Source organism: Pecten maximus, chromosome 2 (assembly GCF_902652985.1).
Source record: "Pecten maximus chromosome 2, xPecMax1.1, whole genome shotgun sequence".
Taxonomy (NCBI): Eukaryota; Metazoa; Mollusca; class Bivalvia; order Pectinida; family Pectinidae; genus Pecten; species Pecten maximus.
Window position 1 is genome coordinate 35,406,130 of NC_047016.1, and position 103,059 is coordinate 35,509,188.

The 103,059-nt window shown below is 35.2% G+C and overlaps 4 protein-coding genes and 2 non-coding genes across 7 annotated transcripts; 3 read left to right on the forward strand and 3 right to left on the reverse strand.

The window, feature by feature from the left end:
* Positions 1-12,979: 12,979 nt before the first annotated feature.
* LOC117342695 (neutral and basic amino acid transport protein rBAT-like) lies at positions 12,980-26,214 on the reverse strand. The gene is made up of 12 exons (XM_033904907.1): positions 26,086-26,214; positions 24,876-25,003; positions 23,386-23,684; positions 22,428-22,604; positions 18,877-19,013; positions 18,196-18,321; positions 17,741-17,857; positions 17,416-17,462; positions 15,589-15,763; positions 15,030-15,308; positions 14,617-14,768; positions 12,980-14,167 (listed from the first exon to the last, which is right to left on the reverse strand). Exons 2-12 carry the CDS (start codon positions 24,971-24,973, stop codon positions 13,957-13,959), a joined length of 1,818 nt encoding a protein of 605 aa, XP_033760798.1. The 5' UTR covers positions 24,974-25,003; positions 26,086-26,214; the 3' UTR covers positions 12,980-13,956.
* Positions 26,215-30,213: 3,999 nt separating this feature from the next.
* Positions 30,214-34,481, reverse strand: LOC117321895 (torsin-1A-interacting protein 2-like). Of its 2 annotated transcripts, none has more exons than XM_033876519.1 (2): positions 34,425-34,481; positions 30,214-33,391 (listed from the first exon to the last, which is right to left on the reverse strand). In XM_033876519.1, the coding sequence occupies exon 2, from the start codon at positions 33,344-33,346 to the stop codon at positions 32,132-32,134; it is 1,215 nt and encodes a 404-aa protein (XP_033732410.1). In that variant the 5' UTR covers positions 33,347-33,391; positions 34,425-34,481; the 3' UTR covers positions 30,214-32,131. The 2 variants fall into 2 exon arrangements, with proteins under 2 accessions (XP_033732410.1, XP_033732411.1); XM_033876520.1 differs by having other exon boundaries at positions 34,387-34,439.
* Positions 34,482-37,624: 3,143 nt separating this feature from the next.
* Trnar-ucu lies at positions 37,625-37,698 on the forward strand. Its single transcript has one exon. It is a non-coding gene; the product is annotated as a tRNA-Arg (tRNA).
* A 2,193-nt stretch (positions 37,699-39,891) lies between these two features.
* On the forward strand, positions 39,892-39,965 carry Trnar-ucu. Its single transcript has one exon. It is a non-coding gene; the product is annotated as a tRNA-Arg (tRNA).
* A 2,749-nt stretch (positions 39,966-42,714) lies between these two features.
* On the forward strand, positions 42,715-52,785 carry LOC117321896. Its single transcript, XM_033876521.1, has 5 exons — positions 42,715-42,808; positions 46,443-46,896; positions 47,334-47,735; positions 48,095-48,594; positions 50,126-52,785. The coding sequence occupies exons 2-5, from the start codon at positions 46,884-46,886 to the stop codon at positions 50,264-50,266; spliced, it is 1,056 nt and encodes a 351-aa protein (XP_033732412.1). The 5' UTR covers positions 42,715-42,808; positions 46,443-46,883; the 3' UTR covers positions 50,267-52,785.
* A 7,286-nt stretch (positions 52,786-60,071) lies between these two features.
* On the reverse strand, positions 60,072-82,498 carry LOC117321897 (fatty acid-binding protein 5-like). Its single transcript, XM_033876522.1, has 4 exons — positions 81,941-82,498; positions 64,221-64,399; positions 61,768-61,884; positions 60,072-61,460 (listed from the first exon to the last, which is right to left on the reverse strand). Exons 1-4 carry the CDS (start codon positions 82,017-82,019, stop codon positions 61,410-61,412), a joined length of 426 nt encoding a protein of 141 aa, XP_033732413.1. The 5' UTR covers positions 82,020-82,498; the 3' UTR covers positions 60,072-61,409.
* Positions 82,499-103,059: the final 20,561 nt, after the last annotated feature.

A 103,059-nucleotide genomic window follows, 5' to 3' on the forward strand; every position in this document is an offset into this window, starting at 1 on the left:
CACCTTACCTGGGGTCAACAACACATCACCCGTACGTTCAAACCATTGCTCGTCCAATGTGTTTGGATACAGAGAGGAGGACCTCTGGATAATTTGTCATGTTATAAAATTCCGAGATATGTTTATTTATTGCTTGATCATGATAATCAACGAACCAATATCGTGTGACAGGTTAGCCAAAATCGAAACAGGTTTGGCAAGCCTGGCTTAAAGTGATACTAAGTATATGTACCCACCTGGTGTGAAAATTTGAAAGGCTGGTTTGTTTTTTATTCTAAATTTAGTCCCGCTTCCGAGAATTGTTCGTAATACTATTATCTAGATTTAAAATCCTGATAACGCACAATGGAAAATGGGGCCATGTCAATAAGACATTTTGTTTACTTGTGCCATATCCTCATACAATACATTGCCGAGTATGATTTGCCGTGATATTGTTAAACTTCGAAACAATCTCGTTTGGTTGATGCATCACCACTCGCGTGATAAAATATAGAAATGAAATAGGGATATTGGAAACACGTATAATCATACAAAAAAATAACGAATACTCACAGAATCCCTGTTTTTAACTTGTCTGGAAATGGACAGCAGGTTTGGTGAAAAGCATTTCAATCGCGATTTCCACAGACAGGAACGAATAGTGCATAAGTTTTCAAAATTCACCAGCGTGGAACAGAACATACGATAGATAAAACCACGGGTAAGCCTGTGTATAATATTTAATGGCTTGAATATGCTCATCACAACAATAACTTGTGTATATTATAAATCATCAATGATTTAATAAGATGCATACATTGGTAAAATTATTGATAACTATGCTTATTGCTTAACAACGTGTACCGAAAACAAAAACGATGTAAAAGGTGATGGAGGTTAATCACTTTCAAAAAGCACAGTTTATAAATGTTAATAATTTCCTCCTGGAACTAGTGAGCAGAAAAACCTATCAATTAAGGTCGTAATTTAAATTGCATGGATATAAACCCATCACTTTATCTGAAATGTGTCCTATGTTCAATCGTTCTGTCTTGACACGCCCACATAGCAGCATTACTGTTTCCCCAGTCACGCCCAAACATATAAGCATTACTGCCTTCCACGACATGCTCACATATAAGCATTACTATCTCCCCAGCCACGCCCACATAGCAGCATTACTGTCCCCCAGCCACGCCCAAATAGCAGAATAACTGTCTCCTCAGCCAAGCCCACATATCAGCATTACTGCTTTCCTAGACAAGCTCACATACCAGCAGTGCTGTCTTCCTAGACATGCCCACATATCAGCAGTGCTGCTTAATACAAATGTCGACATATCTTCCTAGACCCACCCACATAAAAGAATCGCTCCCTTTTCAACTATAATTCCAATAATGTATCGATTACTTGATACTAGTATATTCCAATCGTGTTATGAAACGATTCAATTTTAAATCATGAAAACAAATAGGTCCAAAAAGTCATTTCGGAAGAGAACTTTATAATATCTTAAACAAAACACTATGCACTACAAAATTATTCTTCATGGTAACCTCAACATTATGTTAACTGAGTTAACTATCGTTAACATGCTTTTCAAATTTAAATGATATACGTTGTCCCTTCAAATGTATTTCACCACGTGGGAAATTACAGCTGCTCTGAGTTTACTGGTGTCCTGTTTTAACATGCAAAATGTAGATATATACACATTCAAGTAGCTTGATTGGCTCGAATTACTTAGTAATAATCAAATACATCTTTATAAATACATATACACATGATACATATATATCAAACTTAAATCCGCGTCCTTCAATCACGATATATGTAAATACAATAAGGAAAAGCGTATACAAATAATATATTTCAGTTTGCTACTATGTACACGTTTCCCCACACATTAGACTCGAATTACATTTGTACACTTAAACCACGCCATTGAATCTGAATAATAATAATCTAATGATAAAGATGTAACAAAATTGTTTATTTTCTAAGGCACCATTAACTAGTAAAAAGTCATTGGGAAATGATATGATGCCATATTGTATCAAACACAAAGTCATGTGTTATGTCGTTATACAACGTTACAAGAGAAAAGTTCGTAACGAAGACAAATCCTTGAATATAATTAAAAAGGTCGATGGACGGTATAAGAATATCAAACGGAATATGACGAAAAGCTCGTTGAAACGTTCCAGTTTATATTTCAGAACAGCTTAAAGGATGATACAGCAGCTGGAAGTTGTGTGGCAGAACGGACGATCTTGGGTACTCGGCTGTTGTCTATGGGCTGGTGCTGCCTGGTATGTTATGGCACGTCTTCTGGCTTCGATTTCTGCGGCTCGCCTACCCAGGCGTTCACCCAACACTTGCAAGGGTGTGACGCAATATAGCTGCAGCCACGCCATCTTAAAGAACATGATCCTATTCACACGCCGTTGTTGACCGGCAATTAAAATGTCATTCACAATGACCATATTTTGTCTCACGTTTTCAAGCTCGAAGAATTTGTTGTTGGAATTACCACAGATTTCCTCATCGTGAAACAAACATTTACCCAAAAGTTCCTCTGGTTTCACTGACACAAGGAGTATTGTGAGAGCATCGATATCGGCCTCTGACAACAGATAATAGTTTCTGAAGTCGGTGAATTTCCCGAGATTACTGTTCCCATCGTTAAGGTCCAAGACATTACATATGCATTTCAGATAAAACATAGCCCGCGCTACGTTATTCTGAGGAACAGTAACTGATTCACCAATCTCTCGTATTCCTAATTGTTGTCTTTGCATCACAGCCATGGTGTATCGAATATTATTTCGGAAGATTGAAGTTCTGTCTTTTGAAATGAAATTAATTTACTTTCACTGTCTTTGGCTTTGAAAATGCTAAAAATGCAACTCCAGTATAACTGTAATCATAAGGCATGTGTAACACATTCGCGTCCTTTCCGTTAAAGGTAGGATACTACTGTATTACATTGTCAATGTTCGTTTTCGGGTATATGTACTTCCTTGTCTAGTATTTATCAAGTACGTGCATATCCTGGTAAACAAACCTAAATTGAGGTGTAAACCATGTATATACACGTAGATATGTCGGTCATAAGGTTGTATATACCGAAAACGAAACTCGCTGTTTATTATGCAATATAATGATGTCGATGGTATTCAAGCACTAAACACACTGCTATCGGTAACCTATTAGTGCCTGTCGTCTACACTTGACAAATTTTCAATACATATTTGTATAATTACCCTTTAAATAACTGATCATGTGTATGTATACCTTGATCTTGAACAGGCATACGGAAAATATGAATTACAATGGTCAGTAACATGCTGATGATATTGAATTATTAGTGCCTTAATAACGTACAGAAAATAGATTTAGATGTTTAGAAGATATCTTTGTTTCTTAATAAACCTTAATTTTAACACTGCTTAACAACACAAAACAGGCTGGTATCAACATTATGCTAAATCAAGAGCAAGAACATATTACTACAAACATATGGAGGACACAGGTGTTCGGATTTTGAGAAAAAATCGAATTTTACAAGGTTTTAGAGTGCACACACACACACACACACACACACACACACACACACCGTTTTTTAATGTTGTGATACTTCACTGTTGCCGTCATGTTAACCTTCTGCTCAACTTTTTTTTTCCAAATCACACATATGCTATAATGTCAACACTGCGCTTTAAATTCATATGTATATGGGTATGGCTAAGTTTGTATTATACAATATCATAAATATTTGTTTTAAATTAAGATTTTATCTGACTGATTGTTGTTCCACTACTGTGCACACAGGTACGATAAGTACAGCAATGTTACAAAGTGACGCACTTACAGTTTCGCAGTCCACTTGTTTTGCACGAATGTTTAATACTTTGTTGTAAGATGCCATAGCAGCAAAATATATGCTGTCACTAATAAACTGTTAGAATTAAGGACCTAATGAAATCCTAAATAATAGCCAGTTAATGGACGGAATAAAAATACCACATCGTATATAATGGAAAGTTTGTCGTAATATTCCAGTACATATTAAATCAGTTTAAAGAATAGCACAGTAGCTGGATGTTGTGTGATGGGATGGATTCGCTTGGCGTCCCCTGGCGTCTAGTAACGCTTTCCGCCTAGCTAATCGGTCACGTAACCATCGCAACGAACTGAGGCAATATAGATCCATCCAAGCCCTTTTGTAGAACATTATCCTAATCACTTGTCGCCGCTGACCAGCAATGAGGACATCATTCACAATTACCATATTTTGCCTCACGTCTTCAAGTTCAAAGAATTTGTTGTTGGAACTTCCACATATTTCTTCATCGGGAAACAAACATTTACCTAAAAGTGCGTCTGGTTTCACAGATATTATTATCATTGTTAGCGCATCAATATCGTCCTCTGTCAATAGATGGTAGTTTCGGAAGTCAGTTAATTTCTGAAGATTGTTGTTTCGATCGGTTAGGTCCACGACATTACAGATACATTTAAGGTAAAACATAGCCCGTGCTACCGGAGTCTGTGGAGCAGTAACTGTCTCGCTAATTTCTCGTATTCCTAACCGTTGTCTTTGCATAACGTCCATGGCGAATTGAATGGTGGAGCAGAATGAAATTCCTTCCGTTAAGAACTGAATTTGAAATTCGCAAGTCTCGTTATTCGCACCGTCATAGAAATGTGCAATACGACCAGCTAAAATGTGGTCACAAAATGTGCATAACGCATTCCAATCCTTACTGTTGCAACTAGGGACTAGACTGATTATATACATTGTTGTTCATTGTCCAAACTGCTGTGACAGGTATACTTCCTTGTTTCGTATAGGTCATGTTGCTCATAAATAATCAATAGTATACTACATGTAATCTTTGAGGTGGCATTAGGGAAATTTAGATCGGTAGTGGCGTTTGTGATATCGTTGTTGATGCAGAAAACGAAACTAGCTGTTCTGTATTATTATAGCCACTTCCCTGTAATTAATGTTAAAATAGATAAAAAAAAAACTGCATATACAAAATTGAAGGATTGGTGAAAATTAGATAGAAATTTGCTTACTCTTGGTATTAGACCAAATTTTTTTTAATATAGGTCTTAAACGTACACTTTCAGCTTTCAAAAGCTTGTTTCCTCGTTACTTATTGACCGATAATTGAAAAATGGAGGTTTAATTTATACAAACCAGATGGTATATTTAAACGTCAGCACAGCCTGTCCATGATCTACACTCATAAAATACATACTTAAATTAAATCAAAATAAAAAGAATACCTATAAGACAGGTGAGAGGAAACGTTTGATCTAATCTCTTTCCTACAAATTGATGCTAATGCTTTATTTCGGAGACACCTCTCTCCAATCATTATCAAGTGGACGGAGCTTAAATCTTATCTATAGCAGTATGAAAAGGAAAAGAATGACGAATCTGAAATCACCAATCTGCGTAGTCAGTAAAAGGTAATTATATAATTAACTCTTATAATATGGATTTTTTTCGAGAAAAGCACTAAGGGATATTAATTATATGAATCCGTCAGTCATTAAGTTATGGGTTACGTTTTTAACCAAATTTCCTTAATGATTATTGTTCAGTAGAAGATAGAATCGCATGTTTAATTGTTTGGCGTGCTACTCACACCTCTTTAACTCCCATACTCTTTCAGCGTTTATGCATCAATTAAAAAAATATTAATGAAATTGAATTAGCTCCAAATTTTAAAAAATGCGTTAGAAAAACTATTTCACATAAACGATATAAATCTGAAGCAAAACAAAAATAATTTCCTAACTTTCCTGTACGAGTTGTCTATTGAAATTGAATTTTTCTATAAACATAATAAATTATTCGGTTATACATCATATGTTTTTAATTACTTACAGAGTATTAACTGCAAAACTCTGGTGAAACATCAAAAAATGAATAAATGTTCACTTGTTGTACATACTAAGCTGATATATGGCCGATGATTAAAGTTATTTAATATTTTATAATTGTTTTTTTTTTCATTAAAATAATCTATCACTTATCTCTAACACATAATAGTTATATTATATAGTCATCACTGTTTACATTGCATATTACGCATTTACAGAAATGGTTTAGACTCCTTCATAAAGTTTCAAGATCCCTATACTATATTTTGTTACTTATAGCATGTTAGAATAATAACCAGTTAATGAACGGAATTATAATTTCACATCGTATATAACGGAAAGTTCTTAAAATTCCTGTAGGCATTGAATAATTTTAAAGAATAGTACAGCAGCTGGAAGTTGTGTGATAAGATGTATTCGTTTGGGCACTCGACTGTGGTCTATTGACTGAAGTTGGATACGTAATGGCCGGTTCTCTGGCGTCTAGTTCCGCTTTCCGCCTGGACATTCGTGTACATAACCAACTCAATGGATTGAGGAAATACCTATCTCTCCAAGCCTCTGTGTAGAACATTATCCTAAACACTCGTCGCCGCTGTCCAGCAACGAAGATATCATCCGCAATGACCATATCTTGTCTCGCGTCTTCAAGCTCAAGATATTTGTGGTCGGAATTTCCACACTTTTCTTTATCGAGAAAAAGAACTTTACTCAAAATTTCGATTGGTTTCACAGATATTATTATCATCGTTAGCGCATCAATATCGTCCTCTGTCAATAGATGATACTTTGTGAAGTCAGTTAATTTCTGTAGATTGTTGTTTCCATCGGTTAGGTCCACGACATTACTTATGCATTTTAGGTAAAACATAGCCCATGCTACAGGACTGTGTGGAACAATATATAAATCGCCCAGCTGCATGCTTAACATAAATCTGTGTAAAGCGTCCATGGTGAATGGGATGGTTGAGCACAATGAGTTTCCTTGAGTTAAGCAATGCCTTTAAATTCACACGTCCCTTTATTTACAAAGTCATCGAAATGTGCAACGCAAACACGATCCAGCTAAAATATGTTCACAATATGTGCATAACGCACTCTAATTCTAAGTGTTGCAGCTAGGGACTAGACCGATAATATACATTGTTGTTCATTTTCCAAACTGCTGTGACAGGTATACTTCCTTATCTGGTATAGGCCATGTTGATTATAAATCATCAACTTTTATACTTCATGTTTACTTTGAGGTGGCATTAGGCACTATAAGGTAGCTAGTAACGACATAAGCAATGTCGTTTTATAAACAGAAAACGAAACTCACTGTTCTTTATTCAATATAATATGCCTAGGACTTACATTCAAAGATGATGCAACGTGGAAACAACACATTCTAGATATTTACGAAAAAGTGGATCAAACTTTCCTTATTTTGAAATAAAAGATAAACAAACAAGAGTATTCAAACCACCAATATGCAGAACTATTTTGTTTTACAGTTTCCTCCCACTAATGTGTCACACTACTATCGCTTCTGATAATGATCTCTTCGCATCAACTTTTTCAACTTTTATACACCAACTAATTGAAACTGAGCCAATTGCAATTATCAAAACAGAGGATGATCGTAGTTATAATATTGTTCTGCATCAACTAATAAATTATTGTAGTACATACAATTTTCGGGTTGTTTAACGATCATTTAGCAAACTTTCAGCTGCCTACTCTTCTAAATTTAAAACTATTTAAAACATCATTTTCGTGGGTATACAATGTATGACCATCTTAGACTGCCCCTACTCACTTCTATTATTACATGCAGTTATGTATTTCCTTGATAATGTGCAGTTATTGTCAAAACAATTAGTTGAAATGAAATGAAGGAAAGTGTTGACTGCAATGCATAGTTCCCAGAGGTAGATCCAGAAAAATATTTGTAATCTTATTAAAATGAGAGTGTTTTGCCACAATCACTGATATATCACGGTGAAAAAAGAGGCCCCTCGTTCTCCTGCTGTTTAACTTAATGGTGAGCAAGCCAATGAAAGATGTCAATTAAAACGGCCATTTACATGTGTATGTTAATAAATCTATCGTAAAAATAGATTTAGATTTAGTCTATATCATAGTGAGATTAAGAAGCTTAGGGAGGTCGAGTTTATCTTCGAGTAGCAATACATTTCAGGTATTCGTGGGAGAAAAGGAGCCATGATGTCTCAGTCGGTTAGAGCGCCGGCCTCGTAATCTCGGGTGAAGATCCGAGGTACCCGTGTCGGTAAGTGCTTCTCTGTAAACTGAGAAACAGGCCGGTCTGTGCTGTCATGGTTGTATCCTTGGACAAAACACGTTACCCTAATTGTTCTTTATGGATTGCCGCGGGCCTTCCGTGTGTCGATCAGTTAGATAGTCACTAACTACTACAAGTAAGCATAAAACTCGCCCTGGTCGTCACGCGGTGATAACTCAGCAGACAAACAAACATCACGGAAAACATCTTCCATAAGTATTTCACAGAAACGTCTCTGTCAAACACTTAACATATGTAACGTGAATCTGGATCAGACAGTTCTTTCGAAATACGTGTGATGTTTATGGCACATTTGTAGTTATAGCCCTGTTAGTTCAAGTCAAACATGCCTAATTGTCATAAATATCACAATTAGAGTAAATAAAGAGTTAAATAAAGAATTTCGCCCTGTCAGTAACACTCATGTGGCGGTATTGCTCGTATCTAAAAGTGTAAATCAGATTTATAGATCACGTGGTTAAAGGATCTAAGGTACATTGTATGATAATTCTAGATCGTTTCATTAAGGATCAAAGTACACCAAATGTGTTTCTGGTGTTTTAAGTTAGTATCATGTAAACCTGTAACAAGCAATAGAACTAACCTGTACACATGTGGTATTTATAGAACTATTACAGTTACTGAGAAAATGTTATGTAAACAAATACATGCGGTTAAACGAAATACTGTATATAAGTTGTTACCTTTTTCTGTGTTCTTATTTATGAAGATTATATATACACTGTACGACTGTACAGTGGTTGGAATCCCTCGATGAAGCACAAATGTTATTGTGATATTTTTCATTTCGTACTACCATACTACACTTCGGCTTCCCTATTTTCGGTTACTGTAAGTAACTTACCAAATAGTTTTTTTCATATTTTGTTTCAAACTAGTTAATTTTCAAACAATGTAAAGGCTTCAATACATTCAGACCATATATATTTCTGTAGTCTGATAAGAACCATTTCATTTCAACAAGACGTTTTGCTCCGCTCTTCAGTACACTATAATTAACTAGCCGAAAATGTTCTCGTCACCCATTTATGTTAGGGTACTACATTACCACAACATTTTACCTTGAACCTTATTTACGTTAGAATCACTGTTCAATAATCTGGATAATTACGAGTATATTGGCTGATAAATGACATTTCATTACTTTCATCTATTATTATTTAGCATGATTTATAAATACAGTATATATAAATAATTATTCTTATTTAATTAGTTATAATTATTTATTTATATCATATGATATTTAGACAGTCATTTCTTGACAAGTACACATTGCATATAACACATGTCTAGGACGGGTTAACACAGTGCACATTCTCATAATGTTGTAGAATGCAATTACAACAGACGTTACTGTTCCAAATATTACATACACGTACATATTAGTGCTGGAAGCGTTTCTCTGAATGTAATCGCTGTAATTTTCTGTTTTCTGTATATTGATATGATAACCATTCTTGATGCTCTTATCATCATTTAAGATGTTTTACTCGGTGATACTCTAAATATCTATCTCCCCAAAATAGGTACATTTATAGGAACTATGAAATCCTTGATTAATAACCAGTTAATAAGCAGAATAAAATACCACGTTGTATGTGTCCGTCGTAAACTTCTAGTGTATGTTTGATTATTATAAGCATTCGTGATGTTCTTATTCATCATTTAAGATGTTTTACTCGGTGATACTCTAAATATTTATCTCTCCAAAATAGGTACATTTATAGGAACTATGAAATCCTTGATTAATAGCCTAGTTAATAGGCAGAATAAAGATACCACGATGTATGTGTCCGTCGTAACCTTTTAGTGTATGTTTGATCATTTAAGTGATGATACAGCAGCTGGATGACGTGTGGTTGGATGGATTAGCTTTGGCATGTCCCTGTTGTCTGTAGGCTGGTGTTGAATATGGCGGTTCGTATGTAATTGCACTTTGAGCAATTCTAGCTTCGTTTTCCGCGTTCCGTCTTTTAATTCTTTTACACAAAAATTCCAATGGAAGGAGACAACACAGCTCCAGCCAAGTTTTTTTGTAGAACATTATACTATTCACTCGTCGCCGCTGACCAGCAATGAGGACGTTTGGTACAATGGTCATATTCTGGCTCACGTCTTTAAGCTCAAAGAATTTGTTGTTGGAATTTCCACATATGTTTTCATCGTGAAACAAACATTTGCCCAAAAGGTCGGCTGGCTTCACGGACACGACGAGCAACGTTAACGCATCAATATCGGCCTCTGACAACAGGTGATAGTTCTTGAAGTCAGTGAGTTTCTGGATATTGCTATTTCCTTTATTTAAATCCAAGACATTACAGATGCATTTTAGGTAAAACATAGCCAGCGCCACGTTAGTCTGAGGAACAGTAACTGTTTCACCAATTTCTCGTATTCCTAATTGTTCTCTTCGCATAGCAGTCATTGTGAATTGATTGGCATGTTTCAATTGGAAAAGTTACTTCCTTCAAGAATAAGGTTTGAAATGCACCAGACAGTTTTTAGTCACTGTGAAATGTGCAACACATATATAACCAGGTAAAATGTAATCCCAGTGTGTGCATAACGCATTCCAATCTTGTCCCAAACGGCTAGAGTACTAGACTGATTATATATATTGTTCATTTTATAAACTGTTGTGACATGTATACGTCCTTGTCTAGTATTTATCATGTTGATTATAAAGAATCAATAATATATTTTATGTTATCTTTGAGGTGGCATTAGGCACTTAAAGGCAGTTAGTAACATCAGCGATAACGCCTCATACAAAAAATGAAACAAGCGTCTAAGTTTGCAACATAACCTTTGCCTTGTAAGGTAATATGTCAACGAAATGCAAACATTGCAATAAATTACATACTCCATATATAAACACGAAGATATCTGGTAAACTAACTAGATAGATATTTGTTTACCGTCTACATAAGACCGAATTACATGTAATCAAAGACAGATTTTATAATTACATTTTCAGGCTTCAAATGCTTTCATTCCCGTTATACATTGATCGATGATTGACAATGGTACTTAGCATCAACATATACCAGGTGGATTGAATTATGCTTCACTACACTTACCACCCATGGGTCAAATCAGTGGGAAAAGCTTCGTTAACCCATCAACGTAACCCTTTCAGAATAAGAACTCTTCAGTTTAGAGGGGAAATACATGTAACAATAAAGATGCGCCAATAAAGGCGAGTAAATATATAGTGAACAGGAAGTCCTACATGTCTAAATTGTTGTATACCCTTCCACGGCGTTTGCAGGATGTTAAGAACAGTCCAGGTGTGTTTAATATGTAATTTGTGCACCAATCTGCTTAACAAATAGTTAAAATTTGAATGAAATTCCTGATAAGCAGCTTTCCCATCATCTGGACATGTTTTGATTGATAGGAAGACATATCTGTTACAAAAATTAGCACCAATAATATTATGTTATGCAGCTTTTGTAAAGCGTACGTTACTTTAAATCTGAAAATCCGATATGAATATGTGACGGATCCAATCAAACAGTCTGTAATGAAACGAGGATATTTTACTGAGTTTTACAACGAGTGATTAGTGTAGCGTAGCGCAGTGCTATTAACCATTGATATCCGACGATGGATACTTAATGACACATCCCAAACAGTGAAAGTGTTTGAAATATATATTTCAATATATTTCAATAGTCACTGAAGTTTCTTGGTGGGCGAAGCATGACCACTGAGCCTCTGTTGGTAAAGTCAATAATGAACAATTAATAATTATTAACGAAATTATAATGGCCACTTATTTGTTTATTGTTTCTTAACAACAAGCAACAAAATATAATGTGAATGCGAGGCGTATATCGAATGTAATCAAATTCGAAATGTCACAATATTATGTTGGATTAGCAACATATTTTATGTTTTCGTTGAAAAAAACACTTTTATAAGTAGCACACGCAATCAGTGCTTTCCAATCAAGCACTTTATTTGTTTAGCCTACCTTGATAAGTCATTCTTCCGGCATATACCCTGATCCAAGTTTTTTTTTCTTTGTTCATGTTACGTTCTACGACTAGGTCCGCTCGCATTACAGCGGTAATGCTTGGAAGTGTAATTCAAATTTATAAGCACTTGTTAGACACCTACATTTATATAAAATGACCTCGGTACAATGTGGTTTGTTTCAAAATAGTAGATGAACTTACCTGTATAGTTATTTACGGAAATTCTAAGCATAAGTCCTGAGTACTAAGCCCAATAAAATTTTATATCTTTGTAAAGCGAAATAAACTTACCAGATCATTTTTATTCATCTATTTTTCAAAAATTATTGTGCAACGTAAAGTCCACAATTTCATCCCTATCAATTCGCCTTTGTCTTTCTATTTCTGCGGTCTGATATGATTTTTTTCGTGAATTTCATTTCATTGAAAATTTCGTTTCAAACGTAAGAGACTTTGCTTCGTTTCTTATAAGTCTGCTCGACTACATTTTTTGAACACCGAAGCAAATGTCCTTGTCACTCGTTTTTGTTATCTGCTTAATGCTTTACGACAGGCTATTGTGTTAGTAGTCTTCTTTGTTTTCAAATACATTTGTTTGCATAGATTTTCACCTGTTGGTAATATTTTAAGATTTCCTCGCTTCATCTACAAAAGTAGATTCAAGTCTGCCGTATTTCCAGAGCTATCTACAACTCTCTCACAGTCTGATCTGTTCATACCTACGTCCTAGGTATGGTCTCACAACAAGTGCCCAGAAAGTCATCAGCCTGTTTTATTTTATAGAAATAATAACATAATTCAGGAGAAGCATGCTATTCCGTTTAATGTAATGGTCAGCAATCATGAGAGCAAAGCTATTTATCGGTTACATATACCATCAATTGTAGTTTTCCTTACGTCATATACTTTGATTCCGATTTCCTTTGTCACAGAAGTAGCCAATATATTAGAGTTACTTCGTTACTACTTTTACAATAATATTCAACCTTACTACACATAGAGAGGCATTTCTTCGTTTGAATAATGTTTAGGTTGTCAAAATAAACCTTACTGGATTTTTTTTTTTCAAGTAGCAAAAGTTACAATCTTAACATTAATAAGGCAGTTTTATTCTCAAGATAAACAAATGTTCTTCGAGTGTTAAGTTCTGAAAATTCTTCATTCGACCCGAAGTAACACTAATTACTTCAAAGACATATGGCATTTGTATACGATATGCCTTTTTCTTGTACATTTCGGCGTTAATTTCATTATATGTAGGCACAGACACTCGTATAATCACCGTTCGGACAAAGATTTCATCAATAGAAATTGTACATGTTTCTGATGTCCGAACGAAGGAATGTCCCCTTTAATCAAAAATAGCTTTGTAGATTATACATAAATGTTTTTTTTTTTTTTCATTCGGGATATATTAGATACTGCAAAAACAGATATTCAAACCTCTTTCAACTTTCTAGTATATTCTAATTTCCTTCCACCAAAACCGGAACTTTACAATAACTACGAAACAAGATGAAAGTCCGGATGTGTTTCGGCTACTGTGAGTTATTTTACACAATTAAGTATTTCATGTCGGCATGAAAAAGATGAATTACTCAAATTGAATTCCCTGTGTATTTAATATTAATACACAGATAGCTACAGTTATATTTGATCAATCATATACCTTTAGATATGAAGTTTACTTGGTTGGCCTCACTATTCCCGCAACATTCCGTTTTTCAATTAGAATAACTCGACTTCTGAACAGATACCGTTTCTTCAACCTATCATTTCAAGTTACAACTCCTCCTTGGCCACGAAGTCCCATGACAGAACGACTCCTTGGTTGGCGCCAAGCGTGATTGAGTCCGTTGTTACTTCGGCCTCTACTTCCATGTCTACATCCGGCCCTGATGTCATAGCTACTTCAGCATCCTTCTCGACACTGGTGTAACCATAGTAACTTCTTGTCTGACTTGATGTCCCGAAGTTAATTGCGACTAAATACCTACAATTGGTTAAACAAGATATATATGTAAACAACATGGATATCAACAGGCAGACGGAATCGTATTCTAATGTAAAATAAACTAGAAGCCGACAGGTTCTGCATCGTTCATCTGGAATCGCAGTGAATATGGGGAAACACTCTACATCTCTACAGTAGAAGAATTTAAATAAAAACTTCATTTCGACTATTTGGCCCGTCCCTCGCGTCCATCGGGGGCGCCTGGTCAACCGTTTGTAAACAAATAGCCCCCCCCCCCCCCCCCCCCCCCCTTCTCCTTTTCAAATGATGCTTCAGACAAAATTGGCCTAAATTCTTTCATGCCTACATAAGAAGAACAATTTCAAAGAAACCAAATTTGCTTATCAAAGTAAAACTCCGCCTTGTTTCTGTGATAATGATACGAGTCCAGATTTTCTTTATCTACTAGTGTGGAGGATGATACCTACCCCTTCTCGCCGTTGAACTCTCTGACATACGAGAAGATGTGGTCATCTGCAAGGGCTTGATGGTAACTTCCAACTCTAAAGGACGTCTGCTTTCGGAATGTTGTCAGGTCTCGGATATACTCCAGCATGGAATCGGAATTTGCTTCCTGGCTCTGAAATGTATGGAAATACATTGAATCTTTATTTCTACTTGTGAATTTAGTTTACTAATAGGTTGAATCCCTTTATTCCTTTATTTACATAGTTGTTCAAATGCTCACCACCACAACTATCTTTTAATCAGTATGCGTATATATGCCACAACAGCACATTATCATGAAATCAAAAAGGGACTATTGCAGCGTTGCACGTCATAGTCGACGGTAACAACACGAAATTAAGGATCAATCTGAATCTGTCTGCTCGGAGGGTACCTGCACATCGATAGATGCATCTGCGTTTGGTGGTATCCATGGAGATGAGCAAGAGGACACTGAACAGAAGTCACTTGTCGCATTTCCCCACTGCATCAGTGTCCGCATGGTTCTGCTGTTGCCGGAAGTGGTGTTAATCGCTGGATTATTCTTGAGCATGATCTCGTCTCCATAGTAAAGGACTGGAGTGCCCGGAAGTAGCATGGTTAACATGTAGTAAGCACGGATAAAGCTGCTGCTGAACCTTGACGCAAATCTGTCCACATTTTCATCTCCTGCCTAGTAACGAAAGATTTACAGTCTGTACAAAACGGTCTATCCAGTATGACATAAAATATTTAATTCGGATAGCACCTCAAAGAACATTGACAGGAAACGCAACACGCAACAGGATACACAGAATAGCACACGTATAAAAGTATACAAGTAAGTCACAGTATACAAGATAAAATTCCTATGTATGTACCCGAATGGTTTACTGTTACCGTGGGCATATATACTATATGTGCTCGTTCAGTCGTCACGGAATAAGATGCTAGATAATTTTGTACGTTCATACCATCCAACTTGGCCATTGTCCTTCCATTGAGTTGGACATCCATGAATCAACGTAGGTCTTAATGCATGCGCCATCACAGTTTCCGTTCTTGTTGAGGAAATTTCGGTCTAGAGACAGCTGTACGCCTTGTCGTCCCGAGTAACCACCATTGGAAGGCATATCTGCTATCAATATGCTGTAAAAACGAAATAACAACTTTCAAAATAACCCGAAGTCAGGATCGCTAGCAAGTGATGGTATTCAATATATTATATATCATTTCTTTTATCGAAGTGTATGGAACGCCATAGCTGTGACATGGTATGGGAAATATTACACCGATATCATAATTCTATGATTTAATCATTGTATGATTTGATTTCTCATTATGTTATATCATATGAACATATACATTATATGTATGTGTCCTTATTTAACAATTATACGACATGCTTTCATAATTATTCGATATTATTTTATCATTACATGATTTGATTTTATAGTTATTTGATCATTGCATGAAATATCAAACGCCATTATCGTTGTATATGATTTGGTTTAATCGTTAAATGATTCAATTTCATCAAATGTGATGTTATCATATTGTAATGTTATTCAGTTTTCGATTTTATGACTGTGTCCTTATCCTTATAATTCACGAGTCGTCCGCAATGCGTCCATGGAATAATTTACATTTCTCGAATTCTTCTCCGAAACTCTTGAACCAATTTCAATGAAATTTTGCTAAAATCTTCCATTGGCTAAAGGATAACAACCATTGTGAATTATATGGTCCCCCTAGTCCCCCTAATGAGGTAAAATTGACGGAAATGTCAGTCTTCTCAATATCCACATGTGATAGAATCAAATCGTCTTCATAAATGAAACGGTGGACAGAAGCCTTACCAAAATTTTGAATTCCATGACCCTGCACGGGGTCTTACATCCCCTCCCCTTAGGAACGGGGTAAACCCTTCTATAGTTGATATAGAGATAATATTTTTGACTGTCATTTGTTCATTCATATTGACATTAGTTCAAACTTTGTCAGAGTAATCAGTATTGATATGCCTATATTGGACCCGAGTGACACATAGAAGCTGATGGGCGGGACCAAAATTGGTTAAACTGACTGGACTATTTCAGAACCTATGTGACCGTTAAGGTTCACGAGGCTCTTGTTATGTAATTCAATGACATAATAAAAAGTATAGATTTTATTGTTATTTTGTAAAACCATATCATGTAATAATGACAAAACATATGTATTTATATAATAAAAGAAAATCATATAATAATGAAATCAATTCATATAACATTTTCTATACCACATGTGACTATGAGCGCCGTTTTACTATCTTATCCTATCCTATTTGATGATATCTGTTATTCATGAAGTAATATAACGAATGTTGACTTAAACAGTTTAAATAGAGATATGACTTGAAATTATATAGCTTAGATGAAATAATCTATTTAAACTTTTCAGTGATATCACTTTGTGGTTTACTCACTTAGTCGACTAAGTGGAATGGATATTAGATCGGTGTCAATGTAATAGCTATACTGTATAGTTCCAAAACATGGCATTGTTGTATAGTAGACCTCACTTCAGGGAGAATGAGCAATTTCTAGCTAAAGCCTCATTATTACGTATGTGTTGTCCCCTTTCTTTATGTATTACAGATGCCGGAAAAACCACCAAACGTCCAGTTGATAAGGAACGTTAGGATAACTGGATATCATAGATAGTACATAGATAATCGGTCGTTAGTTCTGGACCCATATATACTGACCTATCGTTGGCGGTGACCATAGCCTGCCATCTGGATAACATGTCATACACACCAGGTTGTGCGAACGTGTAATCGTGTTACAAGGTTCTCGTAAGCATTCTGAAAATACAGAAACGGGTACATGTATTAAGGTTGTCTGCTCCCAGGTAATGTGGGTAATAGCTCTTTATAAATGATAATTTAATATTATATACTTAGTGGAAAATTGCAAACGGTTTTATTACAAACTGTACATTTATGCAACCGATTCATCGTTCTACATTTGGAAAATATGTAAATAAATGAATATAAATATCGTTAATTTATTCAAATAAATAAATGAATAAAGACCTTTTTGCTGATTTTTTTCAGTAGGCTAATTGGTAAAATATACATACCGAGCTAGATCCACCATTTGACGTTTCGTCTCTCAGGTCGTAATCCTCAAACAGATAGGCGCTGCCCCGCACGTAAAACCCGTCCACGCCCTTCGCCAACCAGGATTCTAGAATATCCTTTAAAAACATCCAAGATTGGTTTTTAATATGTTTGATAAGAATAAATCCTGTAAGTTATTGTAATATCAACGACCTGACGCTATTGTTTTACGGAGAAAAATTTTTCATAACTCTGCCATGTGATTTTGATTCATATTCACCAATGGTGATATTTGAACATTTATTACTATTTCGATTTTCGGAATTTATTTCGTCACATTACCTCAAGATGTTCACAAAGAGCAAAGATTAATTAACTTGTGTCATAAAACATACACCGACTTGGACATGCGTCATTTACTACGACAGACGATCACATGAGTACCCAGAGCTTACGAGGAATTCACAATTAGTACCTTCAGTTCGGCCTGAACACGTCCACTGCGGAGGTTGAGGTCAGGCTGCGAGGTCGAAAATTGGTGTAGGTAGGATTCGTTCCTTTGTGCGTCCAACGTCCATGCCATGTCACCGTTAACTGTTAGCTGAGGAAGTAAAATGGTATGTTTTTATGGTAATAACTCGTCCTCTCTTCTATATAGATTATGTACCGTTTCGGTCAGTAGTACATTTTATTATTGCACAAAAGTTTGCTTGAAAAAGCACAAATTTAAAATCAATACCAAAATAACGCTTAAGTATGATTTCTAAAATTAAAGAAGTACATATCAAATAAAAATATGAAGTTACGGCGTAAAAGTTTGAAAAATTATCATTTTTGTTTTATTTCGCATAAATCTGAGCCAAAACAGACAATTGTGGAACAGTATTGGTAATAACTCCTTTGAAATGGACTTTTATAAATACCTGTTTCATGGCTAAAACAACTATGCACATTAACGGAAAGGACCTGTATAGGCTTATTCTGTTGTCCAATCATTTTTTTTTAATCTATATTCTATCTCTATTATGAAATATTGTATTTAAATTAATTCAATTGTTTGATTGAATAAAATATTTTGAAATGAAATGAAATGCACATTATAGGTCCTACCATCACTGACTATAGCCTCTAACTGTTATCAGTGTATGGTACTTACCCAGTTGTTGGTGTATGGGGACCACACGTAGTAATTACGATGGGTATCCATGTAGGAACTAGATGAAGCACTTCTAGCAAACCACTGGTGATTTTTACTCGTCTGGTTTGGAATAAAATCCAACAGGATTCGCATTCCTTTAATGACAAAACAAGCAACTTTAACGACATCCGCCACTGTGTTTCAGCGTTGAACTAAAGCCACTAACGTCACTGTAATCCCAATATAGTTAATTTAAGTCACTGCAATCTAAATGTAGTAAACTAAAGTCGCTGTCGTTCAAGTATTAAACTAAAGGCATTGTGGTCCCAATAGTAAACTGAAGTCAGTGTGGTCCCAATAGTAAATAAAGTCAGGTTGGTCCAATAGTCAACTGAAGTCATGTCCCACTGTTATCTGAATATAGTAAACTAAAGTTACTGCAATCCCTATATAGTAAACTAAAGTTACTGTCATCCGTATATAGTAAACTAAAGTTACTGTCATCGTATATAGCAAACTAAAGTCACTGTCATCCGTATATAGTAAACTAAAGTCACTGTCATCCGTATATAGTAAACTAAAGTTACTGCAATCCCTATATAGTAAACTAAAGTTACTGCAATCCCTATATAGTAAACTAAAGTCACTGTAATCCCATTATAGTAAAATAAAATCACTGCATTCCCAATATAGTCAACTAAATTCACTGTTATCCCAATTTAGTAAACTAAAGTCACTGCAATCCCTATTAAACTAAATTCACTGTTATCCGAATATAGTAAACTAAAACCACTAACGTCACTGCAATCCCAATATAGTAAACTAAAGTCACTGTGGTCACAATATAGTAAACTAAAGTCACAATGGTCACAATATAGTAAACTAAAGTCACTGCAATCCCTATTAAACTAAATTCACTGTTATCCGAATATAGTAAACTAAAACCACTAACGTCACTGCAATCCCTTTATAGTAAACTAAAGTCACTGCAATCCCTTTATAGTAAACTAGAGCCACTGTCATCCGTATATAGTAAACTAAAGTCACTGTCATCCGTATATAGTAAACTAAAGTCACTGTCATCCGTATATAGTAAACTAAAGTTACTGTCATCCGTATATAGTAAACTAAAGTTACTGTCATCCGTATATAGTAAACTAAAGTCACTGTCATCCGTATATAGTAAACTAAAGTTACTATCATCCGTATATAGTAAACTAAAGTTACTGTCATCCGTATATAGTAAACTAAAGTTACTGTCATCCGTATATAGTAAACTAAAGTTACTGTCATCCGTATATAGTAAACTAAAACCACTAACGTCACTGCAATCCCAATATAGAAAACTAAAGTCACCGTGGTCTCAATATAGTCAGGTTAAGTCATTGTAAACCCAAAAGTAAACTGAACACTGTAGTCCACATATTACACGTGAGTAATTGTGGTCCCACTAGTAAACTTAAGCCACTGTGGTCCCATTATATTAAACTTAAGTAACTCAGTGTGGTCCCAATGTTAAACTGAAGTCAGTGTGGTCCCAATAGTAAACTGAAGTCAGTGTGATTTCAATAGTAAACTGAAGTCAGTGTGATCCCAATAGTAAACTGAAGTCAGTGTGATCCCAATAGTAAACTGAAGTCAGTGTGATCCCAATAGTAAACTGAAGTCAGTGTGGTCCCAATAGTAAACTGAAGTCAGTGTGATCCCAATAGTAAACTGAAGTCAGTGTGGTTTCAATAGTAAACTGAAGTCAGTGTGGTCCCAATAGTAAACTGAAGTCAGTGTGTTCCCAATAGTAAACTGAAGTCAGTGTGGTCCCAATAGTAAACTGAAGTCAGTGTGGTCCCAACAGTAAACTGAAGTCAGTGTGATCCCAATAGTAAACTGAAGTCAGTGTGGTCCCAATAGTAAACTGAAGTCAGTGTGGTCCCAATAGTAAACTGAAGTCAGTGTGATCCCAATAGTAAACTGAAGTCAGTGTGATCCCAATAGTAAACTGAAGTCAGTGTGATCCCAATAGTAAACTGAAGTCAGTGTGATCCCAATAGTAAACTGAAGTCAGTGTGATCCCAATAGTAAACTGAAGTCAGTGTGGTCCCAATAGTAAACTGAAGTCAGTGTGATCCCAATAGTAAACTGAAGTCAGTGTGGTCCCAATAGTAAACTGAAGTCAGTGTGATCCCAATAGTAAACTGAAGTCAGTGTGGTCCCAACAGTAAACTGAAGTCAGTGTGATCCCAATAGTAAACTGAAGTCAGTGTGGTCCCAATAGTAAACTGAAGTCAGTGTGGTTCCAATAGTAAACTGAAGTCAGTGTGATCCCAATAGTAAACTGAAGTCAGTGTGATCCCAATAGTAAACTGAAGTCAGTGTGATCCCAATAGTAAACTGAAGTCAGTGTGATCCCAATAGTAAACTGAAGTCAGTGTGTTCCAATAGTAAACTGAAGTCAGTGTGGTTCCAATAGTAAACTGAAGTCAGTGTGATCCCAATAGTAAACTGAAGTCAGTGTGGTCCCAATAGTAAACTGAAGTCAGTGTGGTCCCAATAGTAACTGAAGTCAGTGTGTTCCAATAGTAAACTGAAGTCAGTGTGATCCCAATAGTAAACTGAAGTCAGTGTGATCCCAATAGTAAACTGAAGTCAGTGTGATCCCAACAGTAAACTGAAGTCAGTGTGATCCCAATAGTAAACTGAAGTCAGTGTGATCCCAATAGTAAACTGAAGTCAGTGTGATCCCAATAGTAAACTGAAGTCAGTGTGATCCCAACAGTAAACTGAAGTCAGTGTGATCCCAATAGTAAACTGAAGTCAGTGTGATCCCAATAGTAAACTGAAGTCAGTGTGATCCCAATAGTAAACTGAAGTCAGTGTGATCCCAATAGTAAACTGAAGTCAGTGTGATCCCAATAGTAAACTGAAGTCAGTGTGATCCCAATAGTAAACTGAAGTCAGTGTGTTCCAATAGTAAACTGAAGTCAGTGTGATCCCAATAGTAAACTGAAGTCAGTGTGTCCCAATAGTAAACTGAAGTCAGTGTGGTCCCAATAGTAAACTGAAGTCAGTGTGGTCCCAATAGTAAACTGAAGTCAGTGTGGTCCCAACAGTAAACTGAAGTCAGTGTGGTCCCAACAGTAAACTGAAGTCAGTGTGATCCCAATAGTAAACTAAAGTCATTGTGGTCCCAATTGTAAACTAAAGGCATTGTGGCCCCAATGTAAAACCAATGTTGCTGTGGTTCCAAAAGTAAAATAAAGTCAGTGTGATCCCACCATTTCACCATACATTTCGAGGTTGAGATAAACAGCAATGAAATATAGGAAAGAATATCAGATATCCTCATGGAAAAATTGGATCAGCTTGAAAGATAAGGAAAACTAAGTGAGCAAATTTTGCAAGAATATATATTTATTCCCTTTTAAAGGATACCACGGTACTTGTTTTTTCACCACAAGAGTTTTTAGGACATTGTATCATTCTTTAAATGATCTCCCCAGTGTTTTTGTTCGTCATTGGATTTTCAAAAGACACACAAGATTTTAATGTTTTTATCAATGGGTGTGACTCACCTTTATCCTTGACGCTGTTGATGAGGGATGTTAGGTTTTCCATTGACCCCAATTCAGGATTAACACGGAGACTGTCGGTTACGCTGAAGTCGTCTGAAGCATCAGATTCAAATACCGGACTGAGGGAAATCGTGTTAGCTCCCAGAATCTGGATGTAGTCGAGGTTCTCCTCCACACCTGTGTTTGAAGGTCATACGTTAACAGCGAAACATACAGTATATTAATATAATCTTTCCCTGTCTTGGGGTGTGACAAGGGATTCTCAAACCAAGGGGGAATTCATGAACGTGCAAACCTCGGCAAGCCTCGTGTTGGACATTTATGAATTTCTTCGAGGGTTGAGATTTCTTTGACACATTCCCTAGGTGGTAAATGATTATTTTCTCCCACCACTTCAAATTATTTCATATCAAATAGGTGGTCAAGGTATTTTTGTAAATATTCTCGTTTGAAGAAGTATCCATCACAAACCTCCTGCCCCCCCCCCCCCCCCCCCCCCCCCCCCCCCTAAAATGCATCCTAAGCTAATATAATACAACAAGAAAACATAGGTCTAAAATGTATAAGAGAAATCTTTCAAGTCTAAACCTGGAGATAAACCGGTGAACTTTGGGAGATTTGAATATGTTCTCTGTATTACAATTTCTTTTATTGATACGTTTTCAGGTTGTTAAAAATTTTGGACATAACGATGAATTCCGAATAACACGAAATGCGTCTTGTCGTTCAAATTGATATATAAATTAGTGATCTCACAAAATCTGTTTTTCTTTACATTTGATATTTTACGAACAACACGTATTTTTTTTAATACTTTCCCAAACGGATTATGTTACTTTAATGTGTTACATATGTACATCACTAACTATTGACAGCCAGTGATCGTCTGGACGAACTACAAACAGCCCGAACTAATTAATAAACCTGTGTATGATTAATCAAATGGTACTGCATTTACCTGATAAGTCACCGATTCCGTCTCCATCAGAATCTTTAAAACTTCTGACGTATATCCGGTACACGACGTCATTTTGCCACCAGCTTCTCTCCTCCGCCGCTGTGCATTTAGGGTACATGAGCACAAGCGCCACAACGGTCACCAGGAGCGCTAGCCACAATAGGATGATGACAGCAATGAATGCTGCTCGTAAGCGTCTCCAGCACGGCTGAGAGGAGATCTCCAATAACTCCTCCTTGTTCATGCCATAAAAGGGACTTTCTTCCTCCTCTTCGTAAACCATGGGAGCCTCCTTACCCCTAAAACAGGAAGTCAGTGAGAATTTGTTTATAACCTCAGGACCCTCCTCATCCTTAGAACCGGAAGACAGTGGGAATTATTTAAAACTCTGAAGTCTCCTGACCTTTAAACGGGAAAGTCGGTGGGAATGTGTTTAGAACCTCGGAATCCTCACTCTTAGAACAGGAAGTTAGTGGGAATGTATTAGATACCAAAAGGGAACATACTTTTTCATTAAAAATCATTAAAAACTCATTAAAAATCAAAAGGGTATAACAAGGGACCAACGGGAACCTACATACGAAGCTCAAGAAACATTCCCCAAGTACTTCTCAAGAAATAGCGATAACAAAGATTGTTTGTGGGCGTACGGACGAGGAATCGTGGACGAAACGTGATCTGAATTCATTGTAGCCCACAACCTGATCAAGATGATGGTAGGCTAAAGCGAGATGTAGGACGGATTTGTAATAAAAAACGAATAATTTTGATTTTACATATATATGTGTTGATGGAACATTTTCAATAAAAAGAAAATTACGAATCAGATAGTATTCTAGTTACAATATGTTTGCAAGCTGTGTTTATTGCAAACCGACTTTGTATGAACCGCACTTGTTAATATATGGCTTACATTATGACTTGTCTTTTACTCAAAACAATGCACCACGCACAGGATTTCAACCTATTCTAAACAAATTTCGCTTCTCTCCATAGTTTAGGGTTCGGTGTGAAGCAAAAACAATAGCTTTTGACGTTGTTGTTTGTTTGTTTTTATTCACAAAATGCTTAGAAATAAACACCGGCGGTATACTTACTGTTTTAGTATTTTGGTATTTAGTTTACGGTTCAAACTTCCCTATATCTTTAAAATGAATATTTATTTTTATATGTTTTATGACAATCTGGCAGTTTTAGTTTAGTAATTTAATTACATAATTAGAAATTTGTATTAAATGTATAGCCAAGGAACCGACTTTGATGGCACGAAGCAATGTATCGGCGACAGTGGTCTCTAGGGTAAACGTTCTTTAGGCCAACACCTATGGGAAATTAACATTGCTGGAAACCCCACCTTTTACAGCTTTGCTAATTAAACTTCAGCACTTTGAAAATCAGTTATATCATGGTGAATGGCGATATGATGATGAATTTTCCTCTCAGATATCACGATTGCTGTTTCCTCAGAGGACCGCTTGGTAAATACTTACTCCATAGTAACAGTTGAGTCGGATCCGTTATTGTCGTAGACCATGTACGCCTCGGATCTCTTGGCGGATACCAAATACACTCCGGAATTTCGTGACATCACAGCCGGAATTAAGGTACTCGAAATTTACTGGAAATATAAGGCAAAATATAATGCGTTCTGTTCCGAAAAGAAATGAAAATACAAATAACACGTATTTTGATAGGCTATTCATAATTATAAAACGATGAAATACACTGCTTTATACTGATAATAACATTTTAATTCATTTTGACCATGAATTCAAATTTCGTTATGTTTCTTCAATTTTAATGTATGTTTTTTATAGATAAAGAGAGCCGTAGATATTGAGTGTCGATTTACGGTATCATCTCGATCGGGACATCACACCTGTAATGACGCTCAGCGACTTAAGGGTCATATACATGTAATATACTGTAGCTCACTACCGTGGCTTTCTTATCTCTATAGGACTTCAGTAAGCTCGCCTTTCTATGCTTTACCTGTAATAAACCACCAAATCTGGCTATATTTAGACCAATTCTTTGGCATGAATAGATCGTGATGAGACCTAGCTGCTTAAGCCACAGGCGCTTGACAATAAATGATTTTGGGGACGGACCCTGTGGTTAAGTTTTCATTCTGGGTCATACATTCTAGGAACGCGTCACGCACCTGTGGTATAAACCTACCACAATGAACTTTGAGGAGATCACTGCTCTGTCGGGATAATCATCTCGATAGTGACTTAAATTCTTACTTACAGCTGATTTATTCACTTATTTATTTATTCATTTTGTTTCTCAAATTTGAATGATAACTCTAACATAAAGTTATCAACTAATTGCCAAATTATCGAAAACGATACATATCCGTATAAAGCTCTATAATGTACCTACAAATGTAGATCTATATGTGAATCTATTTATCTGGTCAGCACTACAGACAGGTATCCACTGAAATATATTCTAGTTGTTTGCAGTGGAGCATTTAATATGATAAAAAGAATACTGTTTGATATTAAGACAATTATTTGTGGAAACTACGACCAGCTCAAAAACTCCTAACTGAGGATTCCTAACCTAATTTTTATGTTTGTTAACGAAGGATCAGATCTAATACCATTGCAAATTGAGGTACATTATGTAGATACAATCTTTATCATATTTGTATTCTTAATTAACAAATGTAATATATCTAACTCAACATACCTGAAACGATGTCTCTCTCGCTGCTTTTACAATCAAGATGGCTACCCAAGCCTCGCCCAGCTACACCTTTAAGATAGACCTTGAGCTATAAAAAGACGCAAATATTCATTTTCATGTATAAACCGTACCTGTGTATGGGTGTGTGTGTGTGTGTACAGGTGTGTGACAAGGCATACCTGTTTACCTGGCTGTGTCTGGTCTGTATTATCAATAGTCTGGTTAGCTTTACTGGCGAACTCGATAAGGATATTATACATATGTATAGTTTCAACGACAGTTGTGGTGTAGCAACAGTGACAGTGTTCCACTCTGTAATAACGACAGTTGTGGTGTAGCTACAGTGACAGTGTACCACTCTGTAATAACGACAGTTGTGGTGTAGCTACAGTGACAGTGTACCACTCTGTAATAACGACAGTTGTGGTGTAGCTACAGTGACAGTGTACCACTCTGTAATAACGACAGTTGTGGTGTAGCTACAGTGACAGTGTACCACTCTGTAATAACGACAGTTGTGGTGTAGCTACAGTGACAGTGTACCACTCTGTAATAACGACAGTTGTGGTGTAGCTACAGTGACAGTGTACCACTCTGTAATAACGACAGTTGTGGTGTAGCTACAGTGACAGTGTACCACTCTGTAATAACGACAGTTGTGGTGTAGCTACAGTGACAGTGTACCACTCTGTAATAACGACAGTTGTGGTGTAGCTACAGTGACAGTGTACCACTCTGTAATAACGACAGTTGTGGTGTAGCTACAGTGACAGTGTACCACTCTGTAATAACGACAGTTGTGGTGTAGCTACAGTGACAGTGTACCACTCTGTAATAACGACAGTTGTGGTGTAGCTACAGTGACAGTGTACCACTCTGTAATAACGACAGTTGTGGTGTAGCTACAGTGACAGTGTACCACTCTGTAATAACGACAGTTGTGGTGTAGCTACAGTGACAGTGTACCACTCTGTAATAACGACAGTTGTGGTGTAGCTACAGTGACAGTGTACCACTCTGTAATAACGACAGTTGTGGTGTAGCTACAGTGACAGTGTACCACTCTGTAATAACGACAGTTGTGGTGTAGCTACAGTGACAGTGTACCACTCTGTAATAACGACAGTTGTGGTGTAGCTACAGTGACAGTGTACCACTCTGTAATAACGACAGTTGTGGTGTAGCTACAGTGACAGTGTACCACTCTGTAATACGACAGTTGTGGTGTAGCTACAGTGACAGTGTACCACTCTGTAATAACGACAGTTGTGGTGTAGCTACAGTGACAGTGTACCACTCTGTAATAACGACAGTTGTGGTGTAGCTACAGTGACAGTGTACCACTCTGTAATAACGACAGTTGTGGTGTAGCTACAGTGACAGTGTACCACCTCTGTAATAACGACAGTTGTGGTGTAGCTACAGTGACAGTGTACCACTCTGTAATAACGACAGTTGTGGTGTAGCTACAGTGACAGTGTACCACTCTGTAATAACGACAGTTGTGGTGTAGCTACAGTGACAGTGTACCACTCTGTAATAACGACAGTTGTGATGTAGCTACAGTGACAGTGTACCACTCTGTAATAACGACAGTTGTGGTGTAGCTACAGTGACAGTGTACCACTCTGTAATAACGACAGTTGTGGTGTAGCTACAGTGACAGTGTACCACTCTGTAATAACGACAGTTGTGGTGTAGCTACAGTGACAGTGTACCACTCTGTAATAACGACAGTTGTGGTGTAGCTACAGTGACAGTGTACACTCTGTAATAACGACAGTTGTGGTGTAGCTACAGTGACAGTGTACCACTCTGTAATAACGACAGTTGTGGTGTAGCTACAGTGACAGTGTACCACTCTGTAATAACGACAGTTGTGGTGTAGCTACAGTGACAGTGTACCACTCTGTAATAACGACAGTTGTGGTGTAGCTACAGTGACAGTGTACCACTCTGTAATAACGACAGTTGTGGTGTAGCTACAGTGACAGTGTACCACTCTGTAATAACGACAGTTGTGGTGTAGCTACAGTGACAGTGTACCACTCTGTAATAACGACAGTTGTGGTGTAGCTACAGTGACAGTGTACCACTCTGTAATAACGACAGTTGTGGTGTAGCTACAGTGACAGTGTACCACTCTGTAATATCGACAGTTGTGGTGTAGCTACAGTGACAGTGTACCACTCTGTAATAACGACAGTTGTGGTGTAGCTACAGTGACAGTGTACCACTCTGTAATAACGACAGTTGTGGTGTAGCTACAGTGACAGTGTACCACTCTGTAATAACGACAGTTGTGGTGTAGCTACAGTGACAGTGTACCACTCTGTAATAACGACAGTTGTGGTGTAGCTACAGTGACAGTGTACCACTCTGTAATAACGACAGTTGTGGTGTAGCTACAGTGACAGTGTACCACTCTGTAATAACGACAGTTGTGGTGTAGCTACAGTGACAGTGTACCACTCTGTAATACGACAGTTGTGGTGTAAGCTACAGTGACAGTGTACCACTCTGTAATAACGACAGTTGTGGTGTAGCTACAGTGACAGTGTACCACTCTGTAATAACGACAGTTGTGGTGTAGCTACAGTGACAGTGTACCACTCTGTAATAACGACAGTTGTAGTGTAGCTACAGTGACAGTGTAACACTCTGTAATAACGACAGTTGTGATGTAGCTACAGTGACAGTGTACCACTCTGTAATAACGACAGTTGTGGTGTAGCTACAGTGACAGTGTAACACTCTGTAATAACGACAGTTGTGGTGTAGCTACAGTGACAGTGTACCACTCTGTAATAACGACAGTTGTGGTGTAGCTACAGTGACAGTGTACCACTCTGTAATAACGACAGTTGTGGTGTAGCTACAGTGACAGTGTAACACTCTGTAATAACGACAGTTGTGGTGTAGCTAAAGTGACAGTGTATCACTCTGTAATAACGACAGTTGTAGTGTAGCTACATTGACATTGTATTGTAGATTCTAAATATGAAGATATGACAGGACATCAATTATTTATCTGATGATGTGACAGGACTCAATTCTTTATCGGAGGATGTGACAGGTCAACAGTTATTTATCTGAAGATGTGACAGAACAATTATTCTTAATCTGCAGATGTGACAGATCATCCATACTTTATCTGATGATGTGACAGGACTTGTTTCTTTATCTGAGGAAGTGACAGAACATCTTTTCTTCAACAGCGGATGTGACATGTCAGCAATGCTGTATTGAGGAATGTGACAGGACAACCATTCTTTATGTGAGGATGTGACAGGAAACATTTTTGTTATCTAAGAATGTGACAGGACAACCATTCTTTATCACAAGAAGTGGCAAACAATTATTATTATCTGAGGATTTGACAGGAAAATCCTTCATCTGAGAATGTGACAGGATGACATCAATTATTTATCTGGGAATGTGACAGGATATTCTGTTTTTTATCTAAGGGATGACAGGACATGAATTCTTTATCTGAGGATGTGACAGGACATCCATTCTTTACCACAAGGAGTAACAAACAATTCTTTATCTGAGGATGTGACAGAACAACAAGTCTTTATCTAAGGATGTGACAGAACAACAATTCTTTATCTGAGGATGTGACAGAACAACAATTCTTTATCTGAGGATGTGACAGAACAACAAGTCTTTATCTGAGGATGTGACAGAACAACAAGTCTTTATCTGAGGATGTGACAGAACAACAAGTCTTTATCTGAGGATGTGACAGAACAACAAGTCTTTATTTAGGTATGTGGCAGGTCAACAATTCTTTATTTAGGGATGTGGCAGGTCAACAAATCTTTATCTGAGGATGTGACAGAACAACAAATCTTTATCTGAGGATGTGACAGGTCAATTTTTCTTTATCTGAAGATGTGACAGGACCCAATTCTTCATCTGAGGGCGAGACAGGATATTCATTCTCTTTTGTCAGATGTAACCTGGTTTGAACTAATTAGGGTGTTACATGTCAAGTCTTTGTCATCTTTGTGATGTGGCAGGACAGAAAACAGTAAGTTATTAATATATATAATTATAATGCTTAGCTACATAATTACATACATGTAAGTAGCAAAATTACAAGTACAGTGTATACTCCAACTCGTCTTTCCATGATCAACAAATTTTATTATGAATCAACATATGCAGTAGCTGCTCAATCATTGTCAAGGTTACATTCAACAATACAGAAAAAATAATTGACAAGACATTTTCCGAAGAATATTAAATATTCTTACTCCACATGTTAATGTGTTTCATTAACATTAAATCTAATTAGGTTATAACCTAATTATTAAACCACTCACTCCTACCATTCTCCTTTCTATCAATACTTTTAGTTTCAACCATATTTTATTTCATATTCAATATGAATCAATAATTATTACTCAAAGTGTGCAGAGATAGCTTTTTAATTTGCATTCAAACTTGCGATTGTACTGTGAGCTAATATCCCCCTTACAATTAATAAAAAAATGTGTGGAAAACACATTAATATGCATGTACCAATATACAAGTATATGGGCATGAACACTTCATAAAGATTACTTCAATTTAATGAAAGATTTTGTGACATGATACAAAAAATCTAAACAAACTGGATTACATTTTCCCACAGTCTCAATTAACTCACTTATATAAATACTATTGTACATTGATTGTAACAAATTGTCAATTGAAAAAATATCTAAATAAAAATGTGATATTTTCTCTTTGGTAATCAACTTAAACATTCCTGTACTTGATATAGTCAACTTTCTACTGTTCTATAAGTGACTTGTGATATTGATACACATTTATTATGCCAGATGTAAATCAACGTACAGTATCTATATCCTGAAGTTACATATCAAATCACTACATTTATTTTGATAAGGTCCTATTTTTCTGAATTGATATTTGAAATTTTGAACACATATTTTAGTTGTGATCTTGCAAACTTTATTTTTGTAAACGCATTGCAACACAAGTTATAGCAATTTATATGTATCACTCTTGTTGGCTCGGATGGAAACGTACGAGGAGTCAGAACTGTGGAAGGAAACCCGAGTACCCAGAGAAAACCCTCGTGCTATAAGGGTAGTGACCGATACCCTTTCATGTCCATGTCATGGAATTGAACCACAGCCCATGCGCGTGTGTTACCACTGTACCACCCAACCACCCACAGTTGTGATATTGATTGTACATTATCGAAGATTTTCATGAATCTGAAAAATCTAACAAACTTCCAATTCTATCCTTGAATAATACACACACACACAAAATTCAAAATAAGAAAAAGAAATAATAATAGGTATGGCTTAATGTTTTTAACATTTTAACCCTATAACCTTAAGACCTGATTTGGAAATGATTCAAATAAACTCTGATATTCCACTTGTTTGATTTTAGCCGAGCTATATACAAAGAAGGATAAAACCAAGCATCATACTACTAAAGCAGTTATATGTGTAACAGGAGAGGAAAAAATCCATAACCAGACCAGGACTCGAACCTGGGACTTCCGAACTCTCCCCGGGACCTCTGAACTTTTGACAGACGCACTAACAATTTAAGCTACCTGTATTCAGCCCAGTCCAGTTCTACTTCATATATTTGAGCTGAAACGTTACATGATTTTTATAATACTGTATGTGCCCAATGCTTTTAAAGAAACAATGTGCCCAATGCTTTTAAAGAAACAATCACTTTAAGTGGTCTATATGTCTTCCAAGAACAAAGTTTGTTTTGCTCAAGCTACTATGCTCTGGACACTAACATGTAATTCTCCGCATTATTTGTAATTATACGAAGTACAACGTACTAGGTTTTGTGTGGGCAATCGAATACACCCAAAACAACACGAGTGTGCAGATGTTCATGTATAGCACATCAGTGGATGCATGTGCAGCACAGGAGTTGATATGTGCAGTTGTATACAATTGTTCTCCGTGAGGTCAGATAACAAAAATTATGAAAAAATAACAAAATTATATCAACAAAAAAGCAATGCTCAAATCAGAGAAAAAAATTACACTGCAAGTCACTGACAGTGTTGACGAAGTGTTTGTTCATTCTCTGGTGTAACCATCGCAACATTATTAGCGATTCTTGTAAGCAATGGCTGAATCTTGTCTTCATCTAGGTCTCTGATCCACAACTCCTTAAGGTACTTGTCCATGTAATTTTTCTGGCTAGTTATCTCCCCTGCTTGTCTATCCATATGTACGACTTGAATAAACAACACATCCTTGTATGGAGCATTGTCACCGTCGCAGTAGCCATGAAGCAGGAGAGCAGCAAATGGAGACAAAGATTCAAAATTGTCCAGAATGACACCTTTCTCTTGTGATTGGTCAAAAATGTACCGAAGTTTGTTATCCAGCTCCTTCTTATCCTCTGCAGGGCTTTCATGTTTGAGATCTTCAGTTATGTGTATGCGTGATCCCTGGCTCCCTAGGGATCTGTTAAACAGGCCTGAGTACAGGCTAAGTAACTGTTTAGCTAAGCATTCAGCAGTGCGGGATTCTCCTTGTTGGTTTTTAGGAACAACCATCATAAATACAGCAGGAGCTGCAGGATTATTTTCTACTACCATTGGGCGAAGCATTCCAAAAACCGTCCTCCAAAAGTCCCTGGCTTGTCCTGGAAATTTCATTTTCAGTTCTTGAAATCTCTCCTGAAAGTGGTCGTAAGAAATCCTAGTATTTCCATCTGGATTTAATTCTGGTTGAACATGGTCAGAATTTGATAAAATGTGAGGATTCCTGAAAATGACAATGCCAAGCACAACTACCACGATGGTCAACGCAGCAAAAGGCCAGCTGTTTGACTGCTCCTCTTGGTTGTTTGACTGCTCCTCTTGGTTGTTTGACTGCTCCTCTTGGTTAAGTCTTTTGCTACTTTGATGTTTAGCTTTTTTATCAGTTCTTTTATGGAGTGAAGGACTTTTTTCAAAGCTTGAATTACTTGAAAATCCTTTGTCAGATTGTGGACTGCCAGCTGGTGAACGTGTTTTGATGGATTTTGGAGATGGTGATGCTCCATTCTTGGATGATATTGACACATTCACAACACCAGGTGATGATGATCCTTTTTTGGTCGGAGTAGAGTCTATCTCGTCTTCTGAAGAACCTACCTCATTGCCATTTACTATTGCCTCATTTCCTCTGATTGGTTTCCTTGGTGATGGCCCCTTTCGAGGGACATTTTTGCGTAAATTGTATGGTGAACTACCCTTTTCACTAACCTCAGCCATGGATACAGCTTAAAATCTGGACTTCTCGGGAACTGCTTTCAACACCTAATGGAAACAATAAAAAGTACTGTAGTCAACAATTATAATTACTGTATAATACACATACAGTTTTTGTGTGTGTATTGATATATAATGTGAATGTATGGATATACAGTTTGTATTTTAGCATTTATCTACTTATATGGAAATGAAATCACTTCTCACATTCACATAAATTATAATCCAATTTTTTAATCATTTATATAAGACATAACATATATGTAGTCGAGGAAACAATTAGTATGTGCAATTATACAGGTGTATACATGTACATAGCCTGAGTTTCCTTTGGCCCTCACACCAAACTCAGACATTATGACAACTACAGTGTAGATACAGATGTCTAGCTCACTCAGGTACACTGTATAGGGGCCCTCCACCAGACATCTAGCTGTCAGAATTTCCAAGTCTGGTGTCAGGGCCAGAGGAAACTTGTACTACAGAAACCTGTGATGCAATTACATACAAAGTGTACATGTATACTGATTTTATAAAATGATTCATACATATGTAAGAACTGTGTACTGTGTACTGTACATGCCTTACATAATACATGTAAGATAAGATTATTTACCATAACAATGTTTTTTTGACTATTATTTATCAATGCTAAAACTACTACTGATATTTAGATAGTGTAGTCTATTGTAGGTTCTTACTTGTAACAAAATCCGCTTTTGAAAGTCGAGCTTGTTTTACATGTAACATCGACATAACATTTATAAAACAAGAGAAAAACAGTCTTATTGAAAGACATTAGCATAACACGATAAGATTATGTGCACAACACCGAATGGACGTCGTGTTGGTAGCATATTTAGTTTATGTCAACTTAGAAATTCTTAGAAACGGGGACAAATAACGAAAGTAGAGGGCTAACCGTACTACTGTGAGCGACAGCAAATTCTGGACCTAACGTTAGCTACGTTGCATTCGTAGACCAGTATAAGACAACAGTATGAAAACTATGGATTGTTAAATTTAAACCAAGTAATTTTTACCCAGAAATAATCACTGTTGACATGATAGACTAGTTCACCTTTGTACTGTTTGAGCTCCTTACTACCACCGGAACCGCCACCAAACTGTATGGTAACTACTAATAAATTAACCGGAACTTACGTCCGGATATTTATTTTCTTTATATTTTATAATGCAACATTGACATTTATCTATTGTTAAAATATGCCAATGCTATTTATTTCTGGATAATTTTTAAATGATATGAATATCATGTAGATATATATTATGCTGTCCTTTCTTTTTTAAAAGCACCAATCGCCAGTAAAGTGAAAGCGAAAGTAGACATTTGGAAGAATGATACACTTTCCATATTATGCCTAGAGCATGTGATATTATAGTTTATATCACATTTGCCCTGATGTGAACGAGGAACAAATCCACCTGATTTTATTTAATTCAAATTGGATGGCTGAGTTGGCGTTTCATGTAGATTTTGTATCGACCTTTCCTCCATAGATACATCATCTTGCCAATGAATACCAATCGAACATGTAAAGGGTATATATAAAAGTCACGTTCACTATATCTGAAAAACAGGTTAACTGTAACAATTGGTACTTGTCGTTGTACAAATACAATGTAGCAGTCAAACTTTTCCACATTTACCTCATCATCCTATTGTAATATATACACTTACAAGTTTACCTGGAGTCCAAACGGAGTGCACTCCAAGTCCAAATGGAGTGCACTCGGAGTGCACTTGGGTGTAACCTTTAGTCTACACTCAACTGTACATGTACAATTGTAGTTAATTTTGTACTGTACATTAATCTGGTCGGAGAATTGTGGGTTAAAATTTCGCTGTGATCTTTTATATTAAATACATTTCACTTGTATTTTAGATTTTAATGTGAAACTGAATAATAGCATCACTACTCTCCGCCATCGGAAACCTGCAGCACTGTAAATTCTGATGCCATGAGATCTTATATACAACTGTATTCTTGATCGAGTGTCTGATCATCTGGTGTTGGAGCCAATGAAACTTGGACAACAATTAAAGGGTATATAATCAAAATGTCGGCTGTTTCTTCAAAAAACCAATGACAGTTTCTTTGTGATGTCGCTATCATAAAATTATGATGACGTATAAAAAAAATAAATGGATAAAAGTCATTTTTTCACTCTTCAAAAATGTGAAAATATTCACCCCTTCGGTGAAATATATACTGTAGCTTTGATATATCAAAATAATACACTTTTATCAAATCTGGTCACAGCGGCTGTTGATGTGTAGTTTTATAATTTATAATTCATATATAAGTAAGAGCTATATGCGTGTCCCATACGCGTACAATAGTGTCATGTTGTATTTTTCATGTACCGTGATATAAACACATCACTTTCTAGAGGACACATTGATTCCCCGCCACGGACAACCATAAGTCCCAAAAAACGACAGCTAAGCACTTTTTAATACTTTTTGCATTCAATATAAAATTAATAGAACTATATGTATACAAACTAATCTTATATTTCGAGTTTTTACAGACCGGGAATATCTGCACATATATACATAAATTACTTGAACATAATAATAATAATTAAAAAAAAAGGGAAAAAAAGATAGATAATTATTTAAGTTTGTGTATATTTTTAAAGCTATGATAACTTAATCAAAGGGATATATTCCGCACAAGTTACAAAAGCTCTTATTGATCTGTATCTTTTAAGGACATCTTCTAAAGGCATTTATCATATGACTACCGTTATATACGGTGTCATAAACCCCATCACATAAATTTTCTTTATGACACTAGTGTAATAACACCTTTCGCTACGCTGATTGGCTGGTTCCGTGAGAACTGTATTCATACGCGTGGGAACGACCTACTTCTTTTTACTACGACTCGTAAAAATGGCGACTAGTGCTTGTAAACTTTGAATAAAAATCAACTGAACGACAAATTGGTTTATTAACATAACATATTGTACAATCAAAGATAAAATCCAAGATGTAAACATCCTAAGTTTTTTAATTATATTTATACTATAAGATGTTAAATTAGGCCTGGCAGACATCTATTTTATGACCCCTAGTAACATATTTCAACTCCTATAGAAAATTGCGGTTGCGTTGTCCGATGAGACATATCTAGTCTAGATTCTTTTCAAATAAACAAATAATAACATTATTTAATAAAATCCTCATGAAAAACGGCAATGTAGAATCTAGTTTGTTACAACTTGCCTTCAACGGTTACTCAGAATAACATGCTGACACTGTCGTCGACAAACACGTGTAATGTCAAAACAAACAACACTGCCAACAAATCGGCATCCAAAGTCGCTTTTCACGGCAGTCTGAACACGATGTTCAGTGGGAATATTCACGGTGGAACATTTCACATCTCCATAAACTCCCGCGAGGACGAGGATAAACACAAAGCAGTGAAAAGGCGCCGTACAATGGTTCTGTACGACAGCGACAGCGAATAGACATTTGTACAACGAAGCCTCCATTATCGCGCCAAGTGACGTCACGGCTTCGTCACATCAAAAACAGTCGCTCATGAACTTTCAAACTAAAATATTTTCCTCATTGTTTCAAACACCAAGGACAATTTATCTATTATAGATTAAATGAAAAAATGCTGAAATTTTGTTTTGAGACGTGTATTTAATAAAATGAATCCTTTTCAAGAGTCAGTTGTGTTAGAACTATTTCTTCTCTCGTCGGTATAATTGACCTACTTCGAAGGTTCGGGTGATTTGGTTGAGATGTGACGATTCAAGGCAAAAGAGAAAATCAGTTTTTGATGGGGAACGATGAAAGAAAACGTCATATGATAAAAAGAATCTGTCATTCGTTTCCCTTCATGTTAGATTTATGATACTCGTTTAGAATTTTTTATTTTTGCTCGCCAGAGGCTCGCAAAAATAAAAAATTCAAAACTCGTATCATAAATCTAATATGAAGGGAAACTCATGACAGATCCTCTATTTATAAACTATATCAAAATATTTCTGATATGTTGCAAGGTCAGTGTCACTAGGAATGTCTTTACTTAGATAAGTTTGATAATTCTCCAAATTAGTTAACGAAAGGTTTCCTTGTAAAAAGTCACACCTGAGAGCATTGTTTATGTATTTGTGTATGTATAAATTTCTCATGGCTCTATGAACGCCTATTTCATACCATTGCATCATGTTATATTATTTCACCACTGTGCCACCTAGTAATTATTTATGTTTAGCGGGGTTTCCGTAAGGAAAGACCGCGTGGCCAAACTGGATAAGGCTCCCGACTTCTGATCGGAGGATTGCGAGTTCGAATCTCGTCGTGGTCTTATTTTTTTTTCTTCATTTATTTCATTTTTGATATAATTTCATACAATAACTGCATTATGCCAACTATTCAGTCAACGGGAGACAACTCTTACTAAGCTGTCGAATCCACATCTCAGCAGTGCAACAGACCCGGGGTCGAGATTAATACATATATATTTATATTCATTTATTGGTAACTTGGCATTTGTAATTCTTATATTCAAACTATCCATCGCTCTATGCCATACAGTATGACTCTGTTCAGTAAAGTATATAAGGATAATTGAATATTGTCTCAAACATTTTGTTGTTTCCTTGAAATCTTAGATAAGCTAGATCATCGTAACATGTACAGTCACGTGCACGATAAAATAGCGGAGTTGATATTATATTTATATTACATTCTTTAGCCTGTGACAGTGGATATTGTCAAGCCCCGGAAACCCATTGTCACCCATATATTTATTATCCCGAAAGTCATTATAATAACAATATCCTAATTAAAACTCTTCACACCAATCTTTTGTCTGAATATGAATTAAATAAACAATAAAGTAAAATCTTATCTCTTTACACATTTCAACAACAAATCAACAACAGACATATAATTTTGGAACTCTAAACCAATGATTAAGCATATCTGAATTACCATTAAAAATACTTACATGTGTATATACAACTGTTTACTGGCTCGAGTGTCTGATCATCTGGTGTTTGAGCCAATGAAACTTGGAAAGGGTATATAATCAACAATGACCGTTTCTTTGTGATGTCGCTGTAATAGTTTGTTTCTGATATCGACAGGTTTTGGTAGATGATGACGTATCCTGTGGTAACGATGCATTGATGAAATAGATGAATAGATAGATAAATAGGTAAACGGGAGCATTTTTATTTTCACGTTTTTACTCTTCAAAAAATTTGAGAATATTCACCCCTTCGGTGATTTATATACTGTAGCTTTTGTAAATCAAAATCATACACTTTATATCAAATCTGGTCACAGCGACTGTTCGCGTGTAGTTTTGTTATTTACTTTTCATGTAGAATAAGTAAAAGCTATCTACGTGTCCCATACGCGTACAATAGTGTCATGTTGTGTTTTTCATGTACCGTGATATAAACACATCACTTTCTAGAGGACACATTGATTCTCCGCCACAGGCAACCATACGTCCCAAAAAAAAGACAACTACAAGCACTTTTTAATATTTTTTGCATTCAATTAAGCATTGATGTCATTTTATTTTTAGTTTCATCGGGGTATGAAACAAAACCGGATTCATACACTTTGCAAACAAAATTTTGTTTCATACCCCGATAAAACTAAAAAAAAAAAAATTTACATCAAAGCTTATAATTAATTTTTGAAAATGATTTTCTAATTCAAAACATGTTTTATGTACAATTTTACTGGTTTTAAATGGGATTCTTTTTCTCAAATCAATACGCAACCTCAATTGTCGTATTGTGACGTCACATTTTTTCGCGCCATTCTCGGAATTTCTTTCATAGAAGAATGAAAAGAATTTTTCGACCAGTCACATTTGAGTATTTACCATGAAAACAAAAAAAAAATAATTACGCGGATTCATACAGTTCGCAAACAAAATTTGTTTCATACCCCGATGAAACTGAAAAAAAAAATGACATCAATGCTTAAATAAATAGAACTACATGTATACAAACTGATCTTATATTTCGAGTTTTTACAGACCGGGATATCTGCACATATATGTGTATATGTAAATATATTATATTTATTTCAATCTTAATTACTTGAAATAATAATAATAATTAAAAACAAAGATAAATAATTATTTAAGATGGTGTATATTTTTAAAGCTACGATAACTTATAGGGATATATTCCGCACAAGTTACAAAAGCTCTTATTGATCTGTATCTTTTAAGGACATTTTCTAAAGGCATTTATAAACTATAGTCAGCATCAAAATATTTCTGATTTGTTGTAAGGTCAGTGTCACTCTAGGAATGTCTTTACTTAGATAAGTTTGATCATTCTCCAAACTAGTTAACGAAAGGTTTCCTTGTAAAAAGTCACACCTGAGAGCATTGTTTATGTATTTGTGTATGTATAAATTTCTCATAGCTACTATGAACGCCTATTTCATACCATTGCATCATGTTATATTATTTCACCACTGTGCCACCTAGTCATTATTTATGTTTAGCGGGGTTTCCGTAAGGAAAGACCGCGTGGCCAAACTGGATAAGGCTCCCGACTTCTGATCGGAGGATTGCGAGTTCGAATCTCGTCGTGGTCTTATTTTGTTTTTCCATTTATTTCATTTTTGATATAATTTCATACAATAACTGCATTATGCCCACTATTCAGTCAACGGGAGACAACTCTTACTAAGCTGTCGAATCCACATCTCAGCAGTGCAACAGACGCGGGGTCGAGATTAATACATATATATTTATATTCATTTATTGGTAACTTGGCATTTGTAATTCTTATATTCAAACTATCCATCGCTCTATGCCATACAGTATGACTCTGTTCAGTAAAGTATATAAGGATAATTGAATATTGTCTCAAACATTTTGTTGCTTCTTTGAAATCTTAGATAAGCTAGATCATCGTAACATGTACAGTCAAGTGCACGATAAAATAGCGGAGTTGATATTATATAAATATTACATTCTTTAGCCTGTGACAGTGGATATTGTCAAGCCCCGGGAATCCATTGTCACCCATATGTTTTATTATCCCGAAAGTCATTATAATAACAATAATATCCTAATTAAAACTCTTCACATATCAATATTTTGTCTGAATATTAATTTAATAAACAATAAAGTAATATAAGACGCTTTCATATGTGTATATGTAGGATAGGGATATTCCACCCGAGGGGTCACACAATGTGGTGAAACCCGAGGCTTGCCGAGGGTTTTACAACATTTTGTGATCCCGAGGGTGGAATATCCCTATCCTACATACAGACATAATGAAAGAGTCTTTTTCTCTCATATCATTACCGAATTTCTGGCGAAAGTGTCCCTCAGCCATCCATTTTCTTCAATTTTTTAATTTCTTTATTTGACATTTTTACTAAATATACTTGTGATATTCTGAAAGACCATACCCTATTTTGACAAACTATGTTTGCACACAAATTTCATTCCATATGTTTTATTATCCCGTAAGTCATTATAATAACAATAATATCCTAATTAAAACTCTTCACATATCAATATTTTGTCTGAATATTAATTTAATCACCAATAAAGTAAAATCTTACCGAAGCAAAAACTTCTTAAATTATCATTCAAAACATCTTTGGGAAACTCTTCAAGTGTGTTTTTCTCCCCAAGGAACGGACGGAAAACCATCAAGCTGTTTTAACATGACATTGTTACTGTATAAAACCATTTTTCATCCTCGTTTATACGTCCACCATTCCGAAAAAAAATGCTGTTTTTGTTATAAGTGTAAGCTTCCATTTATCATCATATATAAGCAATGTGTTTAGTATTGATTGTAACGCACTTGTTGATTCTGCTAAAACCGAGTGATCAGCCTACACGAATAAAAATTAATATGGTTATCATGCAGAATGTATCTACCGATAGATATCTTTATTTATGTAATTGAATTTACAATTGTCGAGAGAATTTCCACTTGAAAGAGACCGATAAGGACATTACATTTAACATAAGATCTAACATTATTGTACAAAGATTTTTTGATTGTTAACGCCTTTCTTTTGTTTTCATTGTTTGATTAGCTTACTCTATAGACTTCTTCTATCGATGAAGCTAAAGGCTTTTATAGTCTACAAAACAGCATTACAGCCTGCATTTATTTTTTATATCCTTTTATTCATTGGTTGATGTACGAATATTGCTCATTCAGGTTAACAATCCTCTTGAAATCAAACTGAGCATCAGAAGTAATGTAATTTTACCACGCTTCAAAAGTCTTCTTTTAAGAACAGATTTATAGAATTTGCCTATATAACAGACCAGAGTTATGCCTCTATACTTAATGTGTTGTTAACATCGCAATATTTTAAAGATTGGAACTAAATAACCACGTGGCCACATTTGTGGAAAAAAAATATTCTGAATCAAATAATTTTGCGAATAGTTTTGTAATAGAAGGAAGTAACATATCCTCAAAATATTAAGGGGGAAATATTCAGTCTCCGTTACTACTTTTAACTTGTTTTAGATAATGTATAGTAAGCAATAAATACCTCGTCATCTGTGAAATATTTATGTAAATTTTTCTATTCTAAGTGGGAGTGTTTATATCACTCACAAAATCAAGACCATTATTATTATTAGTATTACCTTACAACCCCAGGCTAGCGAGAATAACCCTTTAGCCTACAGTGGTAGGGTATTTTACTTGAGAGCGAAAGGTCGCTAGTTTGAAGCCCGAAATGGGCAAGGTATTTTTCTCAACCCCTTCCTATTACAGATTTGGTGTCGCTGACCTAAATGAAAGCTACAGGAGACGGCGAGGCTTCCATGGAGCAAAAGAACCAGGGTTTGGTTGTCTTCGGGACAAAGACTTTGTAATGGAGGAAGTGGTGTACAATTTGAGAGTATAGATCACCTTAAGCTTACTAGCTCAGGCTAGCAGGGAATCCCTTTAGCCTACAGTTAGGCTGCTTGCATTTAAAGCGAAATGTCGCTAGTTCGAAGCTCGACACGGACAAGGGATTGTTTTACTACTCCTTCCTGTTACATATACACCTGATATACAATATATACAGTGTACTTATTCAAAAAGGAGTCTACATGAGTATATAAACATGTGCATATATCACAGAAAAATATTTACATGGTATATAATCACCATGAAAATGTGCCTAGGATGATACAACTAGGATTGACTAGAGCATGGACTTCCAGGTATTGTTATAATTGGTCGGTGAAAATTCCCATGTAACCATTAAGACTATTTATGTACACACCCTTAACGTCACAAAGGAAGGACAATGCTTCTATTTCAGTATACACGTAATATCCTATAACTTATGACGGTATGTTCATTGGTCGGAATATTTGTTCCATTTCAGTGATTATGTTGCAATACTTTGTTGATGAACTAGATCCACCAAGCCATACAGAATCAGACTCATGGAAGAGGGTATGTATATCCTTATTGTGAATTACAAATGTTGTGTGTTACTAATCGATTGTCAGCAGTGCATATGTACATGTATATCTTGTGTTTAGGATATGAAGCGGGTAGCAGTAGAGAGAATAGTGTATCCGTTTGATCTGACGATTTTATATACATGTATCATTTGTTGTTGTTTAACATCAGTTTCACTGGCACCTGACTAAATTTATCGTTAAAAACTCTATAGGGAATTACCGGAATCGACTAATCTTACGAGAAGCTCACAATATATACTTCATTGTTGTTGCCCGATATATATGCAGACCATTGCATTTCATTACCAACAGACTGTAGCGTTGCATATTTGACTACCTGTATGCAACTGTTAAACGTATTAGAATACTAAATGGCAAATTAAAGTTATTTTTAAACATTGTATGCCATGCAACCTAAGCCGTATCGACCTGCGTCTCGTTTCTCTGTCAACTATTGCCGATAAATATACGTGTACTGAAACAGCATTCATTATTCATAACACATGTTCCCCTGTGTTTATACGCGAGCAGTACCCGAAGCCTGTACAGTAGTCCATAGGTGCTTAAAACGTTTATAAGTCAAAGACCTATTACAGACTAACGTATAGATATATATCAGTCTATAATTGGTATTTGACTTATAAATGTGCTTAATACCCATGAGTAGTCCAGGAAGCGTGTGTGGTTATGTTTAAACAAGGGCCCTGACAAGCGTAAGTGTTGTAAACTGTGCATAGATGATCGACTTTATCGCGATGAGTAACATACCTGGAATGTCATCTATAAACAATTGTCGATCTCGTGCTACTCTACCCAATCATTAAACCATTTCAGGAACTCAAATAACTGAATACTATCTGTCAGCTGGAAATCTACTATTTCGTTAATTTCCTGGGAAGTAATAAGTGTTTTCTTATTTTTGTTCCATTTATGATATCATATTTGTAACCGAATGCTATATACCTAATGATTGTCAGCTTAATATTGATAACCTAAACCTATTGTTGTATTTAGCAGTTTAACACAACATACCACAGGTGGTACATGTAGTATCATTGTGTAATTCGAGAAAGAAGTAACCAATTATATGTCTATCGATGAAGGTCTTTTTGATACTGTTGTTATTCTCTGTTTTGACAAAACTATAAATACAGATTTGCAAGTGCATATGCATATCTACAAAAAATGTAACTTCTGTAAATTCGTAGTATTACACGAGTTTTAATAATGGTTTATTTATGAGTTAGAATCTCTTTTAAAAAAGGACTTAAATGATGGCTAGCCTATAATTATTGGAGATTTAGATATTCCTTCTGGAACTGATGCTGACTATATTCAGTCTGATATTATGCATAGTAGTTTCAATGAAAGATTACAATCACTATTAACATATGTATGTGAAGAGAGTCTACGTTTACATTTTAATCTTGATCGAGGTAGACAACTTCCGGCAACATGTTTATAAATTTATGTAAATCAACTGGAATGCGTATTTATAATGGGCGTGACCCACAAAATTTGCTCACGATTAAAACTTTTTGTAATACTCTGGCTGGAGTTGTTATGATAATGTTTGAACACTAATTTATTTTTTAAATGTATAAACCAATCCATTTCATATATACAATTTCTATGAATTATCTGATCACGTCTCTCTGTACAACTTACAAAGGAATTTCCCCATGATTTTAGTGAAGGTGGGGTTTTTGAATGTTTAACCAGTACCTCCATTCCTAGACCATAAACAAGTAGAATGAGGATTGTAAAAATCAATTTGTTGAACATATACGGGTCGAACTATGAATTTTGGTTATTTAAAATAAGGTGTTCCTATTGAATATGAGGATGAATTAAAGTGAGGTAAACTCTTTTTGATTCATTTCCAAAATGTTAGCTTTACAGATTAATTTTTATTGATAGTAATGTTTTATAATTGTACGTAAGAAAATGTATGCCACGGAAGACAAGAACTTTATTTACAAAGCTAGGTATGTCATTTCACAGTTTAGCGGTTGTGAATGGATACCGAAATATTGTCAGATCACAGAGATTGTGAGCCTTTTTGCTCTTTGATTTCCATTGAAGAATGATACCATTTCTGAATAACTTACATGTTATTTGTACCAAACTATAAGATGAAAATATATTGAAAAGTATTATTGGCCTAGACCACCTGTTTTCAAGGTTGTTTGTATTTGGTCCATAAGATACCAATGTATGTATATTCGTTACGGAAGTATTAAATAAGAACAACTATGTAAAGATTAAAAAAAAAACAAAAAAACAAAAAACAAAAAAACAAAAAAATAACAAAACAAACAAAAACAAGAAAAATAATAAGTTTTTTCTATACATGTCTTAAGCTATCGCATTTCATACCACCTTAGCAGTGTATGCCATGGCCATTTTGTAACTATTTGTACTGTACTTGTTTTTTGATGATCTGTAAAGCTTAAGGGTAATACGAAAAATTGGAAGAACTTGAAAATAAGTTCGCGATGCCCATAAAGCTTGATGCCAGGGCCGAGGTTATGATTACATTCGAAGAATTATACACATTACTGACATATCATTTAGCTTGGTGTTATTATTAGATACTGATTTTGTGTCGGTAAACATTTCCATATAGTGTCCTTGGCGCCTTGTATTACAGTGTACATGTACGTGTGTACGAGTTAAAAACGCTCAATACAATGTAACAAAACCTTAAACACCGTTTATTTAACAGTAAGGAATGAGGCCTATTTAAGTGTCAGGGGAATGTATGTCCTGATATCATATTACCCTGAATACCTGTTCCTTGGACCGGTGCCAACGATGAATTCAATATAATAGTATCTTTTTATAGAATCTGAAGTAATATGTTAAAACGTAAAAAGGTAGAATTGAATAGCCCTCTAGTATAGTCGTAAATTGTGTTAAGTAAACTTTGTAGCAATAGATCAGTCAGCGCTTTTCAGTGACGATAATACAATTACAATGTCCCTTGAATGCAATATTTGAGAACGGTATTAGATATCTACCAGTTAGAAAACTAATTGTTATTTTCCCTGTACAATGTAGAAATATTTCATTGAAATCTTTAATATATATGAATATATGCTAATATATTTTTTGTAGATTTATGTCAGCATTTGATAGATTATAACGTGATCTCATACCACATTCTTATTGACGTTTACATAGTATTGACAAAATCATCTTTTCTTCTGTCTAAACCTGAATTACGTCATTCTACTTGATTCCTGTGTTTGTTCCTGATATAAGCAAACTTGACGCCTGTAGATCACTTAAAACACAGGGATTTGTTACAAATGATATACATGAGAAGGACTACATGTATAGATACCATACACAAGCGACGGAGCAACATTCTTGCCTACCTGGAGAATTAATTTACAAACAGGCATCTACTACACTTAATTTCTTTCTTTTTTAATTTTTCTAATTTTAACATCCACAATAGTTAATTGTGCATTGCATCATCCGATCGATACCAGTTCTATAGAGACTTAGTCAAGAGTATAGCGATATCCCGCTCTGACCGACTTCAATTTATCAATCATTTGTTACTTAACCCTTGATGATAAAATATAAATGTCTCCATTTTCTTTCTTTTGAAGATGTCAAAATGCAAACCGAAGATTTAAAATTTTGCATTAGCCATTCAGCAAATGTTCAACTATGTAATGGGAACAGGTCTGCACAGATTGTTGGTGGATCACGTGTTTTACGTACCTGTCCTTCGTTAGTGTCTGGTCTGAGGAACAAGCTGATAGTTGAAGGTAAAGGGAAGATCAACATCTTTTTGACACAGAATCAGGAGTCGTTTGCACGACAAACGAAAATAACACTAGAAAAAACTTCATATGACACACATGTTTATTGCATGCAACTTCAGGATGACGTTTGTTCAGAGGGTTCCTGTTATTACAACTTTGTCGTGGAAGAAGAAAGCAAGTTAGGCAGTGAACACACCAAACAGGACGAAAGATTTAGAGAACGAACAAGGGAAACCATGGTTACTTCTCTTGGAACTGGAGGGAAATATCACTATAGTCACCATGGTAACTGAGGGTATGTATTGTATAAAGACAAACATCTACAATGTATAGACTTGTATATCTCAAATCGACTTTGATACCCAGGGGTTAAGTTCACTTTTTACTCTCTTCACACCTGGAATATGTTATGACAAATCATTTGTTAAGTTGATCCATTTCTTTTGAAGATTACAGACAAGTGACAACCACGTTCAAGTCATTCTTATAAAGTTATTGTGAGTCACGAGACATCCGTGATTGATGAGCCTTCGATTTCGTTATGACATTTTTAGTGGTGTAAGGTGCAAAAGTGAATGAGACTCCTGGAGTGTCGAGGGTGATAAAACACACCTTTGAAAAATGAAAATAATCGTGTTTGTAGCGTGAAATACGTTTAAAAGCATGATTTAATTTGTATTGACAGTACGATGCTGACAAATATAATAAAAGTGCATCACTCTATAATTTTAGGTGGCCGAAAGGAGGATCGACTGACATTTGTTGATGACGGAGACTATTCTGATCACTTCAGTGCGGACAAATCTACATATAGAAGTGATATCGAACCAACAGAGGTTTGTTTTGGAGATAGATCATTGAACCAACACGATAAAGTGATGTTGCAGGTGACAAGATCAGAGCCGAATGGAGTCTGTGAGATAGCAGTGTTGTCTGAGGAGCATTTCAGTCGTTTGACTTCAACAAACAATAGTTTCAGATATAGGAAACTTTTGAAATCCTTTCCAAACGTTCTTCTACGAAGTAACATTCTCCGTGATCCAATGACAAGGCAAATTGTGGTCACGGTACCGATGGCAAAGTCCGGAAGACCAGTGTTCATTTTTTCCGGTTGCACGTTGGATTTACGTTCCGGTGTGTATTCCATGATATATATATATACAAGGCATTTTTCATTTTTTTTCTATCAGCGGTGTATTTCAAGACAGAAAAATACCTTTGTCGATTAACTTTACCAAACTTATGAGATCATTTAAAACAAGAGTTGTAATGACAAAAGTGACAAAGTACATGAATTTGACGATTGAAAATTTCGCTAGTATCCACTGCTTACAAGTAGTAGAAAATGAAATTTGCTTATATTTACAACACTAAAAAAATTGCTATTATGATTCGGGATTAAATAATAGCGTCTTAATTTTCATGGTCCTCGAAAACTCGATGATGTCAAATTAACTGTAATGAAACCGGTCGCAATGTTTGCTATGTTTCAGATATTTCCAGTCGCGGAGTGGGCGAGGTGACTACACTGAAGGAAATCGACGAGACAACAAACAAAGAAGAAGAACCGTTGTGTCAGGTACAGAGGACGCTTGCCACTCTCGAGATGAAATGGAATCAGAAAGAAAAAGATGATCAGGAACATCAAAGGAAACTGATGGATCAGATGAAGGCTAGTCGCAGTGAGACCGAACTGCAGTCAGCTTCTCTGGTAGAATTGAGAGAGCGGCAAGTTGACATATTGAAAAATGTTGAGGTTACGCGGGGGACAGTTGAAAACACAAGTGGCATGGTTAAGAGAATCAGCAGCAGACTGAACAATCGGTTAATTGTAACCAAGGGAACTAACGACAAATCACTCGAACTGTTAAGCAAGTACATCAATCCAAACTTCCAAAGAATTAAGAAAGCTCTGGATGAAAATGAGTTTATGGATTATTTACGTCAGTACGAAGTACTAACTGGGGATCAACACGAGGAGATCAGAAGCAGGGTAAGTAGATTAGCTCTAAGACAGACATTTGCTTCATCATAGTTTGGAAAGGTCAACTACCAATAGATAATTATATGAAGTTGTTCTAGCCAATAGTATAATGTGAAAAAAATAGGATTCCGTGAATTGAAGCATAGTACAATATTTCATTTATGAAAATCTGTTTCATTTATTTTCCAGTACAATAATTATTCTTCATGTTTGAACACAACGCAGAAGCATATGCAACTTTTACGTAAAACGCAAATGATATTATCTATAATGATATATTAATGTATCTTATGTTTTTATTTTGATTCAAGCTACAAATGTTATATTGCCAAATAAAAGCAACTGCGTATTATGAATTTCATTTTAATGTTTGGCGGAACTAATCTAAAACTAAAAGCAAAATAATCAGTTTTCATGTTTCAAGCGGGCAGCGGTTGCCATCTTTGGAACTCATTTAAGATCCAATATCGTTCATTATATGATACCGTACCTATTTAGTACAATTGGCACGAAGCGATAAAGGAACACATGTTTAGTCTCACTAGTAGACATTACGTTATATCAATGTTTACCGGAGTTATGACACTCGATGCTATAGTGAGACATAGCTTGTCTGACCCCCCCCCCCCCCCCCCCCATACAAAGTTTACCAGTTTCAATTTAACCACATAGAAATACTACGAAATATGTGAAGATGTACTTGAGTCTATTTACATGGGTTTTCTGTACTGGCTTATATCTCATTATTACTTCGATTAATTCTATTCGATCTGTGTCAAAGGTGTAGCTTATTAATGCCCATTATTCAAGCCAATAGCTGTTCGGGAACCGCTACTTTGACTTGTTGGTTTTTTTGGTCTCTTTGTGTTTGTTTTTTTTTTAAAAAAAACCCGCCCTATTAACATCACAGGGTTCATTTAAGGACGGCCATGTTTGGGAGGTGGAGGAAAGACGGAGTAACACCGGCCTACACCAGTCCTGACAACTGCCCAACGTGGTTTCGAAAACTCAACACAGAGGTGGAGGGGGGGGGGGGGGGGGGGGGGGGGCTAGTGCTAAAGTGTCGGGACACCTTAACCAGTCGGCACCCCCCCCCCCCCCCAGAGGTTTTTTAGGGATGGCAAATATAATGGTACTATTTTCCAAAACGACAGTTGTCATTTGGTTGTCATGAACTTAAGTTATATATTGTCAGGACTGCTATCTTCGTTTAACCAATTTCAATGAAACTGTAGAGGACTGTTAGGGACCGCGTGTAGGTGGGTTTTTTTTTAATTTCTATTCATGTATTTAAGTTTCGGTTGTCATGGTAAAATATGTTCTTATTAAGCTGCAAACTACTATATATCGGTAAGTGTTTTGAAAGATAGCAAATTTTCCAGAGCAAAAGATGTTATTTTGGTTGCAAGGGTTGAAGATGAGTGGATTAGGGGTATATTAATTATTCATTTGTTTAGAGTTCTAGCTGTCTTCGTTTTTCCAGGCAGATTCATGTATAATGTGTAGTGGCTTTGTCTGATAATGTGATGTTTCGTTACAGGAGAGTAGCGAACGAAGACGTCAGAAGCTACTGGATATTCTATGCAAAAAGCCAGTGAGTAAACTACCGAATGTGAGGAAAGCTCTCCAGGAAAGTGGAAATGGTGACCTTCTTCAATATTTCAAAGAATGTGAAAATTGATATAAACATAAGTGAAAAAAGGGCTCAATATTAACTGTTTGTGTGAAAAAATCAGCTTCTGAACAAGGCAGAACAAAACAGATCGTCGGCTACTGATTCCTTGGTTAATTATGTAAAACACTGACATTGTAACGCTGTATATGTTAAAACAAGTTCTGACAATGTATTGTTTTTACTTCAATGTACGTCTGAACAATTATAAGCTTTTGATATCGAAGCGATCTATGTTTGCATAACATTTTTTTTCTTTATTTGAAATGAGGACGTCGAACAAACTAACTTCCATTTGTTTTATCAGAATTTTTGTGGATATTTAATGTGCATATGAGTCAAAATTTTACAAACAATCAAAATTGATATTTAGCAAGAAATGTTTCTACTTGTTAACGTGTAAACACATCAGTCGCCTCCCACCACATTGGGCTGGACACAGTAGTCTTATACTAAGTTATAACCATGCGTTGTTTGTACATTTTGTTAGGTGTTTGGCACGATCATAATTGACGTTCGAGTATAAATCTGTTAAGTTTATTAAGAAAACCAGTGTGCAAAATAAGGTAATTTTCTTCAAAGTGTCGTCAAAATATCACACGACAGGATAGCCCGAGTTTCCTACACCAGACATGGTGTCAGGGCCGGAGGAAACTCGGGTTAACGACAGGGCTATCAAACAGTTAAGCTTTTCTCAGCAAGTGCATGGAATACATTTTGAAAATATTAAAATGATAAATCTATCATCAAATCTATTTTGCATTCAGATCCTTAACTTGCTAGTTATACATGTTTGATTAGTTAAGTACATTTGACTAAACAAAAATCTTTATCCGGTTCGCAGAATATCGGACAAGATACAAAAATCATTGAAAAATCAGTGTAATGGTGACGAAACTTCGAATGATATTTCACATCTGTAAGTTTTTTACCGCCGAGATAGCCCAGTCGATTACAGCGCCGGCCACTTAACCTCAGGTCAAGGTCTGAATGCATCTGCATAATCAATTAGATAGTTTATATATTTATATGTAACTGGTCATGTAGTAAAAACGATATTCAGACAAGTATATTATCGAATTGATTTCGATATGTGATCGTTTGTAATTTACTTGTGTCTTGATAAAGGGGAGGATTGCCTCGAAAATTCTACAATTTACTTGTGTCTTGATATAGAAAATACGACAATTTACTTGTCTGTCCTGTCGTTATAACTACATGACCAATTGTCTTTTTCTAGTTGTTAGGATCAAGTACCTATATTGGACCATACCGTCGTTGTTACTTACTAGACCATGCTTATATGTATAGAAATATAAGCAGTTAATTAAATATACAGTATATGTGTGCAATATGAATGGAATCTTATCTTACATTTTTGTTAATTCAAGACTATTTTACCATTAGGATTTTTCTGATAATTATATTATTCCAATACTCGGGTCATTTTTCATAATAACCATGATACCAATAACCATATGAAGGAAGGTAACTCTTGCATCTTTAGTGAAGGAAACCGAAACAGGCTGGATTTTTGTGTGTGTATGAAATCTCCAGGAGCGAGACACATTTTTAATGGTTTTTAACACACCAGGATATACATGTATATAACCAAAAGTCTTACCTCCTCTCACCTTCATATTCCCCTCTCTTCCCTATTTTCCATCACCCTCACCCCCCCCCCCCCCCCCCCCCCCCCCCCCCTTTCTCTCTTCCTTTCTCTGTAGCTATTTTTATATGTGTTTTGTTTTTGTTCTGCTGTTCTTTGTGTTTTGTCCGATTCTATATGTCTTCATGTTGTATGCGAGTGTGAATGTAAGGTGGGCTGGATCTAACATAATTATAGATCAGTTAAACTGTTCAAATGTGAAAATGAAGAAAATTGTGAGCGAGTAATTATATAATTGTACTTTAACATTAATATTGGTTTATATTCATTTTAAATAAAATACTTATTACATGTTATTTATCGGCAAAGCCGTATCAGACTGGTTTGAAAAATCTGTGTCATATACGGTATCGCAGTTAATGCGTATTTTTATTTTCTTTTTTTCCCCTTTGTTTCTTTTATTGGTCAGAGCTTGTTTGTTTACAATTATGCGGCCAGACCGAGTAAATTAGACACATTATTGATCTCTACCCTATTGATCTCTTTCCCTCTCTTTTATTTTAATACAGGCTGACCAAGTATTGTAGGTTTATAATATATAATATATATTTATAATATTTGTATTAGTAAACATTCCACGTTTATGTTGTAGAAACTTCACACTTTTAACACTAAATGACAAGACGAAACGGCATACTAGTAGTCATCCCTAAGCCATTTGTTTGTTCAATTCTGTTTAGAAAGAAAAAAAAAATGTCAATTTTGCCGGTTATCTCTTTTTAAAGATATTTGTTGTTGACCATTAACCTAAGATTGCTCAACAACTGATTATGAGAATAATCAAAACTTTTTTTGTGCAATACTACTGTTATTACAAATAACTACTAATTTTATATTAATAATAAACAATTAAATTTTATTGTGTTGTTTTTCATTGATTATTTTAATGCCAGTTTTGATTTCTTTTCCGAGAACAGATGCCTGTTGATGAAGTCTTTGATTAAATTTATATACAATGTATGTAGCATGTCAAACGATCCTAATATGTTAATCCGACACAGCAATGCATCGGAATTCAGTAATCGCTGAATCTCAAATTCAATACAGTACCGTTTGTTTTGCTAGCGAAAACAGTAACGATGTAATTAGCTTAATAATTACACGACAATTATATGATAGGTTTTCCAGTTGTAATGTTCGGTTTAGAAAATAATGTATGATATAGCTTGAAGGTGGTGTTTAAATGTGAATATATTATGACGTCACTGATACTGCAGTGCTAGACGCAGATAACAGAAATGGCTGACGCTGACAGGACATCAGATGGTGAAATATATTCAGTTGAAAATTGCAATCAGCAAAGTAAAATGTAAGCCTTCTTTTGAGGGCACAGTTGATAGTGCTGTCTGGAGATGGAATATTACCCTAGCCTCCGTTTCGGGTACTACACAAATGTATGTCATCCATCGACAACACTATCAGAACATTATGCCCGGCTCGGGTGTTATGCCATCCCTCGAAAACACTATCAGACCATTATGCCCGGCTCGGGTGTTATGCCATCCCTCGAAAACACTATCAGACCATTATGCCCGGCTCGGGTGTTATGCCATCCCTCGACAACACTATCAGACCATTCTGCCCGGCTCGGGTGTTATGCCATCCCTCGACAACACTATCAGACCATTATGCCTGACTCGTGTGCTAGGCAACACTATCAGACCATAGTACCCGGCTCAGATACTACACCCTCACTCGATAACTCGATGACTTCAATGCATGCTTATTTGAAATTATGAAACAAAGTTAACCGAAAGGTTTATTATTATTTGGTAATTGTTGATGCTTCAACATTTTGTTTTCAAATTATTCCTTCACCACAACTTTTTGGGACATATTTATGATAAACTGGACTTGTACACTATGTAAGTCTGACTGAAATGAGACATCGCACGAGTAACGATAAACATACATTTACGTAGATATTTATCATGTCTCAAGTCACTGATCATTAGCTGTTATAGTATTTTTTTTAAGTCAAAAGAACGACCAAAATGATTATCGTTGAACCAGTTTTATTAGTTGCGTTGATAAAATATTTACTGCAGAAATTGATAAAGGCCAATTACGCTTGCCAGATAATCATGATAATATTATGAATGATGTGCTATTTGGCTTAAGTCAGTATATATTACAGAAGATGATATTTTAACTGCAGTCCATAAATCATCGATCATTTGATAATAACTAACGACTCTACTGCTCTTTTATTGACTATAAAACGCCTATTGACATTTTAAAATTGTTAGTCGTTAAAATCTTTGGCTATCTCAACATGCTATAAGAGGGAGTTAATTAAACGCCTAATGAACAAGGTATATGTACATGTACCGGTGTTAAAATTCTATGTAAAGTTGAATGGCTCATCCCTAGATTTCCCATAAGGCAGGTCGATACAAAGGGGATGTTTGTGTTTCTAATTACGCGAATGAATGATATAAACTCAACCCATTAAACATTTTCAATATTACGATCTTGCTTGAAGGGTCCATGCTAAATATGAAATACTACCATGAATGGAAACCATCTTGTTTAGACATATGTTCATCATTCAGTGTTTCTGCTATCTGATCTCGTCTGCTACGCACCATGATTGTTCAAGAATGAAGGTAACCCTTCTAAACGAGGCATGGTTGTACACTTATAAAACTTTACAACTGTTGACCAGTTCGATTATTTAGAAATTCTATTAAATGATAACGATAATTACACACAAATTACTAGTAAGGCATGGCCGAATCGATAAGATATACCATGGTTGCCTAAAAGATACTAGGATTTATGGAAAGCGACCAAATGTATTTGTATAGTTTGAAAATTGAGTTTGAAATTCACCCTTTAAATGTGATCTGTAAATACAGATTATTCAAATACTAGAATAAAGGGATGCACAGTGACAATTGCATTGCTATACGGTTTTATGGTGACAGACTGGGGAAATAGAATTTTGATGACTTATGCTATGGTCCCCAAAATAGTTAGATCTTGATTTATATTTTTCTTAAGCTCAATTTCATTTTCCATTTCTGGAATTTCACATTTTTTTTACCAATAACATCTATGACAATTGCTAGAAGGAGACGACAGCTGTATAATGAAGTATTATATTTATCAATCGGCAACATATATTCACTCACGTGTCATACTTAAGGTTGCTCTATATTATCTACGTTATTTAATATTAATACGAAAGGTCTCAAGGAGTTTATACCAAAACCTAAGCACGAAAAGAGATACTAGATCTACATTTTGACCGATGATCAATTTACGAGACAGGTACATTTTATACGTTACCTGTTTGATGCATTGTGTTCCAACATGTTTTTTGGAACACCCTGTATATCTTATCAAAATATATTGTTTAACACTGATTGTCGAAGATGTATTTTTTTCATTTCCTTTTTTTTCACATATACTTGGATATGCTTACTTTGACGATATACAAAAAAACATATCATATAAAAGTGAGGTTGATGTCTTAATTATGATAAAAACAAGTGAAGCGTGAGTCTCGTCATTTCGTAACATGAGCTGTTATGGTAATTAGATAAGTACAATACACGCAATATCCTTGTAATGCTCAGTTCGCAGACAATATAAAAGAGACCACCTAGATGTGATGGCTCTAGAATTGGCACCAGACAAATCATTAGGCAATTGCGGCTCACATTGTCGTTACACACCAAATACCCGGATGTAGTCCAATAGTCTTATCTAAATTACAGCATGTCTTGTTTGAACAATGTATGTGATGATTTGCCTTCGATTTCTGCCATATCTATCAATATTCCCCGTCTCTTGCAGATCTTTCAATTATATACTAATCTGAAATAAACTATAATGGAACCGACACAAAGTAATGTTAACACACTATTGGTTAGTATCCTGGGTGCTAAGTTGATAGAATTATTACCCCGTCTTATGAATGATGTGTCTACGCCAAGTTTGTCTTCTATATGTCAGAATTCTGTAAACGTACTTTATTTGACGCACTCAAATCTTAGCTAAAGCTATTTATATATATATATAAAAAAAACAAAAAAAACAGAGCATAATAAGTGCAATAAGAATGATTTAACATAATGCTCCACTCGCGAAAAGTGCTAAAATAAGATAACCTCTAAAATATGTACGCTTACAGTAATACCATGACCATGATATTATATTATGAGTTCCACATTTGTGATACCTGGACACTGCAATGAATAAATAAAACACACTTGTTTGTAATCTGTTTTGACTAAGAAATCTACCTTCCTTTCCAGCTTGTAGTTTTCCCCCAGAAGTTAGGCTCAAGGAAAGCATTACACCACATCATTTAAAATCATATCCATATTAGCGAGGAATCAATATAGGCTTATGCTTATCGTATATGATGCTTAAACATCTGTAATATACATGTTTCACTTGTGTAGATAATTATCATACCTATTATCTTTGCCAATATTGTTCAATTAATCCTGGAGTATTCCTCTTTTTCGTCAAGAATGTAGCTTGCGGGGATCAATATGAGAGGAAATTGGAAATAGGTTAGGGTTGGTGTGTCTCTGTAAATAACTTATCAGCATTCGTAGGGTACATATTCCATTAACATGGTTCGTAAGACTTAATTTCAGTATCATACACTTTCCTGCTCTTTCTAAACAACCGTTTTTCTTCTTAATGTATCCATTGACGCTGCCTCAATATTGGCATTTAGTTGAGTGTTTGCAGTCTAAAATATGGGTTCTGTCTCCCGGGCGAAACAATCTTTAGCATATATATCATAAAATATGGGCATTTTTTCTTTCGGGCCGAAACAACCCTTTGTGTAAATTATGGGTTCTGTCTCCCGGGCGAAGCAACCTTTAGTATAGAAAATGGGTTTTATTTTCTCCCGGGCGAAACAGCCCTTAGAGTGTAGAAAATGAGTAATGTCTCCTGGGCGAAACAACCGTAAGTGTAAAAAGTTTGTTCTGTCACCCATGCGAAACAACCGTAAGTGTAAAAAGTTTGTTCTGTCACCCGTGCGAAACAACCGTAAGTGTAAAAAGTTTGTTCTGTCACCCGTGCGAAACAATCTTTAGTGTAAAATATGGGTTCTGTCACCTGGGCGAAATAAACGTTAGTGTAAAATATGGGTTCTGTCTCCCGGGCGAAACAACCCTAAGTCTAAAATATGGGTTCTATCACTTGGGCGAAACACACATTAGTGTAAAATATGGGTTCTGTCTCCCGGGCGAAACAACCCTAAGTCTAAAATATATGTTCTATAGCCTGGCGAAACAATCTAGCCTAAGTAAGGGTGCTTGCTGTTCATGGCCTGATGTTAGGAAGGACATTTTCGCTCGTTGTGAGTATAGTGCTTCTGGTTGAAGTGTCACAGTGCCGTGTCAAGACATGGTATTTCAGTATGATGGCACTATAAAACACATCTGTCAATTAACCATCGGCCTTACAAATCGTGGTAATAGGTTGTACAACACCATACCAAACCAGTCGCCTTGGTGAGAGGCCGGAACTTAATCATTGTAAGACCAAGCTACCACGTCTTCTTCTTGTACCATACTAAACACGAAAACGATTCCACTCTTTTGAACAATATAAGGTCTTTTTGAAGGGCATGCTTTCGATAGCCTCATAAGGAGGCACTTTTTGATAGCAAACTGCTTTTTATTGGATTTTGAAAATGACGCAAATGATGTAGTGATTATCTACGAGTTAAGGAAATGCGATGAAGATGTTTCTTCTTTGTAATTAACAACTAATCTTTAATGCTCAAAATATCATTATAATGTTGTTTACCTGCTGTTTGAGTAAATATGCAGAGTTATTATTAAATTCAAACTGTACATACTGCACCAATGTCTGGAACCTTGTAACATATAGTCGACTGTCCATCTCTGTCCGTTCGAATTTTTTGAATAACCACTCCCGTGATTTTATTCTGTTTCCTTAGGAACTCATATCATTTTTACCACGATTATACCTGATTGTGACTGAATATCAGACATATTGATCGTGTATGTGCACTGGCTAAGCTTCCCATCGCTACATGTTGCTGTTAGAACAATTTTGCATCGGCATATCAACATCCTGATTATTTAACAGCATTGCCCTTTTTATTCAACAATCGGTAAATAAGTTCTTTGAGGTTAAGAACCCTATGGATTTACATCAACGCACAAGGATATTTTTTGTTTTGTGTTTTATTTACAGTAAAAATATTCTTAATAAAAAGTTATATTTGTTTTGTTTATAGCACATTCGTTCTGTGTCTGAATACTACAAAACCAGCTCTTTTTCATGCATGTACCGTCAATTTCCGCGGTTGACATTCTGACTCTAATGCCACTAGCTGGATGACCTTTTTCGTTCACTGTTTTTGGCTCCTGTTCTACATGTGCCGATTAAGACAGCAAGTGTTCCTATCACGTGACCAAGTCCATTACCATGTCGTAAGATAAATGAACTATGCTAGTCGTCTACGCAATATTTCAGCCACTGTTTCATGGATATTATACAGAGAAGCCCGAGATATACCTCCTCTGTAGACGCCTGTTCCATCTTGCAGCCTTTGAACATTTACCACCTATGTTAGCAATCTTCCTATTCCTATCTGAACAAGGTTTTTTTAAGGGAAACACTGATGTGGTTTGTGTGCCTTAGCTAGACCAAACTTATGGACCCAATACACATGCCTTTACTATGGTCATTTGTAGTCCTCATATCGAAAAATAAAAGAAGAAAAACACAAATATCCTCCGGTGTATATTCAACTAGCATTAAAGTCAAATATTTTTTTGTCTTTATAAGTGTGCCTTTTGGATTCATTGTCACTCATCATATTATCATCATTATAACAATATTTTCTCCACACAGAAAGTGTATGGTAAGGAAAGAATAAGAAAAATGCTTGAATAGGATAAGTTTAGTGTTGTTAACATTTTGATATTCTCATTTTACAGTTATACATCAAATAAACCGTCCATTTTCTCGAAACATTGATAAATCATTAATAATTTGGCTCTTAATGCATAAGTAATTGGTGTTTTGATGGAGTAAGATATTAACAGATATATATTAAGCACACATTCTATACTGTATGTGATTAATGAGTATAATTCATATAAAAACTCAATCAAAATTGATATTGAACTTCAATAGCCCACACAACCTCTAAAATTAAACGTAAAATTGCAATTTAAAGGCAGTTTTCATAAGTAGAACTAAATTTGAAATTAATGCCATCATGGTGTTAATTTAACATAGGTGTGGGATTATTTCTCTACCACAGTTCACTGCTGGCTCATAATTAGATGACCTAATGTATATAGTCGTGTGTGGCCTATGTTCTTTACATTAGGCAAACCGGTCTTGCTCTTTTTTCTTCAGCCAGCCATACATATGAAAGTGTCGTCATACCTACAGACATTGTCATACTGTGAGGTCTATCTAGTTAACTCAGTCAAAATTGTTTACATTACTATAAACCAACTTATTTTCGCGTGCGATTAATTTTCGCGTATTTCGCGGTCGACTAACTTCGCAATTCATTGCAGCGAAATAGTTTCAATCACTGTACAGGAACTGTTTTATTACTGTTAATTGCGAAATTGAATGGCACCGAAAAAATTCGAGCAGGCTGAATCTAGCAGCGGATTCATTATTCAAATCCCCAATAACGAATAACGAATCCGCTGATAACTTCAGCCCGCTTAAAAGTCGTTAGGCATGAATACACGAGTTAAGACGCCGCGAAAATAAGTTTGTTTACAGTGTTTCATTACTTTATTCTTACTCGGAGGACATTACATTATTTTACATTATTTGTACTTTAACTAAGACTCATGCAAAATCACTTATTCCCTCGTGGTCTACCTTTGCTTCTTTGTCAGATTTCTACATACAGCGTTCCGTGGTTCATATGTTGCCATATTTCCTTGTACGTTAACATTGTACCTTTTTAGTTGCCTCTTGGTATTCTAATACGAAGTATGCCGTCCGCTCTATAGAAACATTGCTTCAGTGATTGGGATTGTGGTAATGGCTGTCTTGATTATACAGCCACTGTAGCACAGTCATCACCTGGTTTGAAGTACGCATTAGTGACATTTGTTTTCACTTGAAATACATGTTCACAAGGAAATAAGAACAAACAGCAAGTATATATATTATTATGTTTAATCGAGTAAGTGTCAATTACTTAATTAAATACACTGAAAGCCCATACTGTCTAATACCACGACACAGTTATAGAGATACATGGTACATGTTACTCCCCACTAAGTGGGCGGGACATTCCCGCCTTTACAATTATCATACTTATATCGCAGTCCTTCCTGACCTGGTAGTTGTGTTATATTGCGAAATATTGTACTGAATCTACACGTTAGACCTAAAGTAATTTTTTTCAAATTACTTCATGTAGTTATCAAAAACTGGTTGATGAAAAATTCAATTCACTGTTGAGTGTAAATGCTGTGCTATCAGGTCACCATCAGCAACAATGAATTCAATATTGGGTGCGTTTGACTACAATCATCATACACGGCGTGTTCGATTACGACACCTTTACGTTAGCTTGCATTTAAATCAATTTATCAGTCCGTGATAAATGGTCTTTAAAGTTTACAGAAACGAACGCGTTTACCTTGTATTAAAGTACTTTAGATCATTTAAATTTTACAATAAATTAATTTCAGTATAAAAATAGGGTAATCAATTGCTGAAGACAGACTGCTTTATTGCTGTATAATGATAGTAGAGTAGCGTTGTTATGTAACAGTCATTAAAGGACATGCTGTGATCAACTGTGCACGTTTTTAAATATCAAGGTTTGTAAGTGAAGAACAGCATGGTGTTTATTGATAAATATCCAACACATTTCACGTAATCTCCTGTCACAGTCTCCATATATCTTCGAGGCCTATTAAATTACCAACGTTCCCAATAGCCACCGCCAATCAATTTGGTAGAAGTAGATTACCGTTGCAATATCTCCTATGATAGAGAATATTAAGACATCCTTTTAAATAAAAAACGGTTGACATGAAAAAAAAGAGAAGAAAATTGTCCAGATTTAATGGTTTGCTATCAACCATGCTATATTTAGAAGGCCATAGAGTCTTTATAATGTTCATGCAATAACATTGTTGTGTGTGGTGCTCCGTTCTGATCCACGACAAAGAATAAGCTGGTAGATGAATGAAGCGTAGAATAATGAAAGCTCGGTTTAACTATAGTCTCTTGAAATCTGTCTAGCATGGCCACTTTGAGCAGTTCACAAAACAGAACATTTTTTACTGCAGCCTCAAGGCAAACAACATGACGTTCCGTGTACATACATGAATCAATTATGTCTCTCACGAAGGCACAACATGTACAATTCTCAGCAGTACACGCGTAATGCTGACGCAGTACGCACATAGCTAGTGTTTTGGTGACGTACTTAGCTATATTATTCAAAGAAGAAATAGTCAGAATGGCCCCTTCTTTACTGGATTACACGCGTTTGTATGTAGAAACCATGGAATGACCGCACATCGTCGTTTTCTGGAAATCGTAGTAAAAGTAAAATTAATGTTTTGATGGCATGATGTTATAAGCTCTGTCATGATGGAAGCTATTTTCTATAAGTATGTATTTAACAATTCCACTCTGACTTATGGAGGTAGAAGAATTTAATCCATTTGTCATTTAAGTTTCTGAAGAAAAGCAATTACGTTTGTAGTTTCACTATGTCTTATATTTTCGGATGTCTGTAAATATGGATAGTATTTGTTGAGTGGAATTAGTATGTATATTACACATACATGTAGTATTCGGAGAGATGTATTTACTAGAAAAAACAAATCCTTACCACTTTCATGGAGTCTCCCTCAATCCACCTTGTGATGGTCATCTGTTTACCTTCCATCCGTCCGTCATCGAACGTGTGTTCCTCGTGTAATGTGGAGCCGTCTGCTTTTACCAAACTCTGATACACATAAACATTAAATCATACTGATGGTTGAATGACACAAGATTGCTTTTTTTTTCTATCCGAAAGATATTAAGATACGAAACAACACTTAACGTATTGTGACACGTATGTGACACCAAACATTTTTCAAAGCATACATGCCAGATATCTAACAATTTGGTATCACACGCAAAGTGTAAAATATCAAATATTTCACAATTATTATAATACAGGCAATTATAACAAAGTTCAATAAATAAAATTGCTCACATTTCCTGTAAGACAGGCAATAAAGCAAAGTGTTTAATATGTTTAACATCTCACATTCCTTGCAGGACAGAATATATGACAAAGTTTAACATGTCTAATATATCACAATCATAGTGGCACATGCACTCGATTGCAGAGTTCAACCTGTCCCTTATCATACAGTTGTCGGTCAATATTTAATTGATCGTTTTACTACAAACGTGCACTTTGCTACATTACTTTATAACAATTTTGCTGAAACATGATGAAATATCGATTAATTTCCGCCAGGTAACATGGAGTTAATATCATACACTTACACGGGTAATCCGGATTTTAAATATTTCCTCGACTGACTGACATCGACTCCTGGCTATACAGATTTGGTTTTAAACCGACTCTTGACTATACACTTCTGGTTTTCAACCGACTCTTGGCTATACGGTTTCGGATTTCAAACGGCTCCTGGCTATGCTGTTTTGACTTTCGCGCTTATGATTTAATGTTTCTAAACGTTATATTTTCGAATGTGAAATGACGGAAGATGCTTTCATAAAAAAATCGAAAATGAATGTTAAATAATTGAATGCGGGAAAACAATGCTAGATGCATCTTACTAAACTGTTCTGTTGTTGTTAACTCTTACTTCTCTTTTTGATTAAACAAATTATGACAAAATATAAGTACTTATTTCATATTACGGTTTCTCCACATATACCTTTTTTCGATCGCCATGTATCATACATTTGTGGGACGCTTTCTTCATCTAAGGGATAAATATTTCGGGCAGGTACTCATAACAATTGATAAAACAATGCATTATTAATCAAACTTAAAACTTTAGATCATACAAATAATATTACAGTGTCAGCGGTTCAGATTGTGTTATGCAATCACTTAAGTAATCATACAAAAAGTACTCTAATTTAGGTCTACACAACGGGAAAACAGAAATGTAATATGATTTTAAATATGATAATAGAATAACATTAGAAACATAGAAAATTATACCCTGTCATTTAAGGATTGAATCTGGATTTGGTCGATTTCATGGGGTCATGAATTGAGTTGCTCTTGAGACAAATTTAATGAACTGCGAAGCAGTTCATGTTGAATTTGTCTCAAGAGCAACTCAATTCATGACCCCATGAAATCGACCAAATCTAGATTCAATCCTTATATTTCAATTGTTTTTTTTTCGAATAAAAAAGTCGGTCTAGATATTAATATCGTGTAGCTTGTGCAAGTCTAAAAACCTGAAAAGCCCGAGGAGTTTCGGATTGTGCATGTCTAGTCGGTCGAGTAAAATAGTCCGCTATTTTAGGATTGAAAAACAGTATTACTTTGCCAAAATAAAAGTATTTAGCATATCTGGTCTTTCATAAAATACAAGAATACATATTAAACTTGATAATTTTAATAATTATTCGATGCATATAACAGCAATGTAGAAAAAGTGAAATAGTTCCGCGGAAGGATTTTAACCATGTATTCATACGCACTGATCAGTGTTAATCTGGTCAAATTCATGAGCATATGAAACAGATTAAGTTTGGTAGTTTCATTGAGTCAAACTTGAGTAGAAATTGAAATATATGACAATACAGTCGTTAACAGAGACAATACCACGATACTATTATTCTGTAATGACATGGCGATAATACATCACACAAGCCTTTGAAGGCTTACATTGATGTCATACTGTGATTACTGTGATAATCATGAGGTTTGGAGAAAGGATATCAATTTTTAATTTAGGTTCAAGGAATCTCTAAAAGAAATATTTCTGGTTTTGTTGAAATGTCACTTATGTAAACGTCATACATCAGAGCTGTGGTATACATAGTAAAATATGATGGCATATGCCCAATGGAACTATTCTCACTAATAAGGATTAAGTAAAACATGGAAATAGCTATATCGCATTCAGAACCAATAATTACTATCAAGTTGATATCAAGTTGACGCCAAGAATGCTCTTCAAAGAAGATTGCTCAAAGTTTATTGATACATAGATATAATATCATGTTCTATACATACATGACATCATTCTGTTTGCATTTGACAAACAGTTTCCCGGTTGATCAAAATAGTTATATTACCATCATTGGTGTTCCGTCGAGGTCATTGGACTTGTAACCTTTACCAAGTTCGAACTCAAACTGCTTCGCAGGAAGTCCTACAATACCGACATCAATTTGCCACGAGCTGTCATCCTTGAGAGTGTATGCTATCGCCGTTTTAGTTTCCTTGTACATTTTTATCTTATCGCCTGGCAGATCTGAAACAAAAAATATGTCTTGATGAGAAAACAAAAGAAGACCAAACGTCCCTGAAGTATGCAATTATCCCACCTGTCACGTTTGAATCATATCTATTGTAAGCAACATACGTTTTGAATATGCTACCCTGATTACCCCGATTGAATTTGTATAGAGCTATAGGTTCAGAATGTGCTCAAGGTTAGCCGCCAATCTGCCTGCTATGATGAACAGAGACAAATATGAATTTGTTTAGGACCATTTTTGGCGTTCCTTTGTGGTTTCCCCATTCTAAAAAGGACTAACCATCTGTTTGAAGCTGTTTTGTATTCTTTATCAGGTACACATACTGTATCGTTTACTACGTTCGCATCTAAAGTACATCGGTCACTGTTAAAATGGTCACGTACTTAATATACACGGCTGGTGTTATAAATGTTAACTATCTTACTCTTGGAATTTTCAATCTTATATATCTAATGGTATCCAATACAGATGGAGTTACCAGATGCATTTTCAGCATATACCTTCACATACTTTTGATAAACGTTAAGAGAGGTGTTGAAATCGGGATAAAGAAATAAAGACTTGTGTTTTCCCAAAGCAAAACTTATTTTTTTTACATTTCCGACATAAGTTAACAGTTGACATTGTGATACAGATTGTAGAGTAACAGCCGTTGCATAATTTGTCCTGATTCGTATACAACCACACTTTAGAAAGCAGCCTGTTATTATTATCAAAATTATTATAAATCTGTATGTATGAATTAATATTTAGATGTTCTGAACGTCTAGTAGTTTTCATTCGATTTAAAGCTTTCAATTTGTTAAAGGAGTGTACAAAAAGCACACGCGATATTATACGTAGCACCATACAAAACAAATTGAGAGCGAGCCAGATAAAGCACAACCAAAATGAACTTAAATGGATTATATAGCAGTTTCTAGATTGTTTCTTGGACTTCTAGACTCGTCAGCGATGCTAAGGAACATTTGCATTTCAAGGTCAACATAGAATAAGTGTTTGCACGTACATTGTGTACGCATGTGGGTTAATGTTGCATTTATAATTAAAAAGAACAAAAAACGTCATGTTTTAATATAAATTCAATATTTAATGATTTCCCGGTTAGTTCTGTTTGTTTTCTTGATAGGATTTTAATGTTAGGTGTCCAACGTCTTTATCGGGATGTTTTCGTCGGTCCTCGTGTTCTCGCGTGGTCACGTGACCGGCACGAAGGACTACATTGACACTTGGTCGGTAAATATGGCCAGAGCACCCGACTAACGTATTTTGTCGTACAACCAAATATGATACACTTATTCATCGTGCTAAGAAACCGAGAAAAAGTGCTGTACATTCTTCTATTTATTCAAGTATGGTTACATAACGGCGTTATAAACTGGTGTTAATTGAAGAAGTGCCGATTAATTGACTACTTTTTAAGTAATTTTGACGATGTTTGTCATTTTCGTAACAATGTACAGCACTTTTCGTTGTTCTCATACAATTACCTTCACGCTCTTACCTGTTTCATAAGTATTGATTTAGGGTAGTCGGGTGCTCTAGGACGATTCATAGAGCAAGTGTTGATGTTCATTCTCCAATATTGGAACTCTTCAGTGTTTTAAGTATCGAAATCGGCATATAGAAACGAACAAACGTTAATAAACGAATGCAATGGATCGTAATTAATTCAATTAATTATTTACAGATGATTTCCAAAGACATAAGGTATAGTTAGAAGTTTTCGGCTGTACACATGCAAGTTTGTAAATTCGTCACTGTCGTTGCCATGACGCCGATCGAAGCTGCGATCACGAATGCACTGACAAAGTGAAAGTTGAAGTATTTTTCGCAACATGACGTTAAAACTTAAAATTACATTCACACCTCATATTGATTGGGGTTGTTTAATCATACCTGATCAATTGAATTATCAGAAAACTATCAAAAACACTAAAAAACACAGAATGAAGCCTTCGTGTCAGGCAGTGCAGACACAACGCGGGATCTGTAAACAATGTGACGTCATTGGAATGGACAAGTTGCAACAATGTACAACAATGTATATTCACATGAATACACTAATGAGCAGCAAAACGGGACGCAACATTAACCCACATGCGTATACGAAGTCAAATGCTTTCAAACAAATTCTCCTATTGTGTAATACAGACACTTGTGAACATAACGGCATGGTTATTTTTCAGGTTTGATTATTTGTGTGTCTTACATTTTTTCGCTGCTGCATCTTATCATAAAGAAACCCTAGAGCAGGAACCGTCAGCCTCTCCATCAAATTATTGATTAGTTTTAGACACTAGATGTCCAGACCAGCATTATGTTATATTACATGATTATTTTTTTTTTGCTAATTTGTGGATATTGTTCGATTTTAAAATTAAACATTTGCCGTATCGATGTCCCTTAAAGCAGAATTAAAATTGTCAAATCTCGGGAAAGTAAAAATATTTGTAACAGGCAAATCATTGTCCAGAAAAAAATAATATGCATCTTGCACTGTAATAGTTTATGCATGGACACGTATAGATTTATATATAAGACTATGTAAAATACGTTTAACATAGTCCATATTTATGAACAGAAAATACCCCACAATAAAATATCGAATTTGATGAAAATGGTGAAAAGAAAAAAGGAAGCTCGATAACTGTTGATACCAAATTATTCCTGCATATCGAATATCTTGTTTTACTTGATTGTTATTATGTAACGCTGTTTCAAAAGTGATGACTTAGCAAAACCAATTTCTCTTTGATTCGTATACAAACCCAGCAGCATATATAATTAGTCGCCTAGCATTTGATGATACCGTCATGTGGAAGTGGAAACTCCTATATAATTAGAAACTATTATATATGGCCTCAGGTTCGACGATACAAACGATTTCTGACAAAGGATTTTCACATCCATCCTTTGATGAGTCTCTTTCGGTTTGATTGTTTCAATGCTAAAACGTGTCCGTTGGCGCTTATTAAGAAAAATGTGAGAGACATCACAGGAAATGCTTCTACAGCCCTGGAGAAGCAAGTCAAAAGTGTCCATGGCATTCTATGAATGGTATCTACTAGTATTAAACAGCGTCATGTAAGGGCAAGCTGGGATGGAGATTGCGATATAGCCGATAGCATTGTAATTAATTCCTTTTTTAGCAGAGAGAGGACGAGACAGCCTGTCGTCTGAGGTTGATGTATTGTACCGTTAAACAGTATAAGCGTTAATACCCAAAGCATATTAAATGGGCAGTACTTCACATGTGTTGCACGCAGTAAAGAAGCTCATTCTGTAAAGTTATGCTAGTATTTTTAACGGTGATGTTATTTCAGAACGAATTGAAATCAATGAAGATCCATTACATATGATGGCATGGTCACGCGAAATGAAGATTCTGTTTCTCTTTCATTTGTTGTTGTTCCCGAAAACAGAGAATATGTCGATAGAATATAAAATATAATCTCAAAATCTATGAAGCGGGGGTAAGATAAGAACAAAATGTAGATTTCAATGGAGTCCCTTGAAAAAGAATAGAGAAAAGAACCAGGTGTCCAAGAAGAGTAAACGTCTTCTGATTTATGGCACTGGCCATGTAAATTAAATCCAAATATGTAATTCTTAATTTTATGTAAGACTTCAAAGGATTTACTGTAAACGTTAATATTTTAGTGGTAATCCTATTTCAGCGGGTTTCGCGCTAGATGCATTACGCTAAATTATGTTTGCGCTTGTTACATATTCTATACACTGTTTCTATATACAATAGTTTTGGTGCGCCAATTCATCAATGCGCTAATCTGCTTAAATTCGGAAGTTTGAGTGCGCCAAAAAGGTACGTTTATAGTTATCAGTTTCAGAGGCTTTGTATCAAACATTGGACTTTTCTTATCTGCTGTTTTTATAACATAAGATTTAGTAGTCTAATGCATGCCTGTACAAAAGACATATATTTAACTATACCAGATAATGTATGCAACTAATTTGTTCTTCCATGACTCACCAAACGAGTTGATTAAAAAATAAATAACTTTTTTATTTAGCCTTCGCATAAACTGCAAAATATTATCTGAAAATGGCTATTTCCGTAACTGAGAAATTGATATTTTTTGTTGCATAATAATTGACGTCTTTTCCATAGGGAAGTTTGAAGATGTTATTTTAAGAAAATGTGCTGCTGTTGAAACATATCATTTCTGCTACACATTACACCCAATAACGATTTAGAAATTAATCGGCACCTGCTGAGATAATTATCATTTTCCTATTTTTATAGTTCTGTTAAGTATGTAAGATTGTCAGAATAGCCGATCTGCTGACTTTTCACATACGGTTTGGCCAATTAGGCTCGTAACGCTTACGTAATGGAGGAAGAATGCATCTGCAAGAAAATCTGTTGATAATGTAAGCTGCTGTATACTGCTATAATTATTCTGCAAGGGACATTGTTTTCTTTGACACAAAACACTTTGTTGTTATGACTTAGATCGTTGTAGGTTTTTATGTCACCTTTGGATTATTACAGATGGCATGGGTCATTATATGATGCATGCTATCTCAACATTTTCCAAGGATCAACGTGTCCTTGTTGTAGTTGGTAGACACTGCTTGTGGTCTTTAGTCCCCGGGATGTGTTGTAACCTGTATGTCACGTTTTAATGTATTCTAATGCTTCCATATTTCAAAAGATATACATGTATGAGACGTTATCTTAACATTTAGCGTTGAAAAAGGAAGTTTGATGAATTAAGGGCCTAGTGCATCTCCTTTTTAGGTTCCTGCAGTCGCAAAGACGAAACTGTTGTATGGCGCAGACAATTGTGGCTCTAAATTTTTTTCTATTTTTTCTTTCTTTTGAAAGCAGCTTATATCTTGCTTGTCTTTTGTATAATCCTTAAAAAGATACCACCTACACACTACGAGTCAAGCTGTAATACCTGTGATAAAGATAGATTGGCTTTAACTTCCTACGCCTATATTTTGTCAATTCTTTTCTTATTGTAGTGATATCAAATTCACGAATTTATCAAGCCGTGAAAATACATTTGTCTTTTGATAAATTCATAGGTCTGTACAGTATATATACAATTTAAGGTGGTAGATAAACATTTATCGACAAAGATATGAAATAAAATGTTTATTTAGATAATGAAAGCCAACTTACGAGAACTCTGATAGGAAAATCACAGTGCTACTAACTAAAAAACACCAAAATAATATGAGGAACAACATGACTTTCCCGCACGACATAAGATCATGTATACAATAATCATGTATGCTTTTCTAGAGAACATTTTGAACCGGGAATTAATTGATAATCAGAAAAGATTTTTACTGTTGAAGTAATAGTGAAAGTAACTTTCAATTAAAACGTGCTTAGTCCTTATTTCTTTGTAATTTTGTTTTTTATATTTTCAATAATTCTATATTGATAGTTAATGTCGATGGGTTGACTTTATCGTTTGTATTTGGCTGTTTATATTTACTACATCTTAATTAAAAGTTATCTGCGTTTTATGTTCTGATATAATGACTGGAAATTGTATTCATGGTCTGAATACCTTACCGCCGTAAATGAAATATATCCACGTCTAGCACGGGTCTTATCATAAATCCTCCGGGCAGTGAATGGATATCATAACCATTAAATGCTATCGGGAGAAAATGGAATGAACACAAAAAACAGGAAGTTACAAACTTTAACAACTGCCATGGTAGACGCACACCTTTTTACAATGCCAGACAGCCGCTGTAGGTAGCAGTGCAATTAGGTATGTGTACATTATGGTGATTTCTTAAATGACAGATGTTTAAATAATCAGAGGTGTTATCGACTTAACTAGGCAGAATGACTGTACAGTATTGAGAGCTTCAGCCATGGAAGCCCAGTCAAGGCTGGAACCGCCAGTCACGGCGTCATTCAATACTGACTTGAGTGCCATAACGCTATAGATATGTCATTTACTCACTGTAATGTTGTAAGAGAGTTACAGCGAACGGAGACAGGTAATTTACAGTAACATAGATTGGGACCTCTATGATAGTTCATACTAAATTTCATAACTCAAACCGATCGACAGGAAATCCGCCTAATCCCGTTACATTTGTAAGAATATTACGCCCAGATCATATGTAACTGTTAATAACACTTCAATACACTTCAATATCGAATGAAAGGGTCGTGAAACAAAAGAAACAAGATCTCTTCCCCCCCCCCCCCCCCCCCCCCCCCCCAAAAAGAGTTGTGAAGTTGTATCATCAGCGAGCAACGGCAAGCACGCTGGGGATAGGGTATAAACATTTCAAAGTAGGAAAGAAAGACAGTTTAATGAAATGTCACATTAATTTATTTCACGTTTCGTTCAAATAATCTGAATATTTGGTAAATTCTGTGTTATTGTAGATATTATCCCACCAATAATTGACTATCGCCTCTTAAACAATGCCAAGTATCCATTCATTACCACTACACCATATGGCATAATCCGATAAACTATATTGCATTCAATGTAACACTATACGAATGACATATTATAGAAAATGCTTCATTTATTCTACAATGTATACCGGCAACCATCAGGATAATGAAGCATGATAGTTACAGTGATTAACATATAATGACATGGAAACTATTAGCGTAAACGACAATTACTTACATACATGTATACTACACTATTAGGAGTGTGTTTTTAAAGCATTTCCCTGGTGTTTTGAATACGTATAACAAAATACACTATCAAAAGTATGCATCAGACATTCTAATTTGATTCCACTGTATGCGGAGAAGAAAAGCAAATTATAAAAGGATATCCTAATATTTACCCAAGCCACGACGTTTGCAGACAAAACAAAACCCTACCAATCCATACCATTTGCTTAATCGACTACACGGCTAGAATAACAAAGCATGTGAATTAGCCAGACAGCAGACAGTTATAAAAGACTAATCGTTAGCAATATGACAGCTACGTACGTTTGGCAAATGGCAACCATAGATAAATTCTGTTTTGGAAGTTTTTGCAAATATTATGTCATTAACTTTTCTGATGCTAGAAAAGCTGATACTATGGGTAAATTTGTCAACTAGCAGAATTTGCCTTCACTCAGTAGGGATATACTATAAAGTACGTATCATATGATTTGCAAATTATATCATGATGCTTTTGCTTGCTGTTAACAAATGTTGTGTAACAACCTTTACTTTAAAAACTGTATGGATTCAAGGAGAGTTTAGGATATTTCGGACATTATTTTCATGTTTTCCTCTCTATCTAGGTCTGTAGCGTATTCAAGAAAAATCGTGACCACACATGATATCTACGACGATACCCATGGAAGGAGATATTGGAAGGATCTATCATTTTCTCGACAATAGTAATATGTTGTTACTGTTAATTACATTTAAGTTTTTTTTATAATATTCATTATAAGTTTTCTTTTTATATTGAGATATATGAAAAAGTTTATATACCCCGTACTCTTGATTAGTAAGATCATATTTGTTTGCAATGCATAACAACATAAAAGGTGTCGCTGAAATGCTTTGCTTACACCATAAAAATTGCTCGAGCAAAAGGATAACAGCAAATCTATTGCACAGCCCTCAATTGCGATATTTAGATAGTAAATTAGTTCAATTCATTTCGGCTAGCACATAAAATATTGAAATCGCATAAATGTGTGTCTGGTGTCAGAATACGATGCTTTGCGGTAGCTGAGATGCAAAACAAATATATAGATACACATTTTATAACTGAAATCTTGAATCTACATTAACGTATTTCTTTTCTTGTTTTATTTGACGGTTACTCCAAACACGTCCCGCAGAGATAAAACAATTTCCAGGTGCTTCTTTAATTAACTCTATTTAGTAATTACAAAAAGGAATCCCCCTTAATTGCTTATGATATATTCCAACGAGTAGTGTTACTACTGCCAAAGCAGCATCAGATAGCACTAAGACATCCACCATACGGACAACATGCGTTTATTAAGAATATCTAATACAGGGAACATGAACCCAACCAAACACCATTAAGACGATGGTGGCAATTTGGCTAATGATATACAGATAGGATGTATCATACAGATTGGATGTATCATACTAATGAGATTACTATATTCAAGGAGAGAAAGGGTATGTCAGCAAAGGAAATTCTAAAGGAAAACATAAAAATCAAAATCTGTTTAACGTTATTGTGAGATATCGAACTAACTGTATTTAAGAAATCATACTTAGTGCATTGGATCGCAATAGGTGTGAGACATGTGTGCAAAATAGGCACCTTCATATCTTTGGAAAAAATACACCATAGTAAGCGTACGGCAACGTATTAGGTGTGAGAAATATTTGAGAAATGCAAGACACCGCCATGCATGTGAGATATATATGAGAAAACGTTTTGAATAAAAACAACGTGACATGTGTGAGAATTTCTACAAATAATCAAATTGAGGAGCCTCAAATTAGGTGTGTGAAATCGTGGTAGGTGAGGGAAGTGGGACATAGTCATAGGAGTTGGGAATCATAGTCGGTGTGATAACTTGTAGTAGGTTTGGGAAGCTGTTGCGTAACGTCACGGCATAACTCTTTCGTGGTTCGCAAAGGGAATGAAATGAAAAATATAATGAACCTCAATATGGAAGATGTCAGCGATAAACCTGCAAATCGTCAGTGATAATCGCACGTTGTTAGCGGTGAAGAGTCTCAAAACGACGCAGACTACATGTATTCCTATGCTTAGGAGTAAGTATGCAATATATAATTTTGGTTTAGTTTGATCTACAAAATAGGATAAAAGATAAATATCAATGGGAAGCTTACCATTTCATGGTAAAATACCGCAGAATAGCAAGACATTCCAAAGTTAATAGAGACTGTTTGATATATGTAATACCTGATAGACTTTTCCGTTTGTAAAGGAGTTTAACAAACAGGTTTATAGTATATATTACGCAACACAGAAAGATGAGTTAGAGATTGATTAGGTCCATATAATCAATCCAACGGCCAGATAACAACACATATTATGATATAATCATCCTCAAGAGTTTACATTAATCAAGGAAAGGTGCGTTCGTAGAGGTGATGTTGAGTTTGTAGACGGAGAAACTGTTATAGTATGTACGATCGATAGATTCGTTATTTTATCAATGTCACTTTACTGGTTTACGCAGTTCTGTTTGTTTATAGCCATCAAATCAGTACTGTTATTGTATATATTTATATTTATATAAATTTGAATTGAACTGAAATGTATTGTAATCAGAATTGTAAGACGTGGTCCCCCTTTAATTCTTTTTTGTATCTTGGATCATATATTTTTATGGCAAAATGAGTATGGACGCCCTCTTGAAAAGAGGGGATGTGTTCGCCACCTTGAAAAGAGGGGATAATGGGTGTGTTCATCGTCTTGGAAAGATGGCACAATTGGTATGTTCGCCCTCTTGGAAAGAGGGAATAACGGGTATATTCTCCCTCTCGGAAACAGGGGATAATGGGTATGCTCATCGTTTTGGAAATATGATGTATGGGTCTGATTCCCCTTTGGAAAATAGAATGACTGCTATGAGCTATGGAAAAAGCGATAAAGATCTCTCCTAATGTAATAGTTGATATGTGCCATTTACCACTATAATACATGCGTGCATATAGTATGGTGTCATTGAATTTGTAATGGATCATGATATCATTAAATTAGAATATAATGATCGAAGTAGAAGATACTCACTCTTCCGGAACACCAGGTCTTATTCATTTTTTCGTTTCTCTTTTGCCTTCGTTTTATCGATTTAATTCTGAGTGTGAAGTATGGTTTCGCTATTATGTACTATGTAGTTCTTTTGGGATACTAATTGCAATTATAATCAACACATATTCTTGTCAACTTATTTTTCAGAAAAAGTCTTTCAAGTGTGTTGCACACATCACCTGATACTACAGGACATATTTATTAGCTGTGTGTGAGGTAGCAGTGAAACGTCGGCTGTCTCATCAGCATCACTTTGTAGAGAATACTTCATGCTTTTTATAGAGACAACACTTGATCCGAATGAACCCTTTCACAGTGGCAAAAGCATACCGTATAAATTAACTAATTTGACATGATAGAGTGAACCTACAGTGAATGTATATCATCTTAAGGTAGCTCGACAGGTACTTACATTGCAGGAGGTTGGCCGTTATCCATACTGTTACAGAGTTGTTATGGCACACACTGTAATTACTCAGGTTTTGTTTTATTACCTTGGCATCAGTCGTTTAGACTTTTTGCACTGGCAAGTATTCTAGGGGATATCTGCAACTTGCTTTTATCCACCGACTAGACGAAAATCTCTCGTATTTCAAGGACGTGTTTGACACGTAAGAACTTTCACAATAGGTCAGTACCAATGACTGTGATAATGCATATTTTCGCCACAGTACCATTAGTTCCATCAAAGGTAACACAACACACCACAACAACCAACCATAATGCATCTGGTACAAGTGAGCAATAACTTTCTCCAGTATGTATAAAATGGTTATGAAGAAGACTACGTCCAGAGCCATTTTCATTGAGGATAAAAAAAATCGCTTCCCCATCCACATCAATGAGGTTTAGCTATACGTCATGTACATTTATATGGATTATGCCCCCCCCCCCCCCCCCCCCCCCCCCCCCCCCCCCAAAAAAAAAAACAAAAAAAAACAAAAAAAACAAACAAACAAAACAAATCAGGTATACTCCTACAATTAAATTGATGTGACTCAAAATGTGACTTTATTTTCAGGGATTTTTTCATCTGATAAATTGAAAAAAGGAAACATGTTTTACTACTTCATAATTTTTCAAAATGTCAAAATCAATTTAAACTGAATTGCCTGAATAGTATTTGGCAAACAAATTTTATTGCATTATCGATAAATGTATACGTTAATGGCTTCAGCACCGTGTTACGTAAGCTGTTTTTTTAGTTGTTTTATTCTACTGAAGTTGAACATTGACATTTCCACGTGTAAAACAAATCCCCGACATATTTATGTTTAACGATAAAAACCAGAGCCAGACTCCACTCATCTTCGTCTATACATACCCTGCTCTTGTTTAAGTTTAGTGAGGATATTGGAACACACACCACGCGTCGGCCGCGGGTCAACCTAACCAAGGTGCTTCCCATATGAGTTTAAGCTCGTTTAGAGCTCTCATTCTACGGAATGGGAAACTTTGATCGGTATTGATTAAGGGTATGTACAACAAGGTCATGCAGGTACACGTGCTTCATGCAAAACCAGGAATGATTATACTATTTTAGGATATATTCATAGGCTATTTAAACGAAAGGTAAGACGCCTTTAGAAGTATCTTGGAATATAACATCCAAACCTTAAGAAGCCAAAATTTAGTCTTCAGATTTAATGGTTAGGTATTCATTTAGCGATTCATTTCTCCCAAACATTATGTGGTTGCATGAAAGGCATGTGTTAATTGTTTGATAAGAACAATTACAAAAACAAAAAACAAAAAACGGAACATATACAAATATCTACATATATCTATACTAACACATAACATTTATATTCCGAAAAGATGCGGGCCCTAGGCCAATATCCAAAATATCAATTCAAAACAAAAACACCGATTCCATACCAGGCGCACGACGATCTATCTGCCAAGATGGATGGAACTTAGCTCGTAAGCCTATATATTTATTAACAGAACATATACTTGAAAGCGCATCGGGAGCATGCACTAACTATCCTAAAATATACCAATACATTATCTATAGCATGAACAAATCAAAATTGATTTTGATATCTTAATGAAGTATTTCCCTAATTGAATCGTTAAGATAACCAGATGTAATCCCAGAGGGCCCGTATGGTGGTAACTGTCTGTTTGTGTTCCTGGTTTCACTGTTTTTCTGGTGTAGCGCTACAGAGTACGCCCATCGCTGTCAGCACCTCAGTTATTTTGAACACATCTGCGCTATTTGCATACCATTCATACGGACCCATCACCACTATGATACATCTTCATCCCTCGTGTGCATACCGTACGAAAAGAACCGAGTTTTTACATCATCATCCACATAGGCGATTCACTGATACATAAGATATGCTTCATCCGATAAGTGAGTTAGCCTTAGTTACCTCAGCAGTGCAAAATCATAAAACTTTCTACTTATCCCTTTTCTATCTTGTGATACTAGTAAACAAGAGATAACCAATGCCATTAATTATTTTTTTCGCAACTAGCGTTCCCATTTTATAGTTTTAAAATAAATATACAGCTGACAGGTAGCATCATATAAAACTGAGGCTACCTCTACCAAAACTCTCGCAGGGTAGTTTATCAGTAATTGGTAAGCATGCAACAAAATAACAGTTGACAACACCGCATTTGGCACGCAACCCGAAACCGAAAAAAAATATGTAGGTTTTTATCATATCGAATCTTTAACCCTTAGAAATGGTGCGAGGCGGATGAGTATGTGATATGAGAGAAATGCAACACATAGACCAGGACTCGAACCCGGGACTTCAGAACTATTCCCATGTTCTAACTCTTAAACTATCTTATCGATTTGACATCCGTGTATTGCAATGATAATCAATAAGTTGTATTCCAGTATAATGCCATAACGAACTAGAAATCGGAAATAATTTTCGATGATCGTCTGGTATTGTACCGAAACGTATTGGATGTTAGTAAGTCTCTGCTGAGTTAACCAGGCTCAATACAAAACACCGTATGTCACCATGTAAGTAGCGTTAGCATATAACATTGTAAACATTTTATGACAATCCGACTTAATCTATAGGAGATCAATATGAATTAATTTTCCAACAGAATATACCGCTTTTACATAGTTGACTAAACTCAATACGAAATAAATACTATCCGCACGGTTACAAAATTGACTGACTCCATCTGTTGTAGAAAGGGGACGGCCGATATTCACTTGTCACAAGTTCAATTTTACCACAAATTGTTCAGTTGTTTGTGATTTGTAAATTACATTACACTGACGACGACCAGCTGGTACAAGGTAAGGCCATAACTGCATACACACCCGTACAAGTATTGCAATTCATGCTGAAAGAATGTGTGAAAGACAGGTCAGGGATACCAACAACATTCACAGGAAATCGTTTTTTTATGCAAGACTGCAAAAGAACAATACTGAATTCATTGATATAGATCTATACATAACGACATGTAATGTTCACTCTTATGCCACTTCTATTACAAAAAAATATATATAAAAAATAATAAGTCATATCAGAAAACTTGTTTATCCACTTACGACTCTTACTAAATAATTTAATCTTGTAACAAGTATTTCCGTTGGCTTGAAAATGAATGGTATCAGCCAGCACATACCATAAAAAATGACGTCGCCGTTTGTAACGTCGCATTCGATTGTCTAATGGAGCGGCATAAACATTTCTACGAGAAAAGGTAAAAGTTGATTTCCTGAGGATTTTGTATAGTGAATTAATCATAAGGATATACTTTAAAATATGGAATGTTTTGTAGCTATCACACAAAAAATAGTTTTATAGAAAAAATCAGATACATACAACTCAATTTCATAATTATCCCACCGCTGCCACCAATATAACTAGTTGAACTTAATCAATACAGTTGAGTGACTAAAGTCAATTATACACTTAAAACAACGTTTAGTGTCATCACCTTTACTGCGCTATCCAAAATAGGTTCATGCTAATTTTGAAATACTACCCGATTTGCAATTGCTGAAATGTTAAACATATGTTCTTCGATACAGACTAGCTAATCATGGGATCTGATTTAAACAGAGCGAAACATATACAGTACTCTCTTATGTGGGTAATCTTAAAACGAATGTATGTTTGCGACATTCACCTGACCTAAACACATACTCAAGAGCTGGACATAATAAGGATTATATCTTATGACTTATCGGTTGCTCTTAAACACAACGGAATACAACCTAAACCCCACACCAGATTCCTGATGCAATTAAACAGGACATCGAAATCTATAATAACACTAAACCGAAATAACACTTTGTGTCAAATATAGCATTACTATATATACAAAACTTAAAAACTGACAAAAATCGTAGTTGACATATTCTACGGTAAAATGTAACCCTAATACACACCAAAAAGTATTCACTACATATAAGCGATAGGCAGATATACATATAGCTATACTACAGCTTGAACTACACAGACTGATTAATGAGATACCACCCTATGACTGTTAAATGTAATTGATTACGAAAGTATGAAGGTTAACATAACAAGGTTAAATTGATATTGAATGATTAAGATGAATTTGACATGGAGTTAATGTTTGTAAAATTATATTTATCAGTATTATATGGTTTTATGAATATTAATGGTGTTATATAAATGACTTCCTGTAATTGATTATAATACTGTATAACTTATTACGAATAGTGTGTAATAACACAAATCCATTTCAATATTCATGTATATACACGAATATAAAATGGTGCAGATACTATGCATTGTATTGATGAATATAAATTAGTGTAAAGGGATATATTGTGGCGTGGTTGATCATGAAGTGGTGTATATGAATACCGATGTGGGTAAATGAAAATAAATTGATACAGATAATTTGGCATAATATGAATTGGTTTATGTGAATATAAATTGATGTAGATGAATACAAAATGGTGTATACAGATTTAAATGGGCAATTGTGAATGCTCTACGGTAAAATTGATTATGACCTGGTGATGTTGAACATCAGTTACAGTAAATGTGAATATAAAGTGGTGCATATGAATACAATGATGGGTTTAAGTGGATTGATAAGACATTGTGTGTCTGTATATGGAACGGTTAAGTCGAATATGACATACAGTAACGTTCAGACGATTTAGTGGGGATAGATGGCTTAAATGTTAAGGCAAGAGTATCTGTCGATCAAGGGATCCTCTGCATAGAAATAGCAATGTTAGGGCAACACTGTTGGAGAATGTCAGACAGGGAAATTATATCCGGCTTATTTAATACACTAGAATGTGGTGGCGATAAACAAACCATATCGTTAACGAAACATGAAAGTGATAAACCACCTAGATATTAACCTTCTCTTAGCATAGTCTACATCTAAAAAAATGTAATCAAAATATTTGGTTCCAGTTTAAATCATTTAGTGTTGAGTCATCAAATATCAAGAATTCCTTTATTTTACCAATATCATGGTTTATGTGTTTCATAGTGAAATATTTTATATTAACATGGGCTATCGTTTGTCTGCTCAACAAATTTAATCGAGTTCAATGGAATATCTTGTATATGATAACCACACACTGTCGGACAAGTGATTTCTTTAACGAGCTCGTTGAACACTATAACACATTAAAAAAAATCGACGATTTTTTCCCGACTGATATTGATTTTGAATATTTAAAAGTGTTTCCTATATTCAATATTTTGCTTCATACATGCCGTTGTGCATTTAGAATAAAACAAATGATATATAATTAACTTTATAAATGATTAGTAATATGACATCGTTAATTCACAAAGCATTTTGAACAGTTTTGAATTAAGAAGCATGCTATATCCAGTAATAATCAAATTAAGCCTGTCGGCAAGTTAAACGTATATCAAACACTTTGGGCGATTAAACGTTCAAAACATCTTATACGTTAGGTTAGACGTTTACAGCATGTTACACGGAGATCAAACAATTAATGTATGTTGCACGAAAAATAAAAGTTTACAACATGTTACACTGGGGTTAAAAGTTTACAACATGTTACACTGAGGTTAAAAGTTCACAACATGTTACACTTAGGTTAAAAGTTTACAACATGCTACACTGAAGTTAAAAGCTTACAGTATGTTATACTGAGGTTAAAAGTTTACAGCATGTTACATCAAGGTTAAAAAATTACAATATGCTACACTGAAGTTAAAAGTTAAGGGCATGTTATAAGGAGGTTTGACGTTTACAGCATGTTATATGGAAAATAAACCTAGCAGCATGCTACATTGAGGTTTAATGTTAACTGCATGCTGCATTAAGATCAAATGTTTACAGCATGTTAAATCGAGGTTAACAGTTTACAGATTTACAGGTTATACGAAAGTTCAACGTTTACAACATGCTGCATGGAGGTTTGAAGTTCACAGCATATAACGTTAAGGTTAAACGCTTATTGAATTTACACATAGGTTAGATGTTTCCTGCATGTTGTAACATGTTGCAGATGTTTAAACTTCTATAGCGATTGAAGCTGTTACATGGAGGTTTGAAGGTTACAGTATGTCACAATAGTAAAAGTTTACCAGCTGTAACTACACTTAGCTATACTTATGTTTCATTTTCTTTCGATTCATTAACAGATTCCCAGTTCTATCGATGATATCGTACCCCTCTTGTCTTAGTTAGCATCGCTACCTGCTATTTTCCCATCAACTTATATTTGCTTTCATGGCCTATACTCGTTACCAGTCTAATTAAAAAGGAATAACATACGATTTGTTACTATTTAATAAATTCTATTCCATAATATACCACTACATTCTAAGATCTTTGTTTTACAAAAGACCGCATCAACCTCTTCCTACAGTATATCGTGTAAGGAATCCGACTTTTCGACTGGCAGCATCCATCATCGCGATAGAGCACAAGTAACAACCATACTGTCTACACCAGGTTCATGGTATCGAGAAATAGAATTAAATCTTAAAGACTTTTGTCGTTAGAACAATAGTATCGCCTTCCGTTTGATGACATAATTATATCAGATTTATTTCTCTCACGAAGCAGCCAATCTTCTTTCTTTTATAAAAAAGGAACAGGATGATGTCAATCTTCAAAGTGAATATTTGATTTCGTTTGCATGACCAAATTAACTATGGAATATAGCGCTGTTCTGACTAATGATATATTGTATTTGCTATTTAGTAAACAATGTGTTGTATAGCATTTCAGTTATTTCTATTTCTATTTGCCAGTTGTACAATAAGTATATTTGCATGACTCTATCATTCTCCTATATACATATGATAAATAATGATAAACAATAAAGAACATTTCGAAAGTTGTTAGTTTCCGAGTAATGTGAAAATCACATCGGCTTAGTTCCTTTAAAGTAAGGAAATCATTAAACATATTGGAGTCATACAGGTAAGGTCGATGTTGTCAATTAATCTACTGAATGCATAACGGTATCCATGCAGCACAATGATTGATATTTGAGATATGCACTATCTGAATACAGGGCAGGACAAAGGTGCATTATAATACTACAAGAGATTACGTCAAATGCGTTATAAACTAGTAATCGTTAATAGATAGCAGACGAGAATGCAGATTGTTCGATAATTATCGGAGCTATATGATATGCAATATAAAGAAGCGCAATAGCAAATATGATAGAAAACACGGTGGATTATTTAATGTCCGAGCGTATGCATCTTTCGGTAATTAATCAATCCGAAATATCTGTCGAATAGATCCCTTGTGATAGTAACAATCAATATTATAACAGAAAAAATGATAAACGAGTAAATGACTTACTTAAAGCTACAGCCATCTCATCGAATCCGTCCTTCGACTGCTCCTCCCACTTGCCTAGAAAGCAGCTTAATTCTTCCATATTGACACAATTCAAAGTCCGGTGCCCGACGTCAAATAGCACCAAATACTTCCAAAACTGTTGAAACTATCGCCTATTGAAATCTTGGTCAAGGTAGCGTTTAACTATCTTAGTAAACAAACTTTGCTTCTGGATAGAAAATCGAGAAAATACAGAGAAATGCTATTATTAGAAATGTCGTCTGCTAAAAGTGCTTGTCACAAACGCACGTGCATGTGCCTCGGTTTGATTAAGACAGACGTTGGCCGGTAGATCCCGTCCTGATCAGCTGGTGTGCTACTGTAAGCAGCCGCTTATATACACAACATAGCCGGGCTCATACAGAGGCAGAGGCAGCGCGCGACGTCCAGAGGTCACCGGGTACACGCTGTATGAGTTTCTAGAAAATCAAAGTAGTAGGCTATCATGCAAATTGAATAATATCCAATCGCTGCACCTACATCATCAGTGGTTAGACTTCTGCATTTGAATCTGCATACCGCCCATTGTTGGATTTACGAGCGCTTGGCACACTTCTGTTTTGTACCGTAGTTTGGATCCGTTATCAGTTATGACGGGCCCATCCGCACGTGCCCGACAGACGTTTAACCACTATAAACTGTGTATCACCACAGGGACCACATAATTCCTGACATTACTGTGTCGTTACCTGGCCCTCGGTAGGTTAGTTAGCTTCAATCCCGTTTAATTCTGATCAATCTAATCTGATAACATAGAAAGCTTTCGTTTACAGAAATCAGTATTCAGTAATTATGATGTCAGCTGCGTTAACTTATCACCATTTACATTGTTAATAAAATATATTGCATAACCAAGATATTATAACATATTATTTCAAAATATTTTCTTATAATAAAATACTTCATTATTATCATATAAAATTGTTACGGTCGTAATAAATCTATTATCACGTCTGGCGCAACTCATCGACCTATGTAACCCTCTATAATGTCACAGAGCTGACAGGACGTCAAACGAATGATATACCCCTTTACCGACAAATAATGACACGGTTACCAAGCAATAAACCATGTTATTGGTACAATGTATGGACGTAGCCGATAATGGGTCGAGGTTGTTGTATATTAATTGCATTTAATTCGTAATATCAAAACTTCTCTTTCTATCATATAACTTAATATGCAATTCAATGTGTGATTTCCTACGTGTCCATTAGGCACGACACAATTTGTATATTAATCAAATGATATAAACATCACGGTGAACAAAATTGTCATGGCTTTGAAAAAAGCGAAAGCTATATACACAATAATATCAAGGTTTTAAGCTTTTACCAGGCTATTATCATTTGATTTGCCAGACCAGTCATCTTCAGGACACACTGTCTCTACATATCATCATAAGATAAAGTAAAAATGGTTACATGACTAGGAACGATATGTCGACATGGGTATGATAAAATGTTGTTAACGGTGCAATGCCAATTTTGCAGAATATTAAAAAAAAAAAAAAAAAAAAAAAAAATAGGCGGATGATTCTTCTCTGTCTGTTGTACTGTAACTGTTTAGTTTCTCGCTGTCTTAAATTATCTATATGTATATATTTTGAGCTAGTATCTTATATTCATTATTCATATAGAGAAGCGAGGAAATCGAATGTCTTAGCGCAATTCTGAAAGTGCCATAAATCACCAGAGAAATTATCCCTCTAGCTTCTTATCAGAAATGAACTGACCTCTGTTACATTCGTCACTGACCACTTGGCAGATATAACTGATATTCGTCAAGGAATGTGTATCATTTTTGATAGGAAAATGGTTACTTTTTCATTTCCCATCAGAAAGTCACGGTCTCCATATAATCAGAGACCAATGATGATATGGACTAGAGCCCCTGTACAACTACGTAATCTGTAAAAGCAAGAGAAGAATTTGTATTACATAAAGAACAATATGGAATGTTGACAGCAGGCACTTCGTTTAAAGGGAGATAAAAGATGAAAAAAGCCCTTTTCAGCTGTCCCTGAAATGCTTGACTTTGAAAGCGATGGTTAAACCCAACCAATCAATATGATAAGCCTTGAAGTTGAAACACGTGGACATCAAATTATGACAGCGTTATCAGTGATTTATACGTCAAATGGTTCAGAACGTTTTAACATTTTTTTTTTTTAGATTTTCATGAGATGGAAATAATTATGTATCATATTTGACATCAGTGATTCACAGCGCTTACAGGTTAGGCAACATTAAATATATTTGCCTTCCGAATCTTTAAACGCAGAATTAGTTATATTACGTACGAACTGCATGATACAACGATCGGATAACATATACATGCATGGAGATATCGCGCGACGGCAGATTTTAAGAATGCATTTTAGCGTCTTGCCCATATATGGAATTGACAAATGTTATCACAAAATAGAGGGGAGCAGTTTCGTATTCAAGAAACTATGCCTTTCACAAACATAATAGTGACTGTTTGTGGCAACGAAATATGACCAATAGCCACAATGCTATGAATGGGAGTCTGCCGAAAAAGATTCTAAACAAAATTGAATACCAACATTATACCTTGCTATGGTATGTTTGTTAGGACTAAAACGTTTAATTTTATTAGGTTGTCTTTTCATATATAATAATAATAATAAAAAAATAAATATTTGATGTTTTATACACGGTAATATCAAAGCAACAAAGCTGTGTCGGAGCGGTTATCAAATTGTTATCTGTTGTTATCGAGTCTTTAGCAACAAACCAATGTCCTTTCTCAACTCTCCTTCTCTACTCCCGGGGAGTATACAGCCGGAGCTGATATTTCGGGGCTAACAACTTAACACAACATGTCTTAGACTCTCCTTCCACGTACTCGTTTACAGCTGGTTCAATTAGAACACAATAGAGTAAAACATCTTGTTTAAGGATACAACACAGCGCACGTGCACATTGCTTTACTCATTCATTCACTGAGGCACCTTAATGACATATACGGTGCAGATGAAACAGCCATATAATGCGCATAATTGCAATTACAATATCTGACTGTCTTACAGAAAATCATGTGGTGTCTGGTAGAAATCAATGTTGTTTGATGCAATATAACATATTTTGGATGATTAAGAAATGTTTGTAACCAAATGCATATGATATGGACATAATTGAGCAATTTATCAAATACTTAGGTCTCGTATCATGTCGGGAAATTGTGAGTATTAATCTCAATGCAACTGTAATGTGGATATAAGGGTTCCCCCTCAGCAAGCCCCAGATTGATTCAACTACCATACAATTGTGCTTATTGCACTCAAAAGCATCCGACAAGTCATATCGCAATATTAATATGTTATAACCATCCTATATATTTCATTTGCGGAAATTAATCGCTATCGCCTCGGAAAACCTCGCATGTAAACATGCAATACGGCGAGTCTACTTTATTATTACTTCTTACAAATGTTTCCCAAAGCGACGATAAATGAGAGATGTTCTTATTGTGGACAGTTGCAACAATTTCACCATTTCAACAGGATAGAGCGAGTGCATAATCTTAATATGAATTTTGGTTATTTAATGTAATTTTGGTAATTTAATGTTGAACGTTCGTTTCCACTTGAATGTATTCCAGTGTAAATTTTGAAATAAATCTATAGATGAACAAGATAATGCTTAATTTATTTCAGTTACAAAAGAAATATACAATGACCAAATCATCAGTCCCGAAATTAGCGTGCAATGAACTACAACTCGGGGAATGTCTGTGTATCATCACGAATTCCCTGGTGGAGTTTGTTACGAACAAACCATAACATCCACGTACAGTTTTATGTGTGCAGATATGTTCAATACGGGGTCAGTACACCAGAAATGATTGTATCATCATTGTCTTCTGTGTATAACTGTCTTTAAGGCGAGTCGCAGATGTATCATTAAAGTGCTATGGCTGCCTATTAAAGTTAACTTGTACTTGCATGCACTGCCTTGAGACATTGCAATGCGCACCCAATGTCGTGTACATTCTCCAGTTTACAACACAGTGTGAAATCAGGGGCACCTTTTCCAGGGAAAATATAATATAATTATAATTTGATACAATATGAAATTAGACACTAGCCAATTAGGCATAGCTTTGTGTGTATTAATCCACCAATTAGTGTTTAACAATTGACATCTGGTATTTTTTTATTTTATTTTATTCCCCTGCACATAAAGCACGCTACTTTAGATTTCTCCATGATTACTACTCAAGCATTGATCAAATTGTAGTATTGAAGTTTAAAGCAATCTGTCATATCAATTGAATAAAACAAAATGTGAACAAAATAATGAAATCAATAATGGACAATACTCCAAATTCAGCTCTAATATCTCATTATCAAAAGTGTTGTACGTGTATGACATAAAAGTCGAAGAAATTCATTGATGAAGGTTTAAAAACCACAGTCATCTTAACCAGTTAATTCTGTCGCGATTAATAACCAATATATTGTTTAGATGCTGGTCAATTTGGAGGAGACACTTCCGCTTTTAGTCGGCTGCATTGTCACACCTGTCGGAGTTATGATGCAATTGTTTATAGGTTTACTTAACAAACAATTAGATGATTCATGAACATATGACTGACATCACCTATACTCATAAATAATGTTGCAGTGTCATTATTGTCGTTCTGTCTTCAACTGATAGCGATAATGTCGCCAAGAGACAAAATACAATGTTTATGTGTGCTAACGTCATCGTCATCAGACAGTCACGTGATTAAGATACGACCCACTCAAACTAGCGGAGCTGTTTATCGATATTGATCACCATGTACGTTATATTATTAGAATAGTGAAAACTCGACGTTTAATCATAATTTTGTACCAATGCCGTTCTATCAAGACTAGACATCTGAAACTGTGGTGTCATTTATCGCGGATACGAAAATTAAACAGCTAAATTCAGCTGCAAGTAACAGGTTTAAAATTGGCTTTCTTCGATTTCACAAAGGAAATAATACTGTGGAATATGACTTGTTCAAAAGAACGACAAATGTATGTTTAGGAGTGTTCACACGATTCAGTAGAGGTTTATTGATCACCAACAGTCATTCTCTGTTATTAATATTTCCCATCATTTTGCGACAAAAACGAAATTTTGTATCTATCTATGATATCATTGATAATAAATTCAGTTACAATGATGTACATCAAATAATGTAATATATATCCTTTATCATTCTGTACAAGATCAAAAACTCATAATTACCTAATATTAATACATTATAGATGAGTTACATCAATTTTGTCTCTATATGCTGTATTAATCTTTACTTTAATATCTATACATTATGGATACGTCTTATCAATCCTTACAAGGTCAAGTATTCATAATTAATGTGCCAATGAAGTGCGGTTAATAATATTATGAAATTTGTTACAAGGTCAAATATTCATAATACAATTGTACAATTCTTTACAAGGTTAAATATTCATAATACAATTGTACAATTCTTTACAAGGTCAAATACTCATAGTACAATTGTACAATTCGTTACAAGGTCAAATATTCATAATACAATTGTACAATTCTTTACAAGGTCAAATACTCACAGAACAATTGTACAATTCTTAACAAGGTCAAATATTCATAGTACAATTGTATAATTCTTAACAAGGTCAAATACTCATAGTTCATATTCAAAATAGGTCAATGAAGTGCTGTTAATGATATTTAGAAAATATGTTGGTTACCGTCCTGGTCTGTCGTCTGTGTATCTACCATGTCGTTCTTTGAAGCTGAGTCTAAGTGAGTGCATGTAAATCATGTTATGTGTGTTTGCCGTCCTGTCATCTGGTACTGATACTACCAGTCACCTACTGCTGTCTGGGATCTGAACCTGATGACATTGTGATATCAGCTCCCCTGGGAGGCACTAACGTCGGGACAGGAACGAACAACCTATTTATAGCATCTAATTTGTTGGCGCAATCAGCTGTATCAATTTAACATTACAATTTGCAAACCGCAAACCGATGAAACGCAAAGAGAGACTTGCTTTTACTGTGTCAATTTCTAATTATTTATCACAACGTGAACTAAAGTGTTTTAAACGAACTATTCGATCGATTTCCTTTGATGTTGTGTTCGATCATATGTAATGTATAATGTATAACAAGTTCACCTGCTTAAGCAAACGATTTACATTAAACGAGAATAGTTTTTGTACATATTTTCTTAACTTTTTAAAGAGCTTGGATATGAAACTTTTACAAATTTAATTTTAGCTACCTCTATTACCGAGAATGTAAATGGCAACGTATCCTTGAAACCCATGAGCAATCGCCGATTGCAATGTAATATAGTTTTATATTACCTAGCGCGAAACGCACTGATATTATATGTTATCGAATATCCAAGCGTGTGATGTTGTATCAGTAAATTTAATTTCCATCATGTTGTTTTATGATACAAATGAAATTCTATTTTGTTATGTTTTACCAGACAAATGAGATTCCACTATGCCATGAGTTACCAGACAAATCCAATTCCACTTTTTCATTGCCAGATATATCAAATTCCACCATGTCATGTTTTACCAGACAAATCTAATTCCACCCTGTCATATTTTACCAGACAAAATCTAATGTCATTATGCTAGGTTTTACCAGACAAAATCTAATTTCATTATGCTAGGTTTTACCAGACAAAATCTAATTTCATTATGCTAGGTTTTACCAGACAAATCAAATTCCACACGGTACGTCATATGTTTTATCAGGCAATAATAATGTGTCAATAGACCATATACTGTAAAGAGATACCACATCTAGAATTCATAACAAAGTATCAACATGTTATATATATATATGTTAAAACAGTAGAATTTAAACTGTTAAAATATTTAAAGATATAGTTGGATAAGGGGGCCCCGTATTAATGAAACCATTCTCATATTCAAGTACACATTTAGTGCTCAGGCTCAGATACTTTTGGTGATAAATCCGCGATATGAATTGATATTTTTCAATAATGTAAAGACATTTAAACGACTTCAAGTGTGATGTTATTTTTAATGTTTAGGTTTTTCCTTTAAACAGGTATTTCATGATTAAAGTGAGGCAACGGAAAACTTGGTTGAGCACATAATTCGCGTTTTAGCATGTGGATGGTTTCATATAAACTAACCCAAATGTTCGACATCTTCTTTTTCGAAGTTGCCGTCATATAAATCATGGTCTTATCAACGTATTGTCACGTTCTAAAAGTGGGAATCGGGGATTGATAACAGGAAAACTAGACATAAAATAAAGAGCATGGAGCTATTCAATTATCATATTGTACAAAGCAGGTGAACTGGAAACAATCTTTTGTTAAATCTCAGTCTGGTTTTCTCATGATTAAATAAAAAAATTTACCTTAGGGTATTTATGCAGTATATATATTACGAAATATTAGTATAAATGTAATAAAATGAAAAACCTTTTATTCTGCAACATCCACTGTGGTTTATGGGACGCTCCAACAAAGAACTGGCTATAGACTGGCTAGTCTAGTGTAATCTCTACAACCGAGATTAGTTTCATGCTTAATGATTGACCTCTACAAACTGGTGTTTTGGAAAATTCTTCGGTATGGCATCAGTATCGATCATGAATATGCATTTTCTAAGATACTAGCATAATAAGAAAACAATTTCGTCAATAGTATTCATAGTTGAGAGTGAAAATTTCGCACGTTGAAAACAATGATATGAGTTATGGAGGGAAACACAATTTTCGTCTGGAAAAAACAACAACAACAACAACAACAACAACAATAACAACAACAAAAAACAACAGAATACCCTTTACGTACTATTAATTTTAAGATATGAAAGTTCGAAAGTGACGAAACCGATTAAATCACCTTATGTTGAGCCTTTTAACAGATACAATTTTGGTTTTGATATCCACAGCGATTGAAACTTCTTAACCTGAATTATTGATTCTATCATTTTATTTGTGGAAAATGCAATATTCAGGTCTATTCCCAGGAGCCATTTTGTTTTAGCCCTATTAAAAAGATCCTGTCGATAGATACTCCTAATGAAAATCCATGATAACCTCTAGTTACCGAGTTCAATGTTTCTATCATTCTTAAAATCGAACATGAGTTGGGATTTGATCATGTAAATATTTATAAGCGAATTCATGGAAAAAAGGATTTGTTTTTGGTATTATCTCATTAACGAGGTGCGAACGCCGTTGAAACAAAGATAAAGGACAACCATTAGCGAACATATCTTATACCACATCTGGATCTAAATCGAACTTGAATGGAACTTTGATAATGTTAACGTGTGGAGGAATCTGCACGAACACCCAAACAATATGTCAAGCGTTTGGACGATAATGTTGATGACGTCATGGGATATTTGTCGCCGTAGATGCACATTCGACTAGTCTTCATTTGGAAAAGACTGCACCGTTAACATAATAATGCAATTAGCATTGTCATAGACAAATGGCGACCCATGTCTGTTTGAAACAACTTAAAGGAACATATGCTAATAATTTCTCCACAAAACCAGATTTGAGAACTCTATGAACTTGTTTTAGTGGGGTTATGCACGAACACAACTGGCATGTTGGGCATTTGCAGTTGTTTGATTGCTTAAGAAGTCCTATCATATTACTTTTTAATGGGGTACAAAACGTAATAGATCTTCAATATTACACAATGTGCTTTTCGCAAAGGATAGTTTTTGCTGTGTATATTTGATTCGTGTAAGCATATAACTCATCATAAATGATTTGTCTGTACTGGAAACGTCATTAATATGTACTTTTCTGTCTAGCTGCAAATTACCATCAAAACAATAAAATAAAAATAAAATCAAATAAAAATCAAATCAAAGGAGAAGGAAGAACAAAACATATATTTAAATGAATAATGCAGGACGTATTTGCTTCATTTTGACTAACTCATTATTAGGTAATAAATTTATATTACGTGATGTGCGCCAATTCACTTAAAATCATCAAAACGTACACACCATCCCATCAATTACAGCAACAGGGCAACGAAGGTTTTTATAACATACTTAATATAACTTCTTGGCAATAATTGTTTTTAGATGAAGCTTAATTGACTTTAATTGACTTTTGTGGATGCATAAATGCTGCTTCATGATATGTTACAACGACAAACATTATTTTCATTTGCTTATAATGTGATCCTAAGTATAATTTCCAGCCTTCCAATATACACAATGGCAATACCCTATGTAAGGAAAACTAAGTGAGTACGTGTGATAGCGATACATAGCGCAAACATGAAATGGAGAATACCTTATGCTTCAATAGTTTTTATACCATAAAATACATACATCAAATAATTATCCTCTGCAACGACAGTCAGTGAAAGTATACATATGATACCCTATTGGAAAATATATAATGGATTAGTAATCAGAGTTAACGGGAGAACATATCACTACACGACTATTTTGAACATGGTTGCAAAGTGTGTATGTTTGAGAGTCATTATAACAAATCAAACTATTGATCAAATCAACAGAGAGTACCACCAATAAGACTAAATTGTATTTTTAATCGACAAAACGCAGGTCAAAAAATGAACAATGAATAACATGTAGATTAGCATGGTACCATCTATAAAATATAGAGGAAATAAGATCACGTGTTCCGCAAGAGTAAGCACCTTCTGCTTAATCGACGACATCAGGGGAAGCAATAGTGGTCATGATGATGGGTAGATTGGTGAGGTATTGTTGTTTCTACCACAATAGGTAGGAGTTATTTAACTCCCAAGGCACGAAATAAGCATTACAACTGGTAAATAACATCAAATGTATATCACACGTCTAATAAACTCTAATTGGGTTTTGAATAATTGGCACGGTGACCTTTGACTGGGACTACATGTATTTTATAATCACATAGCTTAAATCGTTTTCATTGGGTAATGCTTGAAGGCCGATTCAGGAGGTCCCAGAAATGATAACGTACATGAAATTGTTCGCAATTATATATTATAAAGCTATTGTTTTGAAAATAATAAACTTGATTATTATTTGTTATGATTTGTAATAAATTGTAGTATTTACCAACATTTCTGAAATTGTCAGTATGGCATATCAATAAGCGGCATTTCACTTTAGGTCATATCCTTACACCAAAGCTGATATTGTGAAAAGAAAATTTATCCTCAAAAAAAAAGCTTTTCTTTTGTGATAGAAACATGTCACAGAATTCGTGATTTTTGTAAATGATATTTCTTTCACTCTCGTTAGTTATCTTTACAAATTGCAACTTTTGTAAATAACTAATTAGAGTGAAAGAAATACTACATATATCGACCACTCGTTGTGAAACCTATATATAACCTATTAACATAATAAGGCCATTTACTTATGATGAGGCTAATGGATATTTTTATAGCGCTATCACACTGAAATGCCACTTCTGGATATGATAACGTGACACCCCAATAGGTCATAATTTGCTTGTAACAGAAGAACCAATCCATACCGCCATTCAAAAGTTGACCGATGAATGATTTTTTCAAATTGTACCTACTTCTTATCGTAGGTAGACAAAATAGAAGGATCATATACCATGAGTAATGCCAGAAGGAGTGCCAGTGAATAAATAAATATCAGACAGTAGCAAGGACATTATAGTGAATCATTATTACACGTACGTTAGTTAGTTGGTCATGGGTAGGAGACATTATCTTAATAGGTCTGCAATAAAATCTAGCTAGCTGAGATGTAGCTTGCCTTGCGAACTTATCGTTGTCACTCCCATTTTCGCAGGAGATGGTCAATGTTTTCCGACACTTAAGGTCAGAACTTCCTGATAGATGATAGGAACTGTTTACTTTGCTCAGAATAATCAGCTACGCTAATCGATGCTGAGATATAACTAGTGGACCATGTCACGTGGGCTACGAGGACACGGATATTAACTCATATGTCACTTTATCAATCGATAAAGCAACATGATTAATAATGGTCACGATGCCGCCTGATGTGGCTCAGGATGTGTATTTATGGTGGTGTCAATAGTTTGATGGCAAGCAATGATTATCAACTTGATCAAACATTGCGATTTTACGAGAGAAGAACACGATGACCTGTTGTTGGTAAATTAATGTTTAATTTCTATGAACACGATACCGTCATATGAGCACTTGTAATATTAGAAAAAAAAAGCAGAATGAAGTGCAGAATGACTACGTAAATTTATTGTATATGTTAAGAAATATATATTTTGAAATGTTTGATTTATTTATCGATATATTGTGGTTTATCTACTTTTATCCTGCAATTGGATTCCGCATTGTCATAATACCAACACCACAACGAACATATTTAGGACAATGTTGATACCGTTTCACTGAAAAAGGCTTATATTTGATGACTGTTGCGGGATAAATAGAATACATGGTCGGTGTCTTAAAATAAGCTGTACTTTTTTGATCGGGACTCGCCAAGGCTCGCCACTTTTGTCTTTCTTTACGCTCGCCAAAATACAGCTTATATCTTAAGACACTAACCCTGTATTCTCTATAAGATTATCTCTTTTTCAATATCTGACCTAAACTTAGTTTAGTACATTTTCTTAGTTATACTCTATCGTACATATATACTAATGTCCTCAACAAATAAATATATTGTCCGTTTGTGTCGATGACATTATGTACTTGTCAGACCTTTTTTGACACTATGGTTTATTACTGTATGTCCCTGTAACGTGACACTTCAATATATTTTGTCCTTTTATGTAGACGGCATTGCACACTTTTCACACATTTTTTAACACTGGCATAGTGTGTCCTTATTGGTGAAGCCACAATATATTTTGTCCTTTTATGTCGACGGCATTGCATACTTTAGTACTTTTCACACATTTTTGACACTGATATAGTGTTTCCTTATTTGTGATGCCACAATATGTTTTGTCTTTTTACGTTGACAGCATTGCCTATTGTTCACACCTTTTTTGACACTGGTATATTGTGTCCCTATATGGTGACGCTACACTATAATAGGACTGAGACCACAATTAAGTACTTCCGGGTTCAGGCCCCACGAATGAAGTCCCCTCAAAAATGTATGTATTTCAGGAAAACAAATCAAATGCCTCTTTGAACTTGATTTCTGTTGATGAATTTAATGTGGATTTATAGTAGAGGTGTCAATCTAGGTTTTGTGATGTAAAATAATAATATTGATCATTTATTATGTGTTCCAGGACCCTGTGTGATGAGTCCTGATTTGACCTCTACCCCTGACCCGGATGTATATAATCCACGTTGGTGACACATTTTGACAGCTATCTCCAGAAAATGCCGAATATGCTGGGTTGAAACTTTTATATTTTGCTTCTCAGATGTTGGTCTTGGCCAGGTGAGATGGAAAATTACATATGAGATTTTGGGAATTTATTATGAATTTTAATGTTACAATGAAATATATAGCGAAGCTAATTGTGGTCTCGGTCCATATGTATTGTTTTATGTCTTTGTTGAAAGTGTTGGCTATGCTCTGTAGTTTTATGTTGATGTCGTTGCATGCATTTTTCTATTCTACATTCAACAGGATGGTTTGCCATTACAAACTGATTATGCTTGACAAAATACGTATCGTCTACACGGTAGTGTTCTAATGGGTTTTTGTTGTATCCGCCTAATTATAACACTCCTCGTTTCATGTTCGCAAGTGTAAATTGAGTGTGTGAGTGACGGTAATTAATAAGAATGTTTGGCGGTAGTATAGATACACCTCTCTGCACGTCCGCCATGATTCCTAGTACACACATATTTATGTAACAAAAATTACATATCACACTGAGACCCTCCCATACTTCACGTACTGAGAAACCTCATCACTGTCACTCTCATACTTACCACCTCCCCATCATCCGCTGTGTATTAAAAACGGAAAATTGTTACAGGCTTAACTAAACTGATAGCAAACCTGGTAACTGCACTATCTCAAAATATATTGTATAGCCCATTCTGAAGATATAATTGGTTCGCTGCAAATTCCCAGTCGCTTCCTTTGGTTGAGCGTTCGCCCGTGTAAGGAAATTTTCGGGTTCATGCACCTATAGATTCTGAGTTAAATTACTCTCGCATCACTCTTAGAATTTTGGGAATGGGAGAACTGATTCGATCGTTGCCTTCATAAAATGACTGGTTATCTCGCTGGCATGGCGGTCTTTTGTTTAACGTCCTATTAACAGCCATGGCCATTTAAGGACGTGCCAGGTTTTGGAGGTGGAGGAAAGCCGGCCTACGGTCAGTACCTGGCAACTGCTCCACGTAGGTTTCGAACTCGCAACCCAGAGGTGGAGGGCTACTGATAAAATGTCGGGACACCTTAACCACTCGGCCACCGCGGCCCCTTCTCTTAATGGCGTCAAAACCTTGGAAATAATATATTTTCAATTAAGATGATTTAAAAGATGACACGGAATGACGGTTATTTATAGAGTTGAGATTCTAACTTATTATCTATACACTTAAGATAGCATTGAAACAATTATGGACCTGTTTTCAGGTGAATACAACGACTTATCAACTCGACAATGTGATATTTAAAGACGCCGAAGTCCGAGGGAAATATCATTTTCGAGGGTGGATAAATCATCATATTCACCCAAATACAGGTCGAAAACTACATTATAATATGACGAAGCTGCAACATGTTGACGTTACAGTATGATTATCGTTACCTGTCATAAGATTGGGTAGGTAATAGTGATCGACTGGAGAAAAGTTCAAAATGACAAGAGACAAGACAAAATCAGCGATGAATTTACGCTTCGTTATTTATTATTGCTTTAAATTCAACAAAATGTAAATGTAACAACATTTTCGAATCCAGTCTAGTAGACTCTGTCCAGGAGCACATACCTATTATGTACATGTAAGCATACATTTTTGTCGTCACGGATTGTGGGAAAGTCCCTTATTTCTACATTTGGGTACGAACTCGAGTTGTTGGATTGTTACATCACCCTGTAGCGCGGATTCTGGGTTGGTATAATATTTGAGCAAAGTGAGAATGTTTAGAATTGGCCAATTAGGAAAGGGGAATAATCACAGTCATATGATCAATTGATAGAAAATATTTTATCTATAACAATTGATTTTCTTACACTCACCAGACACGTTCATATATGAAATCGTGTCAATGTGACTATATCATGAAGTACTAGATGGATAATATGAAAAAAAGCAAATATTTCTATAGTTGGCACTGCCCCTGCATATACCAGTATCACATTATTGAAAGAAGGGACTGGCGTTTAGCAGTAACATATTAATATATTTTTCACACATCAAGATGTAGAAAAAAACCTCCGTTATGTCCCTATTTTCATAATTCATGTACTCTCTGAGTATTTATCGTATGAGAGGTATGTCCAAACTACATGTACTGCACCGAATAAATGTTTCTTTAACATAATTACGACATAGTGCTTCACTTCACTATGAGTCTGGTGTAGATGTGTACTCAGTTACACAATGTAGGAATCATAACGGCAAACATACCTAGCATTTCAAAAAAGTAGAAATTATATTCATGATAGATTCTAAAGAACCCTTTAAATGATTTATACACCAATCATTTTCGTCTTGTACACTGTACATAATTACATTTACACATATATGTATATATGTATGCAATCTGGCATATTTATGCTAAAGAGTAATGAGCATTCGATGTGTTGAAGGATTGATAGAGTTAACAAGTGTGTCGTATATAGTATCATTATCTAGTTTAAGCCTTATAATTTGATACCAAACTAAAAAAAAAGCACAAAACCACACCCCCATACATTACCCCCCCCCCCCCCCCCCCCCCCCCCCCCCCCCAAAAAAACAAAATACAAAAAAGGAAAAGATACAGCGAAAGTTATTGTTAATTTAGTAGAGTATAGTACAGTAGAGATATCTCTCCTATAACGCCATGATTTAGACGTTGACCAAACACATTCACACGCTCCTTTTAGTCTCAATTCAATGTATACTGCTCGTACATTCATTTGTCGGCCTATCACTTGATAGAAATAATAAATAAGCCAATGAAAAAGCTCGTTACAACAAACAGTTCATAAAAGTATGAACTTGCAAAGATTAGTCCAAGAACACTAATGTTAAGTTTTCTGCCTTCTTAGAGACAGAACAATATTAATAATTCCTTGCAGCATTCATTTATTATATGTTTTCTTGATAAATATCTTTGAAATTATATTACAAAATATTCCTTGCTTATTATCACGTTTTGAAATGTGACTGATGTGTATTACCCGGCGTGTCAATTCCGCCATGTGGCCCATTGACGTGACGATGGTATAGTGATCAGATAGTCAGCCATAACTTGCCTTAAAACCCCGAATAATATACAATAATGTAATAAGCTACATCAATAATATCGCAGCTGAGTGAAACAGAATGACGGGCATTCGGATAACATGATAAGAACTCAACTGTCTCCTGCTCCAGTCTTCACGTTTTATCTAAACCACAGATCACGACCGATAATGCGCATATTACATAATGACTTCCAAGGCGCAAATGAGGCTCATGAAGAGAAAATTGGAAATTTTTATTATTATATTAAATGACTTGTGCAATAAACATTTAAAAGTTGCCTAAGGGTGTGCGGTTTTAAACAAACTGAAATTATCGGATCAATGTGCACGTGTTAGATAAATGTCTGCGATAGTGACCAAAACATGCAATTGGCTTCATGACGTAATATCTGTTTCCTTATTAATTGTTCACCCAAACTGGCCCCAGCATGGGTTGTAAATCATGGCGAAAACGTATTAAATATTATTGAATCACATAACTTGGGCAGTTTGATACATAGAGAGCTGATTTAATTAAGTCTCGGCACACTGTGCAATAACGACCGTCTATTGATGTTATCGCCAACAGCAGAGCACGTAATAGAGATAGCCACATTCGCTGATCTCACTTCCCATTATATGTGTAATATAGTTTTCTCTACAATTTGAAAGCATTTAAATTTTTAAAAAAATCATTATTGGCTTTTATCAATAATGAATATCATCGTAAATCCCAGCCCTTTCTACGTCGATGAAAATTTTAAAATTGTGAATATTTTGAATAGGCTTTTGAGCTGTGTTAATAATATCAATTATCCTCCCATAGAAAGCTTTATATTGTATTTTTCTTTCGTACGGAAATTTGATTAGCAGTGTGCTAGATATATAATTGGCTCTTACAAACAACCGCACGGACCATTACTGGCCCCGCCTCGACAGATAGATCGATTTTATGCGAATCTGATAGAACCGGAAGTGCAAATTACAAAGCAAGAGACATTTAATTGCGAAATGAAACGTCGGTTGTATGACATAACACAGTTCACACGTCTCTTTGAGAGATAGATTATAGTCTGTATTTTTGGGAAACCGACGAGACCGATGACGAACTCTGATAGATTTTACCATGATGAGGACTCTCCCGACGTATACGTATATGAAATATGCCTGTCGTCGCATCTCATCGACAAAAGCGTTAAGACAAATCCAATTGAATATCATTTAATTAGTTTGTCTATTTATGTGTATTTGCTGAGTGATCAAGCTCATTGGTAGCTTAAGAGGTAGATTGTTTTCGTTTGAATACAGATAATTAACTAAATATTAAAATGATTATTAAATTTAGCACAAAACATTTATGGTATTACCATTATTAGATATGGTCCGATATTCCTTAATTCTGCATTGGCTAAAGCATTGTCACGTGGAGGTAAACAGTTTGAGATACAAACCCGATGATTCTATTTTTAGAAACACCGATTTACTTTTGAGTTTATTAACTCATCATTATTATGACGTTACATTGCCCAAATGTATCTTTCTTGTAACCAAGATAAATTTCACACTTTTGCAAACAAGTTTCGTATCTAATATAGTAAAAACAGACCTTTGATTCGGTCAGTATGGTTTTATACCAACCTGGTAGAATCTCCAATATTGACCTCGGGCGCTAGGTTTATATAACACCATATTGGCAATGCAATTATTCAGTTATTGTCTTTTTAGTTACTCTTGCTACTCATAAATCTCACATCGAGCTTTTTATTTATCAAATTTCGGTAACTACAGATACCGACGGTTGATGAAACCAGAATTCAATGTCGGACAATGTGATCAGCATTTTACTCTGTTTATTATATAACACAATGCATCAAGCACACACCCAAATTCCTAACATACTCCGTGAAATATTTGGCAATAGCAGTAATGATGTGTGAGAAATGTACCGAACTTTTCGGTGTATTGGATACATTTCATTTTGAGAGCAACATATTTCTAAGACAGCTGGTGTTATGTTTGTAGATTTCACCACTAATTTATATGAGCACTTTCGGTGACTTACACTAGGCACAAGGATTTTTTTCCATGTTAGAAAGATATATTTCCCCAATATCACTACAATGATGATTATTTACACATGTTTTGCCGATCTTATTTCGTATCCTGTACTCTTACACGATTTTACTGCCTGTCAGATGCTTTGTAAATCAATATAACCGAAGAGGTAGATTGCGTTTTGATTAGAAGTCTTCAACATCATATTAAAAAGATATTTAAACTTATATGCCATTTTCTGGTATGTACTTTGAATGACTATTAGTGACATCTTTATACTCATATAACAACAGCAAAAAATGGTGTTTGTGACAACTTATGATGTAATAGTAACAGTGTGTGTGTATTAATGATTTTTGTCAGCAACAATCTTATTCTAAGAATGCATTAAATATACTTTTTATTTAATGGGTAAATAAAAAAAACAACAACAACAACAACAACAACAACAACAAAAAAAACGTGAAAAAACAAAAACGAAAACCGGAGTGTACCATAAATAAATCACAAAGAGAGTGAGTGCTATATCACATAAACTATATATTCTAGTTAATCTAATCTACTTTACAGGATAATAATGTAAATCCACTTTTATAGATTAACTCTTTTCACTTAGAAATTATTGTTTCAGCCAGTCAAAGGCGACGTTGTACTGTGTAATTGATTAATATCATACATGTTTAAGCCAATGCATATTCTTGTTAAAAGCCAGTTTGAATTATAATGATACACCCCACATATTTCTGAATCTTGAAGGCACACATTCCCCAATATATTAACTTCATTTTGCCTACCCCTACATCTGATTCCAGCAGTCTATACTTCCATTGAAATCACCGTTGTAATGCAGATTGTATAGAAATATCGACAGTGTATATCTCGTTCCTGTTAATGCCTATAACACTTCTACTCCCATCATATAATGTGTTAATCTCATACATTTTATCTACGTCATGTAAGATAATTTCTCACTCTAATTCTATGTTTAATATCTCAAATACGTATTACATACCCTGATGTTATGTAAGATATCTCAAACCCTAATGTTATAATAGATGCAATGTATGTCAAACCCTAATGTTATGTTAGATACAATGTATGTCAAACCCTAATGTTATGTTAGATACAATGTATGTCAAACCCTAATGTTATGTTAGATTCAATGTATGTCAAACGCTAATGTTATGTTAGATACAATGTATGTCAAACCCTAATGTTATGTTAGATACAATGTATGTCAAACCCTAATGTTATGTTAGATACAATGTATGTCAAACCCTAATGTTATGTTAGATACAATGTATGTCAAACCCTGATGTTATGTTAGATACAATGTATGTCAAACCCTGATGTTATGTTAGATATGTCAAACCCTGATGTTATGTTAGATATGTCAAACCCTAATGTTATGTTAGATACAATGTATGTCAAACCCTGATGTTATGTTAGATACAATGTATGTCAAACCCTAATGTTATGTTAGATACAATGTATGTCAAACCCTAATGTTATGTTAGATACAATGTATGTCAAACCCTGATGTTATGCTAGATATGTCAAACCCTGATGTTATGTTAGATACAATGTATGTCAAACCCTGATGTTATGTTAGATACAATGTATGTCAAACCCTGATGTTATGTTAGATACAATGTATGTCAAACCCTAATGTTATGTTAGATACAATGTATGTCAAACCTTGATGTTATGTTAGATATGTCAAACCCTGATGTTATGTTAGATACAATGTATGTCAAACCCTAATGTTATGTTAGATACAATGTATGTCAAACCTTCATGTTATGTTAGATATGTCAAACCCTGATGTTATGTTAGATAAAATGTATGTCAAACCCCGAGTTTATGTTAGATATCTCAAACCTTGATGTTATGTTAGATATATCTAACCCCGATGACGTATCCTGATGTTATGTTATACATGTCAAACCCTGATGGCATCATGTCTACAATTCTATCACCTTGTCTACAATTCTATCACCTTGTCTACAGTTCTGTTATATTGTCTACAGTTCTATCACATTGTCTACAGTTCTGTTATATTGTCTACAGTTCTATCACCATGTCTACAGTTCTGCCATCTTGTCTAAGTTCTGTCATCCTGCGTACCGATATGTTACCTTTTCCACAGTCATGTTATCTTTAAAGACTATTCGACGACATAACTTTCCCAACGTAATTGTACAATGCGATTCGTAATAGTTACAAATATCATAGTCTACACTGAAACTGAAATATATAACTCTGATATATCAAATGATATATGTGACTCTGATTACCCTGATGCTCAAAAGCTGATACTTGATGGTATGGAAAAAGGTCAAACAGATCTTGCCTATCATATTATGTGAAAGCTGTATTTTATGCCGGTTTAAAATATTTATGGAATTAACAGGAGACATGTACATTAACTAAAGATAATTCAAAGTTAAAGACTTCAGGGCCAATTTATTCAGAAATGATTTAATGATGTGGATGTGTCATCTAGAGGACATAGGTACTCCATGTTTTAGTCTAAATTTCAAATTGAAGATTTGTTTATTACCTTGACTGTAAAATTAAAATTAAAAGCATTTGGCCACAGTATGCTCTCAATTGCCAGTTAGTTTGTTGAAGGATTTGAGAAAAATCTAAAGAGTCTAAAGACTGTTGTGTTCTGTCACATTTAATAATTGATTTTATGTGTGACGTTTTGTAACACACATTTCTGTGTCGGGAGTGAACAATAAAAAAAAAGAAAGAAATTTGAATCAATGATTTTTTCAATGATGAGAAGTAATCAAATGATAGACGAAATTGTAAATAATTTGTCCTATCCTCTCCGTGGCTTTAAGTCAAATTTTACGTAAAGCTACCAAATAATGCATTATCTGGATTCTACCTAAATTAACCTTCCTGGACATGTGGTTATGTTTCCCCTTTAAGGGTTCCTTTTTAGTTTATTTTTTTTATAATTTGTTCTCGTTTTATTGAGTTTAGATTCAGATTATGACTTCTTGTTCACGTCCTTGTTCTCTGTCTGTTTACAGATGGTGATTTTAGAGATATTTTTTTTCATTTAAATTAAGTTATCTCGGCATAGTAAACTAATATAGATAATGATGTAATATCACAAAAAGTAAATAGACCTTGGATCTTTCTTTTTGGAAAATTGCATATTCCTGGTTACAGACAGAACAAATATTTGGACCCATCCTTCACTGTAGAAGAACGATAACCCCTACAGTCCAGAAAAAAACCATTATGGTTTGCCAAGCTATATGTTTTTTTTAAACCTATGACGGAATAGAACAAACTGTCGAAGGCAGTGATCCATACCCTCTTTCAGGGGCGCATCTAACTTCACAATTCACCATCGTCTTATTTTAAATGCCGACAGTTGCTTCATGTCCCAGTTCTCCTGAGGAGATACCGTTGCAAAATCAAGATATTTTCTTCGAGTCTCTATCGACACACTCTTGAAATGTCTATCTACATTGATCATTAAGACTGTGCCATTGTTCAATTGATTGTTCAGGATCCGAGTCTTTCATGTGTTCTATTAAACATTGCCTGCGACGTTACATTTTCCTTTCTCTTTGTCTGCGATGTTAATTAAGATGAATTTCTTCATTACTGAGTCATGCTCTAATTTTTCGTCATTGTATTTGCC

Bases quoted from the DNA above. Each gene is read 5' to 3' on its own strand.
- LOC117342695 (XM_033904907.1), bottom strand. From the start codon at position 24,973: ATGTCACGAAATTCCGGAGTGTATTTGGTATCCGCCAAGAGATCCGAG. The intron at 17,858-18,195 runs GTACTAATTGTG...ATGTTTTTAAAG, and splicing joins GTGTTCAGGCCGAACTGAAG to GATATTCTAGAATCCTGGTT. The intron at 14,769-15,029 runs GTACCCTCCGAG...CATACATTTCAG, and splicing joins ATGCATCTATCGATGTGCAG to AGCCAGGAAGCAAATTCCGA.
- LOC117321895 (XM_033876519.1), bottom strand. From the start codon at position 33,346: ATGGCTGAGGTTAGTGAAAAGGGTAGTTCACCATACAATTTACGCAAA.
- LOC117321896 (XM_033876521.1), top strand. The intron at 47,736-48,094 runs GTGTGTATTCCA...GCTATGTTTCAG, and splicing joins CACGTTGGATTTACGTTCCG to ATATTTCCAGTCGCGGAGTG. The intron at 48,595-50,125 runs GTAAGTAGATTA...GTTTCGTTACAG, and splicing joins ACGAGGAGATCAGAAGCAGG to GAGAGTAGCGAACGAAGACG.
- LOC117321897 (XM_033876522.1), bottom strand. From the start codon at position 82,019: ATGGAAGAATTAAGCTGCTTTCTAGGCAAGTGGGAGGAGCAGTCGAAG. The intron at 64,400-81,940 runs GTAAGTCATTTA...TTTTTGTTTCAG, and splicing joins TGAGATGGCTGTAGCTTTAA to ATCTGCCAGGCGATAAGATA. The intron at 61,885-64,220 runs GTAATATAACTA...TATGTGTATCAG, and splicing joins TCGACGGAACACCAATGATG to AGTTTGGTAAAAGCAGACGG.